Genomic DNA, 144,179 nt, shown 5'->3' on the forward strand with positions numbered 1-144,179 from the left:
TGCAATGTAGGCAAGAATCCGTAATTAAAAAAAGAATAAAAACATGTATTATTCTATTTCCCCCAATCATGCAGCTTCTTTCCAACCAGCTACTAAAGTTTCAGCTTACTATCTCTGATAACAGCAATACCTCATCTTGTAGATTCACACCTGATATTCTGCTGCAGGTGACACTCAAACATACACACTGGACGTACTTTACATATTCATATAGACACGCACTATTAGTTTTGACATCAGCCAGCTGCTTTAGGGGTTTTAAAATGTTATTGACAGTGACTGACAACCTGGGAAAACTAGTTCAGGTTGTAAAAACATTCCATCTCTCACTTCACATTATCCTGAAGGCATTTACAGGACTTCAACATGTGTGTGTGAAACATGGAGTCAGTCACACACTTGAAAGTTTGAAATGATTTAACTCAAGTGATACACATGAACTTCAGGGTCGTCTGAGTATTTGCCAGGAAAAGTCTTCCTGTGGGAAATTACACACAACGATTATTTGGTTTGGCTTTTGGTTGTTTGGCATTAGTGTCAGTGACATTGTCAGATGACAGTCGTGTAATCAACACAGTGTGAGATGTACAGAATTCAGATTAAGTTTGCAAATACGTCACAAAGTTCTGTAATTTCTCAGGAATGCACCGTAATACTACTGATTTAACAGCTTACTGTCCTCAGGATGTGTTATGTTAGTAAAGTACAAACGTATTGAGCCTCACTGTTGCAGACCAGATGCGATGTAGGGTGGAGGCCTAAAATGGTTACGTGTGGATCAGAGAGGCTATTACGATACTCAACAATTACGAAATTTGCTGAAATAGCTTTGAGCAACTTGTGTCTGAAGGGAAATAAAGTCTACTTCCCCATACACGCACGTCTCAATTTCAACATGACATATGGGCTCATATAGAAAAAGCTCATTCAGTCTGTTGGATGTTGGTCAGCTGTCAGGGTGATTTTGCTGATCATTTGGAAATGTAATCATCTAAGTGACATGACTCACTTTCATTTATTCATTTTCTCAATCAGTGACAGAGAAAAAGCTGATTTATTGTTATATTTCGTGAGCGTATTTTGTCTCCTGTCCACTATCACTCCTCTTACATGCTGTCAGCTTGCTGCAGTTGGTATTTAATCTTATTTAATCTTATTTGAACCCCCTGACTAACATCCCTTTTTTTGTTTATTTTGCTCATAACATCTTTGCACCTGTGAAGGATTTTTGTGCCACATCAGCTGACAGGAATTTGTTTTGCTCGGTTTATTAATGTGTGCAGGTATTAATTAAATTTAACAACACAGACAGTTTTTATGCTGTCATGTCAAGGTGTGGTCATAGGTAATATTAGCCAAGTTTATAGTCTAGCATTTATTGATCCCTAGAATAATCAGAGATCTTGTTGTTCTCTTTTTCCCAGGAGTCCCTAATTCCTGTGGACTCGACAGTTCACTTGAGTTCAAACTCATGAAAATATGTATTGTGTTTATTTCACACGCAAACATTCGGTCACATAATGGACTTGTCAGCTCGTAGCCTCTTAAGATTTGTTAATATAAATCCAGCCATCTGTTCGGTTCAATAAAATAATAATTGAAGAGTTACAGTGACTGATTTTACTGCAAACAGACGACCAACGCAAGATACTCTCAACAAAGAGGAAGATCTAAACCACTGGCTACAGCTCATACTCTGACTATTGACAGCTGCAGTGAGTGAAGTCTATTTAAATCAATCATTAACACTCAGACAGCCATAAATGAAAAAATATCATGGGGAGTGGCTTTAAAAGAAACATGACAACATCCAATTCTGCTCTTTGTCAGTGTCATCTGCCATTGACATGTATGTTAAAAATAAGTAAATACCAGGAATCACGGAGTCATGACAAGGCCAGACAGTAGATATGATCCCTGTGCGAAGCAATATATGTGGTCGTGACTCACTGACCACAACAGTCAAGGCAAAAGCAAGAGTACATAACATACCACAATGTTTTGAGTAAAGTTTTAAGGCTTGAAAAACAGATATGGAATGACTCTTCATGGCTAGGTCAGGACCCAAAATAACTATTAATTCCACTGTCATTATCATCAAGTTGTTTTCCAGTCTTCGTATTCTTGTAAATAGAAAGTATTTATCTGGAACTGAGAGTTGGCCTACTGTATTAAGCAAAATGTCAAGTCAGCCTGGCAAGCGTCATAACAATAGCTCATGGTGGTTCCATCAATTCATAGATTTACAACTCTAGATATTATTACATGTCTATTTTTGGATAATTCAGAGGAATGGATGTCTTGTTATCATTTCAAAAATGCAGTAAAAAAATTGCTCCAGAACTGCATTCACCAAAATATGTCTTACAGCTTTTCTTACCTGTATGATCTGAAGTGCATGACTGCATTGGCATTGACACTCAAATGTCAACACTTAAGATGTGATTGACACAAAACCTGCTTTACATATGCAACTCCCTTGGCTTAATACAACCAATTTGTGCTTTGTGATGTTTTCTAGGAGACTAATAGGTAAATAAAGTTGTGTTATCCAACACTACACTGTCCTTAATTTGAGACCATGTCTTATCAGATATGTTCTAATGGTGAAACGGATGCTGTGCAGGAAACAACTATGAGGACAAATCAAATAAGAGTGTAATAAAAGTCTCATAAAATGCCAGTGAGATAAGATGCAGTGACACAAACACACACACACACACACACACACACACACACACACACACACACACACACACACACACGCACACACACACACACACACACACACACACACACACACACACACACACACACACACACACACACACACACACACACAAAAGCCAGTCCTGTTACTCTTATGTAAGTTTATCCAAAGTTACCAGTGTTTAATGTTATTTAGCTGCAAACACAATCAAGGAGGTTGGCGTGTTGGGTAATTGGTCAAACTTATAGCAAGCATAGTTTCCTATTATTGTCTCTATAATCTGTTGAAATATACACCTAGTGGGTATTTATAAGGTTGATTCCAGTAAATCTCCACCTAAATTCTCTTTCTGGCAGTTTTTAGAAAGCTTAATAGAGCATTGAGATGTTTATCTTAGTAAACTTTGCTGAAAATAGTTAAACTAATAACATAAATACACAAAAACACTGAATCTGTATTGTTAGAAAAACTGGCAGACCTTTTTGGTGATCAACTCATGACCTCAGTATTATTTAAATCCCGGTCATACTTTACCACTTGCACTAACAAACTGTCAATCTTTAACAATATAATATTTACTCTGCCACAGTTTATGTTTAGCCATTTTAACTTGTGGTTTGGTTATTTCACCAGAGTTTACTGATGTTGTCGTTTTAAGCATAAATATTGTTGAATTCTTGAATTGAATTGTTGTTGTTGGATGTACATGAGTGATTAAATTGTTGACCAGAAGTACCATGAAGTCATATTTAAGTGCACCTGCAAAGTAAAAGTACAAAGACAGCAATGTAAAAATACTCCATTAGCAGTAAAGCCCTGCATGAAAAATCCTACTTAAGTTAACATAAATAAGTAATAGCAGTAAATTGTACTTATAACATTAAAATAAAGGTATTTGTTTGGTCCCTCTGACTGATATATTATTATATATGACATCATTAGATTATTTATACTGAAGCATGTGTGTACGCAGCATGTTACTGTTGTAGCTGCAGGAGGTCGAAATAGTTTGAACTACTTTATATACAATTACGTAGCTATTTTAGTGCAGTGGTTCCCAACCTAGGGGTCCGACCCCTTCAAAGGTTCAGCAGATAAATGTGAGGGGTCTTGAGATGATTAATGGGAGGGGAAAGAAGAAAAAACAAAGCTCTGATATACAAGTTTTCAGTTTTTGGACTTTTTCTTTCATTTTTGATTTTTGGTGAAATATTGGATCATCTGAACATTTATTGAAATGAAACCATGTGAGAAGTTTAGAGAGAAAATTCACTATTTGGTATTCTGTGTATGTGTTTGTGTGCGGCACATTTAATATTCATGCAGACCCCAACAGGTACAAAACATAACCCTACTTGGCAGCAACTGAATATAAAATATAAAAATATAGCTCAAACAAGTAAGGTATAATTTCATTACAAGCATTGTGATGTTGTTTAGTCTGCCCTCATTAAACAGCAATCAGTGGCTACATTCAACATGTGATATATTTCAGTAGTTAGTGAAATCTTCTAAGCAAAAAAGAAAGTCAATTTTTCAGCCACCCCAACACTGCCAGTATTTAATATTGTATATTTGAAAGCAACACCTAAATGCCTTTATACATACAACACTACCAAAGTGTAAACGTTTCAGTGCAAGAGTCACATTTCCTCTTTTTTTTTAAGATTTATGTTTGGGCACTTTAACCTTAATTTCACATTAGCTTGTATAGAGGTTGACAGGAAACAGGGAGAGAGAGACAGAGAGAGAGAGAGAGAGAGAGAGAGAGAGAGAGAGAGAGAGAGAGAGAGAGAGAGAGAGAGAGAGAGAGAGAGAGAGAGAGAGAGAGAGAGAGAGAGAGAGAGAGAGAGAGAGAGAGAGAGAGAGAGAGAGAGAGAGAGAGAGAGAGAGAGAGAGAGAAAAGAACTGCAGCAAAAGTCCCTCGCTGGAATTGAACCAGTGACCCTGTGTTTTCAGCAAACTCCACTGTGAATGGAGGTACACAGAGGTACCTGGGGACATGTAGAACAAAAATGCAGTGGAGTTTGCAGAAAACAATTTGATTTGTGTTGTTTATGATTTTTTATAATGTGACTATGCAGACTATGACAGATGTATGTATTACAAAAAAATTAAAGAATAATAAGTCAATCAATCAATCAAACTTTATTTGTATAGTACTTTTCATACATCGTAATGTAACACAAAGTGCTTCACATATTCAGAACGAACAAACAAACAAAACAAACAAACAAACAAAATAAATCATTTAGCATTGCAACTCATTAAAAATAGGGAACTCAGGAAATGCTATCATAACTCTCAAAAATCTGCGATGGGGAAGATTAAAGAGATTAAAATTCGAAAATAAATACATAAAAGAAATAAAAACAAAATAAAATAAAGAGCTAGCCTAATAAAACATTAGTGAAATATTAAAAAAACATATAAAAGGAAAGAACACTACAGAATAAAGTGAGTAAAACCAAAGATGTTAGGAGTAAAAGAGTAAAAGTAAAGAAGTAAAACAGACATAAAAGGTGGGTCATGAAGAAGAAACAATCAAATGGAATTAACAGCATAGTAGTAGAACAGGATAAAATAGAAAATAAAAGGCACATTAATAAATAAATAAAAATTCAATTGAAAGCCGAATTAAAAAGGTAGAGACAAGGACCACAGTACTACAAGTATGTCAAAGAAAAGTAACTAAAGCTGCCAAATAAATGTAGTGGAGAAGAAAATATAAGCATTTCTCTTTGTAATATAGTGGAGTGGAAGTATAAAGTAGCACAAAAAAAAATTCCTCAAGAAAAATACTCAAAATTGTACTTAAATAGGCCTACTGTACTTGAGTAAATAGTTACTTTCTACCACTAAGCCTTCACACAATATCAGATAGCTTTTAAAGTATCCCTCATGTCACCATGGTTTAAAATACCTGTATATCAGGTTAATAATAGCTCCACCATAGACTGTATATGAGCTCCACACACACATACACACACACACATATATATACTTTGGTGTAATGGTTCGAGGCGCACTGCGCGTGCGTGGCCCCCGGGTGTTGAGGCGCGCGCAGCCACAGGAGCGACAGTATGTGAGTGTGTATGAGAGAGAGAGAGGAGTGTGTGTGAAAGGAGTGTATGCAGCTGACAGAGCTACTTCACAGCAGGTAAGATTAACGACGAGTTGAAACCAGTCTCACAGTCAGTGTTTGTAAGATAAAAGACCACAGAGTGATTTCTTTTCTTCTGGTTTCCTCCAGGCTAAGCAGCTCTTTGTTATTCCAGAGAAGAGGAGGAGAGGAGAAGGGAGAACAGGACGAGTCTTGTGCCATGGCAGAGTCGCCAACTTCTTGATTTTGCCACTGAATTATATTGCTGTTAGTCAAGGTAAGTTTGTTTACTGTTTTTTCACTGAGCCGCAAAGGAATGTCAAATAACCAGCTGAAGGTATTTGTAAGGAATCAGCACATGATATTCCCAGTGCTGATGTAGCGTGTTTACCCCATGTGGAGTCATTGTGATACTCTGATTACAGAACTAGAGTTTTGTTGTGACTTCTGAAACCTTCTTAAATGTATTAAAGCAGTGGTTCTCAACCTTTTTTCAGTGATGTACCCCCCTGTGAAATATTTACTCAGCCAAGTACACCCTAACCTTGTTGGTTGAAAAAAGACGTAAAACACTGCTTCATCAGTGTCTGCTTGATTAAACTGTGTAACTGTGGAAAATATTGCATTCTCTTGACCTATTTGGAAATAAAAAGATATAAAAATAACTAAAGACTTGTTATAAAAGAAATAATTAACTTAGTTATAAATAAAGATGTGTGCACTTGAAAATAATTTTAAGTGCCCCTCTTTTAGGATTACAATAAAGATATGTTTTTAAACTGAATTCATGAACTCAATTGTTGATAAATAAACATTTCATGTTATAGGACTTTTTGAATTGATGCTATTTAAAAAAAAAAAAAAAATATATATATATATATTTTTTTAAAAGTCTCAAGTAGCTACCCCCTGGAGTGCCTTCAAGTACCCCCAAGTACTCCCATTTGAGAACTACTGTATTAAAGTATTGCAGCTGTGAAGGAACAGCTGTAATATTAATGAAACACAACAGCACTGCTTCTCTGGTACTGAAATAAACGCACCATAAATCCATCAAGCAGCTGTGATAACATAATCTTTGTTGCATCCCTTTCCTACTCTTTCCCAAGTGTTTTCATCAGTGAACATGTTTTCTCTAAATCTAGAAAGTAGAATGAACAGAACCAAAGTGCTCTCCAGCAAGGCATCAATGATAAAAGCTACACATCCTGCATCAGTGCACTAAAGGCTTTTACTGTGTGATCATGCCAGGTGGGGATATGTGTGAAAGCGTCTTCGGGAAACTCGCTGGGATTAAGTATGAAGTTTTGCAGAACTTCATTAAAAAAGAAACCAAAAACATTTATTGTTGTGTCGAAAGTCACAAACCACTATAAATAGGCCATAAACTCTTTCTGGGAAACTGCTGCAATTCCTGTGAAGCTGTTCTTCATTTGTTTAGCTGGAGAAAAAAAGGAGTTACTGCTTGATGTCAAAGATTAAAAAAAATTGAAACAATGCCTTTTTTTCAGCAGTAGTTAATGTTCACAAATATTGACTAGACAAATATTCATTAATCCTTATATGTCATTGAACTGGCCCATTAAATACACATAGAAGTGTTCAGAGCACAATAGGTTTCTGTGATGAAGTTTAGCATTAACTATTATTTTTTCAATACAGAATTTCCATTATGGTCAGAGATTTTTGACAACAAGCAGTGCGACTGCAAAATAAACATTAGTCTCCTTATCATTATCAGCCTTCTGAGAATACACAGTTCAGTGCTTCACAATACTGGATTCACATCAGTATCTTAATGCATCCTGCACTGCAACAACAGAGCAGGTTTATATTTCACTGATGACAACAAATGGAAAAAGACATTGTTATGGTCGTCATTAAAGCAGGCAGTCACACTAGAAGACCTCCTCTTAAGTCTGAGAGTGTATAATGCAATATACAATATTACTATTTATATTTATGTTTGAGATTATTTTCATTATTGTGTATTAATTGATTTGCTGCTCCTTAAAATGTCAGAAAATAGTGAAAAATGTAGATTACTGTTTCCCAAAGACCAAGCTGACGTCCTCTGTTGTCTCGTTATGTTCAAACTAACAGCCCATAACTAAAGATATTCAGTTTATTATCATAGAGGACTAAAGAAACCAGACAATATTCACATCTGAGACATCTTATTGAACAATGACTCAGAATGATTAATTGATTATCAGCGATTAATTTAATAGTTGTCAACTAATTGATTCATTGGTACATCTATGCATATAATGACTTCCTTCTAGACATGATGTGGGTCATCTCTGCTTTTAATGAGAACAGCCGAAATCTAGAGTTGTGAGTTTTTGTGTAATATTTATTTGTTAGACAAATATGTCACAATGTTTTCACTATACTTTTTATATCAGTAAAAGGAACTAAGCCCAATTCCAGTAAGAACACACATCCCGGCATTAATAACCAACAATTAGGACGGGCTGTCATGTGTAAAGGCCTGGCACACTCACCATGGGTGTTTGGCACCCTTACTGTGTTTTTAGTGAAGATTCCTTTCTGCCAGACAGCGGTCATGCTTCTGTGGGTGTTTTGTCTGTCCGACTGGGAGCACACACTGGTTTACAGACACACACACAGTCAGATAGGTGATAGAGTGGCAGAGAAGGCCAAAGTTGTTTATAGGAGAAAGTTAATTACACATCATTATCTGAGTAAATAAGCAAAAGCTCAGTGTCAGCTATGGTGAAGAAACTGTAATTTAATGCGATAAATACAGTATATCTGTCCTCTTGGGCCTAAGTAGGATTTAGAGGGAAACTCTAAGAATTTGCTTTAATTGGGAACCATGGCAACCAGAGCTCATGGTTAAAAAAAACTACAGTACTCTCTCAGATTGTTAGAGATGCGCTGGGTGATCAGTCAGTAAAGACATTACAGTTCTGTTTGTCCCTTTTTTACTGACTCTCTGCTTTCACCAGAGCTGCATTCACATCCCCTCTGTACCACGAACCCATGACGACAGCCACCGCAGGGCCAAGGAAAACTGCTTTTACCAGCATGTTGAGCCTTTTGATAAGCTAGTGCCTGACGAAAGGTGTATATCAAGACACATGTTTATCACCATTTCGATCCACCAGTGATTATTGCCCTTCAAAACAAGCGCCTAGGCAGCCACAAAAGTAGAAAAAATGTGTTTGTGGCATATTTTTGTACATGTGTAATAATTCTTGTGTATCCTTGTGAAGTAATCCTAAACCACATGCTCATTTCAAGTTCCTTTTTATGACTTTCTCACCATCAATGAAGGAACCTAGATCTCTGAAAGTGAATGTTGTGCTTGTGTTCATGCCATGTGGGATTGGTGATAGAGAATGGAAAGATTCCTATGTTCCCATTTATCACTCTGACCAGACAAATACGTCCATTCAAGAGTTGTTATTTCTGTAAAACTACTTACAACAACTTGAACAGCTGTGGCAATTACATCTACACTTGTCACCATTTTACAGTCACTAGTTTGGATCCAAACCTCATAAATGAAGCCTGACTAGAGGTTGTTTGTGTTAAATGCATCCAGAATTAAAGTTTCAGTGACTTTATTACATGCACACTAATATTTCACTATTGTTCTGCATATGATCATTTTATGAATGTGAATGTGACATGTGGGATATGCCGATAATATTTGGGTTTTAGGAGCATTCCTTGGACATGTATACAGTGCATTCAGAATATGCATTTCAATGGGGGGGATTTTTTGGACTCTTGCCTGTTTACCCCCGTGCAGGCAAAATGACATGCAGCTGTAGGAAGGAAATAGAGGAGAGGAATGAGAGGAGAGTGGAGAGCTTTTCAGGGTGGGCTGGAAAAACAGAGCCTACATCTCCATGACAGGGACAGTTTCATATCCTGACATGCAGCCATGCACTGACGGTGACGACTCGGTGTGACGCACCAAAAAACACTCAGCAGTGTAGTAAACCTGTCCTGTAACTATAAACTTAAAGTATCGGTCATATCAGTATCACTTATAAATATCAGGCAGCAGCTCACTAATGTTTTTCACCTTGTTGGTTTGCTTCATTGCCTGCTGATACCTTGTGATTCCTGTTCCCACTGGAGCAGAGGGTAACCCTGAAAAACCTCTGCATGTTAACGGAAATATTCATGGAACTTTCATTTCCATTTTCATCGGTCATGTAAACAGCTTCGTAGGAATATTGTGTTGGGGTTTTTTTTTCCGTATAAGGGCAAAAAACTGGAATATTTTGTGCATGTTAACACAGTCAGTGGTCAACTGTTTTGTCTCTTTAATGACTCAAAACACTGAAGCCAAAAACACAAATTCGGGGGCAGTAACTTAGTGTCCAGGCAGGATCAAATCAGACAGACAAAATTAAAGGGAAAGGCAAAGATCTTTTATCCAGTACTCAGGTTAGGTATCAGGCAGGCAGAATAAAACAGGCAGGGAATTGCTAGAAAGGCTGAATAGGCATAAAACTCATAAAACAGTCTGGCAGAGGCTGAGTAAATCTGGGCTGGTACATGAATGAGTGAGTGATGGGGATAACGAGATCTAGGTGTGGAGGTGGGTGGGGAAGCTCAGGAAAGTTGAATAAGGTGATTCCAGGGCAGATTTAGGGGTGATGACAGGAGTTAGAGATAAGGCAGGTGGACACAGAGCAAAAAGCATTTAAAAAATCCCCTTTTTATGAAGGTGAAGTCAGGACAGTGGCAAAATAATACTTACTCTCGGCTTTCGTCAGAGCTGTGTGTGGCAACCGTTCGACAAGAGTCACACACATGCCTGATGAAATTCTCAGTTAATTCATCTTGCACTAACACGTCTTTGTCTACCAGGCAAATTATTACTCATAACGTCTGTGTGTATTGCCATCTGCAGCCATGTGTGAGATCCACATCACATGAGTGGAGAGTAGATGTAACTGGTTTAACGTTTTAGATCCTGCCAGAAGAGATTTACTGCACTAGATTAATGCATACGGTGCTCTGTCTAGCCATGAAATAATGCATATATTTGTACTTAAAGCTTTTGCACTTTCTCTGCAATCAGCAATCAGTATAAACTTCTTCAGAGAATACCAAGAAAGGAGAATTAGCTTAAATGTCAGATGCTTTCTTGGCATGTGAGAGATAGCCCGTGTTAGTTTTAAAGTTGTTTATTGGGACAGTTGACTGTTTGCAGTTCAACCTCATGCAACAAGCTATTGTTTTATTCAATAATACCCATATTTGTACTAAAGGCTTTTTCAAATGAAGCATGAAGGAGAATGAGCTCAAATGTTTGCTGTTTTCTTGACATGTGAGAGCTGACCTGTGCTCTCTGAGGACACTTTTAAAGTTGTTCATCGGGACAGTTGACTGTTTGCAGTTCAGCCTCATGCAACAAGCTATTGTTTTATTGTCTTCTTGACCACACAGCAAGCAGTGTGCTAGTGTCAAACACCAGCCTTTCTCATTAAACAAGTGTATATTTATGGTGCAGTTGATTGGTTTAATCAGCTCCATAATGACCACAAGGCCTGTACTGGGGAGTGATAGACTCTTATTAGTGTGACCATATTGTCTAATATGATTAGTAAAATGTGTTGTTGCATTCCTAATCAAGAAAAACAGCTATGATGTCTGCAGTGTGTTTTGTCCAGGCAGCTGCATCTGTATTTGTTGGGTAAATTAAATAATGTTTGCTGCTCAGCAAAGAGGATGTTTATGTTTGCATGCTGACATGTACAGTACATGCATGTTGTGTGCATGTATTGTAAGTGTATTTAGCCTGTCCTTGTGTGTGTGTGTGTGTGTGTGTGTGTGTGTGTGTGTGTGTGTGTGTGTTTATTGTGTCTGCAAACATGATTGTACGATGCAGTCTTTCATTTTTGACACTAATTTTTTGTCTGCTTCCTTTTCATCATGTGTGTTATTTTTCAGATTGAATTACAACCAAAGAATGAGTGTGTATACGCAAGTGAGTGAATGAATGAATGAAAAAAGAGTAGTGGGCATGAATGAAAATATTTAGACTTGAATTGTCCTCTGCTCTCTCTCCTCACCTGAGCATCTACATTCTCTCAACATTTACATCTGCCGCTCTGTGTTTATTACAGACAGAGAGTCTGAGTGTGCAGGATACAACATTTGTCTTTATGTATCTCTATCCTCCAGCCACCAGTTAGATTAGAAGTAGATTAGATTCCCTACAGGGCAACTCCAAAACCAGCCAGAGATACAGGGAGCCTGCACGAGCTAATGAAGCCAAATTGTGTGTCTGCAATGTTTTTTTTATCATATTTGACTGTTTTGTATTTTTGCACAGCCATATTTGTTTTTGTTTGTGTTTATGTGACAAGTAGACACAAAACAGCTCTTGATTTGTTAATTTATGAAGTGCTCAAGCAATCAGTCATTTGAGTCTTAAACAATGAATTGATTATCAGAATTACTATTGTCAAATCATCAATAGTACTACTTGTTTAATCGACTGTAGAGCCAGGCTCTGCTTAACTAGTGCAGATCTTGTCATACTCTGAACTCTGTCGCGTTTCCAGTCATGACACCGTGACCTGGGTTCAAAAGTCCACATGCTTCTGAATCCACACACTGAATAATCATTAAAGAAATTACACAGTGGAGTTTGATTTACAGCTCTGTTATGTTCAGTTGTTAATCTGCTATATTTGTCCCATGATGCTGGGACATTCAGGCTCTCATGCATTATAAATAATCTTGCGTCACCTTCAGTTGTGCCTCTTGGCAGGCCTGAGGGCTGAGAGTATGCAGCAGTGCGTCTCTCCTGTCAGAACATGTGTGTGTGTGTGTGTGTGTGTGTGTGTGGGAGAGGTAAATAGGGTGCAGAGTGTCGCTGTCAGTGAGTGGGGTAACATTACTCCTCTAGGCAGGGCTGCGGGTGTTTGCTTTTGAACGACCTGTGATTTGCTGTTTTTTTTTAACAGGGAGCAGTGTGCAGGGGAATTAGCTCAAATGGTAGAGCGCTCGCTTAGCATGTGAGAGGTAGCGGGATCGATGCCCGCATTCTCCAAAGTGCATTTTTTGTCTGTGGACACATGAAGTAAAATGTGATTGTAGCATTTACAGTAATACAACACAAGACATGCTCAAACAAAGAAGTGTGACTGTACTGTTGTAGAAGATTTAAGTTCTTAGGACAGAAGCTGTGTCTGTTTTCCCACAGAAAGGATTAGAGGAGGAGACGTAACGGATAAGTTTAAGGAAACCTGTTGATACACTACAAGTGTGTTGGCAGAAAAAGCTGAGTCACACAGCGAAAGTAGACGACTCCTTCATACCTATAACGCCATAGCCAAATAACCTATGCAGAAATAATGGTCAGTGAGTTTAAATAAGTGTTTGCCTGCAGAGTCACTATGGAGTAAACAAAGTCTCTTGAAGCACCTAAATTAGAACTTTCCTTTTCATGAAGTAACTCGTGCACCAGTTAACCTTTGTGTCAATATCTGTTCATTAATTTTCATGGATTACATTATTTACATAGTTGTCAAGAGAAGAGTATTTTCTATTTGTCATTTAGGCAATGCAGGACTGATTTATATTCATGTATTAGCAACATTCAGGTATCTGAGACATCTCTGTAAATACACAGAGGGCTAAAAATGTAACCTCAGGTATTGGCTATTGCTATTAAACTAAGAGCAAATGCAGATTAGGAAATGGAGAGCAAACACCATTCAGAGCTGTGATTACACAGCTCTGAATGCTCTCTAGAGTGAAAATTGGAAACATACCAAACCCATACTAAAGATTTTGGAGCGTTCTTTGGCATGCATTCAGTGTTATACTTCTCTGTGTACCAGAAACATAAACTCAGTCATCATCAAAGCCACACAAAAGTAATATACTGCTTTTATTGAAAGTGAAGTGTGAGTCTAAGGTGTATCTGTTTTCTTTGAGTAAATATTTTAATTCAAACCCATTAGAGACAACTAATAAAAGTCACTAGTGAACCCTGATTTATTAACGGGACTATTTCACTTTATACTGTTTTTAATGAAATTTTGCATGTGTTACACATTTTAAACATTTTAAACTGATAACGAGACAGAGCCTGTTCCATGTTTTCAAAGAGGCAAACTTTACGTGATCCCGCAAACCTTTTGACAGCTGTAGGAAGCATTGAAGAACACTCACTCTTCAATGTGCAGTAAGTTACGATAGACGAGTAGAGCTGCTAGTGTGTGTCTAATTTTACCATCAATTATTTAATAGATCAGAAAGAGATTCATATTTCTGTTTGCCCCTCTCTCCTAATTTATTTAAAGAGAAACTGACACTCAACATTTTATTAAATCTTCATGAACAGTATCCTCCTCCTCCTCCTCTTCCAGTGATATGTGATTTTCTCCTCCACAGTGCCAGTTGTAATAAGCAGCAGATATTCAATATGGGACTCAGGACTGCATGATGCATACCTGTGCCTGTTTCACTTGGCAGAACTCAGCTGTAGACCAATAATTTGCTTGCGAAGGCTTGTTTAAATCTTAATATGTGTGTATTTTTTTGGACACCTTTCAGTGTAAAACTAGACAAGAGACCTACTGGTGACCTGTTTATTTTCTTATTTATTGAAGCAAATATGTTTTGTTTCCTGTCTGCGTCTCATTCTATAACATGTTCACCACTTTCATTTTAAAAAGTGGCACAACTTCCCACAAATCACAGAGTCACTTCTGCTGTGGTTCAAACATATGGAAAGTTACAGTGTCGATTACAGCCAGCAAAAAAAGTTACTGTTCATTACCATAAATCCTGGAAAGTTGGGCGAGTCTGCACATGGTCCTCTTCACTCATCATCTTAAGAAACATAGCACTTTTGACAGGAAGGGTGAGCTATCACTTATTACAATGCAGTGCTCTCAGAAAGCTTAGTGATTTCAATGACTGTCATGACATCACTCACATCACGACAGTTGAACAGTTGTCAACAAATCAAAAATCTGAATAATGGTCAGTGAGTCAGTAGCAAATAAAATGCCAGTTCAGTTTTTCCATACCTTTTTTTAATCCCTCGCTGTGTGCTGATTGGTTCAGTGTAAAGAAATATTTCATGGACTGTTGGCACTTGGCTCTATCCTCCACCTCCTCCTCCCCTTCAATTACTATACCAGGAATTATGAAATCATGCGTCACTGTTCACAATAAGTTAACCTAAAACACACACACACAGAAAAAAACATTTTTTTCCCCCTAAGAACACTCAAACACAGTTTTTTAAGCAGTTTTTACAAGACACCACATACGGAACCACTCTTACATCTATTGTATGCATACATGAAAGGGTTTGCAGCCAAAAGTTGTGAAACTGAATGAATCACAGTCTGACAGGGTTGGAAGTGGCTTAAGCCAATCACTTACCCGCCCACATGCTGCCACGAAGGAAATGGATATGATTAATGTTGGTGGCAATTTAAGATTGTTGATTAATCTCTGTTTCTAACAGTGTGAGTGGGAGACCAGACAGTCTGCAGTGGTTTTCATTTCAAAACTTCATTCGTCCAGTTTGTACTTGTTATATAGTGATGGAAGGACTGATGTAATAAACACAATCTGATAGGTTGGTTCTTTATTTATCGCCACACACCTCCAACCTATTTTTGCTTGTGAGCCTTTTAAAAGCAAGGTCTCCATGCGACCCTTTGTCACTGCTTGCAGATATCTGCTGCTTGTGACCACCGGATCAGGTTTTTTCTCTTTTTTAACAGGCCTGAGGTGATTATTTTGAGAGTTATTTAGTTAAAGAGAAGAAAGAAACCAGCCCTTGTGTAGAAGAAACCAGAAAGATTAGAGGAAATCCTTTTAATGACCTTGTGATTGGTATTCCTAATCCAAATAAGAGCTCACAAAGCATTGAGCCTTGTCAGAAGGTAAATTACTGAACTCATGTAACCTGAGGATAAAAATGTGGACTTAGCTCACCTGGTTCTGGACTAAAACTCTGGTGCTGACAGGTGTCAAGTTGTCTGCTTCACTGGGGTGTTTGAAATATTGATGGTGTAAATCACAACAAATACTGATCTCTTGCACCCTCTAGTGGAGGATTTCTGTACAGCATCTAAGTGAACACGACACATGGCAATATTAATTTATTGGTTTGCTACGTGTCTGTGCTGTGTGCTGCATTTTGTGCCACAGCATTCATAAAAATGTTACATATCATTTTGAATGTCTGTCAGGTGAAATGTGTTCACATCATCACTCTCGTTATAATATCAATGTTATCAAAGTAACAACCTCTTTCATGTCTCTCCTGCAGAATGTGAAGATGCCACATACTCTCGACTCCTTCCCTACGGAAGCTCTCATCACGAAACCCTTTTTCTCAGACTTCTTCGATACCAGCGTCCAGCTCGCAGAGCCGAACACAGCAGACGCTTTACTCCCCAGCATTAGCAACATCAGCAGCATCAGCAACATCAGCAACATCAGCGGGCTGGGTGCCCTTCGCTGCACCTACAAGGAGGACTTCAAACGTATCTTACTCCCTGCTGTGTATACCATTGTATTCCTGCTTGGCCTTCCTCTTAATGCTGCTGTCATACTGAAGATATGGAAGACGCGGCCCAACCTGTCGCGCAGCAACATCTATATGCTCAACTTGGCCATAGCCGACTTCCTGTATGTGATGTCGCTTCCCTTGCTCATCTACAACTATGGCATGCGCGACTACTGGCCCTTTGGGGATTTTGCCTGTAAACTTGTCAGGTTTCAATTTTACAGGTGAGGTTGACTGATGGCTAATTGTTTCTGTAAGCACCTGTGCACACATATTCCCTTATAACTGTCCAGTTAAATGTGAAAATTTGGTCTGGCCTCAGTATGTTTAAAAGGAAGCTCATCTGACATCATCAGACCATGCCTAAAGGCAAAGATGTTATAAATAAATAGCACAAAATTCAGAAAAAATGCACACTTATAGACAGCCTCCTTAAAGGCACAGGTTGTGCTACAGTCAATCATGCATGTGTTAAGTTAAATGTGCCTCCTCACACCCGGTCAGGGCATGAAGTGAATGAGGATTTTTGGTTTGCTAAGTTACAATAATTCTGCCTCTGGGAAGGTGTGGGGATATGGAGTTTAAATGCTGTTAGATGGTCCGATTAGCACATAGTTTGAAGCATATTGAAGCTGAACCCAAATAATTTATCTGCAAATATTCTCCATATTACACACCGTAACTCTTATTTTATTGATCAAAAACCACTAGTGTCTTAATTTCAATTTCAACCTGTTGTTTGATAGAGGGTAACATATGAAATGTGATATATACAATACAATGCAGTGTAATAAGATATTTTCTTTCCTGTTTTTCTGTATTAGTAATCTTCATGGCAGTATCCTCTTCCTCACCTGCATCAGTGTTCAGCGCTATGTGGGCATTTGCCATCCTCTCGCAATGTGGCACAAGAATGGTGGGCGAAGGATGGCGTGGTCAATCTGCGGAGGTGTATGGCTGGTGGTCGTGGTCCTCTGCGCTCCAACGTTTCACTTCGCTGCGACGGGAATCCAGCGAAACCGCACAGTGTGTTACGATTTAAGTCCGCCTAATCTTTCTGTGGACTACTACCCCTACGGCATGGCTTTGACCTGCCTCGGCTTCCTGTTGCCTTTTATGGGTGTGATGGTGTGCTACTGCAGGATGGCCCACATCCTCTGCCGCCCGGTGGTCTACCAGGGTGTCACCATAGCGACTGGGGAGAAAAGGGAACAGGCAGTGAGGATGATCATCGTGGTGGCGACAGTTTTCTGCATAAGTTTTCTGCCATTTCACCTCACCAAGACCATGTACCTGGTGGTGCGCACGCTGCCTGGCGCACCCTGCGAGATGAGGAACTTGTTCTCAATCATCTACAAGTGCACCAGGCCATTTGCCAGCATGAACAGCTTTCTGGATCCTATTCTGTTCTACTTCACACAGCCACGCTACCGGAAGAGCACCCGAAGATTTATGCTCAAAGTCACCACCCGCAGGGACAAAGGTACCAGTGTGTGAGCCAGCAAGAATCTTCTACACTGCAACAGTATTTCTCAAAGCCTTGTTGCTGCACCAGTGGTGGACCTCATAATGCTGCGTAGTGATAGATGAATTTGTTGCTGATGCCTTTCAGGTTTGTCCCTACTATTCACTGCAAGAGGTAAAAAAAAACTGAGAGGCATTGGCATCAGAAAGCCTACTGAAATGCTGCGTGAAAGCTGTTATCTTGTTATATGAAAAGTAAACAAAGACTGCGAAAATTAGGAAGGAGAAATATCCCAAACTGAAATGAAAATCAACTTTCTTCTACTTGAATTATCTTGAATTGGCATTAACTATCACAGACTATGGGTGTAATTTATATCAAGGGAATTCAGGCATTTTAGGCACTGTATGTGGCTATTAACACTGTTAACGCTGATGATACCGTCAGAGGACCAGGGCTTTCTAACATATTCTGCATTGTCCGTTTTATCTGATAAATGGTAATTTCAGTTAAATTTGTGCACTGGGTAATAATGTAGGAGCTTCCCCTCAACTCACTCCCCCTTTTTTGTAAATACATTTTTTTCATTTGTTCTCTGTCATTAAGCACTGTGAACTGTACAGTAAAATGTAATGCTGTACAATAAGGTCTCCATGGTCTATGTTGACGTATATGCATGTAAGATCATTATAAATGACCTTATGTGTGATATGGAAGTGGAGACATTCAGGAGTGAAAGAGGGGACAGGATGCTTTATGGGATAAAATACCCTATGGTACTAAGTCATGTAAAATTAGTTCTTGTGCTTGGGTTGCAAAAACATGGCAGTGGATGTAGTAAGAACAAGACTGAAACTGAAAAAAATATGTGCCTTTTTATATTATACTTTCATCATATGAAGGTTTATGCTGATTTTCTTCCCCCCTCTAAAAAAGTCAGACTATATTTTTTTTTTAACTTCCTTTCCCAGCCACAGGGCTTGTTATTGCATGTTCACCGATGGATGGTGTGTGCACGACAACTATCCTCGCTGTGCTGAAGTGCTGGCTCTGCTTTTTCGAACAAAAATGTGTTTTTAATAACAGTATCCAGAAAGGATTACAACTCAACCACTGCAATTAAAGACAAACAGGTGCCAGCAAAACTGAGAAGTAATCCTGCTCTTACCATGCAAAAATAGCCCACAAGTTTCCCCCACATCTGTAAAATCTTAATTTAAAGGTTTGTGCCAATGTTAATATATATTTTTTTATATCAAAATCCTTATCAGATGCAGTTGATTTAGAAGGAAGGAGAAATGCAATTTGCAGACCTTAGGGCAGGATCTAAATTAAGGCTTGTCTTTCTGTGAGTGTGTGAACCCTTCTCAAGAAATTTCAGATTTTTTTCCACCTCTGTTTATACAAGTGTAGTGTTATACAGAATAGAAAATACTGTAACTAATAGAGAGTACAGACATCAGTGAGAAGGGACTGTGTACTCGTTTAAGGTACTCTATGAACTGTACATATGTAATGTTGTACTTTGTATAATATGGTCGATATTGTGGCTTCTACATGATAAAAAACTTGTTATATATTGTCCGATGAAGTGACAGAATATATTAAATACCGGATATTTTTGAAAGCCTGCTGAAAGTAAAAAGTGAATATTTTATGACTGTGACATCAACTTTAACAGATTTTAAAATAACTCTTAATATCTCTTAACTTGATCCTAAAGACCGTCTATTCAATAGAAAAAAAATCCTGGTCAACTTTTTTCTGCTGTTTCTTATTGAGGTATACCAAGTAACTGAGTTACTGAGTTTTTGATTTTGTACATGTAATGTTCATGAAATGGACACAGAATGCCAAAGGGCCTTGTGTTTTCAGTCTGCATCTAGTTGTTGTTAATGTTAATTTAACAAAAATCTCACTTGAATGTCGTCCTGGTAGTAATGTTTAATTTTGCGTTGTCATCCTTGTGACACATAATGATGCTGTGTTTGGTTCAGATTTCTATCTTTTCAGCATTGAGTCCTTATCACTGTTTGAAATGTGCTCCATGACGTCTTGACGCTGCTGAAGTCTTATAAGTAGATGTACGATTAATGCATTGAAATATAAAGGTAACTGTGTCATTTAACTGATACACAACATAAATTAATTCTCATACTAAGTTTGCCTGAGATGGTTAATTTAATGCCAAATATATTAACTGATAAACTTGTGTCTCTTAGTCCACAACTTAGACCAGAGTCCATATGGATTTCACTGATTTTAAAATGTAACATCTAAATCATGCTGAAATTACTAAATGAATCCACAGCTTTACAACATAAAAATCTGCTGAGTGAAAAGCTTGCAACAATAATGAGTTTGCACTTATAAGAGGGAAAACTATGTATATTGGTTTAATGTGAATATTCAATTTTGATCACAATGTCAGGTCATGTGCTTAAAGATGTTAGGAACGTCTTAATGTATGTGTGAGTGTATGTGCAGTATGCATAATAAGTAATGTGGTAAATTGTACTGTATGTTAAGCTTCAACAAAAAGAAGCGTTTATGTGTTGTTGTTTTTGTCTATGTGTGGGTGCTTGTTTTAGACATTTCAGAGGTCTGTGTACTGTGCCAATCAGTATTATTTAGAAGAATTCTTATTTTTGTAAAATACTGTAACATGGAGTAGTATCAGATATAGAATTATATTTTTGTTACATAATTATGTTAATGAAAAAGTAACTTTTATGTTCTCTTTATTTTTGTTGTTTTTAATTGTACAGCTCTCTTGTGTTGTCTGTGAAAATGTCATAATGTAAAACTAATAGTGATTAAAAAAAGTCTTGCAGCTCATCATGAATGCCTTTAATTCATTCAGATAAAACTCATTTCGTATGTATTTTTTGTCACTACATTTCCCTTGTGAACCTTTCCATACTCTGTTCGCTCTTGTCTACCAGAACTAGGGCTGCAACTAACTTATTATTTTCATTATCGATGAATCTGGTGATTATATTCTTGATTCATCAATTAGTTGTATGGTCCATAAAATGTCAAAGATATTCAGTTTACTATCATAGAAGACTAAAGAATATAGAAAATGCTCATGCCAGAAGATTCAGAAACAACAGTGAGAGGAAACAAACAGTTTGTTGTGCTTGTTGATGCAGGTGGTTGTGTTGTTTTCTCTCTTTTTCCTGGACTGCAACCTGCAACTTTATCACAATTTCACCCAACAACATGAAGGTGTGTCTGCTTCAGATTTACTTGGAAATAGTCAGACTCAAATCATAATATACCCCAAATTTAAACACCCAAGCAAAACTGTCAGACTTTGGCTTGAACAAGTATCAAAACCTGAGTGTCCATTTCCAATCCAATCCTGCTCAAGTGATGCACAATTAAAGACAGATACTGTAAACTCGTTACATTTAACCCCCTCAGAACTACCAGCTGAAGACATTGATTTCACTGTCAAAGATATATCCATTATCTCCCATCAATGACATTTTACAAGTCAGCCTGTGGAGGGCGCTGCAGTCAGTCATCTGCTCTCCTCTGAGGGGAAGGTAACACAGAAAATCCCCCTATGGAACAAAAGGACCTGTTAACCAGACAGCCACATGGGAAGCACCACAGAAGGGTTATTGTGCATGAGAAAAAACTTTTCTCTTTGTTTTCTTTTTTCTTTCTCCCTTCTCTGAATGCTGACACTTTTATTCACTAACACCATCACACACACATGTGCTGATAAAGATGCTGCAGAATATACCAATGTAATGTGATGCAAGAAGGTAAATCAAATTGGCTTCAAAATCAAAAAAATGTTGGCTTCCTATGTAAGAATGAGGAAAATTCAGCTGCATATGTGGAAATCATATCTTTCCTATTGATATTTATTTTGTATTTAACTGTTACAAAAGTGCAGCAGGTAAAGTTTTGTTGTAAAAATGTGTAGTTTTGAGAATAAAACTCCTCATACAGCTGCTGTCTTTTTCGTACGGGAAAGGGCTATAATTACACTCAGTTTGTCCACAGTATCTGTCTTCTCCTATCAAAAAAGAAAAAGCTTTTCCTCTCAATCCCCTAGGGAGCTATGACAGCCCCTATACCCCCAGTCCCGCCCACCCCCCTCTGCCCTATCTCAGGCATTATCATGCAAAAAAAACAACATAAGTCACGGAAAACCAAATCGTGCCAAAATAAGGAATCCACAAACAGTTTAGGAATTAACGGTGAATGATGCGTCGGGCCCTTGCAGGCGTGCTGACCTGGCGATGGGCAGAAGTTTGGCAACAGGAGGGGACAACAATGGAAAAGTTGTGTTTGTGAACAGGTTGGGAAAGTTTTGGCCAAAAAAGAAAAACTTATGGCGCTTTCCCTGCACGGATGCGTTTCGGGGATCGACAACATGTAAGTTTTGATAACAGGAGGAGCACTCACCTACTTCCAAACTGAACACTTTAATGCCTAATCTGTTGTTTGAGGGTTTGCCAACTTTTTTTTTTTTTTTTTTTGTAAGAGTGATTGTTGTTAGGTTTTCATGCCTTTAGACTGCGGGGGGGAAATGGACCACAATTCAAAAAGGTGCTAGGATCTGTGATATCCGTGAGGTTAAAGATGTGTGCGCGTAAAAACTAACAAAGAAGAAACAAGACATGGCAGAAAGAGAGAAGAAGAATGTGTATCGCAGCGTCTCTTTCAGAAAGTTGGGGTCTTTGAGCGCCAGCAACAGGAATGAAGACCAGCAACACAATTCAGAGGATTTGGAGGCAGCTGGCGTCGCCCTTCCCCCGGAGCCCAGCAAAGCAGAACAGCCCTTGGCGACGCGTAATGTCAGTGTGTCAAGAAAAGTTTCCAAAATCTCTGCCACCACCACCACCACCGCCGGCCTCCCAACCACAGATCTAAAGAGAGGCTCCTCCATTCCTCTCTCCTCTATTTCTCCATCCATCCGCCAGCTCACTGAGAAGTTTAGCAGCAGCGGTGGCAGCACCGACAGAGCGCACAGAGCCTCGTCGGGAAACGGTGCACCAGTAACCCGGGGGAGCAGCACTCTTCCCCGGGCAAGAAGCTGCAGGAGAGACGGGTCGCCCTCTCGTAAATCATTTCATGAGGACAGCGGTGGTGGATATTTCCAGGATAGTAATACTACTACTGCAGAGTCTCCCACGGACAAAGTGCAAAAGTTCCACTCTGGCACTGACTCTGTGTCAGGGTCGGACTCAGAGAAGAAAAGTGAAAGGCGGCTTTTTGCACTGTTATCAACCGACAGCAGCAACTCTGGTAAGAGAGATTACTCACAGATCAATGCATGTACCTCTGATCCCAAAAAGACTTTGACTACAGATGAGGAAGAGGATGTTACTAGTAGAGGTGTTCCTCCGCCCTGTAAATCTAACAGAAGTTATCTTTCCACACACCACAATGACTTTGTTCCCCTGAACCCTGACAAGTGGCCCAGTGTCACCAAAATTAGACAAATTTTTGATGAGAGACAAGGCAAAGCTACACAGCAGCACAAGACTGACAATTGTGAGAATTTAAAACAGGCAGACAGAGTCCATCCGGACCAGCTCAGCCCCTCTGAGAGTGCTCCTCTGTCGGATAGATGTGACAAGCTCCCACCTTGCAACTCTGCTACTCAAGCCAGAAACCCGTCTTTGCAGGAGAGATGCATACTTGGAGCACAAAGCAGAGAAAGTGGTACTGCTAAAGACACATTTTATTATGGCATGGACTTTAATTCCAAAGCTGACCACCAGCAGTACTCAAATGATGAGGAGGCAGATGTAGAGACGCTCGGTTTGAGTAACAACAAAGTTGCTGGTAGAAATACTTTTCAAAGCAGTAGCAGCATTCGTAGGATTAACTCATCTCCATACAGATCTCGCAGTCCCAGCACTGAGGCAGAGGCTTTCTGTAAGAGCCCCAGGACGACAGGGTTGACATCTGACCCCAACCCTGACCTTCAACCCCCTGCTACTTCTTCTTGGAGCAGTTCGGTGAGCCTAGACACCTCCTCCTGCTCCTCCTCTCTTCAGCAGCCGACAGTGAGGGAGAGAAGGGATAGACAGGGGGTCGGGCTGCCCAGGGATAGTTTACATTCCTCACATAGCTCCTCTAGAGTGCAGGCCCCCACCTCCTCCTCCCCCTTCTCTGCTCCAGCTCCAGATAAAGCCATTACCTCCTCCTCCTCTACTGTAGCTCCCTCCACTGAGCTAAGAGCCTCAGCAAGAGTTACCTCTCCCCTCAGCTCCCTCTGGAAGTTTAGCTCTGGAGACGAAGAGGAGGAGCACGCCAGGAGAAGAAGAGGAGGAGGAGGAGGTTGGAGTGCTCCCTCTGGCCCTCTTCCTTCCATCTCCTACAGAGGAGGAGAGAGGGGCACCACAGAGAGAGGGGGCAGTTATTTATCACGCAGTAAAAATGGCTGGTGGGGTGCTAAGGGCATTGGCAGGTCTTCAGGCAGTGAAGAAGACAGCCCTGGTTCTTTAGGGCCCCCCAGTAGAGAGGCAGTGCGCCGCCGCTCACTGAGAAAGAAGAAAAAGGTCAGTGGTGTTGCTCTAGCAACAGGCCGTGATGATTTTGATGATCATGATGGCGAATCAGAAGACAGCGACAGTGACACAGGCTTGACCATGGAGCACTTAGAGAGGCACCATCAGCAGAACACAGGAGGAGAGTTTGTGGGTACAGCATCTCGAAGTCACTTGACAAGACAGCCCAGCAGTAATAGAGCCAGGGTGCAGCAATGGGAGCGCATCTCCTCACCAGTGGCATCCACAACACTCCCTGGTGTATCACGTGTCTCAAAGGTTAACATTCCCCCTTTTGTTTCCAGTCCTGGTGATTCCCATTGTAGCAGCCGATACTCCAGCACTGAGACTCTGAAGGAGGAGGACCAGGCTGGCTGTGCCAACCGTTCAGCAAATGTGTTTTTTAACAGTAGCGGAGCAGGAGGCAGCAGAACTGCATCCTCATCCGTGCTGAGTAAAACTTACCATGGTAATTTTACCATGTACCGCTCCCCTAGCTTTGGTCATGGAGACCACTTCTCCCGTAACCCTGTGCGGGTGCGCCCCAAGATTGTTCCTGCAGTTACTTCCTCCTCCAGTGTACTTGCCAGAGAAGGTGGGGTATCTGCAGGGGTTAGGGGTGGTGAGACAGTGGCATTAAGGAGGACAACAGGTGGGGAGAGCGTAGATGAAAAAGATAAGAATCGGATATCCATGTCCAACCCTGATATCGCATCAGAAACAATGACACTCTTAAGCTTCCTAAAATCTGACCTGTCAGAGCTCAGGGTGCGGAAAACAAGTGAGGGGGACAGATCCGGGGCTGCAGAAGGGTCATCAGTGTACAGGATGGGCTCACGGAGTCATGGTGGCACCCTCTTGCCTTCTGGTCGCCGTCCTTCATTGAAAGACTTGACCGCCACCTTGCGGCGTGCAAAATCTTTCACTTATTCAGACAAACCCACAACACCTGTGAGGTGTTATTTGACAGTAGGTGCCACCAAGAGAAGCTCCTCTGAGCAACAACTTGACTTGGATGGAGAAGGAGATGGAGGGAGGGTGTCTGTGTCAGACAGGGAAGTAGAAAGTGATGGAGGTGGCTCTAGGGTCAGAAGAGGACAAAGGCTGAGGGATTATGGATATGATGATGATGAGGTGATGCCAACTCCACTGCAGGAGAGGTATGTGCAGGAAGCCAGGCAGGTTATTCGAGATATCTGCCAGATGAGCACTAGAGATGATGATGATGTTGATATAAGGAGAACTGTGGATGACTTGGAGGATGAATGTTTCCAGGTCAAGAAAACAAACGAGGAGAGGGAAAAAGCCAGAGTGAGAGTTAAGGATGAGGCGAAGGCAGATCAAGAGTCTGAGTTTAAAAACACAAAGGATAGGGATAAACATGAGAGGGAGAGAGAGAACAGAGAGAGGGAGAGGAGCGAGAGGGATGGACAAAGTATGCAGTTGGAAAAGCTAAACAGCAGGGGCACAGAGTACAGGGAGAAGGCAAAGAGGCAGAGCAGAGAGACTGAGAGAGCCTTACTGAAGGGCGACTCGGAGGAAAGCATGTTCTACGACCGCTCTGTGGATGAACTTTCAGGCCATGAGTCTAGCTTAACGGATGAAGGGATTGTGACAGAGCCAGAAACAGGCCCCAGTGACCCTTCTGAGAGGTCTTTTTTGGGGTCAGCGGGGGTTAATTTGGGGTCACGAATTGCTAGGGATGTGCTGGGGCAGCCTGTCACCGTATGGAAGCAGTCGGCTCTCCATGAGGTGGAAGGGTTTAAGCAGGAAAGAGAGGAGATGACGGAGAACAGCGTGAGTTGTGCAAATCGTCTGAATGAAGTCAGCGCACCTCCCTCCTTGCCTCATGCTGCCTGTATGGCTGAGAGTGATAGCATTATCATGGACTTGAGCACCACCGCTGGTATCAACAGTGTCAACGCTACCAACGAGGTGATCAACACCAACAATGCCGTGTCGCAGGGGTCAACAGGCACTGCAGGAGGAGCCGAAGCCCCTGCGACCCCCAGTGCAATGCGTCGAAGGCGCAAGTTCTCTCCTTCTGGTAATAACAACACAGGCTCTGATTCGAGTAATGGCAGTAATGCAGAGTCACCGATGGTATCTGTTGGAAATGGAGAGTCCACAGTCTACCGCTCCCTCAGTGACCCCATGCCTCAGCGGCGCTGTTCTGTTGCAGAGGAAGGGAACAGCAATTTTTCCTCTGTAGACAGCAACCTATTAGGATCTCTGTCAGTCAAAGGAGGAGGAGGCGGTGCCCCAGAGTCCTCTGCTGTGGCCACCCTGTCAGAATATAAAGGTAGTGTGGCCAGTGACTTGTCGGTATACAGTGATGGTGGACTCCGTGATGATGTTGTAAGTGACTACAGTGGGGTGATCAGGAGCATTGTCGCTGAGCCAGGTGCAATGGACAGACTGATGACTGATGACCATAGCAATGGCAAAGCTCCCAAGAAGAAATCATTCAGTGACCCCAGTCGTCGTAGCGATGCCCCTTTACTTTTGCAGAATGACCCTCAGTTCAAAGGTCAGTCTGGCAGTGCTGAGCCAATCGTTGAGCTGGATCAGCTGGGACAGATTCCTCCTTCCAGCAGTGAGCCAATCCTGAGCGAGCAGAGAGAGAAACTGTGGCAGGTGGAAAGTGAGCCAAAACATGCATTGCCAACACAGTCGCATCACTTTCATCACGGAAATAGCAACACTAAAGTTCAGAAGCCTCGCTCCAAATCAGAATGCACCTCTGATAATCAGGATGATGAAGATGCTGATGTAATAGACCAAGGTGTAGCAGAGAAAGATGAAGAGGAGAATAAGTTTAACTTTGACCTAAAGCTCGCTGGGGTTCTGTCCCCTAGAATGGTTCGTCGGCCCTCCAGAAAGCGTCCAAACAGGTTGGCTCAGTTTTACCCTCACGAGGACCCATTTGATCTCCCAGAACAGGGTTCAGAGGAGCAGGGGGATCTCAGGGAGTCGACTGACTTCACACCTCCTCTTCCTCCTCCCCAATCCCAATCCAAACCCAAAACCAGATCCAAGCACGTCCGCCATGCCAGTGAACCTGCCACCTTTATACCTATCTCCCCACCTCCACATCTACAGCCAGTGAAGGAAGGGGACTGTCTCGCAGAGCCTCCAAGTAAACTTCCAGCAGACGAGGCCCCGTCTCTGGAGGATGTGACCCAGAAATATATTCTGGAACTGAGCGCCCCTGAGAGAGGGACTGAGGGCCCAGTGCCTCTGCCAGGTGCCAGGGATGGAGCTGAAGTTGCGGTGTCGGCATCGGAGGGGCCCAGTGAGACCGGCACAAGTGGAATTACAGAAGCTGGCCCACAAAAGAAGGCTACAGAAGATACTCCATCCACGCCTATCCCGCAGAGGACCAAGCCCAGAGTGGTGAGTCCATATTTTTTTCTGTTTTTTAGTCACTTTAGAAATGGTTTTCAATATGATGTATGCAAGGCCAAAGCTCTGCTGCCGGTAATGCTTTATTGTTGCATCATGTCATGTGAGTTCAGATGACTTGGTGTTAATTGGATTGAAGTTTTATTTGTAATCTGTCATTGATGGGTAACAAAAAGAAGTACTGAACAAATTAATAGTATTAACACCACACACAGTACTACACACATTTTGAATTTGGTTTGTGTGGAGTTGAAAGGATGTTGCTGTCAAGGTGAAGACTAGAGTCAAAGCTTTTCCATTATTTATTAATGGGAGACAGTGAAAGGAATGGTTTCATGAATATAAAAAAAAAGAGTGGTTTTACAAAAGGTTTTAATCAGTTTGTATTTGAAGAGGAGATAATCATTTGTAACTGTACTGTCCTTATTCAGATTTAATCTTATGGTGAATATAGCTTTTTATTGTTTAAAGGAAGATGAATGTAGTTCGAGGTAATGCAAGTTGTCTTAGAAACAGCCTTTTATGTTGTCTTGTACAGTTGACTCGTTCCTATGGTTTCATACCTACAACTAAAAGTGCACGTGTGCGTCTGTGCTTTTACAAAGTGCTGTGAATCAGAACTCGCATGGTTATTTTCAGAGTGCATTTGCGAGTGCGACTACAGTACAGAAGCCATTAAAGGCTGAGCAGTGTTAAACAAACATCAGAGGATGTTAGTGGTTTGATTAAACAAATCTCAGACAAAGGGCATTAAAGAGTGAACTAAGGCCTGCCAAATGTGTGTTTCTGTTTTCATTTATTTGTTTCATCCAATATCAGTTGTCTCACCTAAACACAGTATGTGAATGTGTTTGTGTTACTGAAGCTACAGCGGTGTCTAAACATTGGGATACATTTTTCACTTATTATATTACAGCCATACAAAAGGCTAACAGATAGGGATGAATGTTATAATCAAATATATATCACAGAACAATATATTGACAGTAAATTCATATATATTTTTAACTGTCACCAGCATTTTATGACTTAAACTTATGTTATTGAACTTATTGCTATAGCCACCTGTGAGGTTTTACATGTGTAAGACTGGAGAGCTGACAGAGCCAGAGTCAAAGTTATTGTACAGTCATTGATGTGGCTCTGAACAGGCACGGAGAAAGTAAAAACAACACAGGGATTACCATTCCCACTGAGCTCAGGACAGAAGGTTGTAGACACAACTTTCAGGGCTTTGTTTTCATTACATCATAATTAGTTATTTTATTGCCGTTACCATTTTGCAGGCCTGAAATCACTCAGTTTTGGTCAGGAAGCCAAATGGTACTTGTGGTTACATATGATTTGTCACTGTGTATAGTTCAGTAATCTGGATCATATTATTTTCATTTGTTAAAAACTATCCCACTATAAAAATGTCCTTTTTTCTCTTGACTTTGATGTTCTCTCGCAAAGCTGCCTTACTGCCTCTTGATGTTATTTACATATACGGCTCTGGCCTTCATTAGTTGTCGATTGTTTCACTCCCTTGTCCATTCATAGTCCTTTGTTGTTGCCATAGCGACAGTAGTGGTAGCTGGCAAGTGACCTCACCAGGCAGGAAATGGGTTTAGGGAAACGGGAAGTTGTTGTGGTTACTGAAGTGTTTGATGATATTCAGCACCACCGGCTGGCGTGTGCATATGCGCACTCCATTGTGTGGAGTATGTTTTTTTGACTCATCTGTGTGTGTGTGTTATAAACTAGTTTCCTCTGTCTTTTCCTTTCTGTGTGTGTGTGTGTGTGTGTGTGTGTGTGTGTGTGTGTGTGTGTGTGTGTGTGTGTGTGTGTGTGTGTGTGTGTGTGTGTGTGTGTGTGTGTGTGTGTGTGTGTGTGTGTGTGTGTGTGTGTGTGTGTGTGTGTGTGTGTGTGTGTGTGTGTGTGTACACATATTGTTTGTCTGGAATATATCAGTGCTTTGTTCCTATGTTTGGAGCCCAGAGTTTTGCCAACACGTTGTGTTTAGAGCACTGCCCTGCAGCTCTGGTGCACCGTGACAGTGTGTGTGATTTGGACTGAATGTAACAATAACTGTGCCAAGCCAAAATGGGGCACAGACAAGTTCTGAGAAAGAAAGGGAGACAGAAGGCAAGAGAGAGAGAAAAGGAGTTTTTCCTTTTCTGGAGACTGGAGTGTGGTTTATATTGCCCATAGTGCAGTCCATGCTTTCTCACACCAAAATGCGCCATTAATTTCTTTCTTTTTCTCCCTATATTTCTTCTCTTTTCTTCCCTTTTCTCATCTCCGTCAGTCCCTTATTCCTCATCCAGACGTGTTGGTCAGAGTCTGCAGTGTGAAATATCTGTGTGTTACATTTTCATTATATCTTTCACACCAATCTCCATTTGTCTTTTTTTTTTATAACCAACATTCCTTCTTTTGTTGTTTTATTCTTCTTTTTGCTGTCTTTCTCCTCTCTCTGTGTCTCTGGAACATTGCACTGAAGTGAGGTCATAAAGTTTGGCAGAGCCCAGCCAAATATCAGGTAGAGAGAAAGAAAGACGAAGATGAAAAAAAAGAAGAGAGCTGGAAGGAAAGACTTGCTGGCTGAAAAAAGTTTGGGTTAGGATTAAAATAGAACTGAGAGAGAGCTGAAGAATGAAACAGTGACGGAGGGAGGGGGAGGTGATGGGAGAAGATGGTAGAAAAAGGCTAGATTTGTACTTGAACTAGAGGTGGGTCATCTGTACTAAATTAATATGTTGATACATTTTGATATATTGCTATGTTGTGAATTACTGAAGTATCCAAAACCACAGATACATATTTATGTAACAAACTGGGACAGATCTTAATAAAAAATAGTAACTCATTTAGACATGGAACCTTTGATCTTAGGCATCTGTTTATGAGAATATTTTCAGATTATGATTATATGGAGACACAGTAATTGATATGGCAGTATCACTCTTATTTGAACATAAAAACAGTGGAAGACAAAGAGTTCTATAAGCTCTGTTCAGCTTTTTGTGCACTTTCCATGTGTGCTTTCTCAAGTAGCTCATCAAATGTGCTGTCAGTCTAAAATGAACACATCTCAGGTATAGAATAGCTCCTCCTTCACAGCAGCTGAACAGACAGTTTGGAGGTGTGACCGTACTGTAATGTATCACTAGAAAACAACAGTTGTTTGTTGAAGGAAGTTAAATGAGATACACCGTCTTTTCTTCGACTTGATGAATTATGATTTCTCTTGAATCATTGTGTGTGCGTGCTTCCTCTTCTGTTTGAGTAGTTTTCACTTTAGCAGGCAGCAGGAATGCAGCACATCTTCCCATCTCCTCCTGTTGCATAACAGTCTTCAACTCTCCAAAAGAGCTGAAGACTGCCAGAGATTCATGTGTGTCAAGTATTTGTGGCTATATATAGAGCGGGGTATTGTTCAAAGTTTCAATACTAATAGCATAAAAATATGTTTGACATTTTACTTTTTTTCTGTAAAACAGCTATACCTCACAACACACATCAGTGAAGATAACTTTGCTTAATAAAACAATCTAAAATTAGAGACATTATTCATTAGTTAAATTAGGAAATATCTGATGCAGGAATAAGTAAACAAGACTAGAAATGTTGAAAGTGTTTGTTGCCAGCTTTCGATACTTCTATGATATGTTTAGGACACATTCGGACAGTTGGATCCTATCGATGAGGCCAGTACAGGTGCAAAGAAGATGCTGGTTGCACTGTTAATGGGTGAAAGGGTGAGGAAAGGAGAAAGCCAAAAAAAGAAGAGAGACACAAAGAGCGGTTAGTGATCCACTCAACAAGGATTAGGTCTAAAAGCACAGTGTTTATAGCTTCAGATTTATGACTGACTTTGTTTTATCAGGCCACCCACATGGAATCAAATACTTTCCTTCTGCCCATTATTTTTTCTTTCACTCCCCTGTAGCTCTCCTCCAAATGGAGTGTTGTAAAGGAACAGTAAAGGTTGAATTTTACTGTTGGCTCAGAGGTTTAACTTGAAACTATGATGAATAGGAGCAAAAATGTGGTCACTTCTTTTAGATTATGAGTATTTGAGACAATTTTTAGTTATTTTAATTCTATATCTGATACGTTATTGTCAATGCTGTAGAGAGAGAAAATGTATTTGCAACTCCGTGTTTATCACAGATTGTGTGGGAGTTTGTGAATAAATATTTGGATGTTTTAAAGAGTCAGTCAACACCGTAATACAATTCCAAGGAACTTTGAATAGAAAAACATGTACACCGTTGTACAGGTTGTAATTTTCTAGGTACATCTCACTCAGTGATGTCACAGCAATGTTTGTTGTCGGCCATCAAGGGCAAAAAGGTTTTGTGACATCACCGTTTGAGTCATGGCCACAGGGGCAATAGAGTTGCGAAATGGGAGGAGCTATTCCAGGTGCCCTTGGTTCTAGACGTAAAAGTCCCTTTTAGTTTCCCCAGAGACGACGTCACAGTTAGAGCACTTGTGCTTCGATCTGTATGAAATCCTCATAGTTAAATCATGAGTACAAAAGAAAAAGAACAGATATTTTAGAAGATATCTGGCTCTTTGATTAAAAATAACAGGAGTTGAGGTAACTACAACCCCCTGAGGTGCATTTTGGCAAGAAACATCCAGTGACTTTCACTGCTAACAGCAGGTGGGCGCTAAAGATTATGATAATGAGAAGATTGAAGACACAACCTGCAGCTTAACTCAGTTCACTTTTTGGTTCAACTGTGCATTAATTCACCAACTATAGCGTTTTGTTCTCAACTGCAACAACAAAGTGCTTTGCTGTAAGTGATTGAACAGTAAATAAAGTGATGTCACATTGGTTGGCATGTACAGAAAAGAAAAGAAGAGGTTAGATTTTCTGAGCACAGACAGTCATCAAAAGCAGCTTTTACTGTAAATGACAAATCTGCCAACAATGTCATGCATGTTAAATTGAATATATTTTCTTTCAAAATGTGCTAGTTTATCCTGATTGTGGTATTTACATGAGGCATTTGGAGTCTGATTAGGCTATTATATTCTCATTATTAGTAGAAAAAAGGTCACAGAAATTCTGTCCGACACAACTAATATGGTAGTTCTGTTATGCAATCAAGAAAATATTACCCTAAAAACCTGCAATGACGAGGAAGGAGCCTATCTAGTAAACATCCTGTTCCTTTGAAAGTAGACTTTAAAGTGAAAGGTCCACTATACACACACACATACAGGATACTGTGTGGGTGCGAGAGGTTTTCTTTTAACATGTAAAGGTCAACAAAGGTTTAGTGAAGTCCATTGAGTGAAGGATGCTACGGGAGGTAAAAGGGAAAAGAGAGATAAAAGGAAGAGGATGTGGTTTGTTCTCTGTGCATGTCTCCAGCAGATGAGAGGGAAGAGGTGGGATGAATCAGAAGATGGAAAGGTCGCAGTGCAGATACCTGCTGTGTCAGTGACATACAGGCGGCCTCTAATGATAGACATTTTGAGTTTACTGATGCTGGCGGAGGAGGACAAAGTGTTCTAACTGCACATTGAAGGATGCATCACTGTGCTGAGAGACTGACATGACCTTGTTGTGGTTCCATTTAGAGAAGGTGAGGCATCGATGTAGATTTGACCGGTTGAATAGATTTAATATAACATGCAGTTCACTTTAAACTGACAACAGAATTAACAGAAGGACTCAGTTGGTTACTTAATGTTTGCTGTGGTTTCTGTTCCTATGTAGTTAAGGTCCCGAGAGAGGAGAGAATTATAGAGCGCAAGCGTCCCCCTACCTCCGGCCATCCTGTCCCCACACACACACACACACACACACACACACACACACACACACACACACACACACACACACACACACACACACACACACACACACACTCATAGTTTCCATCACTTCAGAGGACTTACATTTATATCTTGGAGACTTAACCATAGCCAATACTTGCCTAACCTTATCTTGACTTTAAACCAAGTCATCCTAAATTTGATGATTTACATTAAGGGGACTTGCTTTTTGTCCCCATAAGACAGGTTATTCCTCACAACATAAATGTGTAAATAGATAAACATCCCCACAACATGAGGAATACCTGATACGCACACGCACACACACAAACATGTCTGCCTGTCTCCCATGTACACACAGCCTGGTGTGTTTCTTTTGGATCAGGCACAACAAAAATGTTTTTTTGTTCCACTGAGCAAGACTGGGGGAGGGATGGGGTTGATTTAATGAAGGACGTGTTTAGTTTGAAAGGGGCAGATTTTAGGGATACTGCTGCAATTTTAAAGGTAACTAACTTTAGATAAATGTGTGTGCGGACATCAAAGTCCACTATCATGTTTCTTCTGATTTAAGTATGTGACATAGACAAGAACAAGAAGGTACATTTTTTCAGTTAAAGGAATAGTTTGACATTTTGGGAATTATGGTCATTCACTCTTGCCTAGAACTAGAGAAGAAGATCTCAAGGGTATATCGGGCCAAATATAGCAGCCTGTTAGCTTAGCATGGCACAACAGGAAACAGTCCTCTGCCCTAAGGCATCAAAATCTGCCTATCAGCACCTCTGAAGGTGTGTTCAGACAGAACATGAATGCCAGCCTCTGACTGGACTCACTAGAGCTCTTTATTCCCCTTCAGTCTCCTTTTTCTTCTAGTCTGTGAACATTTATGAAGGAAGACATACACATGAATTTAGTTCAAGTTGAAACATTTGCAACTCACATGGATGTTTATATAAACACAGTACAACTCTTTAATTAGCATGATATATCTATTTCATCTGTTTAATCTGCACCAAAATGTCAAACTATTCTTTTGACTTTCTTCTAACTTTCCTGTTTTCTCCTCCTTAGCAATGCTGAAATTTACAATATAGTACAAAGTCATCAGGTTGTGATGTAGCAGTGTAAACAGCTCCCTTGAATGCTTGGTGACGTCTGCTGTACAAGGAACTGCTCTCCTGAGAGCGAAAATGTGATTGCTATTATTAGTCTTTGGAGGCGATTTTCAAACAAACTATGTTAACCATTGTCTTTGGGGCGTAGGAACACGTCACGCAGGGCAGCGGTGTGGCTCATTGACATGTTTTATGGCACAGATTCACATACAATACTTGGAAGGAGGATCAATTCAGTTGGATTGGCCCAGCACTTGAGATTAATTGACAGTGAAACATTTTTTTTTTTTTTTTTAACTCTCCAGCCTTTGAAGAAATTAAATGCACTCCACATTTAACTTGTAGCAGTAAGGCTAACAGAGGTGCTTTAGATTAAAATCCTAGGGCTAGTAAGTGTAAGAAGAAGTAATGTATTTGTGAGAGCTTCTGAGTGTCTTTATAAAAAAAAGAAAGAAAAAGAACTGCATGTAAACCCGACTGTCATGTACAAACAAATCACAACATGAAGCTCCATCTGGTTTCTCACAGTGGGGAAAAACCGTCTGTGGGAAAACCGTTCTGGATGTCCTTGCCCCTTGCTTGGTGACAGTTGCAATATGCTTTGAAAATCTTTAACTTTCCCTTTTATGGATAGTGCCTAGATTCCCCCCCCCCCCCCCCTGTACTCCAGCTCTCCAGTGGAAAGTCATGACTGCTTAGACCTGAATAGTAGCTATAACGGGTTCTTGTTCTTTCTTCTGTTCCTCTTTGTTATCCTTATTTTTCTGTCTGTCCCAGTAGCTTTCCTCCTGACTCTCTCCTCTCAGTCTGTGTGGATCCACCCAGTGTAATTACAGAGCACTTTGCTTATGTAAGGAAAGCCTCCTCTGAAACAGCACTTTCTAGCAGAGCTGCTATTTCAGCTTTTTTTGTGAGCGCAAGCAGATTTCTACTAAAACGTGCGTTTGTGTGCATGTGTGAAGTCAATTTCAGTTTCACCTGGTTCTTACACTTGGGGAAAATGGGGTCATCTGTCAAGGACTGCGTGCCTTAGACTTATCGTATATCTCTGGCAGGGTTCCCTCAGACATGTTACTCTCCCCTGTAGTTTTCTGTCTGAGTCATACATCTGCAGTCCACGTGGCCACAAAGATGTGAGCATGTAGGTGTACAGTTTGTTGATGATTCACCTAATTTGTTTCAACTGTTGTAGTGCAGCTTCATTTAAGGGCTGCACTGTTTGCTGCCGGGGTCCAGGTGGAATCACCTAAAATTTACATTTTTACAGCTACGGGCCAAAAATCTATTCCAGATATAGAGTAGAAGAGATCACAACATGCAGGTCTTACTTGTACCGGGACACACAACAATGAACAATGCACTTGACCAGTAGCTCAGTCTTTCTTTTTTTTTTTGTACAGCGCAGTTTAGCTTTACACACACTGCACACTGGATGTTAAACATGTACCTAACTGAAATATGTACCTAAATTTGGTCACATTTTTTCTTCAAATTTGTCATCAATTAATTGATCACAAAGAACATTTGCTGGCTTCTTTTTCTTATAGTAAATGTGAGGATTTGATGCCTTCTCTGTGTTCATTATTGTAAATTAACTCACTAGTTTTAGATGAAAATGTAACTCTTTCACTCTCAAGTTGTGGAAACAAACTGTGTTTGGCGAGGCACTAACAGCATGAGGGCTCTCTAATCACAGAATTTGCAGTTTCAGATAATTCCTGAGAATTTATACCATTTACTTGAGTAACTGATACACCGTTATGTTAAAAAAAACAAAAAACAATTAGCTAATGCTGGGTCCAAGGCTGCCAACTTTTGACTTCAGTCTGGAGTGAGTTCCCAAAAGGGTATTTTAGTATTACTTATTATTGTTCATTATAAAATGATTATTACTTGTGGTAAATTGACCCAGTCAACCTCACTCTGGCCTTAGGAACCAACACCTTTTTCATAAGACTTTTTCTTTTTGCTAATTTGTGTTTATTGGGTAGCATTTTTGATATACCGTACTCTCCAGATATACATATTTTTATACAAAACTATGCTCCTCACCAGGTTGCTCCTATCATCCAACACTCCCCACTTTAGTTTATCAGGTTTATGCAAATAGAAGTAATATCTGAACAAATGATTCTAAATACAGATCCAGAACCGGAGAAAATAATGTTAGATTATATAATTACTTTGATACCTGCAACCTCACCACTCTCAAGTGTACAGGCCTCTGATGAAGAAATACAATACAAGTACAATATTGATGAGTGACAACAAGTTTTGCTTTACTTATCATTATTATTTTTTTCAGTAGTTGACAGCAAATCAACTGTGCCTGAAATCACTTCCTGTTTAAGGCATTATATGTAATTTTTAAGCATTTTTTTGGATGATTTACACAATTTAACTAAAAAGAACAGTATTCATCCCAGTGCTTTTGTTAGATGTAAATGTTGTGATTATACAACAACACACCTGTCAGTTATGGCTCAAAATGATGATTGAAGCATCTTCAATCTCAATATACTGCAGTCAACAATTGAGTGTTCATTATTTAGAGCCAAATACATTTCTGTAAAACTGACCATCTGGCAACCAATTACACTTAAATCTGTATATAGTATTTTGTATAGTTCATAATGGAAAATAAATACTGTATGGGATATCCACAATTGATGGGTTTTTGAGAACCAAAGAAGAGTTATTAATCAAATTATACATACTCTACATATACTCAAGAAGCAGAGAATGTGGACTGTGTTTGGTTACAGTATTATGCATCTACATACAAGTATGCATCTGTGCATATGTATCCGTGAACTTTGACTGATTGTCATAGACGTGTTCCCTGTGTCTCTCCCAGTCATTCACACAATGGTACAACTGTTTCACCCATATAGCATAGCATAGTTTACAGCGTGGTCGGACACACGCACGCACGCACGCACGCACACGCGCACACACACACACACACACACACACACACACACACACACACACACACACACACACACACATACACACATACACACACACAGGGTTTAGGCTTCAGTCTAACTGTGGGTTGACTTGGCCATTCAGTCCTATTCTCTCACTTGTCTTTTGTCTTCTAGTGAAACATGACAGTAGAAATACTTGGCTTGTTCCCTCCTTCCCTGTACATCTGCCTCTATCTTCCTCTCACCCTCTTCTTTGTCTATCTTATGGCATCATTGCGCCGGTTTGGATCATGCTCTAGCTGCCAGTTGAGAAACGCTCATCAAAATGGGAATGGGAGACGCTGGAAATCTAGGAGTGCTGCTCCTGAATGGCTGCTTGGGTCTCGGATTAAGGCGCAGGGAGAGGAGGATGATTGGAAGAGAGAGACAGGAGCAGCTAAGGCCAAAGCAGCCTCACAGGCAGGTGGTGTCTGTCCTCTGTGTGCTTGTGTGTGTGTGGGAATTGAAAGTCAGGTGAAGAGTGACATTGATTTAAGAGCATGCAGGTGTGTACGACAAACAAAGACTCACTTATTTAGTAGGATTTTGAAGTGAAAACATGTTCTGTTGTAGACGTATTGTGTATTTTTGCCTTCACGTTTGTATCTCTATCATACGTTAGAGGATTATTTCCCTATTTGGCTCTATTCTGTTGTCGTAATTTTAGTAACATCACCCCCATCACATGGATTTCATCCAAAAGAGTGACCCGTTTCCCTACCCCCTCTCAGGTGAGCACTGAAAGGCTTGATCTTTCTGGCCGTTGCCAACCTTTGTACTTAAGTAAAACATTTTGTCCCAAGATGAGTTTTCACAAAACTCTGAGTCAGCCTGAAAGTATGTTGACCTTACCTCAACCGAGAAAACTTGGACGTGTGTGTTTGTGTGTTGGAGTGTGAATGAGAGAGCAAGAAGCATGGGGGTAGTGTGTGTGTGTGTGTGTGTTTCAATAACTTTGATGTTAAATAACACTTCTTCTAACTTTCATTTTGTCTCTCTTTTTCCTGTCTCTCTGTCTCTCTCTCTCTCTCTCTCTCTCTCTCTCTCTCTCTCTCTCTCTCTCTCTCTCTCTCTCTCTCTCTCTCTCCCTCTCCCTCTCCCTCTCTCTGTCTCTGTCTCACTGATTTTTCTTCTACTTTGCCTCCATCACTCCTCGTGGCTGTGTTGTGGCTTGCTAATTGATATGGATCTAGGAATTTGAGGCTAATTGCAAGTTTTAAGCACAACAAGCTCATGCAGACACTCAACTATCAGCATCCATATCAGACTAGTCAGTGGCTCCTCATGAGTTGTGAGTCATTCAACCAGAGTGATGTTCCCTTCTTGGATTATTTCAATTCAATAGTTACAGAGGCTTGACAAGCTAAAAAGAAGAAATATACAAAAGTAAGACGTTGTTTTAGAGTGAAATATGTTGTTTTTTTTCTCATATCCTTTCGATGTAGCCCTCAGATTTATCTTCTGACCACAGCTGGGAACCACTAGTTGAGTATACAACACAACAATACACAACAGAATGGCAAAAATAAAGAGAGATCAATCACTGCTTGTGTGACTGTGAGAAAATAATTTTTCCAAGCGATAACAAGTCATTAAATTCACTTGCCACATATAATAGTTCCCTGCTTTTCACTGTGATTGCTGAGTATTGTTTGCATATGGTAAAGAGCAAACAAGTGTGACAAAGGCTTAATGGAAAGTGTTTATAGTTATGTCACTTGACTTAAACCGGGTGTGTTTTAAAGGTGTCGGTCGGATGGGGTTGAAAACACAATTAAATATAACCATTGGTGATGATGTTTAGGGTTTTGAAAACATTTTAAATGAATGGAGTGAATTCAGCTCCAGATTGTGCTTTCTTAGCGCCCATCTTGAAAGTCAGTGGCTTCCAACCAGTGGACAGGAGTCACAAGATTGATGATAAGAATAAAAGGAAATGTTTAGTAATATGTAGCTTGAGCCAGCAGCCGGTTAGCTTAGCTTAGCATAAAGACGGAGAACTGGAAATAGCCTGGCTTTGTCCAAAAGTGACAGCATCCACCCATCAGCACCTCTAAAGCTCACTTGTAGGGTTTTTCCATGGTGGTGAGGTGAGTCGTGCTGAGCCATGCTGTGAACAGCCTAGAGCGTGTTTTTATCACTGCACGGCTTGGCAATGTAAAAGATGTGATGACGTGTTGGAGGTGTGCTGGTCTGCTGAAAATGCAGTAAGATTTTCTGCTCGTATAATTTTTTCGCTGCAACATTTAAAACTAATCCACGGACTTATTGTCGTAAAACATCTCCATATTCTGTCGTGTAGAAATGTTTTTACTTCACTAATCTCTAAAATACAGATATTCAATTTGGAAAGTACAAAAGCACTGAAAGCATTATTATTATTTATTTATTTCTCCACAGGGACAATGTACATCATTCTACAATTTCAGAGAACTAAAAACGTAAATGTACCCAATTGCATACGATGCAATTACAATAGCAGAACACAGCATTACTTTTAAATGAAACAACCACAAATTTGACAGTTTTACACTTCTTTTTTTGCGCGGAGATATTACTTTTAAATCAGTGAACTCTAGAGGTAGCCTATGTAAGCTTGATGTTTACTGTACAGACACAAGATTGATATTGATCTTTTTAGTGTTATTTCCCAAAATGTTGAATATTCTGTTAAAAAAAATCTACTTCACAGAGTTTCTTCAAAGTTTTCTTTAAACTGTGGATAGTTTTATGTCATCGAGAACTTAGTTTCAGCTGCTTGCAACTTATACAACCTGTGGCAAAAGGTCAAAGGTCACAAGCCTTATCTGTCTTGTCAAGCTTTACCTTCTGAACTATGATGTTTGAGGTGTGTGTGTGTGTGTGTGTGTGTGTGTGTGTGTGTGTGTGTGTGTGTGTGTGTGTGTGTGTGTGTGTGTGTGTGTGTGTGTGTGTGTGTGTGTGTGTGTGTGTGTGTGTGTGTGTGTGTGTGTGTGTGTGTGTGTGTGTGTGCACTGACCCGCTGTCCCTTGGCTGTCTCTCTCACATTCGTCCAGCGATGTGGACATTTTGCCAAATAAAACAGCGGTAATGATCACCATGGCAGTGATGATGGTTAATGATGATGACTGCCATTTATCTGCAGATTTGTGGGTTGGTGTGTGTGTCCGTCCAAAGGTATGTTTGAAGGGCTCACACAAAGCTCCCGTCACCCAGTGACAGCCAGGGGGTTGTGGGTAATCGGGTCAGTCTTTACTGAAACAATGTAGGCCTTCTTCACTCCTCAATGGGCTTCTTAGTTTCAACCAGGCCTTGACTTTTTTTCCCCATGAAACATTTTATTCACCGGTTGGCATTTCAATTGTGTGGTTCTGAAATGTTATTGTGAAAGGAGGAGAGGAATTATTTAGGGTTTGTGTCCTACAGAGATGCCATTCACATTTAAACATCACCATCTTCTCAGGAATGTCAGGACAGGATTCAATCTTGGCTCTCCAGTGTAGTAAAAACTGCAAGATTTTGGCCATGTAGGGACGTGAAATAATACGCCTGTGATAAGATTGGGGTCTGAGCCCATAGTTCAGCAAACACAGTTGAAATGTCTAAAACTTGATTTTGTTGCATTTATATCTTGTCCTGCTGTATCATGCAGTCATCTAGTGGATGTCCAGCATTTCCGTGCAGCTACAACTCTCTTCACAAGATTGTGAATGAAGGCTGAGCAGACAAAACCTCCATGATAAGAAGATGTCAATTTCCTAAAAATAGCCTCTAATCTGACCTTGAAGAGCAAAATAAGTTCTCGTGGTTTGAAGGAAGCAAATCATCCTTGTAGCCACTGGATGAAATGAGCTGTGTCTCCCATTCTTTTTTTATCTTCATTTGTTCATTCTGCTTTTTCCAACTTTTTTTCCATTCTTTCCAACCTACATACAGAAGAGTTTTGTGGTTATTCGTAGTTTCCAGAGACTTGCACAGGAACCGCTTTGCACACCTCTTAAATCTCATCAATACATTGTGCTTACCTGCACCTCAGGCAAGCTGATTGTTTGATCCAACTTCTTCTTCTTCGGAGATTGAATGGGGGAAAAAATAATGGAAAAAGAAAATGTAAATGTTATACTTAAAATCCATAAAAATATAAAGAAATAGCTTCCCTGGAGAAGCACATATTAGCCTTAAACCATTTTCTATTTGGGTGGCGTTTTTACTTTACCCTAACCAATTAATAACCAGTGATGTACACGCTCCACCAATGTTTTTCTCTACCTGGAAACTGCGTTAGTGGTTGCTAGGAGCAGGTCATTTTTGTTATATCGGTCAAACAATTGGAAATCAATTCAAAGTCAGATTTCAAATTTAGTTTTTCTATTCCTTTATTTTCTGTTTCTTAACAAGAAGATGGCGGTTTCATTGTTAAACCCACCTGCAAAACTCTGATTGGCTCAGTTGTTTTTTTGGAGACACCCATGAATGAACCCCTCAGACATTGTTGTTTCAATTAAGGGGTCTGCTTTGTGATGTGAATAATAGTCATGCCATCTACCAGATGTACAGTATGTGACAAAAAAGGTGTTTGCGCTTAATTGCATCCAAGTGAAAAACTGCATTATTAGTCTTTTAAATCCAGCCTGTAATTTAACTGCTCAGGCAGCTCCCCTGTCACTGTCCACTTTCTAATAAAGGCAAACTACCATAAATATAATAAATGGATCTGCACACCTTCATGCAGATTTGAAAAACACATTCTTTATGTTTGAAAAACATGCAGTATTGGCTTTAATTTGAAAAATGTGTGCAGAGGTGAAAACAACATGGATCCTGCCTTTTAAGGAGCTATTTCTTCTGTGTTATCCTTCTCGCAGGAGCCATAATTGTCTTCATTGGGAGGGCAGGGCAGGAAGTGGGTTTGGGGGAGGCATTTTTGACCATTGCGCTAACACACACACACACACACACACACACACACACACACACACACACACACACACACACACACACACACACACGCACACACAAAATGTCTCTTCATGTGTTTGTCAGAGCAAAAAGACAGCGGGTGCTGCGTTACTTAACACAACACTTTTTTTTTTTGCAGCTCACACTTTACTTAGGATCGACAGTGATGGAGATGTGGACTTTTTTTTTGTAGACTCAAAAGATGATGGCTGCCCTTATGTGTTCGCTTGGTCGTCCGTGGCAACGTAGTGTGTGGGACGTGTGTGTGTGTGCGTATGTTGCAGTAGGAATGTGGTGACATCAGAGCGGCTAGTGTTTCTGTTTGAGAGAGGAGAAACATGAAGGAGGAGGAGAAGCAGGAGTTGGGGACAATGAAACAAATTCGCATGTCTGGCACACCTTTCTCTTCAACCCATCAGTCTGTCTGCCCTCGCACATTTATCCCCCACCCTTGCCCACTGAGATCATTCCTTCGTCTCTCTTGCTTTCTTTCTGACCCTGTCTCCTTCTTTTTCTTTCTGTCTCCCTCACCTCTCTCGCTATTTTTATCCCCTCTCCCACTGAGCTCACATCTGGATCTTATTGACAGAGCGAACAGCCCTTCAACCATAAAAGACTCTCTGGGCTCTGTGTGTGTACTTGTGTGCTGGTGTGTGCAAAGCATGGCAGACCTAAATATAAACACCCCGCGATTCAAAGGAGATTTCAACAAACCATACAAGCATTCACACACAGTGTACGGACATTCATCAGCAGCCATAGCAATGTGAGGCTCTAATTATGTCTCTGGTTTGTTTTATTTTTGTAGGATTTTCAGAAAATAGTTTATTTTTAAAGATGTGTGATGGAAATATGAAAATGTAAATATGATGTAATAACATTCTGAAAAGCCTTTTAGCGTGAAACAATGTATCATGAATAGGCTGAAAAGAAAAAAACAGTTAATGAAATGATTGCTTTGATTGTTTGACAGTGATGTAAAAGCTTGACTCATTGTATTTTAATTATCCTCATCAGTTATTAGATTAACAGTCCATTTAATAATTTCCTTAACGGCTACAAATTTCACCTTAAAGGAACAGTGTGTAGAAATTAGTGCCATCTAGTGGTGAGGTTGTAAATTGCAACCAACTGAATACATTAAGAATGCAAAAAAAAACTCAACTTACCAACATCTTTGGCAGCTTTGCTAATCATGCAAAGTGAGTAATAAGTATTAGAGTTCATTTTGTTCACATTTGCTTGCTGTCATTTGGAGCTGCCATCATGTCAAGACCAGACTGTGATTTCCAATCTATATCAGGGATTGTTCAATTTATGTTTTTAAACTCAGCGGTCTATGCAACCCACTTCAAGTTTAAGATTTTGTCTCACTAAACACATTACTCCTGTCATGCGGAGACTCACAGTTAACTATAAATCTGACAACCACCTCAGGTGCTGAACTGAGCTCTGAATAACGCTCCTTGCTGTGGGAGGTGAGCAGCCTCCAGGGTCGACAGCAGACCTTTTAACCTCTTATCCCTCACCTCTGTTTCACCTCTGTGGCAGCTAAACACTATGCGCATTAACCCAACAGAGAGTTAACAACTAGTTACATGACAGCAGGTCTGAGCCTCTTATCTTCCTAATGATAGGCTGCAGTCCTGGTAAAAACAAAAAAAAAGACAAAAAGTTTTACATTGGAGGAAGGGCAGACGTTTTCTGGCCAGCTGACTTGTTGGGTGTCACACTGACTCTTTTACAGTTGGTGAGCTAGGGAAGATGTGAGTTGACTGTCAGTGTGAGAGGGACAACATGGACAAGCCAAGCACAAAAAATAAATCAGGCTTGAGGCCCAAGTTAACACTGATGATGAGTGACAGTTAAAACGAGTGTGAGTCTCTGTCTCTGTTATCTTTATATCTTGTCATAGCTCAACTTCAGTCGCTGTTGATGATGTTGGAGACTACAGCATAAAGAAAAGGGGCGGGGCTTGTGTTTTTGGTGAAACTAGTATTTGGCTTGTGTGTGCACGCGCGTGTGTGTGTGTATATGATCTATTAATAGGGAGAGGAATGGTTCAGGCCTGGGAATGTTGTCCTCTCCGGAAAAACAAACTTTTCTTTCCCGTCTCTGTCTCTCCCTCTCTCTCTTTCCATGTGAGATGGGAATTACTTAATGCAGAGGGAAAGAAAAATGACAAGATAAGGAAGAGAGGGAGAGGGAGAGAGAGGAAGATGGTATGAGAGGAGAGGAGAGAAGGGGGAAGTGGTCTTTTCCTTCAAGAGAATTATTGATGAATTTTGCAAGCGCCCATTTTGTTGTCCACTTTCTTTTTAGTCCTTTAAGTTTTCCCTTTGGTTTAGTTATGATATGAATACATCATCCTTCCAAGGGCAGTGTTCATTACATGATGTGTGAGAAAAAAAACATATGTAGCTACATTTTTTTGTAATTAAGTGGTTTACTTGATGACAGCATGACTTCAAAAATCATATGATCCTCTGTTTTTAGAGTGCTACAAATGTTCAGCATTACATAATATTGTGGAAACTGACACACACTTAAGTATCGTTTCTGTCAAGGAAACTAAATGTGATTTCTAAGTAGTGTTGATGTCAATGTATATGTATATATATATGTATATATATATGTATATATATGTATATATATGTGTATATATATGTATATATATGTATATATATGTATATATATGTATATATATGTATATATGTATATATATATATGTGTATATATATGTATATATATGTATATATATATATATGTGTATATATATGTATATATATGTATATATATATATATATGTATATATATGTATGTATATATGTATATATGTATGTATATATGTATATATATATGTATGTATATATATATATGTGTATATATATATATATGTGTATATATATATATATGTGTATATATATGTATATATATATATAATTACTTCTTTTGTTTGTTTTTTCCTTGGTTGAAGGAAACACAGACAGACATACACACACACACACACACACACACACACACACACACACACACACACACACACACACACACACACACACACACACACACACACACACACACACACACACACACACACACACACAGTGTTGGTGCCAGTGTGCCCAAAATATTTAGAAGCATAGTTTTAAGGTCACAAATTTCACTGAAAGTTTATGTCTCTACTGATATCTGTATATTTACATGCACAATATACACTCCTCCTTGTACAGTATGTGAGGATTGATGCATTGTGTGTGTGTGTGTGTGTGCATGTGTGTGTGCATGTGTGCGTGTATATGTGTGTGTGTGTGTGTGTGTGTGTGTGTGTCCAGACTTTCTACCTGGATTCCTGCATTCCAGTAATTTGGTCTCAAGCCAGGACATTCTGGGAAACAGACCAGTGCAAGGAGGAGGGCAGGAAAGATGAAATGAAAAGAAAAAGCAACCATAGGAAAAGAAAGAATGAGAGGATTCTGGCTTCCATTCTGAGGCAGAGATCCCAGGGGTTATTTTTGTCCCCTCTGAGGATCCGTAGCCATAAACAGGCTGGTTTGTGATGTAATCTCTTCTTTTTTCAATTTTTTTCCTCCCTGCTTCTTGCTTCTTCCTCTTTGCCTTTTTCACTGCCGTTCAGAGATTTAAATGTAGTTTCCTCTTAAATGTTATTAAGTCGTAGCTTATGATCAAAAAAGTGAATCAATTGTCATCCGAGGGACTGAAACTGACTACATATTTTTGCTGCCATTCTTAAAAATATTCGACTTAATTAGATCTGTTCTTGAAAGAATGAGTTCATAGCAATAATGGTATTTCACACCAATTGTAACAATAAGGACTTTTTATTAAGTGTGGATTAAATGCTATAGACATTTTTGGGAACTTTTGGAGAACAGTAAAACAGGGCGTCAGAGTCAAAATGGCATGGAAAAGAACCTTGAGTTTAGTCAGCGTGCGCTCGCTGATCTAATCGCTCCCTCTGAGAGCAACACTGGGACTGAGCCCGTATCTCACACACACACACACACACACACACACACACACACACACACACACACACACACACATGCAACAATGCCATATAAGGAGAGAGCGAGAGGGAATCGGGCAGGGTTGAAACAGGGGGTCTCTTTTCTTCTCTCCCTTTTTTTTCCCATTTTCTCCCGCTATACTGAAAGTTCATTGGCAGCTCGCTCTTTCTTTATTCATCATCTTCCGTTTTAGTTTGCTCTCCTACCCCGCTCCTTGTTACTCCCCCCACTAGTCCAAAACTTTCTCTCTCTGCCTCTCAGTAGACAGTACACACCCAGTTTTTGGAAAGCTCTCTCTGTACCATTTATAAAGTGTAAACCTTTTCTTTCCTCCCCCGGCTTTACTCACAAGTACACATTAACTAAATGTCCCACTGCTCACCAGCCCCTGTTCAAATAGACCGCTGATATTAGCCCACTCCAAACACATGGTTCACAGTGGTGTAAGGCCATTTAGGAAATAAGTCAATTTTAATCTGAAGTGTAAGCAAACAAAGGATCACTTCCACTGCGAATGATACCGTGTGACAAAAGCCGTTATTTTCTGCTCGACTGTTTGTTCGTGATTCATTGTTATTGAATGTTTTCTCTAGACTGAGCCCTGTAGGCGAAACCATGTGTATTTGACTTTCTATAATGTGTTTTCAGTGGTTTTGGCTTGACCCACGAGTTGTAAACCACTTTGTGCATTTTAGCAGCTGATATCAATATTTGGCAATATGAGGTTCTTGTGGAAAACCGACAGTGCTTGGGGCTGAATAGTTGAATCTTTTACTGTAAATTACCTCAAAGACTTGTTTTTGCGCATGCTTTAATGTAGATATGTTTGTAATATTGATCCTTTGTGTTGGTTTGTTGGTATAACCTTGGTCTGTATCCTACAGTCAGGACTAAAGGTTTACTTGCATCCCTCTTATTAGTTTCCTAACATTGCATCAAGTCTTTTGGACCTACAGTGCATTTATGAGGAATCACAAAGTTCAATGTGACACAGCATATAATGACACAGTGGTTAATGTGTAGAGTAAGACGACAGAGAAACACCCCCTGTGGCTTCTGTGTTTTCTGTATGTGTGGAGGAATGTGACTGTTTCATATGAGCAGTTATAAACGGCTTCATTTTCCTGGGAGTATCCGGTATCGGCGTGAGTGTGTGTGTATGTGTGTGTGTGTGTGTGTCTGTACTGAAGATAAAGAAAACTGTTTCCCTTTTTTAGTTGTGTCCCACTGGGACAACACATTGGAGGGTGGTCCTCAATCAGGTCCTCTTCTGTTCACACAGATGACGAGCATGATGGAGCTCTTATGTTTGCTCTTTCAGCACAGATATTTATGTAAGCTTATGTGCTTGTTTAACATGTGACAGTTGCCTCTGGTATTGCTAGAAACTTAACTTGAAGTGGTCTAAGATGTCCGTCCTATTGAAAAGACATGTTTCATTTCAGATGTTCAGAGAAGTAATTATTTTGACATTGATACACCCTCTGTCAACTTGTGCTAATATAAAATCAGCTTATGAATAACTAACCACAGTTTTTCATCAGCTAACCATTACGTTCTTGCTGAATTGCATATGCATGTCATTTATGCACTACAGATGCTGTTAAGTAACAAGTAGCCCTGTTATCATTCAGATGTGCTGCATTTCAATGATAGCCTTCTGCATAGTTATCTAATGCTAAAAAAAGCAGCCTATAAATTCATATTAGCAAGAAGTTTGTCAAAATGTGGGAATCCTGTAATAAGGATTGCATCAAATATGGGATCATTTGGTTGGTTGGTCCATCACTTTGGTCCAGACTGAAGAAACTCCTCAACCATGAAACCATTACATTTTGTACAGACCTAGATTACCAGATAATGATATTTCCTGACATTTCCTCTAGCGCCACTGTGAGGTTAACATTTGAAATATCTATTGGATGGATTACCACCAAGTTTAATAGAGACATTCAAGTTCTCTTTAAGACGAATTGCAGTAAGTTGATTCTAGCTTCATCAACAGGTCAAATGTTAATTTATCTAATACTACACTTTCTGTTTAGTGCTAATTAGCTATTTTCAACATGCTAAACTAAGATGGTGATCATGGTAAACATTATATCTGCTAAACAGCCCAAAACAGCCACTGTGGGACCAGAAATCAGAACCTTACCAAGACCACTTGAAGTGCTGAAACAGAGGTAAGATATTGGTGGTAACAACTTCCTGCAATACTCCGAAACAATTTCTTAAGGGTAAGATGAAACTATCAAACAACACTCTTAAACCCCCTTGAAGGATCGATCAACTTAACTTTAAAAAACTGACGATAACCTCACTATTTTGAGTTGTACTAAAATACAATTCATTCAGTACTAAACCCTGCACAGAGTATACTACTCTCAATTGAAAATGTTCAGAATAGGATTCCCAGACAACAAAACTTCAACAACACAGCACACTAAACACCATGGATGACTACTATCATGCTATTATGCCACCTGGCTCTGCCCACCCATTCAAACATTCTGGGCATCTGGTACTGATAAATTATCCTCCATGCTGGGTTGCAGCATTCCCGTCTCCCCATCCGTATGTCTCTAGGGAGAACTCTCCTCAGTTAACCCGCCAGCAATGAACAGCCAACTTGGATCGCCTGAGCAATTCTACTCAACTGGAAAAATAGACACAAGCTCTCAGCATCCCAGTGGCTTCAACTGCTATCTGAACACAACACAGTGAGAAGACTCAAAGCAATAACAAAAAAACAAATTGTCATTGGGCCTCATTCACCCTACTCATCAATTCTAGACCTATCAGTGTAAGTTATCTCATTAACGTAAAAAAGCATAGTCCAATTACTCACTCACTCACTCACTCACTCACTCACTCACTCACTCACTCACTCACTCACTCACTCACTCACTCACTCACTCACTCACTCACTCACTCACTCACTCACTCACTCACTCACTCACTCACTCAAACATAGACACATACAGTATAATTATGCCTCTAATAACAACCTCCCCCCTTTGCTGGGGGAAACCAGTAACTCAGCCCACACCAACTTCATATAAAATCTTCTGCCCTTCCAGATGGACTTTGAAAGAAGACTTTCACTACATACAGTACCTTTACATACAGTTACTGCTTCCGTGCAAACTTTTATCCATTACACCCTACATTACACATATGCGTGTGTATGTATTTTTTGTCTTTTCCCAAAAAACCCATAAAAGACAGTTTTTAAGGACACAACAGTTATCTGTATCATAATTACCTTATCTAAATTATGTAGCACATTTTCCTGCTACATGACCTACATCCTTGACAATAAACTTTTCTTCCAGGTATCTATTTTTAGCCTCTGTTACATGTTTGGGTGGTTCAAAGCAAGTGATCCATTTGGACCTCCATGATGATACCAGATGTGGTCGCTAGGAGATGTGTGACGTCTGCAGTGTAGCACTGCAGGGTTAATGCTTGTGTGTGTGTGTGTGTGTGTGTGTGTGTAGGTGCTAATCGCGAGGTGCTCTGGGCCTGGTTTCTCTTTCTCTCTTGCTTGCTCATTCATGCTTTTCTTCCATTCAGATGTTTCTGTGGCAACTGGTGTTACATAGCAACTTACCGGCCAATAACAGAGCTTGATCTCGCTGTCTGCTTTTCTCTTGCTCCATCTTTCTTTCCTGCAACTAACCTGCCTTCCTGTCCAACCAGAAAGAGTCTCAAAAGAGTTGGTTTTCAGCCTTCTAACTAGCCTCCCTACCAGGCTTTCATTGTACTGAATAGAGGTGACAACCAGCATCTTTCTAGTCTGTAAAAGCCTTGAAACCTCCACTAATATCAAACTTTATCACTGAGCATTTCCTCTTCTGGCACTTTCTGAAAGTTTATGAAAGGATTGAGTTCCTAGACTAGCCAGGGCGAATCTGTGTGAGCTCCTTCAATAACTGCACTCTGAATTCACTTTCACACAGTGCTGGGGGAAAATGCTCTGTGGGGCAGCTGCTGCACAGCACAGCCTCCAGGTGTGCAAGTGTGTGACTGTGTGATGTCCTGCAGAGACAGTTGTGAATGAAGAAGAAGGTAGAGAGGTTTCTCAGATCCTAGCAAAACTCTTGTGTGCTAGTATTTAGCCAAAATTGGCACTTGATTAGTCACAGAGGAATCAAACCAGAACCCTTTGCCCGTCATTGGTCGCTAGTTGCGGTTTGACAGATGATCCATTCTTCATCTGTATAAAACTGTTTTGCAACTTTCCTTCTGTCATGCTCTGTAAAAAAGTAACATACACCCCTCCTGGCAGCACTGCCCAAAGAGTAACTTCTCTCAGTCTAATGGCGTCTACACAGAAAGAGTTTCAGCTGCGTTTTTTAGTTGCCGGTCTCACACGCGAACAACAGAACAAATACACTTCTATTTTAATCAATACAGCTGTCTACACAGCCCACGCAATGGCTCACATTAAATTCTCACCATTCCTGAAGCGTATTTTTAGGCTTTAAGTCTATTTTCCACTGTTTTATGCGCTTGACTACAGTCATTCTGTATTTGGCTCTGAGTGCTCTCAAAACACGGATGACCTACACTCAACACTGAGCCTGAACGCCTCCAGTGTAGACCCACAAATGGAGAACTTACTGCTCTACTTAACGTGCTGCTCACGCTACGCTTTCTTTGTAGACATGGTTTGACAATACTGCTTTCCCTGCCAACTTTTGTAGTAGCGACAACATGCCTGTGCAGCTGCGATGCACTATAGTACCATGCTACATCCCAGCAGGAGGCGGTCACACAGTACAACAGACCACACCTGACCACACCCAGCTGTGACGTTCAGTGCTTTAAGTGGTTCAAGAGACTTATAGAGGCCTGTGCAGCCATGTTTTTCCTCCTCTGAAACAGTATAACATGTTTCAGAAGGATTCCTACTTTAGAGAGCCTTGTTTCTGTCTGGCTGCAAAACTTCAATGGGTTACACAAGGATACAACAATATCACTTTTCTGTATTTCATTACCTCTTCCCCACTTTGTTTCCCCCTCTCATGAGATCTTCCATTGTTCTGCTGCATGATGTCACTCCCTTGTTTGTGTGTATGTGTTGTTCTCTGACCTCATCATTTGACTGGATCTGTAGCTGCCTGTGGTAAACAAACTCATGTAGAAATGTCCCAGTGTTTGTGGCGTTGGAGCATTTTCATTATTGACAATCTCAGAGCTGCTGCTGCTTTATCCTCTGACACCATCTTCCTGGAAGTATCTTGGCCCAGTCAACCCCTTGAAAGTGTGCATGCCACAAGTTTCGATGGCCCAGAGCCGTAATAGGACACTTCATTTATTGTAGCTTTACTAGCAAAACCTCTACACACACAAATACACACATGCAAGGATTTTAGGCCGTGAGGGGTCAGGAATGTCGAGGAAAGAGGGATAAAGAGGGGAAATGGAGAGAAAGAGGGATAAACGGGGAAGAGGGACAAGCAAGGGGGAGAAACAAAGTGAAGTATGAAGTGAGGAGAAAAAGAGAGAGATTGGCTTAATCTGCAGTATAGTGTTAAGTCTCAACTAAGCTGTAGTATTATAACGGAACAATCTGCTGGAAGCAATGCTGACTAACTATTAAAACTAACCCCTCTCGATTTCTTTTGCTGCTCTTTTCCATCAGTGCTTTCCCCTTCATCCCACCTCCTTTTTTCCCTTTTTCCCATTTTCATTCCCGAACTACTAAACATATCACTGTTCTTTGGAGTGAGTTTGCATGTGAGAGCATGTTGAGTGCTGCTGAAGAGCCAACTATAGCATCTCTTATGAGTTGCAGTTTCCTGGGAAACTTCCCTGTATTACTGGTACATCTTCTTGAAATAGCACTGTTTTGTTTTTATTATTATTATTATTAAAGAAAGACAGATAGGATGGAGATTTTTTATTTATAATTTGTCGGGGAAGCAGTGTCAGGACATCTGAGGAATTCTAGAAATGAACAGAGAAAGAAAAAAAGTTTGGCAGAGGGCGGCAGAAAGGACAAACTGGGTGGGAGAGACAGAGACACAGAGAAGGTATTTCCGGAGTGGTGTCGGGGTTAAGGCTAGTCTCTGTGGCTGATGGCTATCTCGGGAGCCCATTGCATTGTGGGATAGGTTGCTGGACAGGAAGTGGAGGGGATGTCAGATTACAGGCTGTGGTAGGACTGGAAATTGAGGATGTAGAGTGGATCGAAGGCTCCTCCTGGTGTGTCATTGTAATGCTGTCTGGCTGGATGTCTTCCTTTGAAGATGACATTAAACGCAGATGTCTGATGTAAACGATAGCATGCAGTCTCTTAGTGAGGTCCCTGTTCGCCTTTTGGATATATCATTTATAAAATAATCTGAATCAATGATGTTGAAAGTACTTGAATTTTAATCTTGTGCAGTGATTCTAGTAGGCGTCAGCTTTATGGACCTCTTTCTGGACCTGTGTTCATTCCAGGAACCTTAAATCAGAAGTTATTTTTTGTAATTCTGCAGGGCAATTCATAGTTTTACTTAACGATGGAGAATGCAAATCAAATGTGGCTTCGTTGAGGCAAGGCTAGTATATTTGTAGAGCACATTTATACACAAAGGTCATTCAAAGTCTCATTAAAACAATAAAAAAGGAATTATAGCATAAAGCATTAAAATGCTAAATGAAACATTTCAGAAGAAATTAAAGCTATAAAACAGAGACATAAATACGAGAAAGGTAGAGATATCAGTGATGGGTGTAACAATGAGTGCCTCAGTTAAAGGTTGTGGAAAACATAAAAGTATTTAATCTGAATTTAATGGTTGTAAAAGTGAGGGATGAAGTCATTTATCTTCTGGAAGCTTGCTTCAGCTCTGTGGTGCACAAAGTAACTAACGCTGTGGGAACGGTGAGTAGACCTCCACCTGATGACCTGCAGTAACATACTGAGAGTGTTCATGCAGGAGTCAGAGATGCATTTTGAATCTTATTTTTGATATTTAAGGAGATTTTTTTTCATACATTTTACAGAGAGCAGAGAGATTATGCCATCCCCATTACACCAAAGTATTTATTCCCTTGAATATCTCTTTTTGTATTAGGCTGTTGATGGCAATTTTCCAAATCTATGATTGGAAATGCTTTATTTATTTATTATTTATCATTAATATGATGAAGTACTTTGATAATATTGAATTATTTAATGCAGACATTCCAATTTAATCTGTGGTTTCCAGAAAATGGACTTCACTATATTTATTGATGCTGTGATATAGAAGTACATATAATAATTTATAAGACATCTTGTTCACAATTTTAGTTAATAAACATACAGGTCTTTAAGAGGCATTGGATTTTAATGTATCCATGTGTGTGCCCAAGCACCTATCCTGTTCTTGCCTCAGCCTCAACTATCAGGGACAAAGGCTCTTTTCACAGTACATACATACATGGTACAGTATCTCTCTTTCTCTTTCTGTCTCTCTCTCTCTCTCTCTCTCTCTCTCTTTCTCTTTCTGTCTCTCTCTCTCTCTCTTACAGACACGCACGCACGCACGCACGCACACAAACGCACACACACACACACACACACACACACACACCACCCCATAAGGGCGTATTTGGAGTGAAAGTGGATCTGGTTACCTGTTCTCTCTCTCTCACACACATGCTACGGTTTCGACAACAATCACAGCTCAGTTTGTGTGGTTTACTTTTTTTTATTAAACTCTTAATAACTGTTGTTTCTGACTTGAGCACAGATTGGGATCACCTCAGACAAAGAATTGCAATGACGTGTCATTTTCTATCAAAGCAAATTTTCTGTATTTATCCTGGTGTATACTCGTGCATATATTTGACGTCATATGGCTTCTCAACAGTTTAAACTGTGATTACACCTTGACCCTGTGACAGGAAGAAAAACATGGACACACCGTGTAATTATTTTTTAGTATGACTACTGCCCCCTTGTGGATACTGTGTATGTATGCGCGTCTGTCAGGTACATTTGTGTAGATATAAATCACAAATTTGTAGCTTTACATCCTGAGCCTTTTGAATCCCTCCAGTTTCTCATGAGGCTGTGGTTAGAAAATGATCAATATTATCAATCACACAGTAACAGCTTAATTCATGTTTCTACAGTATTTAAGAGAGAAATATTTGTGTGTTTAAAAAAAAAAAAGGAGACAGACAGATGGAGAAAAGGTGAGACAGAGTATGAGAAGAATCATGAACTAGACTGAATACTGAATATAGACAGACAGTGAGCTTTATGTGGACCTCCTGTGTTGTAGGCAGCAGTGGGAATCATCTCTTTCCTGGAATCATCTGTCATTATCTAGTTACCCAGTACTCACACACACACACACACACACACACACACACACACACACACACACACACACACACACACACACACACACACACACACACACACACACACACACACCTGCTGCACACATACACACAACTGAATAACACATGATGTTAGTGTCCTACATTGTTTATTTTGTCCTTCAATGTCGTAATTGTATGAGGGATGTTGTGATAAATGCCAGATGGAAAACAGGACCACACACACACACACACACACACACACACACACACACACACACACACACACACACACACACATACACACACGGGCTCGAATGGTACAAGCTGTCTGCATCCACAGGTGTGCAATGAGACATGTGTTTTGATCTGTTTGGGCAGTCATGCGTCCACTACTCCTAAAGTTACTCTCTCTTTCTCACACACACCTGTGGACCAGTAGGTATGCTGACAGGTGTCATCAGCTCGCCTACATGTTTATCTATAGACTGACTCCGTGTCTTGTGGGCCAGTGTTGCCCACTGATAGAGACTGATACATATGTCACATCAGCTGTCATTTCCCAGCACTTAGTAACACTCTGCAACCCAGCCAAGCAGTGCGGCTGAGCAGGAATTAAACCACACATGCATTTCTTTGCAGGGTGGGGAGGAAATAAGAGGTTGAACCACGGCTGCAGATTCAGCCCACTCATGATCAGCCACATATGTGTATCCGACATGATGCCCTGATGTGTTTGTTTATAAATGCTGTCGACTGTGCCTAGTGTATGTTTAGATACACGTGAATATTTAACAATTAGATTTGGACTTCTTTTACATGATTGATTGAAGGTGGTAAGCAGGCTGCAGAATGTAATAAAAAAAAGAAAAAAAACATTGATTCATGATCATTGTTGCGTTCAGTTCACTCCCTGTTAGATCATAAATCAATGTTTCTGCCAATGTAAAATCTGAACATAAAAACACTAATAATTCCAAGAAAGGAGGCAGACCACGTAGTTAGAGCCTGTGTGTGTGTGTGTGTGTGTGTGTGTGTGTGTGTGTGTGTGTGTGTGTGTGTGTGTGTGTGTGTGTGTGTGTGTGTGTGTGTGTGTGTGTGTGTGTGTGTGTGTGTGTGTGTGTGTGTGTGTGTGTGTGTATGAATGCACACGACTTTTAAATCTGGGTCAGTCAGCTATGAGCCGGTAACTCATTCAGAGTTACAACACTCCATCCCCAGGCTGGCCACTTTTTCTGCATGTGCACATGCAGAAACGCACGCAGACACACTTAATGGCTTTTTTTCTTTATTACCTAGCAACTGCATTAGTCCAAAACTAAACAGGAAATGCTGAGGATGTGAGCGCTCTAAAGTTGCTATGGAAACAACATGCCATTGATGCTAGTATAACTGGTCAGGTGTCAAAAAATCCAACGAAAAGAGCAAAACCAGCAATGAATTGATGACACTAAGCCGGTGTAGCGAAAGCCTGGTATATTTTATTCCTCTGTGACAGACAGTAGGCCTCCACTGTTGTCTGGTAACCAATTAAAACTCATCAAAGAGCAATAAAGTTGAACTTAGACACATGTTCCTTCATTATGATAAACGTGCACTAGTTTTGTTTCCAGTCAATTCCACAAATATCATCAGTCTGCTGCAAAGACCCACTAATGCTTGAGCTGAGTTTGGTCTCAGCATCTGCAGATTAATTCTATACCTGATATGTTATGATTCACTTAAGTTGGCACGATACAAGCTGAATAAATCCCCATGTCTGTTATCTTCGTGGCTATCTTGACTGTACACACCTGGCAGAGATCTTTTTTTTTTATATTCAATGTATGAGTTTTCATTAGGAAATGTTGGGCTTGAGAGTACCTAACACATTACTGGTTTCGCCTCAATGGTCACATTACCTAATATCTAATGATTGTTGTAGTAAAAGTAGTGTACATATTGTTATTTTTTATATATATATTTTAATTTGTTCGTTAATGGGAATCAAACCTCAAACATTAAAACAATAAGAAAAAGTAAGTATTGTATTAAATGTAGTGTTGAGTCCATGAAGGTAGAAACATGCTGACACAGATTTACAGAAAAGAAAGAATTAAATGTTTACCTTTGACTTTTATTTACAAACTGCAAAATACCCAGGTAGACTTTTGAATAAGTAAAAATATACTTTGTAACTTAAGATTCTGGTGTACGGAGAGTATATGTCTTAAAAATGTCTGTGCTCCAACTCCAAACAAGCCAGAGATTGTCATCTCTGATCTCTGTCACCAGACCTTCAAAACAGTCTATTGTTTCTACGGCAACAAGGATTAAAGGCCAATTTCCTGCCACGAGCTTAACCTTTAAATGTCCTTTTATGACCTTTCCTGTTGTGACCATCTGATCTCTGTTGGAGAGAAAAGGTCTGAGTCTGTTATGGTTTATTGCCGTACTGATCCACCTCATACCATGCTCAGCTTTGTGAAGCTCTACATGTTTTCAGAGAGGACAATTTAGTACACAATTATATTCTCAGTGTTTACTTTGGTCTCTTAGTCAAACTATAAAAGTGTAATATAGAGGTGTTCTGTACTGTAGTTACTTATTTGTGTTAATATTGCACAGTTTGCTGTACTTTCAAAGCAGCTGTTGCTTCTTTTAGTTTAATCGTGAGTAGTTCTCAATTTTAACTTGAATCCCACGTCACATGCTATCTTCCACTTCTGCAACTTTTTTTTTTTAACTGCATTTTTAATTTCTGTACTCATGGAAACTCTGCACACAATCCTTCTTTTGTGTTGCTAAATCTGCAGTTTTACTGTCTTTCTGCTCTTGATTTGTGTGTGTATGTTTCTGTGAGTGTAATAATGGTAACTGCCTTAAAAGAGAAAAAAATTGAAACCTCAGATGTTAAAAAAATAATTGGTTTCTAAATACCGTATTGGCCCTAATATAAGGCGACCCTGATTACAAGATAACCCCGCCTTTTCACCTTTTTTTGAAAGAGTACTAACTTCATAGTATAGTTACATACTCACACATTCTTCTATCGGGCTCTTGGAAGCGGTCAAAGTTGTGTTTTCTGGCAGTTAGCATTTATTTCACTGCCTTTTTGTCTGTTTGAGCTCCTTATCATCTGTGGCAGTGGTATTTGGCAGCTTGAAATATTCCCTTTTAATGCAGTAGAGACACCGGAAGGCGCTTTGGACTTGTTTTCACTCGTGAATTAATGTTCTCTGTGGCACAAAAAAACATTACACGAGCCTTCAGAAACTCCTGCAGGTTAAACTTTACCAGTCAAGCACTTCTACGGCTGACTGACTCTAACAGACTCACTATAAACAAACTTGAAGACACAAACAGTCTAGCAATATTCAGCTATAGGATTGAAAGCAGATGAGAAATCCCTTGAAAAACTAGTTGATGAGCCAAAACATACTAAACGCAGGTATGGTCCTTTAAAATGTCATCCTTGCTCACTGTTGTCATGGTTATCTGTAGGCTGTGCCATTCAGTGCCGTGCTCAGTTTCCCTGCATAGAAACAGAACTGGCAGAAAGGGCATTTCTATTCAAATCTATGTTTCTCAATAGCGTATGTAGCTGCAACAGGAGGAGGGGGAACTTTGGAGAGTGTTGCCATAAAATAATTTGTGCTGTGGGTGATGTTAATAAAGCAGAGGTTACCATGGCAGAGGGTCAGTTGATAGATTGATGGACAGCTAGGTCAGCCTCCCCCCTTGCTCATCCCTCAGACGCCTCACTCGATTATTTGTGGGGGGATTGGTCGAGCCTGGCTGAGTGGAGTGGAGCCGAGCGCTGTGAGCATCTGCCCTGCCTGCTGTCTCTCATTATACACACCCAGGGGGAGGGCCGTGACACATTCACACACACCCACACACACTCCTTCTATCCGCACACCTCAACATGCGCTCAGATCTTGCTTACATCATCCATGCAGTAGAAACAGATCAGACACCCATGCATACATGCTTGAAGTGTGTTCATTTGCCTTGCACATACTAACTGTGAGTGCGCTATCTGACACACACACACACACACACACATACACACACACACACACACACACACACACACACACACACACACACACACACACACAGAGAAGAGCTGCGCAGCCGAGCCTACCTGCTACAAAACAGACGCACACTTTGACACGCTGAAGATGCAAGACTGAATGTGTGGAAGACCGGAACATTTTGCAGAAAGGTTGCTTTCTGAAGGCTTGAATTATTTAGAGCGTGTGTTACCAGAAGAGGAGAGGACAGAAAAACATCTTAAGAGGAAAGGATGTGTATTTTCTGTTGTGAATAAGAGGAAAGGTGGTGATTCCCTCTCTCTTTTCATCGACCCTCAGGTGTGTCTGATTTTTTCTTTATCTGGTATAATTCTGCGAAGATGAAGACCGAGTTTGTGTGAGTAAACCTGCGATTAAAAAAACACAGCAAAACACTGCAGGGGTTCTCAGGTTGTTTCGTGCGTGTCTATGTGCCAAACCGAGTGTGCGGACAGGCACACGGACTGCTTCGCATGCTGCAGATGGTTCGAACCCTAGCCCAGTTCAGCATCGCTCTGGAGGAAATGAATGAGAGCGGAGAGACCACGGGAGATGAAGGAGGAGGAGGAGGTGGAGGAGAGAGAGATGGTGGTGGAGGAGAAGAAGTGGTGGACAGAGATGCTGTGGATCAGTTCAGGAACAACGGGAACGGGCACTCCAGTGGGAATTTGAACGGGAATGGACTTTGTGCTGGAAGCCCCCAGTCTAACGGAGAGGTAGACTAGTGTTTCTCTTTTCTTTGTAGAGAAGTGTGTATGTGTCTATGTGGTCAGTCACTGTCTTGCATCTTTGCTGCATATCTAGGACATTATCCCCTGCCTGTCCAAGTTGATATAGATTTCACTCCATCCTGCCTCCTCCTCCTCCGATTAAATCTGCTTTCTGTCCTCTCTTGCTCTTTCCTGAACTCTCTCTTTCTTTCTTTTGCTTGTTCTCTTGTAACTCATTCCTTGTTTTAATATGTGTGTCTCTCATAGAGGTCTCTTTCTTCCTCATGCCTGTCCATAATAGAATTAGAGCTGAGTGAATCACACGATAAGCTCCAACACCTACTGTCACAAACAGTCACAAACACTCTGTAGTCCCTCTGTCTGTCCATCTGCACTCTTTCATGAATCTGCACACTCTCGCTGCCTATTGTTTGTATGTTTTTTTACGCCTTCTTGGTAGATGTATTATTGAGTGTGTTTAATATAAGTTGTACAGTAGTCGTAGCTCTACTGTAGCAGCTTTTTCTTCTTGTATGTCAGTTGCTTACCTTATGTTTGATTTATGTGTGTTTGAGTGGGAGCAGAATCCACAAACACGCTCATATGTAGTATATGCACACACAGAGTCACATATAGACATAACATAGCCACCGTAGTTGTACTAATCTTAACCCCCAGCCTGGTAATCCATACCAAGGATTGCAGTGTTTGTATTTGTGGGGGAGTCAAGTAAATCTCAGTAAAAGCAGAGAAAAATGTTCATGATTGAAATTTTTGTTCATGTATTTAATAATCGGTTCTCCATACGCACACCATACACATTTCCTAGAAATTTTTAAAAATCAAGTTAACCACACCAAGAACACAAGCCTTTATATTGTATTACGTTATCAAGCTTTTGAAATTATGTTCCAGTTTTCTAAAAATCTTCAAAAGAACTGTATGTATGACCGCAACTAACTACTAGTTTCATTGTCGATTACTCTCCTGATTCATTTTGATTCATTTGTTTTGGTCCAGACAATGGAAAAAGTCAGATTCCCACAGCCCAAGTTGACACACTCAAACGTCTTGTTTTGAGTGACCAACAGTCCAAAACCTCAAAATATGTTGTTTGTTATCATAGAAGACTGACAAAAAAAGCAAATATTAACATTGGAGAACAGAAAACTAGCACATTTTTAGAATTTTTGCTTAATAAAATGACTTAAACAATCAGTTATCAAAATAGTACAGATTAATTGACTAATTTATCTAATAGCTTAATCATTTCAGCTCTAATTTTATCCAATAATCCAGTTCCTTTGCTGTATTGAAGTAAAAGTAGAACTAATTACACATACTAACATTCATTAATTTGTTGATTGATTACATGAACATAACGTGACACAGATGTGTGGAGCAATGGAAATGAAAAGGTATGATAAGAGCCTAGAGAGGACAGGAATGGAGAGATGATGATGACTATGGAGGAGTTGGGAGATGGATCAATAGTGTGAGCGTGCATGAAAGAAGGTTATTGATCAGTACAGAGTAGGTCGGATCAGTCTGTGGCCTGCAAATTAGGGAGTACATAGAGACACACACACAGACACACACACACTCACTCACAGTGAATTAAAAAAGCCAAAAAGGCAAAAGCTCATGAAGAAATAAAGAAAGAGACTCCTTCATTCTCAGGCCTACAACCTCTAAAAAACACCAACATGATGTGAAGCCCTGTGGTCAATCTTTTTCACATGAATGATGGACAAATAGAGGAGGAGACAGGTCATGAAGTTGCTTTTCTCTTTGGGCTCAGAGGCTGCCTGTTGCTGCTTTGGCCAGGCTGTTGCCAGGGGATACAGTTGTCGGGAAGGGGAGCAGGGATGGAGGCGGCAGGGGTGGGAGAGATGTGACGACAGCAATGAGATGAGAAGAAAGAGAAAGTACCTGTGTCGCCGCTGCTTTCACTGTAATAACTTCAGCTCATACTTCAAACAGTGTTGCCTTTGGGGAGCTATTGCCTTTTGATCTTTATTTATTATGTTGTGATTTGAGCACATGCATCTGATGAGTATCGAAAAAGGACAATTACATAACATTTTCAAATATTTCCCATAGACTGTATATAAAATGGACGTAACATCTGTGACGTCACCCATTGGTTTGTGGACTGCTGCTTGGAAGCGAATAGTTTCGGATCTGGGCAGCGGCATCTTGAAAATTTCCGGTGCATGCATGCCGGGTAAAAAAAAAACACGGATTCTACTTATATGGGCATCAGGAGGAGCAAGAGGCGCCCTCCTGAACCTGTGAACCAATCAACCTGTTAATCACGACGTAGCAACGCCCTAATGCATACCCTGCTTTATCGTCAAATATAAAATCAGGGAGGCCAAAATTTCACAAATGAACATCATACTGCATTGAAGAAGGCTTTAAACTAGCGATTGAGACCATAAACACATTTTGAAAACGTTTACTGAGGTTAGAAATCAAGTGAGAAGTTGGTGAATTCTCCATTGACTTGTATAGAGACGGAAGTCCTTTTGACACCAAAACGGTCGCCCCCTGGTGGCCTTTTGATAGAATGCAGTTTTAAGTTACTTCCGCGTTGGCATCATTTCAGAGGACCGGAACCCCGCCTGGTATTTCCCCTTCTTAATTTATTATATCCCTTATTACTTTTTCATTCTTTGAGAGGTGAAAATTGCATTTATAGCACAAAAAAGTGCCATTAATTTGGCTCCCACAACAGACAATTTTATGTAGTATAGTTTTTTTTTCATTAGCCTGCACATTTAAAAACTCTTAATTCAAAGTAGCAATATCAGTTAGTTTTTTGTAATCCATATATCAATGTTAAAAAAAGGAAAGTGCATATCAGCTACTTGCTATCCTTGATAGTGGCAATACTATTTTAATGCTAGATCTGCATTAAAATAATACTGGTAATGTGTTTCCTTTCCATTCAAGTAAGATCTGGACATGGTGAAAATGATCAAAATGTTAAAGAGTCAGTCCTTAATGTGCTTGAAAAAGGAAACTCTAGTTTCAACCAATTCCTTGTAGAGCCCCTGCACAGCTGTGTTGAATTTACATAGTTGATTTTAATTATTTTGGATTATTAGACATCCTCTTAGGACTCAGTGGACGTGTACCGACTGAGCATGATTGACATGTCCCTCAATATCCTGGCAGCTTTTTTGCACTTTGTAGGGTACGACGAATCACGTCTTCATCATTCTGATTAGGAGTCTGGTGTGGGTGAAAACACACGTGGATTTGCAGGACCTTAAAAATCTGTTTACACATTTTTGACAGACGGACAAACAAAACCTATATAGGACGGAAAACAAATGTTGGCAAATAGATTATTTGTGTGAAGTCATAAGTGATGCAGCTGCAGTCTTAGCAGCTGTGTCTCATAAAGGCACGTGCAGCTTTTAAGTCTTTTTGTTGTTATTGTTGATGGTGGTGGATAAGGTCACAGAAAAAAAAGAAAGTGAAATTAGAAAATATTTGATAACACAAAATTGAAAGCAGCTGCAGTACATTGAAAGAATAGTTGGGAATTGCATACCACTTTTAGATTCGAAATTGTCTTCAAAAGAGGAATTAGTTTTTTTCCCCCCCTATAGTGGATGCTAAGAAAGATTTGTAGTATTTGATTTGGTATTTTATATATAATAAGGTGAGCTGCAAAAAATCTCATCACGAAAGACAGATACAAAGAAATGTTGTTCTCTACTTTGCTTTTGTCTGATACCTCTGATAAAGCGGTTGAGTTTTGTGAAGACATATGACGGTGTACAGAACATTGCAACATTGCTAACAAAGACAGAAATGCAGCACGCATATAGTTGATTAACGTCTTTGCCTTTGCTTTATGAAGCCACAGCTAAAATCATGTCAACTTAAACAGAACGACAAGAGATCTGACCTGCTTGTGCTCCGACTCTGGTGTGTGTTGTCTTTAGTGTTGTGCTGTAACATTTGGCTGCAGTTATGAGGAATAACCAACTTTATAGTCCCCTTGTGTACACAGCATTATTAAGACTACAGAGCTCACAGAGGGACACATGAGAACATGTTGTACTCTCACACACAAACACACACACACACATACACGCCTGTGCAGACATTTCTCGCTCACACACACACACACACACACACACACACACACACACACACACACACACACACACACACACACACACACACACACACACACACACACACACACACACACAGACACAGCTTCCCCTCAGATCCCCCTCCAGTGTTAATAAGCAAGGGCTAAATCCTGTGAGCCACCCGTCCGATCACATTTATCAGTGTGCCACAGGCTGTGACCCTGACTTTCTGTGAACTGTTTGAGAGTGTTAATGTGTCCGAGTGAAAAGAAAAACCTCACACTTACTGTACTACACAGCCTAGCATATTTTTTTACCACTCTCTCGGTTGAATTCCATCTCAAATGAAGAGACTGAGATGTACTGACTTGTTTCTCTTAACAGAACTTAGCTGGGCCATTTTGGGCTGATTAGATTACGCAAACACAGACTTCTCTTTAGGCCGCATCATTCCTAAGATCCGGGTCTTTGGAAGGAAGAAGTTTTTGGATTACAAATAATTTGAAGCTGTTATGCAAAGATGTCAAAAAATACATTAGGGAACTCATATTTTGTGGAAAAAAAACAGCAATTAGCACTTCACCTGGTCCAATCTGTATCCAGACTGGTAATTGCTGTTTTAGAGGCAATATCTCTGTGATCAGTATCAGAACATGTTAAATACGAGTGCATTAAGTCAACATTTACATTTTCTAACCCATGGGACAGAACTGGGTTGCGATAACCTAACAGGCCTTTTTCACAGCAGACATTTTGACATGTCATAGTAAAAGCACACGTGTTATATTAATAACAGCTCTGTTCTGATTTATTGTCTCAGTGAGCCCTGACTAATGTGGCGGATGTTTGGATGCTGCTCAGGGGAACTGAAGTCCTTTCATCCTGAAGCATCATTGTGTGCCTCTGTTTTTTTCTTCCTTTTTCTATTGGATATTCATGTTGTCAGTAGCGACTTAACAACCAAACAATATGGTTGTAGCAAAGCATAGATTATATTCTCTGCATCCATGTGAATACTAAAATCTACGAGAGTCCCTGTGAGATAAATTGTATCACCTGCCATGTCTGTGTGGATCATACAGCGTTCGTTGTATGCAGAGAAATAATATTATATAAACAGAGCTGTGTGCACAGGATCCTAAAACAGGCAAGATCAGCTGACAGGAGAGATGGATAGGCAATTTTCACAGCAGAGACTTTTATGTGACATAGCAAGAAAAGAACAAGTGTCATTTTTAGTTTTAATAATGGCTGCTTCACTTCCGTCTTAAATCCCACATTTGTCCGACATGTCCATCTGAGCATGACAGCCCTTCAGTGCTGAGACAAGGAAGATCACATCAGTGCTTCTCCTCAACATGAGGGGAAAAAAGAAAAAAAGCATCTTCCTGTCTTCTGCTTTCTGTGGCTCTCACTCTTAAACAAAATACTCAGCAATCGTAGTCGTAGTCGTAGCTGTGCGAGCTTCATTCCTTCCCATCACTTCTCTCCAGATGATGAAAAGCAATTTCAGTTTATTGCAACACACTTATTATTATAGTTTTGGCCATCCTTTGTATCAGTAACAATAAAATTTCACTCACCAAGTTTATTGCTTAAATGTGGGAATGTGGTGTGTGTGTGATCACTGAAAAAAACAGGACATCATCAGACAGGTTGTATGAAAACCATACAACCTGGTTTACAACAGTTTGGGAAATAAATGTACCATTCACCTTTGTTTTCTCTTCCAAATAAGTCAGACAAACCTGTGTGTTTATCTGTTCATGTTTCATTGATTTTTGTTGGAAATCTTTCTAGATCTCAACTTGATGAGTAAAATGTAAAATTATAATTTCACCCACCACGCCCTTTGGCAGTGAAAAACACAGTGACTCACCCTGAGTCATCATACACTGTAACAGAGTGTAATGTTAGTTTTATTACAATGGATTCAGTTGGACTTTCTGCTCTCAGACTGGACGAGAACGTCCTGACTTCAGCTCTAGTGGTGGCTTTACAGTGTGAGCGCAGCCTGTCCTGTGACCATTCAGCCTCTCAGCTGGGGTTACTATGGCAACCCTGCTAGCAAAATGAAACTAGCATTCCTAGCATTATTTCACCATGTTCTTGTGTGTGTGTGTGTCTATGTGTGTATGTGTGTGTGTGTGTGTAATCTAATAAAGACGACCAGCGCAGAACAGAGGAACATTCCTATCTTGATGGAAGTTCCCTTCTTGTTTTATCTCATTGTCAAACACACACACTAAGACACACACACACACAATATTTGCTGTCTTCTTGCTATCAGGGCGTATGCTCAGCATCTTTATTGACACACACTGCAATCATTTCTACGGCGTGCGCATGTTTACTTATTTACAAGTTTTGTAGTGACAGAAGAAAATCTCTTATGTTTGTGTGTTTGTGTTTTTAAGGTTGTCTTCGAAATAATGATTTCATTTAAGCAGTCGTGAGAAAGAGAGAGTGGATCTGCATTTGTTAATTTGATCATTCTTAATGAGGTTTAATTTGACAGAGACATTCATGCAGTGCAAGCTGTGTTCTTGTGTGGAGTGAGGTGTGTCTGTGCAGCACCTTTGCAGAAAATGCTGGCAGAAACACTCATCACTGCATACTTCATCTCATAATATTTCAAGTTTATAAATATGATAAAATGTGGACAGTTATTCACTTTTTAAATTAAACACAAAAAGTATGTAATGGTGACATAACTTGTACACTACTTTAAACATATTTGACATTTACAGCAATACAGTGTATTATCAATAAGTTAGTATCTACTCAGACAGCCATGCAGATTTGTCATTTTGGCTTTACAGTGTATGTCAACTTAACTCTTCATTAGACATAGTGCTGAAAATTATTAGTCAATAAACTGATAAGTCAACGTGACAGAACATTATAGCAGTTTTGACAATATTTCACGTGATGATTTTCTTGCTTTTGTGTATTTAATCAAATATGTATCTGTGTTGGAGTGTAGTTCAGACAAATTAAGCACTTTAAAACATCACACTAAAAAAGAACATCCACACAGATCAGTGAAGACACCATAGCACGCATCCTCCACACAACTGTATCTCACCTGGACAAGAAAGGGAGCTGTGTGAGATTACTGTTTATTGACTACATTTCAGCGTTGAACACCATAGTTCCCTCCAGGCCCATCACAAAACTCAAAGGACCTAGGATGAAACGCTCCATTGTGCATGCGAATCCTTGGCTTCCTGATGGGCAGAGACCAGGTGGTAATGGGTAGGTGGATACACCTCTCCTGCCCTCATCTTTAAGACCTGAACACCCTACGGCTGTGTTTGGAAGCCCCTGCCGACTGCTTAGCTATTTTCAGCTCCAACACCATCAACAGGTTTGCTGACGACACAGATGTGGCGGGCCTGAGCACAGATACCTGAAGGAAGTAGATGACCTGACCCGCCGGTGTCCTCTAAGGAGCTGATCTGGGATTTTCAGAAGATGCAGAGAAGGAACTACACCTGCCCTTAATATCCACAGATCCTCTGTGGAGAGGGTGGACATCTTCAAGCACCTCGGTGTCCACACCACCGAGGGTCTGACCCGGGCGCTGCATACAGACTCAGTGGTAAGAAAGGCAAAGCAGAGACTGTTTGAGGACTGTTTAAGGAAATTCCGGGTATCCCCTTAAATACTGAGGGATTGCCGCTCCTGGACCACCAAGAGCATCTTGAAGGGGAAAATGATTAAAGATCCCAACAACCCGGATAATGACCTTTTTTTCCCTGCTGCAACTGGGAAACAGATAGCGGATACACCAGGCCAGCACTGACAGGCTGAGGAAGAGCTTCTACCCTCAGGCCACGGGGATATTAAATTTGCTTGAGACTGCCCCTCCTATACCTATACTACTCCTATTCTATTTAAACTATTTTTAATGTACCAATTGAAGGAATTGGCAAGATTACATTTCAATAGTATTGTACTTTATATGATAATATGTGACAAATAAACTTGCTTGATTGATTGATCATAGTTTTGCCCAGGGCTTATACTTAGAAGTCATGTTGGTTACCAGAATATTTTGGGAGTGTCCCCTGGGATGCTTGAGGTAATATGTCTGACTTTTTCCATGATCGTTATACTCCTTGTTATGACACACACACACACACACACACACACACACACACACACACACACACACACACACACACAAACACACATAGGCCTACAGTATGTCTCAAATAGTAGGACCGACTTTATCACATTTTCCTCATTTGCTGCGTCAGTTACAGAGAAATCAACTTAGACTTTATGATTTTCTTTTTCATCCTTCGAGCTGTTCATGTTATAATATCGTGTTTGTGCTTTTATTTGTCTTTCTTCCTCGCTGTCATTTTGTCCCTGTCCATTTCCCTCTGTGGCCTAACATGTTAGATTTTGTGTCCAGTTTGTGTCGGAGCAGCTCAGACACAAATAGATAAGAGTCATTGTTCGAGGGAACTGCTGAGTCATCTTGACCTCAGTGAACCCTAATCTGCTTTGTGTGTGTGTGTGTGTGTGTGTGTGTGTGTGTGTGTGTGTGTGTGTGTGTGTGTGTGTGTGTGTGTGTGTGTGTGTGTGTGTGTGTGTGTGTGTGTGTGTGTGTGTGTGTGTGTGTGTGTGTGTGTGTGTGTGATGTTTGTGAATGTGCAAATATTATAATATCAGTGCAGGCTTGTTTGTTTTTGCCTCTCATATGATAATGTTTACAATATTGCACACTGACATTTCTATCAGATGATTCCAGACACTTAAATTGCAGGAACCACTCAGCCTCTCAAAACCCATAAATATTAGGCAAATTTAGATTGATAGCAGATTAGAAAACAACTGCGTGGTTTGAGACGTAATTCCTGGGTGCATCCAGACAGCGAAGTGGTTGTGATGTCCTTCGTAATTTAGTGTTTTGTGACCGATGTTGGAAAGGAAATAGCAGCAGTAGTAAGAAAAGTACAGAAGTTATTTAATCATCTGTGTTAGTGTATATCAGCAATGAAACGTCAAATAAAGTTAAGTTTCTCTATCCTACTGGCACATAAACTTGCTTTTACAGACTCCGGGAAGTCTGTTGCCCGAACATCAACATCCCTCCTCAAAATATTGATGCTAGAAACAACCGGTGCTGCTTAGATAAACACAAGCCTCAAAGGTGCAGCAACACATGTATGCGGTACAGCAGACTCACTGTTCTTGGGTCATAAGAAAGATGGTAGCAGAAACTTTAAAGGCCAGGTCAAGGATGCTGGATAGTGTATGTGCAAGTACAATATGTGGTAAAAAAAACAGGCTGATCCGAACATCTTTGTGGCTTTTTAAAGTCACTCCGCTTCATTATGATGCATCTCACCATTGTCTCTAAGATATTTCACGTTTTGCTGTTGCATAGGGTAATACAGCAATAGGCAGATACGATAAAAAAAACCTTATTGCAGCTATTTAAACTTAATAATCAAACTATAGCAACTCATAACAAGATTGTCTTTCTTTGCTGTGACATAAAATGTGGAGTCTGACCGATAATTTTGTGATTTTCTTTCTTACAAGTGTTAACTAATTTATGTGCAACATTAATACACCATATTTGAGTGTTGTGAAGCATGCAGGTGCAGATTTCTAGCTGTTCCCAGATGATTATATGTCCCATTTGTGTCGCTGTGTTTTGTAACCATCAAGTGTTTCCACACTTTTTTAGTGGAAAGAAGAAGTTAAGAAATTAAGATCAAAATGGAATGGCAACAAATATCATTAAATAGTGCAAATATTTTGTTTTACTTCTTTTTGGGGGTATTTTTTGCCTTGATTTAAAAAGTTAAGACTGTGAAGTTACTGACAAGAAACAGAGAGAAAGAAAGAGAATGTATGACATGGAACAAAGGACTCAAGCCAGACAATAACCAGGGATGTTGTATTTACAGAGCAAGTCAAACGTTTGGAAACACTTTCTTATTCAAATGAATGATAAGGTGTGTCTTTCTGCTTTTCACTTATACTGTATATGATATGCATCTTAACCACTATGCCACTAATATATAATTAACAGTTGCAGAATAAATCCAGTAAGATCTCTGTCTGGTCAGACACACAAAAACTTGATACCTGACCTCGATTCTTGCAAATGTAAATTTGACTAAACTTAATTAAAATTTTCAGGACTTGGGAGGCTTTTCAAGATCACATTGTATTACAAAAGGTTAGATTGTAGATTTTTGAAATACATGTATCTGAGATATATATACTCTCTTTTGCCAAGCCCATAAAGGTTTAGAGCATTAGATTTTTATCAGGAATTGGTATTGTTTTCATGTCTTGTATCCCTAGTAGGATAATGTTATACATATATGATAACTCTGTTAGTGAGATAGATAAGTCTATATAATGTGATGATTGACCTCCTTTTCATTCTGTCTTCACAGGACATGAGGAGACATGTGATGATGACCCTCCTGGATACAGAACAGTCATATGTGGAGTCACTACGCACCCTCATACAGGTAAACACACACACACAGATCCACAGCTCATGTTCTTACATTTCTATTCTTACAAGTAACACAAACCAAACACACAGCTGTGGATTTGTATTGCTGAGGACGTGAATGACAAATGTAGGTAACCGATGTGTTATGTAATCCACTTATTGTCATTCATCCTGTAAGGTTAATCTGTTAACCCCATCACATCTCACTGTCATCAGCATTATCTGTCCCCACACACACACACACACACACACACACACACACACACACACACACACACACACACACACACACACACACACTCCCTTTTTCTACCTGTGATAACTCTGCCATGTGTAAACTGTCACCATTGACTATGTGTGGGCGAACAGCCGTGCTTTTCCTTATGCATGTGTTTCTGTGTGTTTGCGTGCATGTGTGTGTGTGGCCGCAAAGTGAATAATCCTGGGCTGTGTTCCCATGGCGACACAGGGAAAAGAAGTAAGTGTTACCACGGTGACTGCAGTGAAAGTGCAGATCCCTCAAGGAGGAGGGTATCAGATGTGATTCAGCTGAGACAGCTCTGCAGTATCACTGTCCAAAGTTGAGATCTGGGTTTGAAATGAGCTATTTGCACTTTTTTTTTGTTGGACCCAGGAAGACTTGTATGAATGACTATATTTAATTTTCGCTATGCAACTAAGTCCGCTGAGGTTGGACATTTATAAAGATCGAAATAAAACATCAGTCAGTATCAAGTCAGGTACAGTAGAAACATATCTGTCAAAAGGTGGACGCCACGTTTTATTAGGTCTGTTACAAATGTGTATTTGTGAATCATCAAGTCGCACAGTATGTGGCTCATGATGACCTACATAGCTTTTACACATCTTCCACTCTCTTTCTCACCTTCCTGACACGCTCCTCTCTGTGCTGTACTATAGAATACTTTCACTAATAAGCAGTAATACATGTTAGTGCACAATTCATGCCAGCAGAAGCTTAAACATTTCCAGTAAGTTCCCCAACTTTCCTGCACGATTTGATTCAGGAAGATAATTTTTTATTTATGTGTCACCTCATCACATGTCCACCCACAAAATGACAGAAATACTGCAGCAATAGATAAAAAAAAAAAAGAAGAGGAGCTGCCCCGCTATAACTGATTGGTCAAATAATGTGTAATTAGCTTTGTTGTCCACTAAGATTTTTTTTTTTTTAGTCATTCAGAGTATTTTTTTAGTGAATGAGAAAGTAATCACATGACTGGCATCACAGCGATATTTGACTAGAAGCCTCAGTCTTTAGTAAGCATTTGCTGATAAAATATACTTCTTACATGATTTGTTTGACAATCTGTGACGACTGGTTAGTAAAAAAATGTCTTAAGTCTCGTGATCGTGCTGTATGTGGATCCATCTGTATAAAAAGTAGAAACTGAAGCTTACTTGTTTGATATAGTTAGCAGTCCCAGTTTCAGGCCTCTTATGTAATGTATCTTGTTTCCAAGTAAAAATTTGTTGAAGAATGTATGAAATTAACTACGATAGCTTTAAAAAGATCCTAAAAACCCCTCTTTGTTACAACTTTCTTCAGTACTGGTATTTTAACCAACAGATTGGTTTAGTCATCAAATTAAATGTGTCACGAAGTCAGTGCCTGACTGGACTTTACAGCTCCTGAGGCGTCGGTCACATCTGTTATGCTCTATTTTAGTGAGTAAATTGAGTCTCCAACTATTCCCTCAAGTTTAATGGATTAAGGGTGGAGTGTGTCAGAGTCAGTCATGTTATTGTGTGTAGGGGGGGTACCTTGAGATCCAAGTAAAAAAAGCAGAAAAAGATTAAAAACAGGAAAATAATTGGAAATTGAATTAGGAGAAGGAAGAAAGGAAAAGCAGAAGGGCAACGGAATAAAATTATATGCATCCAATTTTTAAAAAATGTTAACAACTTTGAATCCAGCTTTATCCGTTTGTCATGAGTTTCATCAACAAGGATAATGCGGCATTCACGTCATATCATTCAGAGCAGCTGAGTGGGAAAAAAACACTCACGTCATCATCAGACTTGTAGTTTTAAATTGGACACATCCCAGCTATGATATCTCCCACCTGGTGAAAAACACTACAGATATTGGGAACATGGCTGTAAGATCTCCATCGCTGCAGTTACATCTAAAAAAAATCAAATATCAACACTTGAATAATTGATTCAGCTAATTTTAAAGGAGCTGTTTGTCTGTGTTTGGCTTCACTAACGAATCACTACAGATACAGACAACAAAAGCAGCTAATTAAGACTCTTTATCTGGTATGACTGTCATATTATCTGCTTAAGCCAGAATGAAAACATAGCAAAATAGAGTAAATTTAAATACTGACCCCAAAACAGGTATATGCATGTGAGTGAATGGATGAATAAGTAGAATAAACAGGGTACAGTTTCTCCTTTTAAACTGAGACACCAAATTTCGTTGTGTGTTAACATGCAGTTACGATAAAGGCATCCTATTCTATTCTATCCGAATTGGCAGCGTGTCTCTTTATATTACTAATAATTAAAAGCAGACAGATCCAGACACAAGGCGCAGCTGCAGTCTTTTGAGCTCGGTGAATAGAAAATGACCTTCTGTTTAACAGAGGGAGAATAACCAGACCTTGCATCTGCTGTGTGCTGCTCAGTGTGTGTACAGTATGTCTGTGAGACAACTTATTCTGATTGATTTCAAATAAAGTTTCAACACTAATTATTATAAGAATCAGTATTTGGTTTGTCAAACATTGAAGTGCCTTTTTGTTTTTAGGATATTTTTTTGTAGTATTGTTGAATTAGAGGGAGAGAGAGTGATGGATGGATGCATATATGGATAATTAAAGACATGTACCAAGTTGACCTGCTCACCCAGTGTGCCCTGATGGTGGTTTGTGGGTGGATGTGTGTGGTGATGAAATACAGATTAAAGAAACTCCTAACAAAGCCTATGAGGCACTTTGTGGGTGTGTGTTAGTGTCAAAGAGCGAGTCGGACACATACAAACACAGAGAGGCCGATAAAATACATCAGAGGAGTTGAACAGCATTTTTTGTGCAAAATTTGCTGCTAGCACTCGCATACAAATTACGTGTGTGTTTGTGTGTGTGACGAATCTGACAAAACTGTGGGCTCACTCAGGAAATAGGGTGAAACTAAGTAAAGTATAAACACGTTGTTGTGTGTGTGTGTGTGTGTGTGTGTGTGTGTGTGTGTGTGTATGTGTATGTGTATGTGTATGTGTATGTGTATGTGTGTGTGTGGTGGGAGGATGCTTAGCAACAAAATATTCAAAGGCATTTTCTAACAATATTAACATTCTTCATTCTTGTAGCCCTGGAGTGAAGCAGCAGCAGTGGAGGGAAAAAAGGACAGGGTTCATCCTTCCATCGTTGCACTAATTAACTCATTAACAGGCACTGTCATTAAATATATTAGAAGTAAGGTCCATGTTGTTTTTCCCAGTGTCTTGTTAAGATCGTTTTTATGACTCTATTTTCTTATTTACTCCTTTACTTTTCCTCTTCGTGACTTGGCTGCTGTAACAGTAATTTTCCATTGAGATTAATTTAGATTTAATTCAATTAATACTTCCCCAGAAAATGCATCACCCTTCTGTCTTATAAAATATTAATTGAGAGACATGCTTATCACAAGATGTTTGTTAAGGCTGTATTTCCCACGATGTTGCAAAATGGAGGGAAAGTTATATTTAGCTTTGCGGTATTTCCAATCTTTACAAATTATTTTGAGTATCAGGATTATCAGTTTCCACTAGAAGAGGAAAATTAAAGTAGACATTTGAATATATAAACAGAGCCTATGTAGTTCCAGGTCAAATTGATTTCATTAATGAGGGAAGTGCATATCAATAATAATATTCAAGTATTAAATGTAATTCTCTGACGTATTAAAAGGATCTTGGTATTTTGCATAATAACTGGTATTAAATGGTCCGTTATTAAATGGTTGTTCTGTTCCTTTAGGGCTACATGCGTCCTCTCAAACAGCCGGACAGCGGCTCCATAGTGGACCCGCTGCTGGTGGATGAAATGTTCTACCAGATCCCTGAGATCCTGGAGCACCACGAGCACTTCCTGGAGCAGGTCGTAGGCTGCGTCAGCCAATGGCACGACAGGCAGACCGTTGGACACCTCCTCATCCAGTCGGTGAGTAGAGCGGACAGTAAAGGATATCTGTCCACTTCCTCTGTTTAAAAAAAAAATTGGAGACATAGAACTCTTGCTCATATTAAAAAGATGATATAGCACTTTTGCCCAGGACAAATTTCCCAGGGGACATTAAAGTTGATCTAATCTCATCTAATAAAACATTGCCAAAATAAATTACTTCAGGGAATCTGGCTTCTTTAATCCCCATACACTTAATTACAGATACCTCTCATTTTCATGATGTTTACACTTTACTGTGAAAAGCCAACTTTAACACAGTCACTTGAATCCCTCTAAACACACGGCATGGCTTAAGAGATTTCATTGTGATCTCCTCTTTGTGCTGTGAGCATGCATTCAGCACATGTTAGCATTGTTAGCCTCTGTATGTGACATGTAGGCTGAGAGTGTGAGATAGTTAACCTCTCTGAACCGCCTTTGTCATGGAAACAATAAGGCTGTGATGAATGAGAGAGTCGTGGGCATGTCCTAACTTCTGTGTTATGTGACGACAGTCTGGAGCACAGCAGAACATCCTCAAGTGAGAATCAATCAGTAACTGAAAGACGCAAGCTCAGAAATACAAAGAAAAAAGTCATGTTTAGAATTAAAGGCTCTGTACTTCCTAACCATTGATACAGCGGCAAACCATAAAGGCCTCATTATTGACCCAGATGAAGACAATGTGATGTCCAGAAGTTCTTATAGGGTTTAATAGCACTCGTTTTCACATTTCAAGGTATTTTCTCAACATGCTTTAGGGCGATCTAATTTCTAAAACAACTTTAAACTCAACTGTGCTGCAGCAGTAAAGAAACTTGCCATCACATGTGTAAATTTATCTCACTATAGACTTGAGCTTGAATGAATAAACAATCTTTAAAAAGCATTATTGACTGCAGGGCCGAGTGAGGGGAAGCTCTTTTATTGAGGAGATACTCTATAGTTGGCAGCACTAGTTTCATATGTTGTTTTCCCGCTGACCCTGTGGTGACCCATTTGAAATTTCCCATGACCCAAGGGTGGCTCGAAACCTAGACGTTGAAAACCATGTGCTCTGAAACGTCAGTCGCAGGCTAAATGTCAGGCTTTGAAAGAAAAGAGCTGAGATCATTGCTGACAGTTTTTCACAGACTTTGAACAAACATTCAGGCAGAAATTTGTTGCAGAAGACACCAGTTTCTTCATATAGAGACCAATAGATCAGAAGGCAGTGTGGTCACAGGTTTTGTAAAGATGTTGTATTTAAGTTTATGTTCTGCTTGTTCAACAGTTGCTTAGTAAATTGCTCATACCATCTCCCTTACTACCATATTTTGTTGCACTTACAGAAGCCAGCAGTTTCCCACTGAATTCACTGCTGTATTCACATATGGGCTCAATCAGACATTACATGGACTGTGTACTGGGGAGCCTCCAGAGTAAAGTCCTTCTAATGTCAGGTCCGACTGATTCTGGCATTTGCGTTTACACATACAGCTTCTCCAGGTAATGACTGGAAAGACTGATTAAGTTTAAGAGTTGTAGTGCACATGTGAAAGGGGCTTTGTTGACTGGACAACCCCTCATTCTCTTGCTATGCTAATGCCATTGTTATCACTCTCATTCCCCCACTGCTGCTGAATCAAACTGTTTCACAAACTCTCACTGCAGTTTTTCAAAGGACGAAGAGAGAAACCTTTAGCTGAGGTTTTAGTTGAGGCAAAGAAAGTATACACACACACACACAAAAAGCATTACAAAATTGAATAACCTAATTTTTAACCCTTCATAATCAAGAGGTTTCACCGATTCATGGTTCTGTATAATGCAATATGCTGCTATAGGTTAAAGACAAAATAAGAATATACAAATAGTACGACATAACTAAACATATTTACAGTATTTACAAGCAAAAAGGTGAGAATGTAGTTTTTCTCTTATTGCAGTCAGTCCTCCGCAGAGCTTACATTGAGTTACCCTCCCCCAACACCCTCCTCCCCCCTTCTTTCCTCCCGCTGCAGTTCTTAAAGCTGCAGCAGCTGCTGTGTGCTTCAGGCCTCGTTGGCGCAGTAGGCAGCGCGTCAGTCTCATAATCTGAAGGTCGTGAGTTCGAGCCTCACACGGGGCAGAGTGTTTTGTTCAGGTCTTGTCTGTGTAAAGTGGCGGATAAATATGCAGACATGCTGTGTCATTGCTGTCCAGTTAGTGGGAAATGTCTGTGTCTCTCTGCTGATCACAGCTTTCTATCACAAGCTGCTCCAAATCTCTGGAATATATCACAATAGAAGCATTTGATGAACATAATTTGACATATATAAATCATAAATCTGTCCTCTTTTCTTGCACTCTGTGCTGTTATGAGACATAGTTTTAAGACTGAGATTCTCTCACTCGCAAACAGATATGTAATCTTATTTGCAGGTCTTCATGCATCTGGTAAAAGACTAACAGTATAGTAGTGTCTATATTTTAATGGAGACTCGACTGATACGCATATTAATTAAGTATTTAATTGAAGTCAGCGCTTCAAAATATGTCGCAGGATTGTTCTGGCTGTATTATGACAATTTTAGACTCTACTAGTATGCTTCATTAAGTCTCTTTCCCAGACAAGGATGCAGTTTTCTAAATTTAGATTAGACACTTTTGAAAGTGTGTCCCTGATTTTGATACACTGATGCAAACTGTATATTGTTCCCATTGGTGAAAAAAAAATTGTAGTTTTTAAGTAGTTTCAATAGGTCTGGTTTATTGACTTTATTTTAATTTATTTTTAAGATGCAACCTATAGATGCTGATAGACTTTGTCAGTGGTAGTACAGTTAAGTCTTGGACGTTGTTTTCACAATCCAGCTACCTTTATCAAGATGGAGACAGGCATCCAAAGTTCAAGGTTCGCTTTTTTCATCTCTAATTATATATAATGCTCCTGTTGTAATCAACCAACAATAACGTAAGAAAACAGTAAAACGTGTGTGACTTCAGAAATACTGGAAACTAAGCTAAACTGTCAAATTAAACCATACAAGCACACAATCAGTTCAGTTTTTTTAAATACCAGACAAAGTAGAAGGTTTCAGAGACATCAAACAATATTACATCTTTCAAAACTATTTTAAAAAATAAATCAGTGCAACAAGTTATTCACATTGTATTTGGGATCGCTCTCAACAATGTTTTCCTTGGAAGTAATTAAAGTTAAGGAGTAGATCAGTCACCACCATGATTCCTTTGGCAACTATATACAGTTTAGCTAGAAAAATCCTTAACAGAGCTTCTGATAAAGAGCATTTAAGTTCCTCCCCAGATGTTTTGTTTTGTTTTTTGTCACTGCGCAGTGACCGAGAAGAGGGAGAGTAAAGACAGGAGAGGACACTGGGAGATGGATGATAAGAGAAGGGAAAGAGAAAGACTGGGATGAGGAACAGAAAAGGGTCAGCTCATTTTATAAAAGGGGTAGAAAGCTGCTGATTCTCTGACGTTAAAGAAGGTGCCACGTTGTCTGTTACGTCTGTTAACACTCTCTCTCTCTCTATCTCTCTGTTTCCTTTCTTTTTTTTTGAGTTATCAAATCGCTCTCTGTCGCCTCCCCTCTTTTTGTGAAAAGAAAGCAGGTCGGGTTGATTCATCTGTATGTATGTGTGTGTTTGTGTTTGTTTGAGAGAAAGAAAAACCGATAGACAGAAAGACTCTTTTCTAATGGCGGCCAAAAATAATTGAACACCCCTAACACCAAAAGTTCTTTTTTGCGGTTATGATTTAATTACACTGCGACAAAAACAAGGGCTGAATGGTAGCTGCTGAGCACACATAATTAGCTTAGGGTGAACCAAAATAGAGACGCAGCTCTAGCTTTTTATTATTTGTAATATTTGTTTTCTCTGATGGTTTATCCAAGTGGCACAATGTACCTGAGGAATATCCATCCTGCAGCAGGTGAACAATATTATTGTGTGTTGGTAGAAAGTAAATAAGTTACAGATCTTCTTGTATTCATACTTCTCCTTAACGTCTCTTCTTAACCAAATTTGACCTGGATTGGTTCAGCAGAAACCTTAAAGATACACACAAGATGTACAATCACATACAATTATACACATAAGACCTTTAATACCTTCTTTTCTCCAGTTCTCCAAAGAGACTCTTGCCAATATGTACTCAGCCTACATTGACAACTTTCTCAACGCAAAAGATGCTGTGAGGATTGCAAAGGAGGCCAAACCAGCATTTCACAAGTTTCTGGAGGTGAGTGTTGTGTCAGTTTCCTGTAATCTCGGAGCAGCTGTTCTGATGTGTTTATTTGAAAAGTGTAAACCATAATGTTTTACTTGACTTGTTGGAAAGGCATTTAACCTAGCTTTTTAGAATTTCCTAAGAAGAGTTTGTCCACTTTATACTCAGTTTGGTATTGTTCCTCGTGTTTGTTCATGCTGGTATTCCTAGAGGTGTTTGATTGTTCTTGCACTACACTCACAGGACTCCATGATCATTCTTATGACTCCTGAGTTGTGTGCTTGGCTATGAATGTTTCTTCAAAATGTATACTAAGTGATTTTATAATCTTGGATCAAAATGGAAATACATTTACCTATCAAAATCAGATCAGGTTTTCCACCTAATGATGTAATTCCTGATCCAGATGGTATCAGATTTTATGTAAGAACATGTTTTCGTCCTCTGCTTTTTAGCTCTGGTGGATCTAAAGTGTTCTCATGAGACACAGATTTTAGATTTCAGGACTTATTTTTGTTATATCTTCTGGGTCGATTCTGTTCCTGGAGCTGTATGTGTAAGTATAAATTATTGTCCATGAGATGTTCTACAAGTCCTCTCATTAAACCAACTCAACTGGATAATTCGACTTAAAAACCTGGGGATGTTTTGGCACTATGTCCAGTTGAATTTGGTAGACCGCTGTTGTATACTTTGATACTGCGGTTTGCCACCAGAAATACATGTATGGGAAAAACTGCACAAGTTGGCTGCACAGGCAAGAGTGCAGATGCAGAAATGTAATCAGACACCACAAAAAAATCTGTCATGTCCTCTTCCTGCTCTCAGTTTACCACCACAGAGAGCTTCACGCCAGGCAGGGTTTTCACAGTGAAACCGCTGCGCCATCTTGTGGTGGAGAATTGAAGCGCAACGCTGACCTGATTTCATCCATCATCTTGGGCTCACTGAAGTCTTAGTAATTTTTTCTCACCCTCTCAAATCCATGCCCTATCTCCATCTTTATTTTTCCTTTTGTGCCAACAGCAAAACATGCGTGAGAACAAGGAGAAGCAAGCTCTGGGTGATCTGATGATTAAGCCGGTCCAGAGGATTCCTCGATATGAGCTGCTGGTTAAGGTGAATGATCACAAAAGATAACCGCCTTCTTTCTGTGTACTGTAAGAAGCTAATGTAAAAGTGTGTGTATGTGTGTGTTGTGTGTAGGACCTGCTCAAGCATACTTCAGAGGACCACCCGGACCACTGTTTGCTGCTAGACGCCCAGAGGAACATCAAGCGATTGGCTGAGAAGATCAATAAGGGCCGTCGCTCTGCTGAGGAGGCGGAGAGGGAGGCCAGAGTTATCCAGGAGATCGAGGCACATATAGAGGGCGTCGAACATGTGAGATACTAATAATATTATAAATTCATGAGGATAAATTTCTGTTTGTAGCAGCTGCTAACTAATTTTAATTGTGGAGTACATTTGATTGATGTGCGACAGAAGAAACATGAACTTTCAGAAAAGTTCCTGTTTTCCAATGCTTGAAGCTTTTTTATGCAGCTATGATATTTAAATTTCATTCAGAAAGGGTGAGATTATGGTATTATTTACAGGCATGTTTGTGGACTTAAGTGATAATTACCCTTCCCTGTGTTTGTTTATGTTAGATTTTGAACCCCCAGAGGAAGTTTCTGAGACAGGAAATTGTCATGGAGGCGGTAAGAATTTTTTTTTTTTAATTGACTGGTTTCATCCTTTGGAAAATATGAAACATTATCATGTAAAAATCCCTCACTCTTTGCTAATATTGTATTGTAACTGTCATTATTGCCAAGTTATGACTTGCTGAAGTTCTTCCTCTCTCTGTCTGTCCATCTGTAGAAGACAGTTGGTGGGAAGAAGGACCGTTCGCTCTTCCTCTTCAGTGATCTGATTATCTGCACCACTCTCAAGAGGAAGTCTGGCTCATTAAGACGCAGCTCCATGAGCCTGTATGCAGTCCGCTGACTCACAAACATAAACACAATTAAGAGGGCATGGGGGGACATGCACAAACACAGATATTGTCAATATTATAAAAACCATGCTGCCCCCTGGTGTTGAACAGTGGATATACAGATTCTTTGATTTTTTTTTTTTTTGCCTTCGTCTGTCTTTCTCACTCTCAGATACTCTGCTGCAAGTATGATTGATACGTCCAGTAAATACAAGTTCCTGTGGAAGCTTCCTCTAGAGGACGTGGAGGTGGTGAAAAGTAAGGCTTCTTCTTGAGACCCCTGTTTTGTTTGAATGTAGTTAAACAGATATGATCTAACATGTCAACTGATTCATCAGCATCATAAATGTGCAGTTTGTTTGTTTTTTATTATTGCAGTTCTTTAACTGTGAAATATGGAGAAAAAAGTTTTAGGGAAAGTGTTTCTCTGACTGATTGTCCTTTTCTGAGCCAGGCTCCGCTCAGGCAAATAACAAGGAGAGCATCCAGAAGATGATTAGCCGATTAGACGAAGATCTCAGCACACTGGGTCAGATCAGCAAACTGTCCGAGACCATCAGCTTTCCACACCAGGTACTGCAAACCAACACACACACACACACACACACACACACACACACACACACACACACACACACACACACACACACACACACACACACACACATATACACATCCACACACACACGCACATTCACAGACTTATATTCTTTATCATGTCTGTAAATGATAAATCACAATTGTGAGAGTCTAATAAATTGTTTTCCCCTTTTATTTGTTGATAGTCATGATGATCTGATGATCAGCACTTCCTTTATTTTTAAATGTTGCTCTCTTATATCAATATGTCATTAATTTTCAATATGTTGTATAATAATTTTCGTACTTCCTTGGCCAGTTGTTAATACTCCTTCCCTGTACAGGTACAACAAGAGCCACTAGAACAATTTTACATTTGTGTATGTGTTCTTTTTCTCTTCTTTTCATACCTCCATCTTTCTCAGTCCCTAGATGATGCGATAAAGGATCTGATGGCGTCGGTGCACAGGGAGCTGTCAGAGAAGCAGTCTTTGGCCTTCAGTATGACCTTCCTGCCCACCAAACTGGAGTTTACCACAGTCTCCGCTGAGAGCACCTTTATCTTCGAATTCAGCTCTCCTGACACTCGCTCCAACTTTGAACAGGCCTTTGAGGAAGCCAAGAAGAAGCTAGGTCAGTGAAAAAGCTTTATAAAGTCAGACAAAACCTATTTATTGTACTGTAGCGGGCTATTAATACGACAGAAGTAGGACTATCATGGGGATGCAATGGTTTCATTTTAACATCTGAGCACTGTTGCATTTATTATAATAAAAAAATGTGTGTTTCATTTAAATTTTTCCTTTTGTGTTTTAGCTATGAATAAGGACCAATGGGACCCCGAGTTTCTGAAGGCCATTCCTATTATGAAGACACGCAGTGGAATGCAGGTGAGAGCATCTACTGAATATAAAGTGTGTGGGGTGGCTGTGTCTCAGGAGGTAGAGCGGTCGTCCTCCAATTGGAAGATTGGCGGTTCGATTCCCAGCTCCTCCAGTCTACATGTCGATGTGTCCTTGGGCACTTAACCCCTAATTGCTCCCGTTGCTGTGCCAACGGTGTATGAATGCGAGTGAATGGTTAGCTTCCTCCTGATGTGCAGGTTGGCACCCTGCGTGGTAGCTGCCTGCCATCAGTGTATGAATATGTGTGAATGGGGTGAATGAGTTGTAGTGTAAAGCGCTTTGAGTGGTTGAAAAGACTAGAAAGGCGCTATATAAGTACAGTCCATTTACCATTTATATGTGAATGTGAAAGTGATTTATGTCTGTTGACTTCATACATGTAGACAGGTAGAAATACTTTTTCATAACAGTCATATGAAAGTGATCTCATGTATTATTTTTTATGTCTACAGTTTTCATGCGCCTCTCCCAGTCACAGCTGCCCTGATAGTGGCTGTGAGGTGTGGGTGTGTAACAGTGATGGATACGTGGGACAGGTGAGAAAATATACTTTCTAAACTACAGGTCAGTCAGTACGTAGATGACAGGCTACTAGATTATTCCACGTGCTCTCTGCTGGAGGTGAGAACAGTTTAACTGATTTGATGATGTGTCTTCACCAGGTGTGTCTGTTGAACATCAAAGATGAGCCCACAGTGGAGGCCTGTATCGCTGTCTGCTCAGCGAGGATCATCTGTATTGCTGCTGTACCAGGACTGAAGGGGAGGTCAGTGTACACTCTCACACACACACACACACACACACACACACACACACACACACACACACACACACACACACACACACACACACACACACACACAATTACTGCACATCTCAAGTCTCAACAAATGAAAACAAAACTTGAACAGAAATAGTTGTAGGCTATAGACTAGTAGCTACCTTGACAAATAATCATTTTCATCTGTGAAAAAATGATCCAAGGCAGTCCATAATAGGTTTGTGAAAAGTGACGTGGCCAATCCATTTATGCCACATGACCTTCATCACTACATCTTTCAACTTATTTTTGCAATGTGCTCCAACTCTTTTTTTCTCATCAGTGAAAGATCCTTTTTTTTTTAAGCATCCAAATCTATAACAAGCCAATCAGGAAAATTAGCTTTCAGTGTTTGTTTCTCACTCTTCGAATATGAATGAACAGCCTGCCTTTTAACTCTACAGTCAGTGTGTGATTTATTTTGTGCGCAGCTCAAACATCAAACATTCGTTTCAGATTATTAAATATCCCCCTGTAGTGTGACCTGACTGATTCATTAACTCTATTCCTGACCTCCCCAATGTGCCATTAACCAATCTCTCTTCATCTCGTAGGGACCGTGGATCAGAGTCCGCCCCTCCCCCCGCAGCACCTGGCCACACCCAGCAGCAGCTGCATATATCTATCTCTCACTCATCACTAGAGCTGACAGAGCAACCCACGGGTTAGTCCTCAAAGTCTGCTTGTAATCTGCTATACAAACACTTGTCTCGATTCAGTTGTTTGTATTCTACCTGTATGTACTGCGGTTTCAGTCATGAATGAAAATCACAGCATATATGTATACTAATCAATTGATCATCTCCAGGACCAGGGGCAGAGCTCGTCCCATTTGACAGCGATGATACTGATGATGAGGATTCACCCAGCCCTTCTTCTACCCTACAGAGTCAGGCCAGTCACTCCACCATATCATCCAGCTATGGCAGTGAGTAAAAACAATTGTATGATGTATACTCTCAGTCCCGTGCTCCCCTTGCTGTCTCTCTCAAGCCCTCACACCCTCTTTCATCTCTTCCCAAAGATGACGAGGGCCCAGGCTCAAAAGACATGGCTACAGAGACTACCAGCAGCGAGGAGGAGCAGGAGTTCCCAGTGGCAAGTTCCTATGGTCCTCCGGGAATGTTAGGGGTTGATGGAGGAGGCCGTGCCCATCCAGAGAGCCCCATGGATGGTCGCGCCATGCGCCGCTCCTCCCGGGGCTCGTTCACCAGGGCAAGCCTGGAGGACCTGCTCAGCATCGACCCCGAGGCCTACCAGAGCTCTGTGTGGCTTGGCACAGAGGATGGATGGTGTGTGGTTTTGTAAATGAATCCCACACAATCACACTCATGTCCTTGCTTGTTGGTGCACTGATTTCAACCTCTAATTATCTGTAATTCCTCTGTTTCTGTTAGCATCCACGTGTACCAGTCCTCAGACAACATCCGCAACCGTAAAAACAGCATGAAGATACAACATGCAGCTTCCATCCTATGTATACTGTGAGTTTGACAATTTATCCTGTAATTACACTCTAAAAATACAGAGCGATAGAGCTGTTGGGAGAGAGAAGGCAATGGAAATGCAGCTGATGCAACCGGTTTTAAATATGTCTTATTAGGTTTGTCTTCTCTTGACTGCTGTCTCTATTTCCTCTCTCTGCTATCTGTATATTATGTGACATAATATTATATGTTATCACATTCATTGTATGCTTGGCTTCCTGTAAATAATAATTTTCTTCTCTTTATAATTTCGACATTTACCTCCTTCAGGTATTTGGACAACAAAGTATTTGTGTCATTGGCCAATGGAGAGGTTATTGTCTATCAGAGAGAAGCAGGTAAGTTAATCGTGAGGACAGATGTGTGGCTGTTTTTTGCTTATTTCAAGATAAAAATCAATGCAGTGCTAGCTGAAGTGTACAAACCTTTAGTTAAGTTTTTTATTTCTCTGCAACACTTTTTTCAAATTGCTGCTAGCGTATAGCCATCTCTCCCATTTGGAGTAATGGTTCTAGATACTGACAAAAGAGCATTTGGTTCCAGTTTTGACCTGGAAATGTAGATGTGAAATGTTTTTTCTCTGTTTTCTCTTCCTTTTCCTCATTACAATCCCTGTCGATCTCAAACTGCAGGAAGTTTCTGGGACCCTCAGTCTTCCCAGACATTAGTTCTGGGCACGGCCATCAGTCCTGTCACCAAAATGGTTCCTGTGGGAGGGAAGCTTTGGTGTGGCTCACAGAACAAAATCTTAATTATCAACACAACTACACTGGTACAAGAGGTAGGTGGAAGGATTGATTGTTTGTAGATATGGAAAGGAGTAGGAGGGATGGATGGGCTGTGAATATGTGATTCACAGAATCTGACCTCAAAACTGCAGTGGAATAAAAGACGGACGACAGGTTTAATGAGCAGGTTTACTGGTGTGTAATACTTCTTTTCTCCATCTCAGCACTGGTTCCAGGTGGGCACAGACAGCAGCCGGTGTGTGACGTGCATGGTGGCGTACGGTCAAGGTGTGTGGTTGGCGTTGCAGGGCAGTGCACATGTCAAATTGTACCACGCTCAAACCTGGGAGAGCCTGACAGAGGTTGATGTGGCGCCAGCTGTGCACAAGATGCTCGCAGGTAAACATGTTTAGACTGTATGTGAACATGCATAAAATATATAGACAAGAACGGATGCAAAATACACCTGGATAGAGAAGATCCTTGACATTATTTGAATTAGGTATCAGCAGTAGCTTATATACAGAAGCTTTTCGTTATTTATTTTCTTTCTTTAACTTAATTTCTTCTCAGTGCTCCTTAAATTTTTCACCTCATTGGACTGTCCTCTCAACCCTCTCTTTTCCCTCTCATCATCCTTCCCTGACCACCATCCCATTCTCCATCTTCTTTCTCTTAATTCAGGCGCAGATGCAATCATCAGACAGCACAAGGCCGCCTGTCTGAGAATCACAGCTCTACTGGCTTGTAAGGATCTGCTGTGGATCGGCACCAGTGCAGGTAAAAATACAATTTTACTATAAAGAAATCAAAGTAGTATGAAATTGGGTTTTATTTTATTTTTTAAATCCGTGAATTCATTGGTATTTATTATGATTTTAAATAAAGGAATACAAATCAAATAGAAAGAAAATGTGAGTGCAAATTGGATTTTAAAAATACTATTTGCTGTCCAAACATTCTACATATTTAGAGGGACTTATGCTTTTACCCCCATTTTAAAATGTTTCCATGTGAATTATTTCCTGAGCTGTAAGAGGATCTGGTTTCATGTAAACTGGGATCATCGCTGTCCTCTTGCCATGTTCTCCATATATGTCCTTGTTCTCAAATAGCACATTTTAAGCTAGTTTTTCTCCACAGGGGTGGTCCTCACGCTAGCTATCCCGGCAGTGACCTCGGGAACAGGAGCTGGCACACTGAAATCCCCCCTGGTGCCGATGGGCTCTGCTCACGGACACACGGGCCACGTTCGGTTCCTTACATCCATCGAACTACCGGAAGGTTTTGACATGAACTTCCCTCCTCCAGCATCTGATTCTACAGGTGGTTATTGTCTCTTGTCTAAAATATTAACAACTAAACTGAATCAACGTTTCAAGTGTCATTCTCTCTTATGCCTCCTCACTTCTGTTTCCTAGGCAACCAATCCCAGAGCAGCAGCACAGTTGAGGGGAGTCTACAAAGGCGTGACTCCACTCGCCGCAGAGCCTCCGCCCACCTTCCTCCAAAAAACAATCATCTAGTCATATCCGGTGGTGATGGCTATGAGGACTTCAGACTCACCAATAGCAGTGAAACAGTCGGACGGGATGACAGTACCAACCATCTTTTGCTTTGGAGGGTCTGAGACATTCGTCCCATCTCTTGCTGAGAACAGCGCACAAGCCCTGTCCTTTCCCCCCAATCGGACTCCTCACTTTTTGGTGTTGTTTTAGTCTTCTGCTCGGTCCACCAGTCTCTATGTGCATATGGCTGTCAACCCCCTCTTGGACTTACTAATGAATATGATCACTTCGACCCCAGTTTTCTTGTGTTAATGTTCCTGGTGGCGTGCGTTGTTCCACACTGAGTGGTGTTTGTGCGTGTGTGTTTTTTGCTTTTTTGGCATTGGATGTATTCCAATGTGTTTGGTCATTGAACTCAAGTCCTCACTGAAAGAGACAGAAGAAGACAGAGAAGGGAAAAAATGTATTGAGCATGTCTTCAAGCTTGACAGATGGATGTAAGGTGAGAACAAGTGAAGAAAAGACGGACAGAAGAGGATTTTCACTCTGCAGGATGCCATTGCACAGAAGGTTGAAAGAATACATTTAAGTGTAATGAGACATGATTAAAGCATGTTTCTCTGGGTTTTTTTTTTTGGGGGGGGGGGGGTTAGTTTAATTTTTTTGGACTTGGACATCAACCCTTTACTGCCTCATCACTTCATCCCAACCTGACCTGAAAACAAAAAGCCTCCAGTTAATCACATGTCATAATAAAATATATCTAATGAATGGAAATTAAGTGATACATACCAACACAGATTGTAGTTTGATGAGTTTCTGAATTCTGGATTTGCGTTGATTTTAAGCTTAGCAGAGAGATTCAGTTACGGTCTACAAGCTTTTAAAGGAGTAAAAGAGGAACTGGTTTGGCTCTTTCAACCTGATTGGCCAGCCACATGCCTGGGTGACAACCCATAATGGCAGATCTGAGACCAAACCTTTCTGGGCCAAGCAGGGATGTAATGACATCGACTCTACTCGACAGCTAAAATCATCCTTTCCCATGATCATCTAGAAGCAGATTCAATATGATTTAAGTGCAATATGTGGCAAGGGTATCTAACAAGACTATAAACAAATACATACACTCACACACATTCATTTCACAGCCTTTCATTCCCTAAATTAGTAGACATATGTGAAAAGACATTTGTGTGTTTTCCACGGATAATTACGTCATATCTGTTTTTCTTATTTAATTTTTTCAGCCAGTTTTAAGATGACATGATTGTAGATGGTGCATTGTCCCTTTGTCTGGTAGAGGAAAAGGTGCATTGGAGACATTCCTCCTTAACATGACTATGCCAAAGCTTTGTATGTGTTAGTTTCTTTGACATTAAGGGATCTGAAAGGATTTCTTATGCCATGAAATTTCACTTTGTTGAGTGTTCTTCTAGTCAGGAAGGAAATCAGGACGTGCGTTGCTGATTTCTATTGCAGGCTCTTTTCAAGATGATGCTGTAGGCTGTGGTAGCAGATAAAAGATAGTTATGTACAGTATTTATGGTTTTTGATTTTAGCGCCTCCTTTTACAGCACTTAATTTATAGAAAATGTAGCTTTCAATATTTCTTTTTGAGTTGAAGAACAAGGAGTCCCCCGCTTGATTACTAGAGTGGAAAGATAGGCGGCTTTGGGCTCAGGCAAACAGAAACTAGGGGACTTACTATACAGTCCACTCATGTTAAGATTTGCTTGATTATTTCAATAATTTTTCAACTTCACAATGCATATCGTAGCATTTTTGTCACATAACAGTATTGTTTCACCCCTAATGTACACAAACACTGATTTCAGTATTGATTGTAGTTGTAAACAAGACGGATGTAGGTTTGTGGGGAAAGGGAGTGCTCGAGATACAGAGTAGGTCAGGAGTACAAATGCTGAGCACCTGCACGTGCCTTCAGAAGGTTAAAAGTTAAGCCATTTTACACACACACACACACACACACACACACACACACACACACACACACACACACACACAACAAACACAGTGAAAAGTCAGCTTTCCATCTGTCCATCAGCAGATGACTGTAGTAGTGAAGGATGACTTGTCCTTGCACAAACCTTAGCCTCAGTCTTTGGGGCTAAGCAGTGATTGGTTTTGATCCCTTCAAGACTAGAAAAACCTCACTCCACCTTGCCAGCCATCTGGGCACTTCACCTTAGCTTTCCCACTTCTAAATGCATCAATGTTAACTTATCCACTGTGAGAGGTGCTAGCAGTTAAGAGGATTAGCTTGCTATTGTGATAGCTGCTTACTAGCTAAGTGAGCTCTTTGCCTCTGAAAAGTGAAAAGGCCGGTTTGTGCAACTCTTCCACAAGTGCTCTGTTATTTGGAGCTTCTTTGTGATTTTTTTGCCCACGATTGAAGCAAAACTCTGTTTAGCTTGTGGTTGCTTGCAAAAAATGCAACGGGGGAATGCAAATGTTATAAGAGGTTTGACATTTTGGGAAATATACTTGTTGACTGTTGAATGAGAAGATTCTTGTCGGTACAGTAAATATCAAGCTACAGCTAGACACAAGTTAGCTTAGTGTTGCATAAAGATTGGAAACAAAAGGAAACAGCAAGCCTACTATGTCCAAAGAAAACTAAATCTGCCTACCAGCACCTCAAAAACTCACTATTTAAAACATAGCATCTTGTTTGTTTAATTTGTACAGAAACGGATGTGTAGAAACAGTGGTATCAATTTTTTCATCTAATTCTCAGAAGGAAAGCTTCTGAGACATTTAACTTCTCAAAATGTCAAATTATTCCTTTAATGTTCTCTAACATTAACATGGCAGACATGTTTTTTTATCTTCTGTATGATTCACAACAACTCTTATGTTTATGTTTTCAGTGCCAAAAGCTGTCAATTCACCCTATGAAAATGCTGTATACCCATGCTGGCTGCAAGGCCTTGGGGAGTGCCATCTGTTTTCTGTGAACAATGAAAGAAAAGAATTGTGGGTGTTTAGAGCGACATCTGTGTGCAATCTGTCCTTATACCTGCACTTTTAAAGCAGCGTTTGTCAAACTGTGAGTTGGGCTGTTACAAAAAAAACAAAACAAAACAAGGATAATGGCCCCTCAATGGTCAATAATGTGTTTTCTGGGTGTCACAAAACAATGTTGTGTCATATGCTGAAAACATGTTTGACAAGTATGTTTGATAGCCCATGTTTTCCTACAATAAGTCGCTAACATAGTTTGAATGAATAACTTTAAATTCAGTTGATTCAGGAGGTGTAGTAAATTCTTTCTTTAAAATCTGAAAAACTATATTTGCCTTAAGTATATATTTTTACATTTCAGGTGATGAACCCAGTAAAATTAAACTTGTAATTTTAGACACACACACACACACACACACACACACACACACACACACACACACACACACACACACACACACACACACACACACACACACGTACACTCTTAGATATGAAGTAAAACTGATCTTAACCTCCATGCTCATTTGACCAGGATTGAGAGAGAAATAAGCATGTTGTGTGCCAGTTAAAGGAACAGAAGATTTATACTTCACTCTCACCATCACATGAAACTCATCCTATCATCACTGTAACTCTAAGCAACTTGTAACTAACCTCCTCATGCCCATATGTGGACGAAGTCTTTATTGTTGTAAATATTGGTATATATTGCCTTTTTTTTTGTAAATAGTGCACCCACGGTCCTCAATTGTTGATATGAATCTAATGGCATATTTTTATATATTTGTGTAAGGTTTGTTTGTATTTTTTTTCTCCTTCTGGCATGCGCTGTCAGTCACATTTAAATTATAGCTGCCATCTTTCCAAAAAGAATACAAGATGGCCTCTGTTGTCACCAGAGCGACCAAAAAGATAGATGGCTGTTTTCACCGGTAGCCATGTTGCCTCTTAAACTTTTATGTTTGCCTTGTTGCGGATGTCTACGAGAGGGAAAACAACGTGGCAGACCCCCGGTACTGCCACCTGGTCATAACTCTGTTTAGCTCTGGGTCTGGTTGACGTCTTGCAGTTGTCACAGTTTCAGTCTATAAGAGTTACTTCCTGTATGTAGCTGTTCTTGTTTTGTCACTGTGGGTTCCTCTTTGTAATTAAATCAGTTCACTGGTACCAGTTTGTGCCTGTCCTTCTTTTGTCCATCTGCTGAGGTGTGGGTGTTTTTATTTTATCAGTATCTCTCCAATGACGAAAGAAACTCATACTCAGTTAAAAATATTTTCTCTCCCAGAGTGTCTATATAGTATGTAACCTGCTCATGTGAAGCAATTTGACATATCAGTTTTTCAAGTAAACTAGGTGGGGGATTTCCGATGACGTCAAAGTATTCAGCAACCACAAACTGTATACAAAACCACAATCTCTTTTCAGCTTTTTCACCAAAATACAACATATGTACAAGGGTCCCTCCTGCTACACTACATCCCCAGCATGTGTCAGTGTCTTTTAGTTTTAATTTTGCCTGTTTAACTTATATTGTCTATCTTATAAAGTTAAGGCTGAGATTGTGCATCATGTGAATAAGTATACCAAGAAGCTATGAGGTTCTTCAAACAGCCAACTGAGAATTTTTACCATAACTAATTATTATCCCTTTCAACTGTAGTGACTAAATATTTTATGAAAAAATAGTACACTGATTCCCCTTTACTTCCTCCCCCTCATTTGCAAAATCTACACATCTTATTCAAATGATTTCCTCCCTGCATTGCAGTCCGCCTCCTGCGAATTGTAACACAAAGTTATCCTTGTGGTTTTTACCAGCACGCTTCAATTACACTCCACCATTCATTATACTTTAACCCACTGACCTACAATGAATTGTATTGTGATATGATTGCCCTGCAGTGTATAGAAACTGTATTAATGCTGGCCATTCAGGACATGCAAACAAATACCCCTTCATGAATACACACACACACACACACACACACACACACACACACACACACACACATACACATATAGAGACACACACACAAGTTGTGCCCACTTGCTTGAATCTACACACAGTATTCAGATGCACTAAACAGTGAAGATCTGTGTGATGAATGAAAGGGCAGTGAAGACAATAGCATAGAGATTCATCAGTGCCTCACTAGAATGACTGAATGATATTGTGACTCATTGACTTGCACTGACACATTGCCCCAACCCAGCGGAAGAAGGTGGGTCAATGGAAATTCTCCAATTCACTGATTTTTACATTAATACTAATGTTGTATGTATTGTATGGATACGCCATGTTTTGTTTTTCTGTATCATGTTCCTGACGACCGACCCTTAAGTCACTCAATTCTTTTGTGAGGCTGCCTTGAAAGTCTGGTTAAAGTATAAGAATTAAAAATGTAATCTGCCCTCAGACAACACCAACATTTACAACTTTAGAAAAACAAACTTTTTTTAAATTAACTTTGATTATAATTGAACTGCATTCATGAATACACATTATTTAAAAACAACACCATTAAAACTAAACATAGCCTAGTAAATGTATGCCCAATCATATTTTTTCTTTCTTTTCAACATTTATCATTCTTAGGCTTGTTTAATTAGTGTCAAATCTCAATGACTGAGTCGTAAAGAGGCCACCTGTAAACATGACTTTCAGTTTCACTGTACACCAATAGGCCACATAAGACATTCTTGGATGGTAAACACACACGGTAAATGCTGTAAATGCAAAAAATAATGGTGGCTGAATCCCATTTAGCTGCTTCAGTTTCTGGGTCACACACTGTCACACTGTCATGGCTTACTGGGACACTTGATTGGAGTGGAGCCATTGTTAATGTTATTAGTAGCACCTGTGCTTTTCCTACTGCCACAAGCCAGAATGTCTGCAGTGAAAAGGCCTGCCCTAGTTGTGCAGCTGTGCAGTTTTACCACAAACAATAACTCCTGTCATCAAATGGCAGGTGTCAGAGTGATGCTCAAGGATGCTGACAACACCTATAACTGCAAAAATCTATTTAATGCTCAATAAAAAAAATATAAATGACCTTTTTTTTGATGGAAATACCTTTAAGGACATTTTTAAACAAAATTGAGGGTAAGGGAACAGCCAATCACATAAATGAACCTCCCACGTTTGTTATGATGTTACTATATTGCTATGAAATAAAATGCTATTGGATTTGTGAAAAAAGGATATTTTGAACTAAACAAAAAGACCTGCCATGAAGGAAACAGGATGAAATAAGGCTACTGCATCATTTCAAAATGTTGTAGTTACATTAGGCTATATCGATATATTGTGTCTGTATGTATTCATATGATTATTATTTCATATGACTTATTTTTAATTTTTATGTTGACAGTAAAAAGTCTCAATATAATGGGTTTATATTGAGTCTACAAATAAGGAGACTTACTGCTAAAGCCTACTTAACCACCAGTTTCTGCAAGGCAAAGACAACGACCGACAGAGGGGGTTTACGCACACACAAGTGCACACACGTATACAAGAGACACACACACACACACACACACACACACACACACACACACACACACACACACACACACACACACACACACACACACACACACACAGGGTTTCAGCTTGCAGCGGTGACGCACTGTGAGGTCACAGAGCTAGCTCAGTGTTTATGTCTTTTTTTTTTCTTCCCCTCACTCTAACACACAGAGGAGCGAGAGAGGGGGATCCTCCTTTACCGGCATTGTGGTTTTCATCCATTCCCAAGAGGTTTTTTTTTTTAATTACACCTTTCAAACTCAGTCCTCTACAGCTGATGATGCTCATGTCGGAACACTGATTTTAACCATTTTTATTCACCAAAACCGGTAAGTTGAACAACTTTTACCTCACAATATTCACAGTCTGAATGGTTTTTGAAGCCGGTATTTTACTTTTGTCCGTCACTGTCAAGTCCTGTGCGGCTTTTCTGGCCTCAAACCTTTTCTCGGCCATCATGACCACTTTTACGCACGGTGGTAATGGACCTGTCTGCAATTTAGGGAATCATTATGCACTTGTACAAATACTTGATGATACCGGCCATGTGCTGGGATGACAAAAGTTTTTTCTACTGTTTGTTTCAACGGGCTTTGTGGCACTCAGGCTATGTCTAAATTAACAAATATAGCCTGATCTCTCAACATATTGTCTGCCCGTATCCGTGGAAGCTTTGCGACTGTTTATTTAATATATCTACATCATTTCAGTAAAGCATTTTATTATTATAGGCTCATGGTTTTTGCTGCGGTGTTTGCATAGTGACGAAAATTGAGCATGTATGGACAAGTAAGAAGCTCCTGATTTTCTGGCTCTTCTGCTGCAGGTCAAATTACACCTGTAGGTAATTCTGTTCATTTAACACGTTTATAAGTGTGTTGATCACTGCGTGTGCGCTGTAATGACAGAGTACAACCGCGTGCTTGACGCACTATCATGGGTACGTGATGACCTCACTCTCATGCTGGTAAGATCCTCCTTCTCTTTCCATTTTTCTTTCTTTCTTTCTTTCTTTCTTTCTTTCTTTCTTTCTTTCTTTCTTTCTGTCTTTCTTTCTTTTTCTCCCTAATTTTAAAGGAAGGCTGTCTCCTACACTGCCTGTTTTTAAATCTCAATTCCTTTGCTTTTTAAATCAGTATGAGAGTTGCCTTTGTCTCTTTGTCTGTTAAATGTATCTTTGTGTTTAATTTGGGTGTTTTATGGCTTTAGCTGCTTTATAAATACATTTGACTTGATTTATTCTCAGTTACACTGGGTGGGTGTGAAAGTGCCCTCTTAAGGTGCTCCACAGAAGAGCAAACATGATAAAATGCCCTCTAAGGTGGCCTCACAAAGGAGGAAACATACCAAAGTCTTAGTTAAGGGTAAATCAGGATGAACTACCCTTTACAGAGCCTCTATATGTGACTGAGGAATGGCATGCCCTTATGGGTGCTCTTACAGTGTAAGAAAATGTGATAGTGCCGTCTGAAGTACCCCAGCAAGATGTATTACAGCTGCCGTTGCAATAAGAGCTGGAGGTTTTCTGTAGGTGCACTTGTAGTATAAAAAAGAAAGGAAAAAAAGAGTAAAGTGTGATTTATGGTTCCCCTAAGTCTTACATATAGAAGTGCAGAATTGGGTGCTCTTTCGATGAACAAAATCTAGTTAAGTGCCCTTCCAGTGAACATAGAACATAGACTGACCATTAATAAAACACCCTTAAAACATGTTGTAGCTGACATTAGTCTTTCAGTTGATTTTGGTATAGTAGTACCACTCACTAGTTTGCTCAGTCACACAACTTTAGATTGTTCGGGTAAGCGCAGACTATAAGCTTGATACTACTACAGTTTTGTGAGTTAGGTCACATGTTAAGGCTGTTTTGCAATTAAAGTGAATGTATGGCTTAAATATTATTAAGGATGCATTATAAATGTATGTCGACTGTATTTTTAAGTTGGTTTTATGTTTAGGCCTGTCCAAAGATGTATAAAATACTTAACAGTATGCGAGATCGATCGACACATATTTAGATGTCTTTATACTAAATATTTGGTACAAATTGGAAATCAGTCTTGTGGTGTAGTAAAACCTTAAAGGTAGTAGAGTACTATTTTCTCAAAATGGGTTTACAACACTTAGATTAACTTGGATTTGTAGAGAGGGAAATTAGTAATGGGTTACCCTATGATTACAGAAAACAGATTATCTACAGAAAAGTGAAGACAAAACAAAGGGAACTGTAAAAAAGCTGCTAGAGATGCGAGAGATTAAGCTACGTTTGCATAGCAATTAAAGGGATACCCAGTAGAACTTAAACCTCTGTCTAGGCATGTTAAAACATTTTTTAAATATATCCTGTTACAAAATCCGGGAAAGATCCTTTTTAGTAACCATGCCAGCAGACACAACTCCTCATCTCCAATCTGAAGCTGGTCAAGAACAATTTTAGGAGCAAATCAGATGTTGTTGTCCCATTTGACGTCGACATGGTCTTAATTGGGGATGTAGCCTTTTTACCAAACATGCATTGTGGTTCTCTGCTGACAGGGGCCCATTGAATCTATCAGGTGCCCCTTTTTTTGCCCCTGGCTATCAGACAGCCTGGCTCCACCACTGTTCAGTTACGCATTTAGATGCTGTTACCTCCAGAGCATGCTACATAGAGATACACTTTAAGAAGTAATAATATTATCACATGTAAGCCCCACTCATCTGTCTCTATTTCATTGTGTAGGCATTTTGAATCATTTTTTAAAGCAAAATTGCCAAACAATTTCTGTTTTCAGCATGTCAAATGTGAGGAATTGCTGCTTTTTTTTGTCCTACATGATAGTAAATTCAATATAGTCAGGCTTTAGATTGCTGGTCACCTTGGTTAGGCATTTCATTCATGTATAATTTATTCATAAAATAAAAAAGTCTCATGAAACTTATTTTTAGTTGCAGGCTGACACCATACTGCTGTAATCCTGCAAGGTTGTACTGCCGCATAATGAGCCCTCCACACTCAGCAGTATGGATAGACACCCTGGGTACACACACACACTCTTACCCAAGCGTCAAGATGAGACTGTCATTTTTGGCAGGGGGCTTCCTTTGTCCGAGGCCAAATTCCTGCATGCTTGTATCAATAAGAGGCTCTCAGCCTCTTATCCACACAACTGTACTCACACACGCGGGCACACACGTTTCTACCAGAAGAGGGCCATGTGCGACTTCACTTCCTTGTCCCGAAATTGCTGTCATATAATGATGAAGACATTTTATTGAAGTGAGAGTTTATTCAAAAGTACATTCGTGACACGGTGAGCAAACAGAGAATATATGTGTCCCTAAGAAAAGCATTTTAATTATCACGTCTCTTGGTTTGGTCAGTTTGATTGGGTTGAGCATATTTCACCTTTCTGCAAACATATCCCCTCTTATCACCAATGTGGAGTTGGAAGCATTCCCAAACTGACAGCCAGAGAATACTTGTGCTTTAAATGAACAGCCAGCAAAGATATTTTTAGTGGATTTTAACTTATTTCCTGCAAAGAATACAAAAAACCCTGCATTATATCATACTGTATGATATCACAATAATAACAGGACCAGGACCAACTAGGTTTTACTTACATATGTGTGAGTGATGCCTTAGCAAATGATTAAATAGACAATTTGTCAGTTAAAAAAAATGTTCCCCAGCAGGATCAGTGTGTCATTGTATTTGCACAATATTGTAAGTTCATTATTGAAGTGAGGTTTAAACTCCATTGTGCTGTACAAGTGTATAGATTTTTCATTTTGGCAGCAAGTAAGATTTTGTTCATCATATCATGTACTGAGCTGACGTTACAGTTACCTGCAGCAAGACTGACATATGTAATTATACTACACTCACAAACAAACACACACACACACACACACACACCTCAATTAGGAGTTAGTGCAATAAGAGTATATGTGTGGGTTTAACCCTGAGCCATATTTAACCCCCATTATACACTCTACCCCACCCAAGAAGTTTTACTGCACACTCCACAAGGACTGATGACAAGATGAGAACGGAAAGTAAAGACATACATGATGGCAAGGAAAATGGAGTGTGGAAGATAGAGGCAGAAGGGATGATAACAGACTGAATCAGTTGCCTTTAAGTGTATCAGTGGGGGGATTATCAGGGTAACCTAACAGGAACAGATGCACCACCTCAACTTTATTCGAGTGTGCGTATGTTTAAGTCAAAGACACAGCTGTGCTTTAATTAGGCCATCGGTCCTGTCATCTGTCTGTCTGTCCTTCTGTCCGTCCAACCAGAGTGGTTGGGAAGCCCTCCAGACAGTCCTCCGTCCGCGTGCCACAGCGAGCGGCCGGCCTGCCTCCACCAATGTCAGCCAGAAAACTCTGTGCCAAAGAAATTCCCGCTGCACTGACCACAGATCCTAATCAAAGCTGGCTCAGCACTCTGCATACATAGATTGGTGGAGGATTGGATAATTACAGGGGGACCTAGACACAAAAACCCGGAAAGACGTTGGCACAAGCATGCCTACAGGCTCGCCACTTACTAACGCTTTAACATACAGTATATAACTGCACAATCTTAATGATGTGTTACTTTTAATCAGCAATCTGAATGAACAGTGGCAGTACTCCTCCTTTTACATCAGCACTGGATTGAGGTTAGGGTTTTTCTCATGTTTTTCATGTTTATCTGTTGCACAGTAAGTGAGCAAACTGCAAGTCATGCTGCAGAGTATTTCCGTCATTTGACTTCATTCTTTCGAGCGTCAGGATGTAGAAGAGACTCACTTCCCGGATATCGCAGCTCTTTTGTTTCTGACGTTTTCAAAGGTCATGCATGTTGCAGTGTCATTTTTCATCCCAAGCTATTATTTTCAGGAGAAAAAAATGCTTTGGTTATACAAAGTCCATTTTTGTGTGATATATTACTCCTTGCCTGAGATGAAAGCGGTTCCCAGAAAAGAGAGACTATATATTAAGTGTAGTATCATCATGTAGTATCATACTCACTGGTGGAAAGAACTACACGTACATGTACTTTAATGTGTTTCCATTTTATGCTGCTTCATACTTTTACTCCACTGCATTTCAGAGGGAAATTTTGTCATTGACCATTTTAGATGTTTAACAGCTGTAGTTACTAATCACTTTATCAGTTTATAACATATAATACAATGTTTTACTGATTAAACTAAATTATTGAAACTGATTAAGGTACGAGTAAGTGCATGTTAATGTATTCAACAAAGATACAGTAATAAACTAATGTAACACTGACAGAGGCCATTCTTTGTTAAGAGTACTTTTACTTTTGATACTTTAAGTACATTTTTATGTTAATATTTGTTGTTTTTCACATTCTGGTGTTGCCTCCTTTACTTTACTTTCACCACTGATCACATATGATACTGACTGTAATGTAATGTAGTTTCTAGGCCAAGTTATTTCTCAGTTACATTTCCTGACATTTGGTTCATTCAGTTCAGAGGTATACAGCGGAAATCTTCCCCCACAGTTCACGACCTTTACCCTCTGTCCTGTCACTCCCTTCTGTGGACCGTTTAATGATACACACTTAAAATTAGGAGACAATGAAAAAGAGAGATCGCAGACGTTGGTTAACGGGCATGCCCAACCGGAAAGACAAATCTGAAAGCGACCACAATCTGCTAGCTGAACTCGCCAGTAACCGATCACTGCTGGCTTTTAGTTGCCAGAGCAAATCACACACCAGCTTGTCCCGGGTCGATCTCTTTGTGACGAGGCACAAGTGAGTGACTGTGCGCGTGTGTGTGTGTGTGTGTGTGTGTGTGTGTCATGTTTTGGAGGGGATCCACACAATCCCTCATGTGAGGAGTGCTACAGACGTTCAAAACAACCGCTGAGTAATGACAATGTAGCCAACAAAGCAGGAAATTGAACCTCTCGTCTGTAGCAGCACTTTTATAGAGTTATTGAATACAACTCAAAACACAGCATATTTAGACCCATAAATATATGTGTATGTGAGAGTGCGTGTCTGTGGTTGGGGGCAAACTGCCGTCCTGCCAAATTTTGGTTTCTTACTTATCTCTTGATATTATTATAATCTTTTTTTCCTCTCATTCATAGATAGTTGCATTTTACAGATGTACAAATGATTACAGTGTACCCAGGGAGATGTAGATGTACAGAGCACACATGGACTTGTTTAACATGTTTCCCCAAGGCTTGGTTAAAATTCCCTCCGCCTGTTCTGACCTCCATCTCTCCAAGAAGGAAAATGCCTCTTGGTTTTGGATTTGCTGACCCAGTCATTCATTAAAATGCAGTTTTACATCCCTCTGCTAAGCTGAAATAGGCAACACTGCTCGTTTTTTTTTTATCAAAAGAAGCCACAAATCTCTACAGCTTTGGACATTGTCTATCCTCAGTTAAAGAAAAACAAAAAATACTGGCAGATGCCCTCATAGAAACAGGACATCTACAATTTACTCTCATGTCAAACAGGTCTTTTAAATACTTTAAATACTCATTTTTTAATTAAAGTATTTAAAGCAATTGTACAAAAACTATGTATGAGTCAGAGATGAAAATCATGTTTTCTCTCTCTAGTAGACTTCCCAATGACAAACAGTATTTAGCTAAATCCTTTTCATTTGTCTGACAAATAGAGATGACATGTTGTGCATGAATGCTGTTGTTTTTATATGTGTGTGCTGGCTTTTATATAGCCCAGGCATGTGTGTACAAGCTGTTTGAAGGTGTTTAAGTATAAGGAGGTGATTTATATCCACTGTTATAATCGTAGTGAAGAAAATCGTCATGCCAGACTTTCAAAAAAACCTTTTCGTATCCCAGATTTGACCAATTTCTGTCTTTGCTGCCTTAAAACTTGAAAATAAATTTAAAAGATCAAGCAGGCCTTTGGCTCTTAAAATGGTTTTGTAGCCAGACTTCCTTTGTGGTTGACTTCTGGTGGGTTAAAATGATTGCATATTGTCCTGGGAGGCAGACTTTAGAAGATAAATGAATGAAAAACGAAATGGTTGTAAACTCCTTCATATTTTTCCAAAAGAATTCAGAGACAGACAAACAAACAAGGTCAAGCTTTCATGTCTGCCTTTTGTGCAGTCTCACTTTATAGGGGGATAGAAGGACGGGTTGGAAAGCATGTTCTTGTGAGGATTGTGCTTACAGTATAACATTTGTGAATTTATGACTTCCCATAAAATTCGGCATCTGTCTCTCATTAAGTAAAGGAAGGTGTTGCTGCAGAAGTACACTGTATTACTTTGGTGCTATTGCAGATCTGTAAACACAACTGAACACCTTACTGTGACTGTCGTCTCTCTCCACTCTCTCTGGTCAACCAACCCGCCGCTCGTTCCAGCCGTCTGACAGACAGCAGAGACACGGGAGAGGCCCGTTAGGTTACTGCTGGTGTACAGTTCCACTGGAAAACATGACAGGTGACATCACGCCGACCCAAGGACAGAGAGGAGGAATGACAGAGGGCATGCTGACACAAAGAGTGAAAGAAATGCATCTGTAGACGTGTGTGGAGAGGCAACGCTTGCCATAATGAGACATTGTCTGAGCACTAACGTAGAAAGTGTTGGCGTAAATCAGCATTCCATTTGGCGATAATGGGCACCTCTATTAAGTCAAACAGAGGGTATGGTTGTCCTAATCACGTCGGTGTTCTACACGTGCACATTAACTCTTCGTCCACAGAGTGTCTGATGGATAATGGAGTATAATTACCTTAAACCTTTTTTTTCGCCTGCTCAGTTCTTTTTCCATTGTTTTTCACTCTGCGGGCCGTAAGATAATCCTCATGTGCATCACAACGAGGTATTCCCCTATGCTACGTGACCTGGTGGGTTTAATAGGTAGGTAGCCATTATCGACATGGGAATTTGGTGGTTGACGTTTTTAGTTAGGCCTTTCTACCTCATGACGGAGAGGAGAGTCCAAGTCTTTATAAGTGCTTTTGAAAAGTGAAAGGATTTTATCAGTCACTTTGAAATACCACAGGATCATCTATTGTCCTTTGGTTTTTTTAATGAAAGTACATTAATGTTAGTGACACTCAGTTAAGAATTAAGCATGAGCAAACCATGTGTGGACAGGAAATCAAAGCCACAAGTGCCCAACAGATGGTTTGTTATATATGCAGACAAGGTTTTGTTAAATCTGCAAAAGGGTTAAATTCCCATTAAACCTACAGTGATGTCACTGCCAATGGGAAACTATGTAAAGTTTTGACATAACAGCTTTGTTTATGCTTGCTGATGATGCTTGTTTTTAAAAAAAAATTATCCAACATGGTTGTAAGAATGAGTCAAACACAGCAGGATTCATCATCCAGAGGAACAAAATGATGCACAGCTACACCCAAAACAGAAATCTGAGGATGTTTAAACTTAATGATCAGTTAGAAAAAGGTGACGACTGTATGAACTGTCATAATTATTTATCCCAGTCAAATATTTCAGTGTGAACAGCAAGTAAACAGAACAAAACGTATATGATCTGTGGTCAGTCCTTAGTTATCCTGCTAAAATATCGCTATACGGATCAGAACTTTGTAAAGTGGAGTTTTACTGTGGCTTTGGTAATTAGTGACACAAAGTCTATAAGCCAGTTTAGTTGAACAAACATCTACTGACAGCAAATATAAAATCATATTATTATAACTCTAATTCTCACCTGGAATGAGCTTCTTTGAGGTGTTTGAGGCCTGGAAAGAAAGGCATTCACTCACACAGTTTCTCTGCAACAACTGTATTTGAATGTTACCTCAAGTTTACTGGGCCAGGTACCTAGCATTGTAGCTAATGTTTTATTCTACCTGGACAGGAAACAAAGTCTCAAGTGTTACTGTTAACATGAGAATACTCTTTCGGGTCACATCCTATCAATGTGATTCAGCAACTGAGTCATTGTCTGCCAATGTTATATTTGTTTAGAGCTATAGCTAATCATGCAGCTTAAATATGGCAGTAAGCATAACTAAAATGCATTTTTGTGTTTTTTTGTGATGTAGCACAAAAAATGCATCATGCCATCAAAGATAAAACATAGACTCATGTCTAAACAGATTCCTGTCTACATGACGAACACCTCTCATTGTTTGTAAGCTAATAAGGTGGGGGCATGACTCCCCTTTACCACTGATCTTGTCTGTCACCTCAGACTGAAAGGCCAGGAGTTCCACTCATTCTTGTGTTTCCTCCTTTGTGGTTCCTTCCTTCCTTCATAGCTTCATCCAGTAGGATTTCTCAGCTCAGTCGCAGCATGACATCAAGGAGCTAGAAAAAGCTCTCAAACACATAAGCTGCGACTCCAGTCTTCACCCCAAAAACCACCATAGAACAGAATAATGTCCATGTTTGTGTCATGCTGTTACCATTACTTCTTTATTATTGCTATTTTAGGTCCTCTGAACAAAACAGAAAACGTGACTGGTCATCTGATGTTGTTGCCACTTGTTATTTGTACGTGTCCAACAACAGTACAGATGGTTTTGGGTAATTGCTGTTTTACACTATTTAGGGTGAGTCGTCATGCTCCTCTCCCTTTTTTTTTAGGTGTTTTTGAGTTTTTATCCTGTTCTGTTGTTTTTATCCATTCACATAAAATGACATTGCGGATGTTAGGGGCCTTTGGATAACTTGTTGTGTACACTGAGATATTCTGAGAGGTGTTAATATTCTGTTATATCCTGCCCTTCCTCCACTCTCTTTCTTCCTCTCTCTCTCTCTCTCTCTGCCCTTCTCACCCACACATTCATCCAACACATGGACAACACAGGCACAAAGTTAAGGAAACATGCAAACAATAAAAAGCAATTACAGGATTGATAGCCCGGGAGCTGAGCACACAAGAGTAGAAAGAGCGTGTGGAAGAAAAAGAATTCAAGGATGTGCGAGGGAAATGTTACAGTAAGAAGACAAAGGACTCCAATTTGCTTGACAAGTATCAATATTTGTCTTAAATAGTCTTTTTTGTGTGTTTTTTCTCTCTGCATTGAAAGATGATTTAAATCAGTTCAGTTAGAGAGTGATGGCCAGTTCAGCTAAAGAGAACATTTTATTTCCCAATAAAAATACATCTATGTTAAACATGGTTAAAGTTTAAAAACTTGAGGTTAACATATGCAAAAATGCTCTTTGCAAACAAAGGCCCGGGGTTCAGCCTACCACCTACTTACCTTGAAACCGCTGTCCGTTCTGTAGCCTTGGTTGCTAAGGTTTTTCCATGCATTGTTTGTGTGGTCCTCTCACATATTTCAGATCAGATTTCAGCCCAAACATGTGTGGATATATTTAAGAAGATGACATTTACAGTAAAGGACGAGAAGAAGAAGAAGTTAAATCATGGTTAATTTACATAGCCAGTAAAAAGAGCCAGTACCAGATAAATATGTTTTTTAATCTAAATCATTAAAAGATATTCCAGTAGAGCTCTATAAATATGGACCTGTAAATGTGGCTACTGAATTCGTAAGATCACAACATCAAGAGATCTGGCAAAAATTAATCCTGTCAGGCTTTAAGTTATACCACCAATGATTCTGACCGATCAGCATCCTGTGAGGATTATCTCTTGATATCAAAATCTTGCCAGCTGCTTTGTGAGGTCAGACGGTGACAGACAGGTGGTTCATAAAAATCACCTGCCAAGTATTTTATGAAAGTGCCTGCCCTTCTCCAAGGACGACTTCTCAGGTGGTTCTGTGTGACAAACCATCTGGTGGATCAGATTAATTGTAAAACACATTCTAACCAAAAACACATAACTTGATATGTTTCTTGTGAGCTTAGATGAAGTTTACTGACTGCTCTTGTTACTAAATCTTGTTAGTTAATCTTGTTAGTAGAAGGCTTCTGTATGTGCAGATGAAAAAATTCTCAATACTCTTTTTCTTAGGTTCAGTGAGTTTAACGTCTACCGTATAAACCAGTTGTTTGAGCTGTAGTTCATATAGTGAAGTTGACATCTGACATCGAGGACGCTGACAAGAAAAGGCCATGATCGAGTAAAATGGGATTTGAAGAGAATGATGGGTGAAGGACATGTGTGGACATGGGGGTGGTCACGTGCCCACAGGGCCATTGAGACTCCCACGTGTGGCGGTCGCTTCTGCTGTGGGTTTGTGGGAAAAAAAACACAGACAAACTGGATTTAAATTACACGCATACACTGCTGGCTCGGATTGGCCTGGCTGTGAATGGCTGACTTCTGAGGCCAGTGGTCAGACAGTGGGCACGTTTCAAGCATCTCTTTTTGACATGCTTTCATAAGCATTTTATATCTCAAACACATTTTCACTGTGTGCTGCTGTTGCGGATCTTTACCTTTGTATGGTCGTTGAGATAAAAGAGTCATGGTGGAGTGCTGGTTGTGCATTGTAAGAATTATTTGTGAATTTAGCAAACTGTATGTCGATAATTAGTCCAATAATAGTCCTTCCAAAGAGGAAAGACACAGCAAACATGATGGGGAAATAAAAATCTGAGATATGTTAATGCTGTAAAGATGCACACTGATGACCACACTGACTTATGGTGCCGTATTAGACTCTTAATCCAACCAACATTGTGTTTTTTGAACAAAGAACTGGAATTTTAAGTACTTGACCCTCAATACAACCAGCTTCACCTTGTTCTCCACTTACAATATAATTCATGGATGCTGGTTTCAGTGGCTGTACTCAGAGGTCAACTGAGGTTCTGTGTAGAAAGCCAAACATTCTTCAAGACCTGTAACCACGTCCAATTTGTTACTTGACACTTTCCAAAATAAGAAATACTTAATTGTAGGTCCCAATTTTGTTTTGCTCTCTCTATCATTGTCGTTTTTATTGATCGTTTTTCTCCTCCTTTTTTTTCCCCCAGCTGTGTATGATTGCACGTGTCTGTGTGTATATGTGCACCAGGGCTCGTGTGTGTCTTTAAGTGTGTATGGATGTGCATGTGTGTGACTTGTAATTAGCCTCCTACTCTGGTCTGTATGGCATTTTAACAAATGCTTCTATGTATATCATGCTATCAGGCTGAAGTTTTTAGCAATCTCAATCCCTGCCACTTTCTCCTCTTTCCAGCCCTCCCTTCTTCTCTCCTCTTCCTCCACAGCTCCATTGGCCTCATGTTGTTTTTTCAAAGTAGTGGTTTTTCTGCCCTCGCTCTATCGTTCGCTTCCTCCCTGAAATTATGTTTCAGAAGCCTATCATTGGCATCAGGGCCTTGCCGGACCAAAATCATAAACTCGTTACATTTTTTATTTTCTTGTTTGTATAAGGCACAGCTTGGTGTTGGCTGGATGTTACGGCATTCCAGATGTATTTGTATATTGTGTATTTGTATTTGTCTGAGACAAACGTATACCTGTATCAAGTAATGTGCTTATATTTTATGCATTAAACCATGTTAAAGGCATGCTATCTCACACACACTGCACTACACTCCAGGAATATGCTGAATAGGTGTATGTGCTGTCTGTATATGTGTGTGTGTGTGTGTGTGTGTGTGTGTGTGTGTGTGTGTGTGTGTGTGTGTGTGTGTGTGTGTGTCTGTCCTTACCACACATAGCAAGTGAATGAATGGGTTTGACTGGCGAAGTGTCACTTTGCTTGCTAACTAATGTTTAAAACATTATGTTTAGCTGTGTGGTCAAAGGTGAAGAAGTTCCTTAAAAGTGGCTTCACCCTTCACACATTTACCACATACACCCACGGACACGTGCACACACCCACGGACACACACACACACAAAAGGCTGCACACTGTTGAAGTGATAGAAGGGGCATGTCCTAAAGACTCAGGGGAGTGTCTGTGGTCAGAATGACAGTATAAGACACAAGCAGGTACATTCAATTCTCGCATTCTGCTAAACAGATATGTGAGTTTTATCTCACTTCTCTAATTTTTTCAGTTGAATTTGTAGTGTTCATTCACACTTAAAACTTTATAAAATTTCTGATTTTTAATCTTCATTTTTTAGTTGTTAAGTCCTGGTCCTACAGTGGAGCTTGATTAGTTGTCCAAGTTGTACCAAAAACAACTTTTACCAAGTGTTTGTGTTTTTCTTAAACAGTTGTAAGAAAGTTACAAAAGTTACAAAAGCTTATCAGAGTTTAGTCCCAACGCAGCATTTGTCACAGCAGCATTTGTCACAGCAGCATCCTCACTGAGTTGCCACGGCAACTGTGTCAGTCAGCTGCAAGTCTGGGGTAAGTACGCTCCTCGCTTTTCTTCTCTCTCCTCAGGTTCGGTCTCTCCCCATCCTTTTCCCCCCGCTTCTCTTCCTCTCTTAAATTTTTTCCCCCTTTTCTTCTAATGGGGAACTATTCTATTTGCACTTCTCTCTCCTGCTTTTTCTTGTTTTTTAAACTTTCTTCAGCTGTCTTAATACTCCCCTGCATCTTCTCAGTTTCTCATTCTCTCACAAGACACATCTGTTTTTGTCCTTCCTCTTTTAATCCTTTAATTTCTATCATTTTGTTCCTTCTCCCCTCTTCTGTTTTATTTAACATACTCCAGATGCCACTTATGTTTTTGCTTTGGTCAGTGACTGTTTTATAATCCTATTTGGGGCACACCGATCTGTCCAATACATTCTTGTCTTCTGGGAGAAAAAGTACACAAAAGGAAGAAAGAACATTCTTAACATCACACTGTCAATCTTTGGCATGCTCAGCTGCCTTCAGTCATCACTCAGTATGTTAGGAGTGCTGAGCTGTAGCCAATGATTTTTATGTTCTGGAGGAATGAGGCCACCCCTGATAATACTAGATCTGTGCTAATTCACATGTCTGTAATTGTGGCAGCAAATGAAAGTTCAGCGTACTGTATAGCACATTCAATGCAAGAAACTGGTTGCTTTCTTATTATTTGTGTCTTTGACTTTAGTAATACTTATATAGCATGTTTTCAGTTGTGTGGCAGAAGTAGCCCATGTAAATGTTTTGGTTGTTACACCTGTTTGACTCACAAAAAGTACATTTTCTAACATGAGGTCTAACTTGATATTATTTAGGATTTTGGGTAGGCTATTTATTTCTCCCAAATATTCCAAGGCACAATTGATGTGTCATCCTTTATATCTGCTGTCACATGTTTAATTAAGCTACAAGTCTGCAGCTGGAGCAGATTAATTAGGTCAGAGTACAGGTTCATATTTATAGAAGCTGATTGGTAGATTTTTGTCTCATTCAGTGTCACTACAGTGGATTATCACTGTGATTATCACTCTATCACTGAAACTGAAACCTTGTCCTTTGTTTGTTGTGTAGCCAACATGCTTCTATACTCTGCTTCCTATTTAATATGAAAAATATGATATGAATCATATTGATACAACATAGCTTCAACATAACTGTAGCCTAGCCTCGAAGTCAAACGTCTCAAAACTCATGTTGGTCCATGGAGTTATATATATACATATATATATGAACGTGCATACATCTGTGTGTGTGTGTGTAGGGAGTGATCTAAATAAGCTGTTGTCAAATATTTTCCGGCTGCACACTGCTAAGTTTAGAAATGACACCATTGTTTTAATGTGTATAATGTGGCACACAGATCTAAACATATTGGTGTATGACCTATCAGTGTAGACGATGTTGTTCTACTTGAGCTTTAGCTTTTGTTTGATTTCTGATCAAACTTAAGAATCAAAAATAAAAATACATGTTTTTATGATTTTTGTCTTCTCTATCATGCTGTCACAAAGATCTCATACCAAGTGTTGAGAAGGTCGGCATGTGTTGGCATATTATTAATAATTGCTTTAAATATGTATGTCAGCCCCTCTGAAATTGCAAAAATAGCAACAGAAAAGCACCTGTTCATTCACTCGTCTCCATAAAAAGAACCTGATTCATGTTAAATGTTATTTACGGCACCTATAAATGCTCCTTACCTCCCTGTCACTCGAGTCACTGCACTTTGGGTGAGTCGCTAAAAATGAGTCAGGTGTTTTTTGGCCATGTGAGTGTATGTTTTTAAGAGTGAGTGAGTGTACATGCTTATGTGATGTATGTGTCGGTTTTACATGTGTTCTAATGTCATCTGTTATTTAGTGCTGGTGTTGATGGTCAGTTGAGGTCAGTTTGTGATGTATCATTTGACCTGAGCAGAAAAAAAAGTCTCATGGCTCTTCAGTGAATAAATTCAGTTGCTGTAACTGAAGTTACAATGTTAAATATCCATGTAGATTCCACTAATAAATCCTTATGTGCATGTGGGTCTGACCATATTTTTAAATCCTCCTCTCTCCTGCAGATCATATGTTCATAGAAGAATACATTGAAGAAGATGAGGAACCACCTTTGCTGTTCAGCTCTCGTCCTTCTCACGGTAAATATATGCATGTGTGTGTGTTTATGCAAAAAACAAACCAAACAAGCATGTGTTGCTCTCTAAGCATAACATTCAATTTAATTTCACTCTTTAAATGGCATCTACATTATGATTTAGAAAGTGTGTGCAGTCACTTTCAGCACAACTTCCAGTGACTCATAAACTTGTGTGTGTTTGTGTCTACCAGGTGTTTGGCTGTGGTGGGACTGCAGCAGTGCAGTGTCGGTGGGGGGAAGGATGTGTGTGTCTGCAATGCCCAGCTGGGCAGGAGCCCTCCAAGGTGAGAAAAAGAGCCGATCAAACCTGGAGAAACATTATAGGATGTGTGGCACCTAGTTAATGTGATGAAGTTCCCTATGCATGTGATACTATTAAATTAAACTAAAATCTGTTCAAATTGTAGATTACCATGTGTTTTAAAGGTGTATTTTCGCCTCATTATGTGTTTTTACTGCGTTATTGTATTCGAGTTTATGTGTTCAAGATTTTTTCATCACTCTTTTCCTAAAAAAGTAAAGGAGCACTGACTAAATCATTTGCTGTACACTGCCCGTTTTTTTCTCACCTCGAATCCAATTTTTTTCCCATGACTCTATGTATGTGTCTACTTTCCAGAGATCTAGGGTTTATTTTTTAGTGTCATCTTGAGCGCAACATGTAATTTATGTGTTACGTCACCACATATAACATAAATCTTCTTTACAGTCTTTAAGTCACTGTTTAACATTCACAAACATGTTTAATATTGCTTTATAAGCTAGAGGGATTTCTCTCAAGTTGTGTTACACTTTTCTTTGTTAGAGGTTGTATTTATGCAGTCGTGGTAGATCACTTGTTGATACTGATAAAAAACAAATACTATTCATCAGTATAATTTACGTTTCTTGAACAGTCTGTTATTTTAGTGAAGATAGAAAGATTATATCATTGTTTTGATGCCAGTTACCAAAGAGCCTCAGGACTTTTGGCAACACCAGAGGGATGCTTTGGTTTGTGCTTGAGTTTATAAGTGTTTTTCTGTCTTGCCAGGCCTGTGGGCAGATCCAGAATCCAGCAGAGGAGGTGCAATGCCGGTCTTGCCCAGTAGGAACCTTTTCTGACTCACTCAACTCTGAACTTTGCCGCCCGCACGCTTCATGCAAGATCCTCAGCAGAAATGTTGCAACCGCTGGCACTGCGACCTCTGATGCTGTCTGTGGAGACTGTCTGCCTGGGTAAGAACTATCTGCCTCTCTCTCCGTTTCAGTTTGTTGACAGCCTACCTGTCTGTTTGTCTGTCCATCCGCCACTTGACATTTAAAAGTTATTTTGCTAAGAAAACAAACCACATTAACAAGCAGATGCGCGCATCTGCTTATGAACACACACACACATACACACACACACACACACACACACACACACACACACACACACACACACACACACACACACACACACACACACACACACACACACACACACACACATTCACCACAATGGGCAGGCAGCATCAAGCACTATAACATGCCCAAGGCTAAAACTGCTTTGTCATTCTTTTATTGTACAATAGTCACGTTACTCTCTCAGTCTCTCATCTCTTTAATTATGCTTTTTTCTCTTGATTTGTTTTTCCAATTGCAGGTTTCACTCTGCTGCAACTGGAGATGTTTCCACCCAGAATCCCTGTGTGAAAAGTAAGCAGGCTGCATGTGTCTGTGTGTCCTTTAGTTGCCTTCACATGATGCACCTCTATCTTTCAAAGCTCAGTCTCATAGCTTGTTCATTCTAGATATAAGACAATCGTTGTGCTCTATCTAATCTAATATTCCTCTTTTTTTTCAGCATCTTTGCACGTCAGAACAGTCCGCACGGTGGGTAAAGGTCCATCTAGTGGTGCAGGAGGAGCAGTCAATGGCACAGTTGTGCGCAGTGCTGAGGAGAAGACAGCAGAATATGCCGTGTTTGCTTTGGTGCCCATCTTCTGTGTGATGGGCCTGCTGGGTATCCTCATCTGCAACATCCTTAAAAAGAAGGGATACCGCTGCAGTGCTGAGAAAGAGGGAGGGGATGAAGAGACTGCAACACCGCAGAAAGAAGGTGAGAGATGAGATTACCAGAAATGGGGGGTGGGGGATAAAGACACAGGAAGAGAGAATAAAAACGAGAATGAAAGGAGAGAAGAAAACATTAGAAAAGAAAGCAAAATATGAAAAATGTCATGGATAGTGATTGTGAAACGAACATTTATGCTTAGGTTGTTGTCATGCTCTGCATAAAAGCTTCTATAAAAATGCCAAATTAGCCCACACGCATGCACATAATGTGGTCAAGTGTTGTTGGGAGTCACTGCAAAGCCAAGCCGAGCCCAGAGGGCAGTGTCTTCGTGTGCAGCCGCAGTCCATGTATCTTTGTGATGTGACTGCACGCAATTCTACATGAGAGGTTTATTTAAAAGAAATCTCTGCTGTTTTGAACTTTGACCCTAGCTGGGGTCCTTGCATGTCACGCATGCTGTGTTTGTCTAAGCACACACTGTTATTCTTGTATTTTTCCTATTTGAAAAGGGAGGAAAAAAAGCTTTCCCATCAACTCAGTTGCCCTACTGACATCAGAGTGAAACTGATTCGGGTCAGCAGAGAAAGACATATAAAGAGAGATGGAGAGAAGAAGAAAGAGAGACAGAGGGAAGGGGCTGGTATTAACTGAAAGAGAGAAATGGAAAACCAAAGAGAGTTTATAAAGACATTCACAGAGAGATCAAGCCATAACACCAGTGTAGAGTTACCACTCCCGTTTTCTGTGCCCGAGTAACATGAGTGTTCTTTGTAACACTTTATAGCTATAGTCCCAGAGAACTCATCATAGAGCCAAAGTACTGATTATTCTTTCACCCTGTGGCCTGAAAGGATAATATTTGTCTCTCTTTGAGAGCAGAAATCTGTTCTTGTAAGGTAACAATTCACCAGTGGGTGTCCAAACACCTGGTTTGATCTTAATGATGAAGGAGGAACAATAGATTGTGTCTGTATAGACCAACATTGCCATGTACACACTGAAATAAGTACATCCACATTTTCTGTATGCTGCTATTATATAATGATGTAGCATGTCTGACTGGTTCTCAGGCTTGTATAGCAGGTAAAAGAAAACTCAGGTCACATGGGGTTCATTATCTACTGTAGCATTTAATCGAAACGCTTTTAAACTTTAGGACACAATGAAAAGCTGAAAACCTAGTGAATTTCCACATACAACATGCATTCATTTACAGCTATATAAACTGTAAAAAGTCCTTGTTTGTTTCTGCTACACTTTACAAATACATATAGCCTACTGCTCTAATCAGGTCTTAGCAACACTTACACAGGTGGTCTGTGTTTGAATCAGCTTCACTCCACTGTTGCAGACAGGCAGCATACATGTTACTGTCATTTAGTCCGTAAGCATAAACAGATTTAAAGGCTAAGCTGGCTTTTCCCTCATTCGCCTGATGGTGCAAGGCTCAGAGGAAAGCTACATGACATACAAACATGCTGCCAGGCTTTACTACAAAGACATCAGGCACGTCAGAGCACAGCTGCTGCTTCAACACACCGTTCAACAGCATGTCAAGAAACTGTTTATGTTGAAACACCTGCTGATGTGGACAACCCAGTGAAAAACAAATTAAAATTGTTGTCACTTTTTTGCAGAAGTAAACATCAATTTATCAACCAAATTATTTATTATAGTAACTAAGCAAAAAATACCACTCATGGCATCCAAAAGCATCAGTGTTTGTGTTAAATTTAGGAAAAAGGTCAGTTGCACTCAGTATACTGTAAGAAACAAAAGCTTAAAAACAAATGTCCCATCAAACATACCTACAGCTTCAAATAATTGCCTATAATACTATAAAACTTCACGTGAGATCTTTGTTTTATCTTGAAGTCAATTATACTTGAATTACACACTACAAGTATAGACTTCTTGGTACAATGAACTGACTGAGGACCTCCAGTAGTAGTTCAGTCAGTGTTGCTGATTACAGGGAGAGCAGGACTCAATGTCCATTTCTTCCATTTCAAATTCAGCCACCAGTGTAGCTTTTGTCTTTCATGCTTCTTGGTGCAAAAGCCAAATATGAGAGGTTTTCATTTGTGTCATGGAACCCTAAAAGTAAGAGCAGGTTGATCCAGATCTAACGTAATATGTGTGAAGGTTTCATGCATCTGTGATGACAGACAGAAGTTGTAATCTGTCTGTCAAAGATCTCTCGTGCCTCTCCCTCTTTAAGATGTTTGTTGTGAAACTTAACCTGTCCAAACACCAAAGGGAAACTCCCTGAACCCCCACCCCCTTTCAGCTCTCTTTATCTGTCCTCCTACTCTCCATTCATCTGATTTCTTGACTCTCCAATAACCCTCCCCATCTCATGTGAACATGACACTATTCATCCATCTCTCCTTTCCCAGCCAGATCAATAATTCAATTAGGATCTCACTTCTTGGTTTTTTGTCTCCTCTTTCTCTGACTCCTCTCCTTTTATCCGCTCTGCATTGGTCTCTGTCCTCTTTTCTTCTGCTCTCTTCTCTTTTTCTATTCCTTTTTTCATCTCTGCTAAAACATGTTAATGTTTTGTGTGGCAGAAATTCCTTTCCATATAATTCAACTACACATAACCTGTCCATTCAAAGCATGTGAGGGTGATTCTAGGACATCTTATCATTTCCTTCACTCTCACCCCCCTCTCTTTCTCTCTTGCTGCATAGCTTTGAGGACAAGTCATGTCGTGCAGCAGAGATAATAAGCTGTGAGTAAGAGACAGATAAAGGGCACGAGAGGAGAGCATAATCACAGTGTCTGATTAGTAAAAAAGATGGAAAAAGTGAATGAAGAGGGGAAATTAAAACAAAGAATAAAAGAATGATGAGGGGGTCGTAGAAGGATTTGGATGCTGCATGGGAAAACTTGATCTCTGTCTCTCTCCCGTTGTTATGTAACTATCCTTGTTGCCGCACACTGTCTGTCCACTGTAGTCCTGACTGAGGTAAGGTTAGGTGTAAAATTCTGACTGCAGCACTTTCCTCATCATCTCCAGTCAAGGGGAACACCCGTGGGGATGAATTACAGTGAGGCTTAGCTCTGCAAGGCTAAAATAAGAGTCTGCGCTGGTAACTGTGACTCCGATGGTGTGGAGCTGCACAGAGGGAATACGTTTGCCTAACTGAAGAGCACAGTGACAGGAAAGATGAAGGAGGGGAATGGAAAAGGCAAACCTGGGGTTGATACATAAGAAATGTCGTGAGCTCTATACTCAGCGTGTGCAGCCACAAGGTTGGCACAAAGGCAGAGTTCTGTTGCTGCAGTTTTTAGTAAGCTCCACTACAGCTGCATTTAAATTTTGAGGACAACTAAATTTTAAATTCTGAAGCTCAAACCTCAAAGTCCAAACAAAAACTCATGAAAACAGGATGACAGACCGGTGACTTAATTTGGCTGACACTTAAACATTTAACAAATGCATCGTACTTGGGTGAAGAAGAGAATGAGCGCCACATCGCGAAATAGATGCCATTGCCCCTACATAGCAACAGCCACTGTGGAGACAGAGCTATTGTTATAGCCTAACAACAGCCTAACGCCACTTATGCAGGAAAGACAGAAATACACACGCACACACACACACACACACATAGACACAAATGCAGTTGCACACTTACATTTTGCTCTTAACACACAGATACACCACAGTCACCTGGCACTGGAGGCCTGGTACATCACACCACACACATATACGCATATACACAGAGCTCCATGCGCTTCAACAGTGCTGAATGGATCGCTGAGTGAGCTATTCTGGACCCCTTCATTTCTCCCCTCTCGGCTGCCTCACTATGCTATTATGGGATGGTCTGGAGAGCGGGGGGCTCGCTATGGAGGCACATCTATTCTGTGCTGTTCAGTCAGTCATTCACGTCCATCCTTATCAGTACCATCGTGCACTGAGGCACAATATCCGAGCAGTGACATGCAACGTGTGAACTGTACTAGCTCTGGAAGTTGGACAATGTATCTGCTTATTTAGTCTCTGTATGACAGCGGTGAATGAAATTGGTGGGATTTAAAGTGAACCCATCGGGCTGAACATACACTGAAATATAATGTCATTATAGTGACAAGTTGTATTTGACTATATGGGAGAATTGCACATTGAGTGGAAATACAAGCCAATATATTGTCATTTTTATTCAAGAATGTATTGAAAGGAAAACTGTCATCAAAGTAAGATGACAGTTTATTTTACCATTAAGATGAGGTAATAAAACAATCTTACCTCAAGGTCCACTTACTAGCTTTTCTGCTGATTTCACCTACATCTCATGCTCTCATCAGTAGTTTTTCCTTTTTTCAGTTTTCTCAGTTGTCATTGAAATGGATTAGTTGATATGTGACCTGAAAATATTATATTCGGACATGTAAGTTAAATACAGTTTTGAAAAATACGCATTCTTTTTACAATACATAAAAATGTGTATATTCTACAAGATCCTGCAAATATGTGTATTTTGTAATACATATTAAGACTACTACTACTACTCTGGTATTTTGTTATTTGTATGTAATTACACAAGATACTGGATCAGGTGATAAACAGTATTATAAACTGTCTGTTTCTCATGCTTGCTTTAGGTAATGGCTGTCCCTACGTATCTGATGACCTGAATGAAGACACCATCAGTGTACTGGTTCGCCTCATTACTGAGAAGAAAGGTAGGTTGAGCGAACGATAGCAGTGATGTCACTTACAAGCGTGTGGTCAGAGCTACTTCATCTCTTGCGGCTTTATAGGAAAGCAGGAGAACAAATTGTCATCGCAGTACGTCACACACAGCCAAACACATGTCTCTGATGTTTAGACTCAGGGATGTGGAGAGAAGGGAGAACCATAGTGAGTTCAACTGCTAATACTGCAAAATGGTTCGATAGGAATTATTGTTTAATATGAGTTTAATCGTTTGTTTACAGCAGTTGTTATATTTCCAATTTGTCTTCAAATATCACAGAGTGATTCATGCACATGTAATGATCTCAGTCTACCTTGAACTTTTCTAAAGGAAGTTTACCTGTCCATGCAATCACCAGTAAGCATAGGTCCACATTCCTGTAGGCATGAGGTGTTAAGTATTTACCAAGACAAAAAATTCATTGACTCTCACTGTTGTCAACATTTATTCATTTAGTCTAAACTGAACTGTGTGTATTTGTACGTGTTTCAGAAAATGCTGCTGCACTAGAGGAACTGCTGCTGGAGTATGAGAGCAAACAGATTGCCTTGAGCAAAGGCTCGTCAATCAAGTAAGAGACCCCCCCACCTCACCCCCCCACCCCCACACACACATACACACACACACACACGTATATTTTGCTCAGTCATGCTGCTCAAGGTGAAGCTGAACACGATGGCAAGGAGAGTATGAGAGAAAGAGCAAGGCAGTGAAGAGGAAGTGATGCTATAATAAAAAAAGCATAATAATATTGTCACTTTGGCAATAATGGAATAAGCTTAAGACACAAGTCTTCTTTTGAAGAATGAAACAATAAATGGTAACTTGAATTGTTGAAGTATGACAGATTACAGCATAGGAGGTAGAAATTAACTTTGCATTGACAGTGTGCATATCTTGCAAGGAAAAATGAAAGTTTGTCTACAAACAATTACATAACTGGTTGGCTGCTCACCTCTGACTCATTACTATAATAATATAATGCAGCTTGCAACGTGTTGTTTTTTCTTTATTTCTATAAAGGTAGAGAATTTAAAAACTCATCTCAAAGCGACACACATCATAACATATACGTACCCTCAGCGGAACTGATACATAACAGTGACTCATTGCCACAATGTCTCACACTGTTGTAACCGCTGTCTGTTTAGTCATGAGGCATAAACACACTGTCTGTCTCAAAGCTCAGTGGCTGTAACATAGTTTGAAGTCACGTGATTAGTGTAGATGAGGTTTGAACTTGGGTTGCAAGTTACAGCCTGTGATTTGCTCAAGTAGTCAGACATTAATTGAACAAGTCAAGCAACATACTTCTTTATACCATCTACACTGCTGTGCTTTGACTTTTGCTTGGTTCAATTTATGCACTAGCAGCGAAAGAAGAATCATTTGTCATCTTTATTCTGTATTCTCCAGTCAGCCCTTTCATTATTTACTGCCGCACTGACCGAGCTTCTGCTACAGAATCACTAAAGTTCATCTGATCTCATAATATTATATGGTGGTAATTGGATCCAGTTCACTATGGCACATCTACAATAGCGAGAGGTCTCAGGGGCCTCTGGCAATGTGATGCTGCTCAATGGGCTGCTGCAACATATGAGCTTTAGATTCGAGAACATTCTGACACTATCTTGGGTCACTGCAGGTCACCCATAAGCTAGTAAAACACAGACACACACGGCAGCATTCATCTCTCTCAGTCTGCCTGTCTCTGCACAAAAGAACAAAGCAGAGCCAAAAAGCTACAGAACACTGGGCTGATGTGAGCCGCCTAACATGGCTGCAACATTACGAGATTAAAACTTTACTTTTGAATTTTCCTTTTTTTTTGCATTTACACATTCAGACTGAATTAGGGCAGATGTAACGACAATGTTTCTTTCTTTTCTGAACCTTAAAAGGATTCACTTATGGTTTGTTGCTTGGCAACACAGACAAACTGATGAACTTTCACTAAGATGGCAAAAACATTCATGAAACAATTGACAAACTTTTGGTGAAGGCTTGCTCTTCTATTCTTTTATTCTCCTACTAAGACATTAAATTGCAGAATTGACTTATAGTTGTTTTAATTATTGAGGCTTAATACATCATTTTAAAGTAGAATCAAAGTAGTTAGACCATGTGTTGACTAAACTGAATATATCTATGACTGTCAAATATGATTTATAACTAATCCCCTCCTGTTCTCCTTCCCAGATTCCCCATGCTGTCTCCCCTGTCCACGTTTCGCTCCCTCCCCAGGCTCTGTCCCCATCAGTCCCACCTCCACACCATCTCCGGCCTCTCTGGCTTGGCCCCCAAACATGGCTACCGGTGCTCCCGCTGCGCCCAGAAAAAATGGCCCCCTGTCCTCATACCCCCTTTGGATTCCTTCAAAGATCCCCTGAAGCCCCCACAGAGCCTCATCCTGTCCTCCCTGGACCAGCAGAAGAACCCCCTGCTGGGAGGAATGCGTGTCGACACGCACTGTACGCAAGCTGTTGTGCCAAATACTGTACAGGAAAAAGTGGAGGGGAGTGAAGTGAAGGAGAAGAAGGAGGGAGAGCTGACGGTGCTTTCTGTGGGGAGGTGAGACTCATCGGTATTGTGTTGTTTTAGACAGCGGTAAAATCACTTTTGTAAAACTCTTAATTAGAAGAACGGAGTAGCTCAAATACACTCAAGTGATGGGATGCAACTAAATACATCTACTCAAGTACAGTTTTGAAGTACCTGTAGCTTACTTGAGTATTTCCATTTTCTAACCCTTTTATACTCTACTCCACTACATTTCAGAGGCAAATAGTGCACATTTTAATCAACCACATTTACTTGAAAGTTGCAATATAGATACTAGTTACTTTACAGATTAAAATTTCACATAAAACCATCTGATCATTTAATGAAAAATTATGCGTTGTTCAGATTAAAGCACCCAGCAACATAAAAATGATTCAAAATTAGCCCTTTTCAACCTGATTTAGCAATAAAGTGCTGCTTACAAGTTCATGTATAATTCATATATAATATGATGTATAATAATGTAACTCTGGCGGGGGCCATTCTGCAGAATGAATACTTTTACTTTTTTATACTTTAAATACATTTTTTAAAGTATAAAAAAGTAAAAGGTGTACTTGCTCCATTAAAAACCCTGTGCAGTCTACAGATGGTTCTAGCCTTTCAATAACCATCTGTAGACTGCACAGGGTTTTTAATGTAGTAAATACACCTTTACGGTAAAATGTACCTGATTATGACTCTGACAGCATAGCAGAAAAGCTGACACCATGATTACCATGTTACCTAAATATAACAGTGATCTCTTGCTCAACAGATTTCAAGTCGCTCAGATCCCCGAGCAGAAGCCCATCACTGTGGAAACCAAGACAGCATCCCAGGAGCAGCGTAACTCCCTGTTTGGTGGGAAGCCCTTCTCTTCCTCTTCATCATCCGGCAGGTATGACCTCAGACCGTTTCACACTTCTTCCTCTCTTTTTTATTATTACTCTCTACTACCCCCCCTCTCTGCCTCTCTCCAGCTGCCTGACTCCCTCCCTGTTCTTCTCTCTGACTTCCTCACTGCCCATTGCGGATGTTTATAACAGCATAAGTGCTGTGAAGTGGTTAATACAAAGAGCCTGTCAGCTCACATTCTTCTGACCCAAAATGAATTATATAGTTTGTTTCACTGGGAAAGGAAATTATAAACAGTATGATCAATTTAGCAGAGGAGGATTCTGTAAAATGAATTGGGGGAAATGAGCCACTTCGGTTTCCAATTGACCAGTCATGAACATGAAGCTGAATCAGCCTCATTACAGAGGTCATGTGTCCCTGCCTATTGTCAAAACGAACTATCCGGTTCATCATTTCCTACACTTAAAAACCCTCTTGAGTGGACAGCTACACTTCAAAATGAGCCCAAATGAGGAATAATGAGATCAGTGTGCTATGACATGTCTTAAATTTGATTATTTTAAAGTGATCATAATAACATTTAAATATGGTGTATTAGCTTCACTGCTTATTCTATTATTTTCCCCATGTTGTCACACTAATCCACTTCATACACGTACACTAACACATAGTCTCTCTTCCAGGTGAAGAAACAGAGAGATGCTAATTGATAACACTACCTCGCTGAAGATGACCTCATCATCTGCTGACGACTTGACAGCCGGCATGAAGGGTGTTTATAGACGACTGACACCAAGAAACACCAAGAACCACCTCCTGCTGGAAGAAGTTGTTTCCATTCATGCGATAAGAGGAAGATAATTGTATTTATCATTAAATTAATAATTATTGTACTTTGCTGAAGAAGCCACTAAATTAACAGCTGATGCAGATTGGCTCCACTGTCCCAATCCAAAGAGAAACTGTTGTAAAAAGCCTGTTGGTTATACACAAGGACAGTATGGAGTTTCTAGTACAGTTTTTGATTAATTATGAATATCTGACATTGGAGGGAAGAATGAGAGGAATAAAACAAAGAAAATAAGTTTAGATGATACACAAATGCACTCTTAGAACCAGTGTTTGTGCTTTCATATAAAACAAATAGACATTTGGTACGACAAACACATCTGCATGCACTCACGCATGATATAAAAGATACACGCTTAGTGTTCTGTGCATGCAGTGAAGAGGACAAAACACTGTGGAATACATTACTGAGAAAAAACATACAACTCAAACAGAAGTGAGACTTATACTTATAAGTGTGTACTTTTTAAGAGGAAATCATTGTGCCATGTAGTCTACAACAAAGTGTCACATGATCCATAATATGTGTCACGTGACACTGGGTGAAGACTACAATAGCACTACAGTAAGTATTACTTATGAATGAACAATGTTCAATATAATTTTGATGTTTCAAATATATATTTTTTAGAAGTTTAGTGATTTTGATGATTTCTGTTGCTTCTGCTCACGTAGGTGAGTTGATGTTTTACACCTTTAAAAATGTTGAATGTAGTCTCAACAAAAGTAAATCACTGGGTTCACTTGACAGTTTGACATAAATGAACTCAGTAATGTACACCTGCCCACAGTCAGCATTAATTACATTTGTAACTTTTAAGCTCTAGATCCAAATAGATGATCTGGGACCAAAATTCATTCTTAGTGGGGGCTCCATATGACAGCATTTTTTTAATGACACTGCATCCCAACAACAGTTATAGGAGTCATGGGGTAAAGTAGATAGGTAGATTTCACACTTTTGTAGAAAATAACCTGTAAATAAATGTACATATGTAAATATGGGTGGGTATAGAGAAACAGATGTTACCTGGCTTTTATAATTTGAGCAGTCTGGATGTATGAGGTGATATATTAGATGTCCACTAAAGGTAAACACACCCGCACTGCAACACTCAGTGACATCTGTAATCCATCAAGTTTCACAAGTCTCTCTTACACACACACACACACACACACTCTGTTTTTACAAATTAATTAAGTAAACCATCCAGTGGCTGCAGAGGATTAGTGGTCGAGATGCCTCAAAGTCACGCAGCTCACTTGGCTTTAGTTTGCATCCACATGGGTTTTAAAGCGTGTTCTATAATCATAGAGGTTTTTTAGCTACTCATTTTCATATTTCTTATTATGTTAGTTAAAAGGAATATGACAATATGTCTGGAAGATGGAATATTTATTGGATGAAGCAATTACATGTTTTCTTTTGATCTGTTTTTATTGCTATTATTAGGATTTTTATTGTTTTCAATCTGAAGTGTTGCTGGTAGAAAAGAAGGATAAAAAAAGAACATTCATCTCATCAACTTTGTAGATTGCCTTTATAATATTACATTTTTCTGTATGATGTTTTTACTCTTGAAATAAAGAAGAGGTGTATTTTAAATCCTGTGTTGTTTGTTGTTCTTGCCAGTGATATGGCAGAGTTTTCCTTTAGGATTGTGGCTTTTCAGTGTCATTGTTGTCTGTGAATGTGTGATTTATAGGCATATAAAACTGGTGAACTATAAAAAGTTTTAAAAAAAAGTCTCATCTCATTAAGGCTAATCAGCAGTAGCTTTGTCAGTTAGGCAGTATCGCCCTCTAGTGGTGGTTTAAGTCAAATGTAGTCAATACCAATGAGATAAGTGGTGGATTACCAAGCAGGCAATGTGGGAAACTACTCCAAGGCCCCAAACCCCCATGTTACCCAAAAGACTTCACATTTCAATTCAGTAATAATTAAGGTCAGTCCTGCTTTATCTCCTAATCTTGTGACAGTGACTTGTAGACTTTTAGCTATGTGTCAAAATAGTGGCCTTAATCATTTTATATATTTAAATTTTTATAAATGTATAAGTTTATTTTATATTCATATTTTTCATATTCCCTAAATAATCACATTTGGTTTAATGTGCATTAACTGATCCTTTGGCCATAGAAACAGAGGCAATAGAAACAGGCTATAAAAACAAAACTGAAGCTAATCCGAGGACGCTTATTTAAAGATCTAGCAGATATGAGGCAACATCAGCATTCATTTGGAGTCATTGCGTCCAATATTCACATTCCTTTTACCTCTGTTGTGGTTTCCTGTCTGCATTTTTAGCAGCTACACTAAATGTTAAATTTTAATTAATAGCTAGTTGCTAACTTTGCCTGTCAGATGCTGGGCAGATAGCATGCACACAGTGATTTTTTACAGCTTTTTTTTGGTGTGGGCAAGGCAAGGCATGTTTATTTATAAAGCACATTTCAGCAACAAGGAAATTCATGGTGCTTTACATAAAACATTAAAAGCATAGAGACAAACTGTAATGAACCACACAATAAAGGACACTTAAATACAATTAAAAGTAATCATTAAAAAAGCCAAGAGAATAGAAAACATGAACATGTTTAAACATAATTTGACAGGTATAAAATACAAGACTAACACTTGGATTTAAAAGAACAGAGAGTTGTAGTAGACCTGCAGTTTTCTAGAACTTTGTTTCAGATATGTGGACCATAAAAACTGAAAGCTGCCTCTCCATGTTTAGCTCTGACTCTGGGGACAGGTCTTGATGGTTCATAACATAGCTGCAGATCAGGAATGTTTTTTGGCCTTAAACCATTGCTTTATAAACCAACAACAGTATTTTGAAATCAATTCTTTGACAGTGGGGAAGCCAATTTAAAGGTCTGAGAACTGACGAGTGATGTGATCCACTTTCTTGTTATCAGTAAGGGCTCGAGCAGCAGCGTTCTTAACTGCAGCTGTCTGATTGATTTTTTAGGGAGACTTGTAAATGCACCATTACAGTAGTCAAGTCTACTGAAGATAAATGGACAAGTTTTTCCAAATCCTGCTGACACATAAGTCCTTTAGTCTTTGATGTATTCTTTAGGTGATAGGTGGCTGACTTTGTAATTGACTTAATCTGGTTGATACAATTCAGATCCGAGTCCATGACTATGATTTTACTTTAATGCTGAAGCTGAGCGCTGACTTTTAATAATTCTTCCTTGGCTCCAAAAACACATCTTTGTTTAATTGAAAATAATTCTGGCATATCTAATCGTTGGTTTGTTAATTGAGCTTACTCAGTACTTGTATTGGAGCATAGTCCCCTGGTGAAATGGTTATGTAAATTTGTCTGTTGTCCTCATAATCATGGTAAGACATTTTGTTGTTTTCCATAATCTGAGCCAGTGGGAGCATGTAGATGTTGAACAGAAGAGGCTCATGAAAGTTGCTTTGGGAAACTACGCATGCTGAAAACAGCTACCTGCTGTGTGTGGAATGACAGTGACGTGAACAGTAAGAGTGAAACAAAACAGTGAAGCTGCAGGTCATTAAAAAAAAAAAAAAAAGACAAAAGGAAGCCAGAATGATTGTAAAGCCAACTACAATCTTTTGCCGTGGAGGTTAATCTGGCCATGATGAATAGAATATCTCAATTTGTAAAGAAAAACATAAGCTGTACTTCACCTGCCCTCTTGCAGAAGGATAGTCAGACTTTCTTTCATTCAGACAGCCATCATGCATGACATATATTTTCTGCTTGAATCTAATTCTTGGCACAAATTGTGACATTTAGAATAAGGAAATCACATAATGGTTCTCAAAAATAGTATCACCACTGTTGTCAAAATTTACACATTTATTATAACATCATTTTTTACTTCCTTCACATTTTCCTTTACAATGTCACACACACACACACACACACACACACACACACACACACACGCACACACACACACACACACACACACACACACACACACACACACACACACACACACACACACACACACACACTAGGACATTCAAAACAAATCATCAAAGCCACATTAGTGTCTGAACATGTTTGCCCTCTTTGTCTGTGTACTTACTAGCACTGTGTAGTTCTGTCCATACATTCTAGCTATTCAAACATAACAACATATTTTGATTTGTAGAAATCATTTCAATGCCTTAAGTAAGTAATCTCCACATGATTTAGATTATGTGTATGACTGAAGGTTTGTTTGAGTGTGAGTTTTGAGTGTGAGTATTACATCTGGTCAAACCTGTATGAGCACTTGAACTAGTAATGACGGAAATCTGAATGCAGTGCCTGTAACTGACAGTACTCAGCCCTTCAGTTGATTTATTGTAGTTTTTTGCAGTGTGACCCTGGTCTGACAATTTCTAAATAAAGTCTACACACTACAGTCACTGAGATGTGTAAGGTTTAAGTCTTACTTGTGAAAACATTCCCTTCTTCAAAGAAAGATTCCAACCCTCAGAAGTTTTGTGCTTTCCAAGCATATAGCTGGCAAACATTTACCTTTAAAAAAGGAACACTTGATGTCACATCTACTTGATGGATCCACTGGTTGCGACACACACTGGTTGCACAAAGGCTCCCACAACCTTGTGCTGTTTCACATCACTTTAAGTATTGGTTCAAAGTTCTGTTGTCAAGGATAGGGTCATACTCTTTGGTTTCAATGATGCAGACTTGATTTTCTTGGTGATGCCTCTGCGGACTTCCTGCCCAGCCAGGAAGTAAAGGATGGGGTCAAGACAGCTGTTGGCGCTGGCCAATGGGCGGGTCACCTTGTACGCCACACTGGAGGCCTCAAGCAAACTACAGCTGACCTAGTGAACACATACAAATCTGATTAACTGACTTTTAAAGACATAAAGTAAAAAAAGTAATAATTAAAGAAATGTATTTTGTACTCACCTGTGCCGGATTCATCTGCCTAAGGTATCTAAATGAGTAGTAAAGACTCCTGGTGAGGTGGAAAGGCAGGAAACACAGCATGAAAGTTGCCAGCACAATGATGATCATCTTCACTGACTTCTGCTTGGACCGGTAGGCTGACAGGCGTCCTCTCTCACCCTCAGCGCCCCCTTCAGACCCCCAGCCAGACTCAAGAAGCTTCCGCACCATGAGGCCATAGCACACCATCACCACCATGAAGGGCAGGGCAAACAGGAGCACTGACACAATTGAGCTGTAGACCAGGAAATCATCAAAAAGCTCTGGGCTTGTGGTGTCGTAGCAAGTCCTCTCATTGGCCACATCCCTAGCAGGGAGATTTTTATTTAGGATTATTAAATGACACTTCTGCTTTATTTGATATTGAACCACAAAGCAAGAGATAGGAGTGGTGAAAGAAAAGTGATAACATTGATCTTTGTTAGGTAGAAGATTGGTTGTTCATTTAAGTGTGTCCCATTAAGATAATGCACTTATTTAAAAATCAATAATTTCCAGTTTAACCCATTTAGAAACACTTCTAAAGCAATGAACAGGGATATTAAGAATGAAAGACAGGATGAATGAAAGAAACAAACAAATAAAAAGAAAGATGAAGACAATTACACAAATTTAAATTACTTTGTTCTTGAGAAGTAGAGCACAGGTGCCTGGCAGAGTAAAACACAGCCCCACACTGCCACAGACACTAGCCTGGCCCGACGAGCACTGACCCAGTTGAGTGAACGGACTGGATAGCAGATACCAACAAAGCGATGCAGACTGATACAGGACAGGAACAGAATTGACCCTATAAGAATAAAGGTAAATGAGAGATATTGAATATGATTTTTTTCTTCATCCTGTGTTGACTCATGTCCATATCCTATTATTTAATTTATTTTTTATTTTATTTTTTGCATATTCACCTAATGATATGGTATAAAATAATGTATGTATATTGAATCATATCGTAACATGTTGTGCCTGGGTTGTATGACGTCATCCTGTGACTAGTGACTAGCAACTACTTTGTTTTGTTTTCCTCAAAAGTTTTAGTCAAATGAGTGTAAAGTAATGGTGTACACATTATTATATTGCATTCTCATACAGTGTATTTAAACATCAGAATATCTTCTTATTTTATGATACCCCATGATTCTATTTCTGTATGTATTATTACCATTATATTACTATTTTAATTTTGTATCATATTGTTTCATAAGAGAATATTGTGTATTGTCTCCTATCATGTCACTCTGTCAGTCATAATGAATTGTAACATATTGTGTCTTGTTAGGTCACCTTATGTCTCATTGTGTTACTTTAAGTCAGATTATATTACATCATATTTCATCATTTTGTATCCTATGCATCACACTGTTTATGTGTTTGATTTTTGACTCTGAGGATGATGAACTGCTAATTTTAATGACATTTTGGGCCAATTAATGCAAAGTACAGTATATCATATTTCACTTTGTATTACAATTACATCACAGTATACTATATTATATAATATTGTATTGTATCATATGTTTCATATCATATCGTAGTGTAAAATATTGGGTTGTGTCACGTCACCCTGCAACACACATTACATCATATCTTATCATACTACACGGTAATGCATCATAATATCCTCATATTATTATCCTATTATACCATACTGTAACTTGATGTATTATAAAATTTCATATTGCATTGTGTATCTTAAATCATATATTGCATATCATATCTTGCTGTATTATATTGTACTGTATCATGTTGGTATCAAACTGTGTTGTTTGCTGTATAGTATGCGTCTCACAATACCATATAGGTTGGTATAAAACAGGAAGCGTATAATCTTGCAGAGTGGTTCGCTGAAGGGCCAGTCGTTCTCATCGGCATAGTAGTAGATGAGGAAGGGCAGAGTGAGGATGTAGAGTGTGTCACACATTGTCAGGTTGAACATGTAGATCGTAGAGGGATTCCAGCGCTTAGTGCGTATAATGACATACAGCGCTGTTGAGTTCAGCCCCAGACCCACCAAGAAGACCACAGCATAGCTGACAGGAAGCAGAATGTATTTAAATTCCTCATTAAATTTACAGTAGAAGGCACTTCTGTTCGTGTAGTTGTCAAAGGTGGCCATCTTGGTTGTAAGAACACCTGAGGTAAAGATAAAAACAAACGAATAGATCATGAAACTAAACAAGCTGTTCATTTGCTATAATATGCAGCATTTGGAGAAGCATTTACTAAGACAGAAAATATAGTATCACAAAGAATTAGAGAGCATGCAGACACAAAAAATGCACCATTGACTGGCCCATTTTGATTTTTCAATCAAATTTACGCAATCCAATTTATAACTTGAGTCATCTCATTTTAAAGTAATTATGCAGTCCACAGAAAGTGAATTATATTAATGCTGATTTCTCTTAATCTCCTTTTTCTTTCTGAATGGGTGGTTGACTAAAGGAGAGAAACATTTAGAGACTGAAAGAAGATGCCCCTTAAATAGTGCCTTCACTAAATCAAAACTGATTGTCATATGCTATTCTGACTCAATAAATGAATCAGTGTGTGAGCAAATAAATGCATGTAAGCCACGTGTTTTATGGTGCTGATGAAGAGTAATGCAAGGAGTGTACTATGTTGTATGTCAGTATGTTTAACAAGATAGCCTACTGTTCCCTCACCTGCTCCAGCAAGTTTATCTATTAAGACATCTAATAAGACAACAATGTCTTTGACACTTCTGAAATGCATGTAGTACGTCAGTGCCTTTTCTTTCTCCTCCCCCAAAAGAAAAAAAAACTAAATCCAAAAACACATCTGAAGATTCAGACAACGATTCCGACTGCCTTGTGTGGCAACAACCTTTCTCAAAACATTGAGTGCAGCTGTGTTCTCACAGAGAATAACAGCTTTCATTCTGGCGCTTTGTATGTCAAAGTTTTCCAGAACCTCGCGGCTCTGAGAGAGGGAGCGACAGAGAAATAACTTTTTAACTCAAACCAGACCCTGTTTTGAGACCCTGTTCAAGTTTTTCTTTTTGTTTAACTCACTGGCCATTTTCTTCTCCTATTTCACTCTCTTACTTTTAGTTCCAACCTCTAAAATTCTGCCTGTTTGTCTGACAACCAGTTCAAACCAGTCATGTAATAGCACACAAATTACATCTTCGTAACTTCAAAAGAAAAACAAGACAACAGATGACAAACTTACTTGTTTCTCAGTTTACTGATGAGTAAACCTATGACGCTCTCTCTTCTCCTCCCTTTGACATTATTTTTCTATTTGTCAAAAACATTGTGTCTCGGTAGCCCTTTTCCCCCTCTCTATCTCCTTTTGTTTCTTCAAAACAGCTGCAAGTTGAATTTAATAGATAACAGACCTGGAACAGAGCGGCCCCTTTTGTAGTCCCCTGAGTTCCTCTAACCTGCTGTGTGCATGCCATATCAAACAGTGCACTGTGTAACTAAAAATTCATCAGTAATGTAATCTGTGCTATAGAAAAACCCCTTCAAACATATGAAATTACTCACAATTTTGCAGTCTGTATGAACCCTATCACCTTTCAAAGATTGTCCTGTCCTGATCATCCTGTGCAATGCATCCTCATTCTTACGAGTAATTTTGGTGTGTGAGTGAAAGTGAGTTATTATAAGCTGAATGTATACCTAACATACTTGAGCGGGTGAAAAACCTGTTGAGGTGTGTGCCTGTCTGACAAGTTGAAGCCTGCAAGCAGTGCTCGAGCAGTTCGGCCTGAGGCTCCAATGTTGATCAAGGGCTTAAGTCAAACGGACAGAGACAAGATAGTCATAGCCTTTAACAGTTCAAATATTTATTTTTTCAGTTTTGCATATGAAAGGATGTCTTTCTGGATCATACAGCCTGGACAAACATGCATTTAAATGTTATGAAAACACATACACAGTTCTTAAGACCTATTAAGACAAATCGATTGTATTATTACTACCCTTGCATTGACAAGAAAAGGCCTCTATAATATTAAAAACTAGCTTTTATTTCATTTGCAACCTAGTTTTTAATAAAGAATGATGATTCAAGCTAATTCTCATTAAAAATGAACATTTCTTTAATTTTTTTGTTACCACAAAAAGCAAAAAGGTTTTCTAGAAGGGTCAGATCTTAAATACAAACAACATGCAGCTATGGACACAACGATTTGGCAATCAAGGAATGTTAAAAATATCCTGACATTTTTGTGTCTCCACTGAAATACTGTGAGCCTGACAGCCATAGTGTGTCACAGTGTGAATTTTAAAACACCAATATCGATTTCAGGCAAATGTCAATCAAAGCAAGCCATCTATGCAGCGTTGTGTACTTTTAGTACAAGTACTTCAGTGTTTAACTGTAAAGTTTCTTACCTTGGTATGCCCAAATGTAATATAGCTGCTCCTAAGCAAAATCATAAAAAATATCCTAAACCAAAAGCATCCTGGCAGGATCCTAACAAAAACAATATGATCCAACAATGAATGTCAGCCATTTTCCTCTGTGCCATTGGCAGAAAGTTACATGTGTGTGGGTGGTGAGAGATGCATGTGGTTTCTGTGAATGCTAGTGTGTGTTTGTGGGCATTACTTTGAGTGTTATACCAAGAGGAAAGGTGAGAAAGAGCACTTAATGTCTTACCTGCCCCAGAAACTCTGCGTATTAATGATTACAAGGCCCTTAACCTTAACCTTGGCCATGGCACGTAGTGTAGGAGGTATGAAGTAAAATACACACTATGCTTCCAGGGACTATTTTTTATTTCCACCCACTTGTATTTTGTCAGACATTATTACCCAGAACCTGGCCAACCATGTGTAATCTGCTATAGTTTGGCATTAGTGGCATCAGCAATGTGAGCAGATGTGCAGAAATATTTCTGGGCAACAATAATAGTAGTTGCATGCCTCCCCATGAGTTACTCGTATGTCTTAACCTTGAAATGTTTGCAATTTCCATTTCACACAGGCCATCCTGGAAAACGGGTATAACATAGTGGATGGAGGTGAGAAGTGATGCAAATTTCACAAAGAAATCCAGCAACACAATTATGTATGCAAATGTGTATTATTTACTTATTTATTACATTTTCAGTTTCATGTACTGCAACATTACTTTCCCATGAGGAACCACACCCTAACACACAAAAATATAGGCCTACACATGCAGGCTCCACCTACCACCTAGGTATGTACACTGTATCAAACCAGCTGCTGCTGGTGCCAACTTACTATAAGGGTTTCAGACACCCTCCCTTGTAATGCATTCTTTAATAGTTTACTTAGCACCCACTTCCAAATGAAACCAATGAAACCAGTGACTTTTTTTTTTACCCTGCTGATATCCTACAGTTTCTTTAAAAGTGGGCATTACTGAATAATAGCACAGAATATAGCCTAAAAATATTAAATATAAACGCTGTGAATATGAATTTACTATTTCATGTATCAGTCTTTATTTTTGATTAATATCTTACATCTACATTAGTAACGTTTGACAGATTCCTATATACCAAGTGTCTTTAAATAATTACATTTAAAAACAAATCTCTTTTTAAATCAGGGTTTTTTTCTTTCTTTTCTTTTTTCTTTTGTCTTGATGATCGATTTTTCTTAAAATATACCCTAAAAATATTAAATATAAACGCTGTGGATATGAATTTACTATTTTATGCTTTATTTTTGATTAATGTCTGTGATCATATTAGTTTAGTTTGTCAGAGTCCTATATACCAAGTGTCTTTAAATAATTACATTTAAACTACATGTCTTTTTAAATCAGGTTTTTTTTATTTATTTATTTTCTTTTTTTTTTGTCTTGATGATCGATTTTTCCTTGATCGACTGCGGTTTCTTGTTGCTATGCAGGTCTGTGCGAGATGCAGCCTCCTCCTGTCTGTATCAGCCTTTTTTCTCCTGGAGCACCTTAACTAGTAGATATAAATGATCCCGTTTTGTACTTTGCATCCTTCTTGTTCCCCTTATTTGGTTTTTAAAACACACATTACATGAGCACTAATCGATGTTAATGCTGACGGCTGGGGGTAAAGGCAGAACAAAAAAAGGATGCCTTTCCGCTCTTGGTTTTTTCATCAGACACCGCTGCTGCAATTCCGTTCATGGCCACCTGGGGACACTGCTTAGCTCAAACCATCCCGTTCATGGCCACCTGGGTGCGCTGTTGAGTTTAAATCATCCCATTCATGGCCACGTTGGGGCGCCATTGAGCTTAAATTGCTGAAGGGGTTCCCCGTTAATAATACCCCCCCCCCCTTACCACCACCACCATCCCTTCTCCTCTCTGCTTTTTCTTCTCCGCCTGTCTGCTGCCCCTGCTTTCACAACACACAGTACAGTACACACTAGTCATCTAGTAGTGGCAGCAACCAACACACAAGTGTGTTCAGTCTCTCCTCGTAGCCTCTGCATAAACTGGCCATTTATCATCAATCATGGCCGCCGGAGTACAAATTTAACTCCCCCCGTCTTTACCTCCCTGTCGTCTGGAGAGGGGAGGATTTTTTTGTTTTTTTTTTGTTTGAGGAAGCAAAAGAAATATTTAGTCCCACACACTGATTTTGGATTTCCTTTTTTGGAATTACAATACATTTCACAAGGGAAATACCATTCATGTCAATACTCCAAAATGCAGCCACCGCCGAGGAAGGTGAGTGATTTCTAGAGTCCGTTATGTATGTTTTTTTCCTCTTCTCTTCTCTCTAGCTCGGCTGTACAGACAATGACAAACAGATAACAGTGTAGTAACCTTAGATATGGATGTTGTGCTTCACTAACCACACACACACACACACTAAAAAAGGCGACTGGTGCTGCTGCTGCAGACTTAACACAATTAAATAAAAAAATAAAAAGAGGGGAGACATTTTTTTCTAGCTAACATTAGCAGCTAGGTTAGTTGGTAACCTAGTAACGTTAACGTGCATTCTGTCCAGCCGTTAGCGTCAACCATCAAAACACGTCAAAATACGTACGTAGCTACTATAGAACGCTAGGTGGGCTAACATGTGACGTTTTTATACAAAGATGTAGACAATATAAATAAGTACATGTGATATATTGTCTGTCCTCTCTGCACATACTGTAATGTTAGGGAAAATATAACTTTAAATGACAAATGTACAACGCCATTTACACTACTAAACATTACTGCACAGTTAGCTAGTACAGCAATGAATACTCAGCTACTTATTTTACTAGATTCATATTATTTATTGTACAAAACAATTGTTGACAACAGTCTCTGTCTAATATTGGTTGTGATGCTTCTTGTGATGAGACAAGACCTTCCAGTCGGTCCAGGGGTCACACACACACACACACACACACACACACACACACACACACACACACACACACACACACACACACACATATTTTTTTTCAAAGCCAGGCTGAGCTGACAAAAGCTAAACACACACACACACACACACACACACACACATACACACACACACACACACACACACACACACACACACACACACACACACACATACATACACACAGAGAGAGAGAGAGAGAGAGAGAGAGAGAGAGGAGGCATGCTGGCAGAACCATGTCTAATACTGACTTATTGATTCTGTATGGGCTGAGACATAGTCCCCTATAGCTTGGTACTCAATGCCTGTGAGAGAGAGAGAGAGAGAGAGAGAGAGAGTGTGTGTGTGTACCTGAAAGTGTGTTGAACTTGCTTGTCTATAGCTTTCTATGAGTGTGTGTGTGTGTTTTCCTGAAATAGATGCATGAGAGGCAGTTACCCTGCTGTGAACCTCTGCACAGTTTTTCTCTTAATTATCACATATTCCCCCAGTGCCATTTATGCTCTGGGTTTCTAGACACGAGAGTGGCCCAGAACATGTCATATCATGTCTGTGAAACACACACACACACACACACACACACACACACACACACACACACACACACACACACACACACACACACACACACACACACACACACACACACACACAGGTCCTTTCATCACACAGGCTGTAGAGAGACCCCTATGCTTGTCTCATGTTAGCCTGTGAGTGATCAAGTGCACCATTACGGTCATATTAATTTTGTAAGAACTCATTCCTCACCCGTCACCGTTTTTACCACTCGTTTGGATTTATTTTTATTCCAGCGAAAATCCTTCCAAGAATAAAATTAGAAAAATAACGATATGTTACCCCCTGCCAACGTGGCTGGCACACTCGGTATATGCTCAGCCCCACAGCCCCACACCACAGAGTGTTATCAGTATTTGGCTGTTGGATACTAATCATTTCTCTCCCAGTGTGACACATATAGCCCCTAAATGTTTTGTCTGTGTCTCAGCACATCTGTTAACAGACTGAGCCTGTCTGACTCTCGTATATTAGTTTTTATGTGGCTTAGATTAAAGAAGATGGCTGCAGTCTGTTAATTAGATTGAGAAAGACAGTACAATGGCACACAACATTGTTTTGAGATGTGATAATGCAATTGAATACAACACATCTATCTATCTATCTATCTATCTATCTATCTATCTATCTATCTATCTATCTATCTATCTATCTATCTATCTATCTGGTCATTTTTGAGACCATATTTGGTGGATCTGTTTGTATTGACAGGTATTATTGTGTATTTGAAGGGGATCTGAACAACAATTTTTATAATTTTGCATCTTTCACTGATACAAAATTAACTAATTCAATCTACCAATCAGCCAACAGCCCGGTATCTTTAACCTCTCACACTGTAATCAAAACAGGTCAAACATACCACACATGAGCCAACATGACAGAGGATGTAGGCTACATGCACTGATGTAAATTTGACATTATTGACGTAAATCTAATAATTTATTTGGTATAGATTATAGGTCATATTGTTAAACTCGAGTTGCCCTCATGCAGGTACAGGTGGGGATGTGTGTGAATCAGAAGCATCATTAAACAATCAGTGGTTTGGGTAGAAAACAGGAAGCGCTCTCTTAGCAGTGTTGCCCTACCTGTAACTATACCTAAACTCACGCTACTCCAGGTGAGCTATTTTCCTTTAACGTGACCTTTAATACGTTGCTCATTTTAAACCTCTTTCACTATGCCTCATAATTAACGTCTCTGCGTCTCCTCTTTTTCACTATCGCTTTCACCTTCTTCTTTGCCTGTCGCTGACTGTCCCTCTTTCTCGTTCTCGCGATCTTCTTCTTCTCCCTCACCTTTCGTATTCTCCTCCTGTCATGCATGACCTCCTCTTCAGCCGCTCTTCCTCTCTCGCTTTGCCTCTCCATCTCTCTCTCTGTCTCTCTGTCACCCTTTGCCCTTCCCCTTCTTCCTCTCTCCCTGTCTGTCTGCCCCTCTCTCTCTCTGTGGTTTCCTTATGAGTGATAGGTGAAATCAAGTGAAGTCATTTTAGCCCTGATAATGTAATGAACCACTCCCTCCTTATCTTCAAAGACAAAGCGCATGAAAGAAAGGGGCTCTGCAGCGTGAGTGTGTGTGTGTTTGTGCGCGCGCGTGTGTGCCAGTGTAGTGCGTGTTATGTTGTTGATTGTTTGTCCAGAACAGTCATGAATATGTCCACTGTTACTCTGGTGAATAGTCGATGGAATTCACCCGACAATACACAATGACCTTCACAGTGACTCTCTATGTGTTGGCAGGAGTGTGTGTGTGTGTGTGTGTGTGTGTGTGTGTGTGTGTGTGTGTGTGTGCTTGTTTGTGTGCATATTAAGGGTGGGCTTTCTTTCTTTCTGTCTGTTGTTGCACAAGACTGTGGGTGATTGCAGGTCTAAACCCCCCGTGGTCTGACCACACTAATGAATTTGTGTATGAGGTCATGCTATTAGCATCTTTTCCTAAATGCTATGTGAAGTATCTTCATTCAACTCCATGTGCAAAATAGCCTCCTGCAAGCCTCTCCAAAACTCTGACACTGATGGATTACTGATGTGTGGGTGTGTGTGTGTGTGCACATTTTTTCCAGGTGACAGTAGAGCTGTACACGCTCAGATAGATGGCAGTTGACTGACAGATAAATACATATAATGGATGAATCATTTGAGTGCGTGTAGATGATAGTGAGTTGGGAGCAACATTCTTTGATACAGAGAAATATACTTAAAGTGCATCCTTTCAGCACAATCCACATCTCAGAGCTAAAATGATATTATTTGTAATCAACACCCCAATTTTGATGATAATAGTACTGAAACAGTCAATAAAATGACAAGAAATGAATGAGCATCGGTCAATTGTTGAATCAGGCTGAGATTTGTTATGTTTGTTGTTGGTCACCGTACTACTTTTCTGGATATTTATAGACTAAACAATTTATTCCTTTATCAAAAACATAATAGGCAGATTAATCCATAATGGAAATAATCAATAGTTGTAACCTTAACAGGTAATGTTACAGTATTTGTCACATTGTTGTATGTTTTTTTGTGATGTGGTTATGTAGCTGCTGAGAAAACAAATCATTGTCAATCATTCATCTTCATACAAGAGTCTAGCAGGAAGAGGCATTTGACACCTTCTGAACCCTTGAAAATGACAACATTATCACACCTGATGTTTAGTCTCATATCTCATTAATATATCAGTGTGCAGGGATAGATGAGATGTGATGTTGAGGTGAGTCCATCAGGAAAATAAGATTAAAGCAGGCTGATTAAAAAAAAGAAAGGAAAAAAAAGACAAATCAGTTGCTTGATGTGTCATTTTTGTCTCCCCCCAGGTCAAAGTGACACAGGAGCTGAAAAACACACACACGGATCAGATGACAAGACTGCACTTTAAACACCAGACTGAATGTGACCTGCTGGAAGACATGAGGTATGCACACATTTCTGTCACACACACACACACACACACACACACACACACACACACACACACACACACACACACACACACACACACACACACACACACACACACACACACACACACACACACACGCATAACACGCTACTGTTCTCGACCACTGCAAAAGCACAGAGGAACACACTCATCAGCTGCCAGACAGCTTTAAATCTAGTCATCACCGCTGTCTGTGACACACGGCCGTGCACAAAAAAAGAGAGAGCGAATGGAGACTAATGAGTGAGTGACGGAGGAGTGGCATGAGAAAGAAAAAGAGGAGGAGGAGTATTGTCATATTCCAGTATTTTTTTGAGAAGGACAAAGGGTCGGGAAAATGACGAAGGAATTTCCTGCTGCCCCCTTCCTGTTCTCCGACTCTTTCTTCCTCTCTTTCTGGTCTTCCAAATTTCCCTCTGTGTCATCCACTCATTGGGTTGATTTTTTTCTTCCTGTCTCTTTTTTTTGTCTGTCTCCATATCTCTCTTTCATTTTGGCTCCACTCTGTTTACTCATGACGTGTGTGTGTGTCTGGCAGTTTTCCTTTTTGGATCTGGCAATGGGAGGAAACCTTGGTTCCTTCACACGCTCTCATTTTCTGTGTTGACTAAGCATTGATTATTTATGACAGCAAACTCTCCTAATAGGCTCTGCGCTTCCATCCCTCTCTTTCTCATTTTCTTTCGCCATATCTTCTTATCTGAGACTTTTTTCTCGTTCTCCCTCCTTTCACCCCCTGGGGGGCAGCTCCAGCTGTTTGAGAACAGACTGGCTTGTTGCTGCTGGGGATTTTTTTCTTTTTAAGATTATTTTTATGGCATTTTTGCTTTTATTGGACAGAGGGCAGTGAACAGGCAGGGGGGGGAGAGAGAGAGCGAGAGAGGGAGAGCGAGAGAGAGAGCGATGGGTTTGACATGCAACAAAGGTCCCTGGCTGGAGTCGAACCAGGGACGTTGTGGTTATGTGACATGTGCAGTGACTATTTGGCTACCGAGGTGCTCCGTTGCTGCTGGGTTCTGGAGAGTGAACAAAGCCCTGGTCCCACTTGTGGGAGAGAAGGAGAGCCAATTTAACATATGCAACCACAATGTGTTAGTTCTTTGAATGACTGAGGGATGGCGCTACATGCTACTGGGTAAAGATCTCCAAAATTGGCTTTGTCATCCTCATGGTTGAAAGATGCTGCCTGCAGTGTTTTCTCAGTGCGTTCCTCTTGCCTTTAATGTTTTGTAATTATTTCTGATGACACACTCTCATGGTGGTAAAATCAGGAGCAGCAGGGTGGTGTAGTGATTAGGGAGACGGGCTTTCCATTGGGAGTCCTGGACTCAAGCCCCTGCAGCAACAAGCATCTGCTTCGTCGTTGTGTCCTTGAGCAAGACACTGAGGCCCTGCTAGTTTTCCTTAAAACGATGTAGCACTCGTCCTCAGAGGATCTTTTTTTAAGATGATTGTAAAAGATCAGAAGGGGCAGGGTTATCTGAAATGCACACTAGAAGCAAGATGTCAGCAGCGTGCAGTAGCTATGAAAGTGTTGATGGTTTCGATCCAAGCTGATTCTGAATGCTGTTACTGTTGTCAGGAGCAGCTGTCTTTTTAGCAGCACTGTACCTGAGGTGAGTGGCCAGCCAAACTCTTAACTGTCTTCACTAAACCACAAAGAAGTGGACAAAAATTATTTTCAAGTAGTTTACATGAGAAGTACACAGGGAAAAAAAGGCGTTTTTTTTAAAACATTTTTTTTAACCAAAGCTTCATCTGTATATGGTTAACCCTTTAGCTCATAGTGAAACTGTTGGCCTTGATCAAAACAGTAGCAAAAAAAAAAAGGCTTGGAGCTTTAAAACTCAGAGGGGGTTGCATATGGATGTGCCACATGTGTCTCTCAGACTTTTTGTGCTTTTAAGGAAAGAAAAAATGTAGCTGTTTCTTGACAAAAATGAGCAAAGGCTGCCTAGAAAAACACTGCAGGGATGGACGGCCCTTTAGACTGTAGTGCAAGAGTTCAACAGGAATTTCTATTTCCAGTGATCCGTTAACACCAGATGTGACATGGTTAACTAACCTTATAGGTTATTGACATATCAGGCTCTTTTAGATGTACCTAACTGTCCAAACTGTAATATTAATTACGCAGCAGTCATTCCCACATGAGAAAGCATTTAATACTCTGTCCCCATCCAGAGTCAGTGCAGACTTTATAGCTGTGATGTCGCCTGCAAACAGTCAGTCAGTTCACTGCTTTAGGCAAATAACCAGTTAGCAAAGACGAGGACATTTACACTAATGATAATTATGTACATTGCAGCTTTAAAAATACATTTCTGAAAGATCTGGACATCTTTAACACAGCTGGAAACAGATCAAGGGGAACTGTGGACATATAATCAGACACACATGTTGTTGTTCGACACGTTTTACCTGCATAAAGCCGACAGTTGATTTTAACTCTTACAACCCGCAAGCTGCTCTGAGGTTATTTACCCCAATTCATTCACAGGGTGTCTTTATCAACACAACACCCACACATGCGCATATCACTAGCTATCGTATTCAGCCTTTTCTTTTTCCCTTAACCAATGGTAAAGGGTAAAAAAGAGAAAGATATACACAACATGAAAGAGTGACAAACAGACAGACAGTCAAAAAGAAAGACAGAAAAAGAAAGGGCAGTGCATTTAATCCTCTGGGACTGCATTTTAGCTGGAGTAGTCTAGGAGAGAGGATGAGAGCGAGAGAGAGAGAGAAAAAAACGACGAGTTGGTGGACACAGGGAGTCAACTTGGTGTCCTCAATCCATCTAAATCCCCTATACCCTTATGTCTGCCTCAACAGCTACACGCACACACACATCCTCCATTGCTGACCATAAAAGTAACCCAAGTCTCAAACTCTTTTGTATTCCCCTTACACACAATTGGTAATGGTGGCCTAGCTTCCTCTTGCTGATACGGCTAGGAAGATATTTTTACCCTAAATGTGTTTAAGTTAGTAGATTTTATGTGCAATTTCTTGGCTGTAGCTATTTTCACATTGGATTAAAACTGGGATGCTGAATTTAACATTATTCTCTCTCTCTCTCTCTCTCTCTCTCTCTCTCTCTCTCTCTCTCTCACACACTCTCCCTGTGTGTGTGTGTGTGTGTTTCATTTACATGTGCTAAAAAATGGGTTTCACACAGATTTATTGACCAAATTGCAGAGGCTTATCTGCAAATATCATTGAAACATAATGGATCTCCATGCTGAGTAGCTTGATAAGCCTCCTGAATTTGAAACCTAAAATGTTATTAGAGTTCTCACTAATGATTTTCACCGCAGCCTCCATAATCCTCGTTGAGGAAGAAGAGGAACATAATATCAAAGACTCATTTTTTTTGGGGGGGGGACCTCAAATGAATGTGATGCTGATTGACTTGCTGCTAATATAATCAGGCGGCACAGAAAACATATGCTATTATCCTAAATCACAGGAGAGGTCCACGTGTAGTACTACACATAGAGGATAAGGCTGAGATGACAGGGTTCCTTCTGTTTCAAAATGAGGCAGGTGATCCTTTAACCAAGACCACATGAACTTTTATTTAATAATTTTAAGAGGATATATTCACGTATTTAACTATGAGTCACATCATAAGCAGACAGCTGAGGCACCATTTGCCTCCTGTAGTAATCACTGGCTATGACTTAGATAACCATTAACTGTGTGACAATTGGGGAACTATAAGACTAAAAACTGTCCGAGATTACATTATTTTTATGCAATGCTCTTTCAAAATGTAATGCAAGAAAAACCTGTGCAACAAGGTGTCTCTGTAATTGTCATATTGGTTTCACATTTTTAGCTCTTAAAACAATATTTTCAGGGTGTGAATAATGTGGACTATTAACTGTCAGAGCAATGACAATAAATACAGATGTCTCTGATTAATCAACCATGGCAGAAACTAAGCAGTCAGGGACTATTGAAGCTTTATTCTGTGACAGATTCAAGTGTTACATTTCAGATTATCTAGTGTGACAAAGTGTCATCCACCAACTTTCATTGAAAATTGCTTTTTTTGTTTGATGGCTGGCTTCATGTTTAAACAGACACCTCATATTTAAGCAGTCACACCTGAACAACAGTCTGCAATAATGTCATGGCCTCACTCCTTCAATTAGAGAGGGAACAGCTGCTGGTGCACCTCAGTCACAAACTGGTCCTGTTTCTATTTTACAACACACAAAAAATAATAATCTGATACTGGAATTTCTTCTTTTGAGAATAATAGCACAGTGTTGGTTATAGCACTTGCCTTTGAGTAAGGTGTGGATTTGGTGGCGTGCTAACAAGCTTAATGATTTAAACCCTTTTTAAATGTAGCTATAACAATTCAAAAACATGTAGAGCCTATACCGGTTCGTGCAAAACTAAGCGTGTCTCCGTTGTCTAAGGTAAACCATCATCGGTTCACTAATGACCTCTCAGGGTTTGTCACGCTTTTCTGAGGCTTCAGTAAGTTTGTGTAGGCAGAGAACAGGTGCAGGGGAAGCTGATGGTTTCAACAACAGCACACTGTGCCTTAAGAAAATAACATGTTAACTAACTAAAACACATCAGAGGATGATTTGAATAAAGAAACATGGTGAATCAATTAGCAACATTGATTTTCTGTCTTTTTGTTGCTTGTAAGGCTGCTACTGTATTTTCATTATTGATGAATCCGTTGATTACTTTCTCCATTAATTGATTAGTTGTTTGGTCCATGAAGTGTCAGAAAATGGTGAAAAATGTTGATCGCTGTTTTCCAAAGCCAAAGATGACTTCTTCAAATTTCTAGTTTTTGTCCACAACCTGAAAATATTCAGTTTACTGTCACAGACGACCAAAGAAACCCTAAAAATATTCACATTTTAACAGGTGGAATCAGACAATTTGGACACAGTCTTAAAAATGTTTAAAATGGTGAACTATTAAAATAGGTGGTGATTAATTCAATAGTTGGCAACTAATCGATTAACAACTTGCAACTTATCTTTCAAATTTGCACATTCAAATCAAATCCATTTTGCTCTTGCAGTGAAAATCTTGCGGAGAATCTGCTTGGTTATGTCTTGTGGTGATCAAACAGTGTGAAAACATGACCACCCTCCTCCGCCTCCGTCTCTGTCTGTGACTCATGTTGCTTATCCTGTTGTCCCTGATCTCAGCCTGTGTCCTGTAAACCATTGATCTCAGCTGTTTTCCCACGTTTGATCATTCCCTCTCTCCGTTTTTCGACCCACTGCCCCCTTTGCCCTCAACACACACACACACACACACACACACACACACACACACACACACACACACACACACACACACACACACACACACACACACACACACACACACACACACACACACACACACAGTTCATACACTTAGTGTCCACTTTCAAGCACTTAAGTATTTCCTGGCAGACACATATTCATCTGCAAGTCTGGGCATTTTCTTTCTCCCTTGCTTCTTCACGCACAGCTGATGCTGACACTGCTTCTTGACTCATTCACCATGCACTTACAAACATACACACCATGGACACACAGTGGTGGGAAAGAGGGAGAGAGAGAGAAGTGAGGGATGAGAGAAAAAGGAGGAAAGCAAGTGTTAAAATGACAGAGACTGTACAGTTTATCTTCACTACACTAATCTGACAGATATTTACTTGCACACGCGCACACCATATGACACAGTTCTTATGATTACAGCGTGATCAAACGTGATCTGCCTCCTCTGTTAATTTTCGTTCTCTGTTGAGAATCCGACTGTGTCAGACCGTGGGTGTGAGATATTTCCAGCTGGTAATTGGGCATCCATGTTTACGTATGAGGTCTGCGCTGCAGTGTTACCATGGCAGCATGAAAAGCCTAGACACGTCCAGAGATCCCAGTGAGGATATGTATTTGGTGTGTGTGTTGTATGTTCCAGTGGTGTCACTGTTACATGAGTATGCTGCAGTATTCAGATACCCAAGCAAACATGTTCACTTTGTAGTTATATATGTGCAATGTGTCAGAGAGCCAGCATTTGTATTGGCATATATGTATTTATATATAAATGTACTCTACTCTCTCTGTGTGTTTTTGTGACAGAACCGGTGATTGGAAAGTTGAACCTGTGTGTGTATGTAGATGTGAAATTAATAGACAAGAATACTTTTCTTTTGAATTATTTTAAATTGAGTTGTACACCAGATTCAGTTTACTGAATGATGATACTGAAATTAAATCATCTCAGTTCAGATATTCTGAAGTTTTTTTTAGGGATCCAACCTTAAAGATTGGTATCAGGGCGGATCAAGGCATTTTTAACTGATTGGTATCAGCTATAATGAGCACAAATGATAGAACAACATGAACCTGAGCCTGACTGTTTTACATCAGCTTTCACACAGGTGTCGTAAAGGGAAAGCACGGTTTGTGGCAGGATGCAGTGGTTTACTCTGGCATACCTAAAATGTCTGCAGTGTGGAAATATTTTAAATTGGAAAATGAAAGCAGTCCAATATCCATGTCTGCAGTTCGAGCATTTTGCAAGGCAGAAGTAACAGAAGTGCGTTCAATATTAACAATTTGATACTGCACCTAAAAAATAAACACTGAATGGAGCACAGTGAGTTCACTCAGGTAACTCGCGCAAAGGCTGCACTGAAGCAACAAATAACAGAACAAAAGAGAGAAACAGGGACGAGGCCAGAAAGATCACAGAGAGGTTAATTAAATTCATCGCTGTGATAGAAAATGCAGGTTTCTGCCATCTGGAGCTGGAGCTGCGGTCCACCCTAACCTCTCGACTCTACATTTCAGATACTGGCCCACCGGACCTACGAGGTTATTTAGCAGACTGCTATTGTCTTTATTACAGACATTTGGAGGTCTGATGGCCCGATGTCCTTGCTCAACCTCACTGTACAATGGATTGACTCAAATTTTAATTTAAAGTGTGCAATCCTCATCAGTTTCATGGGTCTCATACAGCAGAGCATGTAAAACAGACAAATGAGGAGATGCTGAATACTCTGGAAATAGACATATTATTCTGTGGGACGGTGCAAGAAATATTCAATAAGGAATGGATGATACGGGGGTACCAAGGGTGGGCTGCATCATGCAAGCTTCAGCACGCTTCAGCTGGTTGTACATGAGGATCTGCTTTTTTCAGCATCACAGACACACTCCCCAACACAAGGAAGATTGTAGGGCATTTTAGGCATTTACCACAGGCCTACCCACGTCTGGAAGATATCCAGATTGATATGAAAATGCCACCCAAGCGCCTACAGCAAGATGTGCAAGTTAGATGGAACAGCGCTCACTAAATGATACAGAGCATACTGGAGCAAAAAGCAGCTTCTCAGCCTCTATGCAGCTTAGCACAACCTTCCTGCTACACTGACGGCGAACCAGTGGGCTCTAATGGAGAACACAGTCAAGGTTTTAGCTCCCTTTGAAGAACTGAAGAGGGTAGCGAGCGCTGAGACTGCAACTGTAGCTGATGTGATCCCTGCCATAACGGTACTTAAACGTATTCTCTCTCAAGAGCGCAGCGCTGACCAGGGAATCAAAACGATGAATGAAAAGCACTCTCTTAGAGGCAGTCTCTTAGACACTTCTGCCAGGTTGAGACTGAGCCACTCTGCAGCATTACCATTTTAGTAGATTACAGATACAAAGACAGGCAAGTCCATAATAAAGTCATAAATGCTTTATAATGAATGAAATGTAATCACATATATCAATCATTTAAGCCAATTTCTTTTTAATGTTTAGTTATTTATTTAGTTTTACCTAGATTTTGTTTTGTTAATGGTTAGATGCTTTTTTATTCAGTTATTTCACATCATGCAACCTGAGGCATGATAAGAATGCTCTCTCATGCAAGAGGTGGACAAGATGGAAGTAAGGAGGGCCACTAGTTAAGTGTCAGAGGCAGAGCATGCAGCAGCCTTGGCAGTGTCTTTGATGAGATCTTAGAGGAGAGTGAGATAGAGACAGGGTCTGTGAACGCCTCATCAGCAGTTGTTCAGTTGCAGAGTTACCTTTCAGCGCAAACCATCGCAAGGTCAGACAATCCACTACAGTACTGGAGGCCAAGCTTCTCTGTAAGCCCTGCACACGTGTGGACGGTGAGAGACTCTTCAGTGTAGTGTCAAACAAAGGGATGTAACGATTCTCCAAATCAACTTCACGGTTCACACCTCGATTTTTGAGCTGCGCTTTGATTCATACCTCACATAAATAAACTTAGTAAATAAAGATAGATTCTCTCTGCTTTCTGATCTGCTTCCATTTTCTCTGTTAATTGTTTGTTTGCACGACACAGAAGACGGAACTGCGCCTTGAGAGGGTGGATGTTTGTGTTGTGGTTTCAGTCACTGTTTCACCCCTGTTCAAGTGTTATTGATGAGAAGAGGAACCAGCTGTAACAGGGCAGGGGTTTTCCTTGAAAAGAACCTACCCTTCATTTTGAAGTGAGAATAAGAGTATAAATAAGTGAATGAGAGAGAGAAAAAACTATTGTAGCAGCTCCAATAAAAGCACTATAAGAACTGGCCTTCCCTGAGAGTTTCTTGCAATTTTACTAATTTGACATTCAGGTTTTACTATAACGCTGGCACTCAAAAAAACTAAACAAAACATTGAGGTACAGCGTGGATGCAACTAATCTTTTTCTTAATGTATTGCAGAGCTATTCAATTATCAAGCATACACATGGGATTGATTTTAATAACTTAAATGTACTTGAAATGTGCACTGTGCGGCTGTATTATTTAAAAATAGAAAATACAAGAAG

At 39.9% G+C, this 144,179-nt stretch overlaps 5 protein-coding genes and 1 non-coding gene across 7 annotated transcripts in view; 5 read left to right on the top strand and 1 right to left on the bottom strand.

Annotated features, from left to right (window-relative positions):
* The first annotated feature begins 5,832 nt into the window (after positions 1-5,832).
* On the top strand, positions 5,833-20,650 carry LOC133980874 (P2Y purinoceptor 3). Of its 2 annotated transcripts, none has more exons than XM_062419702.1 (4): positions 5,833-5,870; positions 5,964-6,090; positions 16,114-16,577; positions 17,178-20,650. In XM_062419702.1, exons 3-4 carry the CDS (start codon positions 16,123-16,125, stop codon positions 17,848-17,850), a joined length of 1,128 nt encoding a protein of 375 aa, XP_062275686.1. In that variant the 5' UTR covers positions 5,833-5,870; positions 5,964-6,090; positions 16,114-16,122; the 3' UTR covers positions 17,851-20,650. The 2 variants fall into 2 exon arrangements, with proteins under 2 accessions (XP_062275686.1, XP_062275687.1); XM_062419703.1 differs by having other exon boundaries at positions 5,844-5,870; positions 5,989-6,090.
* Positions 20,651-21,985: 1,335 nt separating this feature from the next.
* Positions 21,986-90,830, top strand: LOC133979942 (rho guanine nucleotide exchange factor 17-like). The gene is made up of 24 exons (XM_062418484.1): positions 21,986-27,735; positions 70,215-70,292; positions 74,275-74,457; positions 78,571-78,687; positions 79,702-79,794; positions 79,882-80,058; positions 80,328-80,378; positions 80,542-80,651; positions 80,829-80,914; positions 81,111-81,229; positions 81,661-81,868; positions 82,052-82,125; positions 82,593-82,676; positions 82,803-82,906; positions 83,515-83,624; positions 83,769-83,888; positions 83,985-84,252; positions 84,358-84,444; positions 84,718-84,785; positions 85,080-85,228; positions 85,400-85,574; positions 85,860-85,955; positions 86,319-86,501; positions 86,597-90,830. The coding sequence occupies exons 1-24, from the start codon at positions 22,462-22,464 to the stop codon at positions 86,803-86,805; spliced, it is 8,223 nt and encodes a 2,740-aa protein (XP_062274468.1). The 5' UTR covers positions 21,986-22,461; the 3' UTR covers positions 86,806-90,830.
* trnam-cau (transfer RNA methionine (anticodon CAU)) lies at positions 76,498-76,570 on the top strand. The gene has a single exon. It is a non-coding gene; the product is annotated as a tRNA-Met (tRNA).
* A 2,690-nt stretch (positions 90,831-93,520) lies between the features above and the next one.
* relt (RELT TNF receptor) lies at positions 93,521-119,561 on the top strand. The gene is made up of 11 exons (XM_062419319.1): positions 93,521-93,535; positions 108,469-108,543; positions 108,734-108,826; positions 109,576-109,760; positions 110,170-110,222; positions 110,371-110,625; positions 115,201-115,281; positions 115,788-115,866; positions 117,498-117,869; positions 118,618-118,740; positions 119,390-119,561. The coding sequence occupies exons 2-11, from the start codon at positions 108,502-108,504 to the stop codon at positions 119,559-119,561; spliced, it is 1,455 nt and encodes a 484-aa protein (XP_062275303.1). The 5' UTR covers positions 93,521-93,535; positions 108,469-108,501.
* A 4,624-nt stretch (positions 119,562-124,185) lies between these two features.
* LOC133980164 (P2Y purinoceptor 2-like) overlaps positions 124,186-144,179 on the bottom strand; it is a 31,312-nt gene continuing 11,318 nt past the window's right edge. Inside the window, exons 2-5 of the mRNA XM_062418769.1 lie at positions 126,302-126,640; positions 125,129-125,297; positions 124,469-124,814; positions 124,186-124,380 (exon numbers count right to left, since the gene is read on the bottom strand). Of these exons, the coding sequence (XP_062274753.1) occupies positions 124,186-124,380; positions 124,469-124,814; positions 125,129-125,297; positions 126,302-126,623 (1,032 nt within the window). The 5' untranslated portion in view covers positions 126,624-126,640. The remainder of the gene's footprint in view (positions 124,381-124,468; positions 124,815-125,128; positions 125,298-126,301; positions 126,641-144,179) is intronic.
* Positions 131,147-144,179, top strand: part of LOC133980163 (F-BAR and double SH3 domains protein 2-like) — a 74,306-nt gene continuing 61,273 nt past the window's right edge. The window contains exons 1-2 of the mRNA XM_062418767.1: positions 131,147-131,167; positions 135,238-135,335. Of these exons, the coding sequence (XP_062274751.1) occupies positions 131,147-131,167; positions 135,238-135,335 (119 nt within the window). The remainder of the gene's footprint in view (positions 131,168-135,237; positions 135,336-144,179) is intronic.

The sequence above is a fragment of the Scomber scombrus genome, chromosome 5 (assembly GCF_963691925.1).
Source record: "Scomber scombrus chromosome 5, fScoSco1.1, whole genome shotgun sequence".
NCBI classification, from domain to species: Eukaryota; Metazoa; Chordata; class Actinopteri; order Scombriformes; family Scombridae; genus Scomber; species Scomber scombrus.

Excerpts from the sequence above, each read along its gene's own strand:
- LOC133979942 (XM_062418484.1), top strand. The coding sequence starts at position 22,462 with ATGGCAGAAAGAGAGAAGAAGAATGTGTATCGCAGCGTCTCTTTCAGA. Across the intron at positions 79,795-79,881 it reads GATATGAGCTGCTGGTTAAG|GACCTGCTCAAGCATACTTC; the intron begins GTGAATGATCAC and ends TGTTGTGTGTAG. Across the intron at positions 85,575-85,859 it reads TGTGCACAAGATGCTCGCAG|GCGCAGATGCAATCATCAGA; the intron begins GTAAACATGTTT and ends CTCTTAATTCAG.
- relt (XM_062419319.1), top strand. The coding sequence starts at position 108,502 with ATGAGGAACCACCTTTGCTGTTCAGCTCTCGTCCTTCTCACG. Across the intron at positions 108,827-109,575 it reads CTGGGCAGGAGCCCTCCAAG|GCCTGTGGGCAGATCCAGAA; the intron begins GTGAGAAAAAGA and ends CTGTCTTGCCAG. Across the intron at positions 109,761-110,169 it reads TGTGGAGACTGTCTGCCTGG|GTTTCACTCTGCTGCAACTG; the intron begins GTAAGAACTATC and ends TTCCAATTGCAG.
- LOC133980874 (XM_062419702.1), top strand. The coding sequence starts at position 16,123 with ATGCCACATACTCTCGACTCCTTCCCTACGGAAGCTCTCATCACGAAA. Across the intron at positions 16,578-17,177 it reads GTCAGGTTTCAATTTTACAG|TAATCTTCATGGCAGTATCC; the intron begins GTGAGGTTGACT and ends TTTCTGTATTAG.